General features: G+C 23.0%; 15 protein-coding genes across 17 annotated transcripts; 9 read left to right on the top strand and 6 right to left on the bottom strand.

Moving 5' to 3' along the window:
* Positions 1-20,590: 20,590 nt before the first annotated feature.
* On the bottom strand, positions 20,591-22,490 carry LOC128954488 (uncharacterized). Its single transcript, XM_054300078.1, has 2 exons — positions 22,235-22,490; positions 20,591-22,143 (listed from the first exon to the last, which is right to left on the bottom strand). The coding sequence occupies exons 1-2, from the start codon at positions 22,353-22,355 to the stop codon at positions 20,660-20,662; spliced, it is 1,605 nt and encodes a 534-aa protein (XP_054156053.1). The 5' UTR covers positions 22,356-22,490; the 3' UTR covers positions 20,591-20,659.
* Positions 22,491-24,474: 1,984 nt separating this feature from the next.
* Positions 24,475-26,333, bottom strand: LOC128955079 (la protein homolog). The gene is made up of 2 exons (XM_054300719.1): positions 26,158-26,333; positions 24,475-26,041 (listed from the first exon to the last, which is right to left on the bottom strand). Exons 1-2 carry the CDS (start codon positions 26,276-26,278, stop codon positions 24,543-24,545), a joined length of 1,620 nt encoding a protein of 539 aa, XP_054156694.1. The 5' UTR covers positions 26,279-26,333; the 3' UTR covers positions 24,475-24,542.
* A 1,146-nt stretch (positions 26,334-27,479) lies between these two features.
* LOC128955159 (uncharacterized) lies at positions 27,480-29,257 on the bottom strand. Its single transcript, XM_054300806.1, has 2 exons — positions 29,089-29,257; positions 27,480-29,015 (listed from the first exon to the last, which is right to left on the bottom strand). The coding sequence occupies exons 1-2, from the start codon at positions 29,213-29,215 to the stop codon at positions 27,496-27,498; spliced, it is 1,647 nt and encodes a 548-aa protein (XP_054156781.1). The 5' UTR covers positions 29,216-29,257; the 3' UTR covers positions 27,480-27,495.
* Positions 29,258-29,412: 155 nt separating this feature from the next.
* On the bottom strand, positions 29,413-33,555 carry LOC128954776 (sodium-coupled monocarboxylate transporter 1-like). The gene is made up of 8 exons (XM_054300379.1): positions 33,428-33,555; positions 32,197-32,473; positions 31,974-31,996; positions 31,713-31,890; positions 31,524-31,597; positions 30,549-31,396; positions 30,145-30,459; positions 29,413-29,441 (listed from the first exon to the last, which is right to left on the bottom strand). The coding sequence occupies exons 1-8, from the start codon at positions 33,553-33,555 to the stop codon at positions 29,413-29,415; spliced, it is 1,872 nt and encodes a 623-aa protein (XP_054156354.1).
* An 11,140-nt stretch (positions 33,556-44,695) lies between these two features.
* LOC128954767 (solute carrier organic anion transporter family member 74D-like) lies at positions 44,696-51,716 on the bottom strand. The gene is made up of 8 exons (XM_054300367.1): positions 51,336-51,716; positions 47,838-48,300; positions 47,583-47,759; positions 46,361-46,721; positions 46,094-46,232; positions 45,839-46,008; positions 45,682-45,746; positions 44,696-45,157 (listed from the first exon to the last, which is right to left on the bottom strand). The coding sequence occupies exons 1-8, from the start codon at positions 51,714-51,716 to the stop codon at positions 44,751-44,753; spliced, it is 2,163 nt and encodes a 720-aa protein (XP_054156342.1). The 3' UTR covers positions 44,696-44,750.
* A 4,334-nt stretch (positions 51,717-56,050) lies between these two features.
* On the top strand, positions 56,051-58,076 carry LOC128955646 (receptor expression-enhancing protein 5-like). The gene is made up of 3 exons (XM_054301322.1): positions 56,051-56,118; positions 56,316-56,610; positions 57,744-58,076. Exons 2-3 carry the CDS (start codon positions 56,321-56,323, stop codon positions 58,069-58,071), a joined length of 618 nt encoding a protein of 205 aa, XP_054157297.1. The 5' UTR covers positions 56,051-56,118; positions 56,316-56,320; the 3' UTR covers positions 58,072-58,076.
* Positions 58,077-59,344: 1,268 nt separating this feature from the next.
* On the bottom strand, positions 59,345-60,986 carry LOC128954756 (phospholipid phosphatase 2-like). The gene is made up of 3 exons (XM_054300355.1): positions 60,735-60,986; positions 60,377-60,650; positions 59,345-59,796 (listed from the first exon to the last, which is right to left on the bottom strand). Exons 1-3 carry the CDS (start codon positions 60,984-60,986, stop codon positions 59,345-59,347), a joined length of 978 nt encoding a protein of 325 aa, XP_054156330.1.
* Positions 60,987-65,586: 4,600 nt separating this feature from the next.
* Positions 65,587-85,349, top strand: LOC128954745 (mucin-2-like). The gene is made up of 36 exons (XM_054300344.1): positions 65,587-65,771; positions 65,893-66,148; positions 66,875-67,006; positions 67,108-67,467; positions 67,608-67,865; positions 68,131-68,553; positions 68,635-68,880; positions 69,724-70,146; positions 70,265-70,387; positions 70,460-70,684; positions 70,980-71,162; positions 71,241-71,303; positions 71,683-71,874; positions 71,978-72,283; positions 72,983-73,168; positions 73,261-73,554; positions 73,626-73,907; positions 74,138-74,521; positions 74,656-74,841; positions 75,116-75,292; positions 75,382-75,579; positions 75,662-75,928; positions 76,024-76,224; positions 76,338-77,219; positions 77,327-77,485; positions 77,561-77,794; positions 78,090-78,214; positions 80,490-80,547; positions 80,651-80,839; positions 80,938-81,048; positions 81,760-81,855; positions 81,954-82,071; positions 83,460-83,484; positions 83,939-84,019; positions 84,141-84,307; positions 85,063-85,349. The coding sequence occupies exons 1-36, from the start codon at positions 65,587-65,589 to the stop codon at positions 85,347-85,349; spliced, it is 8,082 nt and encodes a 2,693-aa protein (XP_054156319.1).
* Positions 85,350-85,907: 558 nt separating this feature from the next.
* LOC128954734 (uncharacterized) lies at positions 85,908-88,851 on the top strand. The gene is made up of 5 exons (XM_054300333.1): positions 85,908-85,986; positions 86,293-86,411; positions 86,943-87,106; positions 87,404-87,652; positions 88,826-88,851. Exons 1-5 carry the CDS (start codon positions 85,936-85,938, stop codon positions 88,849-88,851), a joined length of 609 nt encoding a protein of 202 aa, XP_054156308.1. The 5' UTR covers positions 85,908-85,935.
* A 66-nt stretch (positions 88,852-88,917) lies between these two features.
* Positions 88,918-90,952, top strand: LOC128955181 (uncharacterized). Its single transcript, XM_054300829.1, has 4 exons — positions 88,918-88,984; positions 89,547-89,656; positions 90,204-90,382; positions 90,795-90,952. Exons 2-4 carry the CDS (start codon positions 89,547-89,549, stop codon positions 90,917-90,919), a joined length of 414 nt encoding a protein of 137 aa, XP_054156804.1. The 5' UTR covers positions 88,918-88,984; the 3' UTR covers positions 90,920-90,952.
* A 658-nt stretch (positions 90,953-91,610) lies between these two features.
* LOC128954722 (GATA zinc finger domain-containing protein 14-like) lies at positions 91,611-94,245 on the top strand. Its single transcript, XM_054300322.1, has 4 exons — positions 91,611-92,539; positions 93,079-93,188; positions 93,604-93,773; positions 94,130-94,245. Exons 1-4 carry the CDS (start codon positions 91,619-91,621, stop codon positions 94,243-94,245), a joined length of 1,317 nt encoding a protein of 438 aa, XP_054156297.1. The 5' UTR covers positions 91,611-91,618.
* Positions 94,246-95,677: 1,432 nt separating this feature from the next.
* On the top strand, positions 95,678-115,921 carry LOC128956055 (uncharacterized). 3 transcript variants are annotated; one of them, XM_054301747.1, is made up of 46 exons: positions 95,678-96,002; positions 96,202-96,305; positions 96,406-96,569; positions 96,954-97,180; positions 97,274-97,383; positions 97,612-97,778; positions 97,862-98,142; positions 98,503-98,612; positions 98,697-98,860; positions 99,139-99,347; positions 99,768-99,877; positions 100,423-100,583; positions 100,741-100,931; positions 102,488-102,597; positions 102,722-102,888; positions 103,225-103,433; positions 103,606-103,715; positions 103,814-104,001; positions 104,477-104,718; positions 104,829-104,938; positions 105,041-105,201; positions 105,357-105,550; positions 105,855-105,967; positions 106,085-106,251; positions 107,000-107,202; positions 107,422-107,531; positions 107,656-107,825; positions 108,123-108,337; positions 108,625-108,734; positions 108,934-109,097; positions 109,386-109,594; positions 109,768-109,877; positions 110,122-110,288; positions 110,376-110,623; positions 110,720-110,835; positions 111,066-111,232; positions 111,499-111,710; positions 111,813-111,919; positions 112,045-112,220; positions 112,478-112,833; positions 112,936-113,045; positions 113,164-113,342; positions 113,558-113,700; positions 114,882-115,541; positions 115,723-115,802; positions 115,867-115,921. In XM_054301747.1, exons 1-43 carry the CDS (start codon positions 95,817-95,819, stop codon positions 113,695-113,697), a joined length of 7,224 nt encoding a protein of 2,407 aa, XP_054157722.1. In that variant the 5' UTR covers positions 95,678-95,816; the 3' UTR covers positions 113,698-113,700; positions 114,882-115,541; positions 115,723-115,802; positions 115,867-115,921. The 3 variants fall into 3 exon arrangements, with proteins under 3 accessions (XP_054157722.1, XP_054157714.1, XP_054157727.1); XM_054301739.1 differs by having other exon boundaries at positions 110,116-110,288; XM_054301752.1 differs by lacking the exons at positions 104,829-104,938; positions 105,041-105,201; positions 105,357-105,550 and having other exon boundaries at positions 110,116-110,288.
* Positions 115,922-120,188: 4,267 nt separating this feature from the next.
* LOC128954711 (cytochrome P450 4V2-like) lies at positions 120,189-123,448 on the top strand (the record flags this gene model as incomplete). Its single annotated transcript, XM_054300312.1, has 6 exons — positions 120,189-120,279; positions 120,342-120,424; positions 120,732-121,041; positions 122,275-122,497; positions 122,561-123,285; positions 123,444-123,448. Coding segments are annotated over 6 exons (1,437 nt in total), but the record flags the coding sequence as incomplete, so codon positions are not given.
* Positions 123,449-123,676: 228 nt separating this feature from the next.
* LOC128954435 (uncharacterized) lies at positions 123,677-140,638 on the top strand. The gene is made up of 43 exons (XM_054300018.1): positions 123,677-124,003; positions 124,218-124,321; positions 124,422-124,585; positions 124,976-125,202; positions 125,302-125,411; positions 125,644-125,810; positions 125,878-126,164; positions 126,522-126,631; positions 126,718-126,881; positions 127,076-127,284; positions 127,835-127,944; positions 128,509-128,669; positions 128,832-129,022; positions 129,488-129,597; positions 129,729-129,895; positions 130,113-130,321; positions 130,494-130,603; positions 130,694-130,875; positions 131,527-131,768; positions 131,894-132,003; positions 132,094-132,254; positions 132,413-132,606; positions 132,923-133,035; positions 133,156-133,322; positions 133,461-133,663; positions 134,175-134,284; positions 134,400-134,569; positions 134,979-135,199; positions 135,472-135,581; positions 135,744-135,907; positions 136,035-136,243; positions 136,441-136,550; positions 136,815-136,981; positions 137,083-137,324; positions 137,665-137,780; positions 137,999-138,165; positions 138,352-138,542; positions 138,655-138,761; positions 138,897-139,072; positions 139,412-139,776; positions 139,933-140,042; positions 140,179-140,357; positions 140,452-140,638. The coding sequence occupies exons 1-43, from the start codon at positions 123,818-123,820 to the stop codon at positions 140,589-140,591; spliced, it is 7,212 nt and encodes a 2,403-aa protein (XP_054155993.1). The 5' UTR covers positions 123,677-123,817; the 3' UTR covers positions 140,592-140,638.
* Positions 140,639-141,518: 880 nt separating this feature from the next.
* On the top strand, positions 141,519-143,910 carry LOC128954702 (cytochrome P450 4C1-like). Its single transcript, XM_054300303.1, has 4 exons — positions 141,519-141,684; positions 141,838-141,950; positions 142,065-142,347; positions 142,865-143,910. Exons 1-4 carry the CDS (start codon positions 141,519-141,521, stop codon positions 143,908-143,910), a joined length of 1,608 nt encoding a protein of 535 aa, XP_054156278.1.
* The last annotated feature ends 269 nt before the right edge of the window (positions 143,911-144,179 follow it).

Here is a 144,179-nt window from a genome sequence, read left to right as displayed (position 1 = left end):
AGCTTTTAAAACTTTTTCACTTTATTGTTTTCAATAAATATATTCCTTAAAAACATGTTTTTATTTCAATTTTATTGCATTCTAAGAATTTTAAGAAAGTAAATGATTTTTATTATAATAGATAAAAGCGGTATTTCGCTAAGTGGAAAAATTTATTAGACAAAAATTTGCTATATAAAGGCTTGCTCATTTTATTTTAATTTCATTCTGATTTCAGGACTAAAGCTAGCGTTAAGAAGCTATTTAGGTAGTGAGTCTGCTACCGGCTTAAGTCCTTCAATCATTATATACTTATTATATAGTTAGTTATTAGTAAATATTATATATAAAGTTATTAATTATAGTTATTATTTATAAAGTTATTAATTATTAGTTATTAATTATCAAGTTATTAATTATATTGTTATTAATTATCCAGTTATTAATTATATTGTTATTAATTATCCAGTTATTAATTATTAGTTATTAATATAAAGTTATTTAATATAGTTATTAATTATAAAGTTATTAATTATCCAGTTATTAATTATCAAGTTATTAATTATCCAGTTATTAATTATAAAGTTATTAATTATCCAGTTATTAATTATCAAGTTATTAATTATCCAGTTATTAATTATACAATTATTAATTATACAGTTATTAATTATCCAGTTATTAATTATCCAGTTATTAATTATCCAGTTATTAATATTAGTTATTAATTATTAGTTATTAATTATTAGTTATTAATTATTAGTTATTAATTATAAAGTTATTAATATTAGTTATTAATTATCAAGTTAATAATTATAGTTATTTATTATAAAGTTATTAATTATAGAGTTATTAATATTCAAGTTATTAATTATTAGTTATTAGTTATTAATTATAAATCTATTAATTATAAAGTTATTAATATTAAGTTATTAATTATAAAATTTTTAATTATAATGTTATTAATTATAAAGTTCTTAATTATTAAGCTATAATTTATTAATTAACATATAAACATATAAATCGACTCACCTATTGGATATTTTGGATTACGATAATCGATGTCTTCAATTTAATTAAATCAACACATTACTTAAAGTAAGTTTATTATCATTTTTCACTATTTTCAACATATTTTGAAACTTTTTGTTTTTATATATCTTAACTTTATACAAAAAATTGTAACAAACTCTTAAAACAACCTCAGTGAAAGCTAAAGAGAAATGATAACTTTACTTTAAAGTAGTTGGCTTTTATAGTAAAAAATTTTTGCGCATAAGCAAACGTTTAACTATAAACATTATTTGTTAATCTTTATAAATTATAAAGAATGTCGGCTATTCACATATATTTTTAACAATACAATAAAAAAATTTTATTTCTTAAAAGTATCAGTCATTAACATTGCAATTACACTAAAACTATTTAAATTTATGGTTTCTTAAAATTGTCAGCTATTTGCATAAAATTTTATCTTAAATATCTTAAAAGAATTTAAGCTATTAACATAGATTTTAGCAATTAAACAAAACATGTTATTTATTATTTTTTAATAGTATTAGTCATTAACATTTACTGTTAAACAAAAAGCACTTTAATTTATGGTATCTTAAAATTGTCGGCTATTAACATAAATTTTACTTTATATACATTAAAAGAATTTAAGCCATTAACATATATTTTAGCAGTTCAACAAAACATGTTATTTATTATTTTTAAATAGTATCAGTCTAAAGCATTTACTGTTAAACAAAAAGCACTTTATGTTATCTTAAAATTGTCGGCTATTAACATTAATTTTACTTTATATACATTTAAGAATTTAAGCTATTAACATATAATTTAACAATTTAATAAAGCGTCTGTTATTTATTATTTTTAAATAGTATCAGTCTAAAACATTTACTGCTAAACAAAAAGCACTTTAATTTATGGTATCTTAAAATTGTCGGCTATTAACATAAATTTTACTTTATATACATTAAAAGAATTTAAGCTTTTAACATATAATTTAACAATACAATAAAACATCTGTTATTTACTGTTTCCTAAAACTGTTTGCCATTAGTATACATTTAAATTTTATATTTTACTTGATTGGCGGCTATTAACATAAATTTTACTTTATATACTTAAAAGAATTTAAGCTTTTAACATATAATTTAACAATACAATAAAACATCTGTTATTTACTGTTTCCTAAAACTGTTAGCATTCAGTATACAGTTAAATTTTATAGTTCACTAGAATGTCGGCTATTGAATACATACTATATACTTTTAATTAGTAGCTTTCTATGTAATAAATAATTGTTTATATTTACTTGTTTAACAAAATTTTTCTGTATATAAAGGCCACACTTCTAATTTATTTTCATTCGACTTTCAGCAAGTGGAGAGTACACATGACTAAGGTTAGCGTTAAGAAGCTGTTTAGGTAGTGAGTCTGCTACCGGCCAAAGTCATTTCATCCCTATTTCAACGTTATTTATTGAAAAATATTTATAAATTCAACAGTGAAACTACAACAATTTTTCAACATTTTTTATTTTTTCAACTTTTCATTAATGGTAATTATAAATTTTTATATATTGTTTTTAATATTTATATTATTTTTAAAATTAATCATAATTAATTAGTTTAATTATTTAAGTAATTAAACATTATTCTAGCTAATTAAAATAAATTATGAATAATCAAAGTTGGCGACAAGATATAATACTAAGATCTAATGTTAGATCTGTTTTAAATAATATACTATCTATTGTTAGTGAGGAAGAAAATATTAATCAAAGAGGTGATGGTTTACCTAATAACAATCAAGTAATATTTGAATGGAATCGAATATCAGAATTTCAACCGCGACAAAGTCTACGTTTCAGAAGAGTTGAAAAATCTTTTGTATTTAATATTAAACACAATTTTGGTTCGTTTAGTGATTTATTTCAAATAGAAAACAATATTGACAACTTTTATGAATCATTCATAAATGAGCAACTCACATCATCGAATCCAACAGATGTGTTTAGCGTTAATATTAAACATTCGTCATTAAATCAACATTTGTTTATACCACCAACAAGTAAGCAAAATTTTAATAAACAATCTTTTTTTAATGCAATATATGAAGTCTCTCAAAGTAATAGTACATTTTTATTAGATGGAAATTTAAAAATTAGTATAAATATAACAAAATCAATATCGGGAACTGGCAAATCATTTGCTCCAATTACTATCAATGAAAAAGAAAAGCAAAATAAAAATATTTTTATTATAAATAATAATGATAACTATTGCGCTTTACATGCAATCGTAGTTTCAATAAATAAATTTAAAGCAAAAGAAAATAAATATAATTGGCAATGTATTCAGAGAGATACTAATAAAGAAAGAACACAACAAGTCAATCAATTAGCTTTAAGATGTGGATTTGATAAAAATAAAAGTATATCATTAAATGATTTTGTTTTAATTCAACGTTATATAAACTATCAAATAATAGTAATAGATGCAAAAAACAAAACAAACCGACTTTTTATTGGAGAAAAAATTAATGCCCCGAAAATTTACATTAGATTTAGTGAAGTTAATAAAAACAAACACTTTGATTCTATATTGTTAATTAAATCATACATGGGTCAACAATATTATTGTGAGCATTGTCACAAAAGTTATTCACATGCATATTCACATAAATGTGTTTTCATATGTGATCTTTGTTTTACTTACCCAAAATGCAGTTATATAAGTGATGTATATTGTAATATGTGCAATATAAATTTTAAAAATCACACATGTTATACAAATCATCTGACTGGTATAAATACGGTTTGTAAAAATATTAAAAAATGTAATAAATGTTTTATAATTTATAAAGATAAAAAACATGTGTGTGATCAAAAAAAATGTAAAACTTGTAATAAAAATTATACACTAGAAAATCACTATTGTTTCTTAAAACCAACAGATATAAATAAAATTAATTCGCAAGATCAGCAAAATAAAATTATAGTTGCTTTTGATATAGAATGTCAACAAAAAGAAAGTAATGGATTATTTGAACATATTCCAGATTTAGTTATTTCAATGACAATATGTGACTTTTGTTGGGATAATGACACTCAAAGAAAAGCTTTTACATGTGATGTATGTGGTGTGTTTAAAAAAGTATTTTTTGGTTTAGATTGTATTGAAAAATTTTGTAATTATTTATATAATTATTTAGCGGTTAATGCTGAAATTAATAAATCATTTATCTATGTTTTTGCCCATAATGCTAAAGGCTATGATAACCATTTTATTATAAATGATTTGTTTAATAGAAAATTTGTAGAACCATCAATAATTATGAATGGAAATAAAATTATGAGAGCTTCAGTTGGTAATGTTAAATTTTTGGATTCATTGTTATTATTTCAACAACCATTAGCATCTTTACCTAAAGCATTTGGCATTGAAAACTTAGTCGTTAAAGGTCATTTTCCACATAACTTCCACACAGAAAATAACATAAATTATGTTGGTAAACTTCCTGATAAATTATATTTTGGTACTGTATATATGAAGCCAAAACAATTAGAGGATTTTAATAAATGGTATAGTGAAGCTATGATACTTTATAATAATAATAATTATAATTTAACTTACGAATTAATTAAATATTGCGAAAATGATGTATTAATTTTACTTAAATCTTTACAAGCATTTCGATTAACGTTTAAAAATATTACTACTATAGATCCAATAACTAGATGTTTTACTTTAGCTTCTATGGGTTTAGAATTATTCAAAAGCCGTATATTACCTGATGAAACTGTAGGGGTTACTCCAATTAAAGGTTATCGTAAAGGAACATTTTCTAAGATTGCTAATGCTTGGTTAGACTATCAGCAAATTAACCAAAATATAAGTTTAGATAGAGAAATTCAAATAGGAAATTATTTTGTTGATGGTTATGATAAGGTAAACAATACAATTTATGAATATAATGGTTGCTATTTTCATTGTCATACATGTATTTATAATGATAAAAGAAATATAAAATTTATAAAACATGATAGATCTTTATCATTATGTTCACCAAATGAAATATATGAAAAAATAGAAAAAATGAATTAAATAATAAAAGAAAATTTAATTTTATTGAAGAGTGGGATTGTACGTTAATTAAAAAAAGGAAAACTAATTCTGTTGTAAATAATTATATTGAATCTAGAGTTAAATATTACAAAAATTTAGAAAAATACGGAGGTGTAAATGTACGGGAAAGTTTTTGTGGGGGGAGAACTAACAACATTAAATTTTATTGCGATGTAACAGAAGAAATTAATTCTAAAATTTTATATTATGACTTCAGATCCTTATATCCAAGTGTATTAAAATATAAAAATTTCCCTGTTGGCCATCCTAAAATAATATCAGAGAATTTTGATTATACATTACAATCTTATTTTGGATTTGTTAAATGTATTATCGAAGCTCCTAAAAATTTACATATACCCGTATTACCTATGAAAATTAACAATAAGTTAATATTTCCATTATGTTTTGAATGTACAAAAGAAAAAGCTCAAGTAAATTGTACTCACAAGGACGAACAAAGATATCTCATAAATACATGGACAACTGTTGAACTAATGTATGCATTAAATAAAAATTATAAGTTGATTCAGATTCTAGAAGTTTATAATTATGAATCTAAAACAGATAAAATATTTTCAAAATACATAGATTTATTTTTGAAGTTAAAACAACAATCAGATGGATGGCCATCTTGGGTTAAAAATGAAAATGATAAATTAAAATATATTGATAATTTTTATAAAAATGAAGGTATTAATTTAAATTATAATGATATTAAAAAAAATTCAGCACTTCGTTTTATTGCTAAATTATTCTTAAATACATTATGGGGTAAACTAGCTCAAAGACCTAATTTACCACAAACAACGATATGCACAGAATATTATCAATATTGGGATATAGTTCATGATATAAATAAAAATGTAAAAGGTGAATTACTTATAAACAATGATTGTTTACTAGTAACGTGGGAATATAATGATGATGAATTTGGTAAAAATAATAACACTAGTTTAGCAACAGCAGCTTTTGTTACATCTCATGCAAGACTTGAATTAATGAAGCTTATAGATGAAATTGAAATAATACCTGGACGACTTTTATACATGGATACAGATTCTGTAATTTTTAAATATACAGATGGAGAACCAAAACCACGTACATCAGACTATTTAAGTGGATTGGCAGACGAAATTTTAAAAGATTATGGCAGTCAAGCTATTTGTACGAAATTTGTAAGCTTAGGACCTAAAGTTTATGCAATGGAAATTTGGAAAACGCCTGAAGACATGATCCCTGTAGTTCCGATAAAAGTTAAAGGAATAACTTTGACTGATAAAGCTTTAGAAATAATAACGTTAGAAAAAATGATAGAAATGGCAAATAAATATATAGCTAACATAAATAACGAAAATAATTTTACTAATATTCCCCAAATGCTTATTAAATCAAATAAAGAACACTTTGTATATACAAAATATTATGACAAAATATTAAGAGTGATGTCAGAAAAAAGAAGAATAAATGGTAACGATACTTTACCATATGGATATATATTGTGATTATTTATTTATCATTCAAATATGGAGGTTGTCGAAGAAAAACATTTACAATTTAAACATCCGTTTACTTGTTTAGCGGCTGGTCCGTCAGGTTCTGGAAAAACTTATTTAATTAGAGATTTGTTAAAATTTCATCATTTAACGATTAATAATTTGAATAAAAATGTTATAAATGTAACATGGTGTTATGGTATATGGCAAAATTTATATGATAAGCCAGTTGAAAATGTTAATTTTAAATATATTGAAGGAATACCTGATACAGAAGATTTAGAAAATACGGATATAATTATAATTGATGATTTAATGACTGAAATTAAAAATAGCAAATTTGTTATTGATCTATTTACAAAAGGATCTCATCATAATCAACAAAGTGTAATAATATTAACACAAAATTTATACAATAAAGGTCCAATTGTTCGTGATTTAAATTTAAATTCACATTATATAATAATATTCAAAAGTCCTAGAGATAAAATGCAAATAATGGCGTTAGCTAAGCAAGTTTACCCAACAAATTTTAAATATTTTATGTCTGCATATGAATTGTCAACAGCTAAACCACATGGTTATTTAATATTGGACCTCAAACAAGACACACCTGATCAATTTCGACTGAAATCTGAAATTATTCCAACAAAAGAAAATAATTATAAAATTAATATCACTGGATTTTTACCAAAATAATGTCTAATAACTTAAGAAAATGTATGAAAACTATGCATCTTTATTGCAACGCAAACTGTTGCAAATTAAAAAAATCTATTTTGACAGAAATGTCTAAAAATGATAATTATTTTAAAGCCATACAAGAAATTATTTTAAACTTATCTAAGAATAATATAAAGATGACGCCACAATCACAGAAAAAAATAAAAAAATATAAACCATTACTTAAAAAAATAATAACTAATCCAAAAAAAAAGATCAAAATTAATAAATCAAAGTGGAGGCTGGTTGCCTATATTAATCCCATTTGTTGCTTCTGTTATATCAGACCTAGTAAGTGGATAAAATGAGTTATGCTAAAAAAATTAAATTAGTACCCTCAGAATCTAATCAAAGTGGTGGTGCTATAGAAAATACTTTAGAATCTGGTTCTTTTATATCAAATGTTGAAGAAAATATAATTAAAAAATCTAGAAATACATTTTATGATAAAATTCAAAGATTTTTAAAAATAATATTAAAATTAGCAAATAATCTTGGTTACGATAGTGATTTGCGTATTAAATTAAACAATGGCAAATATTTGGAAAAATCAAATATTGTTGATTTACTGTCTCATGCTATGTCAGTTGGTAAGGTATTGTATGGAGAAAATGAATTCATTGAATTATTAGCTAAAAGTGATGTAAATCCAGAATTAGTTATAAATGAAAATGTTAAATTAAAGTTATCACAATATTTAAATATACCTAAGCAAAATTTAATAGAATCTAATGTTAAATCATTAAAACGAAAATTTAGTGATGTAGATAATTATAATTCTAAAAAACGTAAATATTATGATGAGAATAATAACAACATGGAATCTGAAACACCAATGCCTAATCTTAAAAGAAAACGTGAGATGGAGGCTTATGAAATGGATAAATGGCGATTGATGCAAGAAAATTTAAATAAAAAAAGAAGACATGAATCTGACGATGATGAAGATGATAGAGATAATAACGATTCAGAAATAGATGAAACTTTAATAGATAGTAGTCGATGGGAAATGCCAAATGGATAATATTTTAAATAAAATTTATTATAATCCAAAAAGTGCTGGATCTTTCTCTAGTGCACAAAAATTATATATAGAAGCTCTAAAACAAGATCCTAATATAACTCTAAGTAATGTTAAGAAATGGTTAAATAATCAATTAGTATATTCTCTTCATAAACAAGTTGTTAAAAAATTCAAAAGGAATCCAGTAATATCAGAAAATATAGATGAAAATTTTCAAGCAGATTTGGTTGATATGAAAGAATTTTCTAAATTTAATAATAATTATACTTATATTTTAACAGTTATTGATGTCTTTTCAAAAAAGCCTGGGGAATACCTTTAAAAAAATCTGCCGATGCAATTGTTAATGCAATGAAAATAATTTTTATATCAAATATTCCTTATAAACTACAAACAGATAAAGGCAAAGAATTCGAAAATTCGTTGTTTAAAAAATTAATGAAAGAATATCAGATCAATCATTTTGTTAGTGAAAATCCTGCCATTAAATGTTCTGTTATTGAAAGATTTAATAAAACATTAAAAAATAAAATGTTTAAGTATTTTACTAGCATTGGAAAAAGAAAATACATTGATGTATTAGAGTCTATAATAAATTCATATAATAATACTTATCATAGATCAATAAATATGACGCCAAATAACGTAAATAAAAGCAATGTTATAGAAGTTTTCAAAAATTTATATGGAGTAAACACTAAAAGAGAATTATTGAAAAAATTTAAAAAACCAAAATTAAAAATTGAAGACAATGTACGCCTTAAATACGATTCTAAACCACTAGATCGCGGTTATTACCCAAATTGGTCAGATAAAATTTATAAAATAAATAACATAACTTTAAATAAAATAAAGCCATTATATAAAGTCACTGATGTAGACGGGACATTATTAAAAAGAAGATTTTACCCTGAAGAAGTTCAAAAAACAAATAATCTTTATAGAGTTGAAAAAATTTTAAAAGAAAAAAAAGTAAACAAAATAAAATATTATTTTGTTAAATGGTTAAATCATAATTCTAAATATAATAGTTGGATTAAAGCATCTGATATATTTCAAGTTAATAATGGATAAAATTTCAATTAAATCTAACGATTTTACTCGACCAGATGTCGTTCTATTTACAGTACAAATAATTAGTTTGTTTATCGTTATTTGTGTAAGTTTAACAAATTTAACTTACGAATGGGGTAATCAAAATTTGTGGACAGTAATTCTTACAGGTTCATTAGGATATATAATGCCAAATCCAAAAATTAAAACATTAAATGAAAATAAAATTGATATAAAACCAACAAATTTATAAATATGAAGACATTTATCTTGTTGATAGTCATTATCATTTGTGTTCTAGTAGTAGTTTACTTTAAACAAAACAAAATTATCAATAAGTGTGGTGTAGGTATTATAATTCCTGGAAATTCTACAGAATATATTGATTTTTTACCAAATATTATAAATGACACAAGAAGAATTTTATATAACATTACCAAGTAATGTTAAAAACATTGGTGATAATGAAAATACAATGTCAGATTTTACTACATTTTTAAAAGATACACAAACTTTTAAAAAAGAAGAAAAGTGGAAAGTTTCTATAGCTGAAATAAGCTATACAAAATCTTGGTATAATAGTTCACAAAATTTGGAAGTTAAATTATGCAACGAAAAAGGTGTTATTATATCAGTTCATGAAATATTTAGATCTTTGAAACAAAATATGAATCAAATCAAAGAAATAAAATATAATACTACAATAGGTGAATTCGATGCAGTTGAAGAACCTAAAATAATAATTCATAAAGGATACTATGAAAACCCTGAATTATTTATAAATGAAATAAATAAAAAAATGCATAACGCGTTACATAATGTTGCTTTGACATATCCATATATAAAGTTTAATGAATACACTCAAAGAGTTGAAATTAAATCTGGTATATTATATACATTAAGAAAAGATACACAAAGAGAATATTTACAATATTTCCCTGTATTTGGCAAAGAAATAGAAGAGATGCTTGGATTAATCTATAATGATGACAGTATGGGAGAGATATCTTTTCATAAATTTTTATGTAATCATGATAACATTTTCTTTTATTCAAATTATATACATTGTTTAGAAAATATTGCTACGAACGATGAATATCCTTACAAAAAGTATACAGCACACAGATGTGTTCAACTTAATGCTGGACTCCACTCGTTATTTGTGTATTGTGATATAGTTGATCATAATTTAGTTGGTGATGCGTCTGCGCAATTGCTACGAGTTGTAGAAATACCTCATAGTTATAAATTTGGAGAACAAATTAATATAATTTACAACAGTTTGCATTTTGTACCGTTAGTAAATAACACTTTTAAAGAAATTAAAATTAACATTAAAGAAGACACAGGCAAAGATTTTCCTTTTGAATTTGGTAGAGTTATAATCAAACTTTGTTTTAAAAAATATGGATAATCCATACATTCTATATTATACAAATCAAGCTTAAGGTAGTGGCTTAAGTGGATTTGAAGGATATCAATATCAAAGAGGTCATGGATTTTTTGGAGATTTATGGAAAAAAGCTATTAAACCATTAGGAAGATATTTAGGAAAGCACCTACTTGGTATTGGTGCTGATGTTAGTAGAGACGTAATTGAGGGAAAAAGCTTTGGGGAGTCAGCTAAAAAAAGATTATTAGAAACTGGTGCTACTATTTTAACCGATGGTGCTGAAAAAGCTAGATCTTATGCACAATCTGGTTCAGGTAGACGTAGACGCAGACGTAGAGGACCAACTAAAAAAGTAGAAGTTAAAACAAAAAGACGAAAAAGCACTAGAAAAGTAAAATCTAGAAAAATTAAATCAGTTAAAAAAAGACATTCAAAGAAGAAAGATCAACTATTTAATTTTTAAATAATGGCTGCAATACATAAATTATCAAGTATTACAGCATTGAGTGAATTTTACATTTTTGGAGTTCCTGCAACTCAAAATACTATAGAAAAAGATATTTTAACAGAACATAGACCAGCATCAGCAATTGATTCTAAAGCTTATATTGAATTTAATTTATCAACTGGAATTGACGAATATCTTAGACTTGATAAAACATATTTATATATTAAACTGCAAATTAATATTGAAAAAGTTTTAAAAGCTACTGTTGTTGCTGCTGATTGGGAAAAAGTTTCACCTGTTAATAATTTATTTAATTCTTTATTTAAACAAATAAATTTGATGATTGGAGATAGAATTGTAACATTATTTCATCAAACATATCCTTATAAATCTGATTTAGAAATAAAATTAGGAAAAAATAAAGAAGCAAAAGATTCGTATTTATCATCAATTTTATGGATAGAAGATAATTTGGACGACTTAGAAGGAATTAACTTAAATAGAACTAATTACATTAAGCCATTAACAGGTGAAACTGATTTATCAAAAGGTCGAGTATTAGATTTAATCGGTAAGTTACATATTCCTATGTTTGAACAAAGCAAAGCATTACTAGGTGGGTGTAATATTTCGTTAAAAATAATACCCAATTCCCCATCATTTTATATGATGTGTGACAGTAGTATCAGAATATCTAATGTCGAATTTAAAGATGCCTCTTTATACATTCATCGGTCAAAAATCAATCCTGCCGTTGTCGAAGGTCATAAGATGGCATTATTAAAACCAGCAAATGTAAGATATCCAATTAGAGAAAGTTTTGTTGTTCCTATTACAATAAATAAAGGAACTATGGATACTATCATTGATAATGTACACAATGGCCAATTACCTAGAAGAGCATTCGTTACAATGATTGATCATAGTGCATTTAATGGCTCTGAAATAAAAAATCCTTATAATTATAAAAACTACAATCTAAATTATTTGTCGTTCTATTTAAACGGTATACAGTATCCAGAAAAAGCATTTACACCTGATTTTGATAAAAATCTTTATGTACGAGAATATATAAGTTTATTTGAAGCTACCAATCAGGACAATGTTGACAGTTGTATAACTTTAAGAAGACAAGACTTCCCAAAAGGAAACAATATATTCGCTGTAAATTTTAACCCAGATTTGTCTTCAGGTTGCTGTGCAACAGGTTATGTTAATCCAATTAAACACGGTAATCTAAGATTACAACTAAGATTCAAAGAACCTTTAGCAAACGCTATAACGGTTTTAGTATATTTGGATTATGACGCATTACTTGAGATCGATTACGATAGAAACCCTATTTATACATTTAATTAATGGATACACTAACAATAAAAAAATTATTAAAATCATTTAGTTGTTTTAAAGGAGTCTATAGCTCAGATAATATACCAAATTTTGACAAATTACCTATAAACATTATCGTTAACACTGATCCATCTTATAAACCAGGAGAACATTGGGTATCAATTTCAATAAACAAAGATGGTTATGGAGAATATTTTGACTCATTTGGATTACCTCCGCTAAAAGAAGACATATTTAATTATTTAGAAACTCAATGCAGACTTGGTTGGACTTATAATAAAGTTACTCTACAAAATATTAAATCTACCACTTGTGGACATTATTGTGTTTTGTATATTATTTTTCGGTGTCAAAATTTATCGACTCGCGCATACGTCTCAAAATTTAGCAGAAACACTTTAGAAAACGATAAACTTATGAGAGAAATATTCAGCAACTTTACGTTAGCTAAGCAACATTAAATATAAAATGGATTCAAATAAAATTAATAAAATCTGTGTAATTATGGATATGCAAGGTTTCATGATTAGAAGTAATTTTTATCCGAGAGAACTTGCAATTGTTAATAATAAAATAAAGGCCTCATATGAAATTGAATGTAATATAAAAAAACAAGAAAAACAGAAATTTTGGAAATCATTACTTTATCAAACAAAAAATATTCATGGAATTACACTAAATAACAGTTTACCAAAGTATTATTACCGTACAATAAAATATGACAATTTGGAAAAATTTCTAAAATCGACATATTTTTATTTAAAAACAGATGACAAACCTTATATAGGTGTAAAAAAAATCCTCAACTATTATATATCTTAGAAAATTTAGAAATTCCCTGTGTTGACTTATCTCCTGTTGATTCATCTCAAGAAATATGTCCGCCGTTACATTTATTTGACAAATTAATAACATCGAATCAATATTGTTATTTACATGGATTTATAAATAAGGATAAAACTTCAAAATTAATGAGATGTGCTTTAAGAAAAAGTTGTTTTATATGGGATTATTTACAACAAAAAATATTAGCTGAAAATTTATTAAATATGACTTTAGTAGATGACAAATGTAAAGCAACAAAAAAGGTTCCATTTGCGTCTGCTCATACTTTATTATAAATACAAAACGTTACATACAAATAATTATTATTTTTACTTAGGTCTAACAAACAACAACACATAAACATTATTTGCAATGGATAAACAAATTGTTGAAACTATTTTTTCAGCAAATTTGTCAGAATCTGACAAATATGCAAAAAAAGTTTTGAGTTTAAAACGTAAGATTAGTGATCCTGAATTTCTTTTGGTTGACATTAGAGGTTCATATAAAAATCTACCATCAAGACAAGGCATTTGTTTAACTGCTTTTGAATTTGATTGGTTAGCACGGTCATTGGCATTTTCAGGACAGATAAACGACACTGATAATCGTATACTTAAGAGTAAAAAATCTGCACGTGAGTTAATTATAAAGCAATCATCATCGGCAAACAACTTTGTTATAAAGCAAAACGTTAATGATCAAGAAGGCATATTACTTTACACAAACATGAAATAACTGTTTTGTTGGAAAAATATGGTTGTTTTTTTGATTTAATTGAAAAAATGGAATCTGGAGAAAATGATTATCACATCTGTATCAACGAATACAAAATTGGACATTGCGCGTCTTTTGAAGTTTCGAAACAACCTAATTGATTTTTATTTTATTTTTTAATGTTTATTTTTTTATTTTTTTTTATTTTTAATTTTTTAATCATTATAATATTTAGTTTTTAATTATTTTATTTTATTTAATCATAATTTTTAATTATTTTAACATGTAATCATTTTTATATATATTTCAATAAATTATTTTTAAAAAATCAATTACAGTTAGAGGATGGGATAAGTTCTGCATCTTAGGTAATTAACATATGTTAATTATGATTATGCAAGACATATCTCATTGTCTAACTTCAACATAAAATTTAAAAAATAAACGCCAGAAAAAGCATAGTCCAAAACACAAGTAAGCGTAGTAAATGAAGTAGTATTTTATTTACGTATGGAGGCTTGACCTTGAACTCCATATACTAAAAAATACCATGACTACGTATACTTCGCTGTGATTGGTCTAAGCTTTTTCTGGCGTGTAACTACTGTTGTTAATGATTATCTAAATTTTTAATTATTTATTAAATTAAGAATATTTTAATAAATAATATAATTAATAAATGTAAAATAGTTATACATAATTAATTTGTCATTAAAATTATTAGGATATTAAAAAAATTAATACCAAACATACAAAAAAAATAATTTATAATTTAAAAATATGATTAATAAATAACAATTTTTTATAATAATTATTATTATATATGTTTAAAAAAAAAATCTATTTTGACACAGTTTTTCACTAATAAAATATTTACTGTAACTTTTGTTTGTTTATTTAATTAATCGTTTAATTTAATTAATTAATTATAAATAATATTTTTTACTTTATTATATCGTTAAAACAAATTAAAAACCAAGATATACAAAATTTAACAGTATAATTAACATGTTATTAAAAGCTTAATTAAAAAATCTAATATAATAAAATTAGTTAATTAATTAACTATAAACATTAACTTTATTTAAATCAAAAAAAAAAATATGCTAGTTCATTTTATTCAAATTGAAAAATTGAAGCACTACTCGTAAAAGTAATTATCAATAATAATTTATATACAAATATATGATAATCATTATTTAAATTAATAACAATACACTTATATTTTGACACTAAAACCTCAAAAAAATAATAATCATGGTCAACTATTATATATATATTTTTTGATTTATTATTATATTATTTACTTGTGTATTAAATGACAAAATTTTTGTGTCTATGTATATAATACTAGTATATAAGCTTGAATTTTGTTTGTTTTGAAATTCAATAAGTTTTTATTTAACTTATAAATACAGTAATAGTTTTTATTTTGTAGAAACAAAAAAAACATTAACAATATGTTTAAGTTTACTACTATTGCTATACTGGTTGTCCTATTGGTGGTGGTGGTTAGGGATGGCATTATCACTCAATCAAACAATGGCACCGAAACTACTACTGTTGGCCAGACTAAAACCAATGGCACCGAAGCGACTACTGTAGGTCCGACTAATACTAATGGCACCGATGGTGATAGTAATCCTAGTATTGGACATAACAAACCTGAGATTACATCAATTAAAAAATAATACTAAATCATAAAATAATACTACAGGTGGACAGTAGTAGTGATACAAACATTATATATAGAAAATTATAGATAAAATTTATTAATATTTTTTGTTTAATTAAAAGTTATTAGATTAAAAACTATTGTTTGATATTATGAACTATATATTTAACTAAAAAATATTACTAAACAAATAAAAAACAATAAATTTGTTTTTGTTGTTAATTATAAATTAAATTCTTATATAATCATAATTTAATAAATAAAATAATTAATATGTAAAATAGTTATATTTAATTAATTTAAATAATGTAAATTGTCATTATATTATTTATGAAATTAATGTCAAATATACAAAAAAAAATATTGTTTAAAAATATAATTAATAATTAACAATTTTTTTTTAATAATAATTGTTATTAAATATGTTTTTTACAAATCTATTTTTACACAATTTTTCATTTATAAAATATTTACTGTATTTTATAGTAAAAATTAACTTTTCTTTGTTTATTTAATTAATTGTTTAAAAAACAACTCGATAAAATAATTATTAAAATTAAATATCAATTTTTATAAATAATATTTTTGCATTATTATATTGCTAAAACAAATTAAAAATAATGATATACATTGTATTATACGATATTTAATACAGTATTATAGATAAAATAAAAACAAATAATATATAAGTTAATTAAAAGTTTAATGAAAATCTACTGTAATAAAAAATAAATAACATTAATTTTATCTAAATAAAATAAAATATGCCAGTTCATTTTATTCAAACTGAAACATTGAAAACACAACACGTGAAACTAATTATCAATAATAATAATTTATAAACAAATATAATTGTTTTTTAAATATTGGTGAAACTAAAAAAAATAAATGATAATCATTATTTAAATTAATAACAGTACACTTATATTTTGGCACTAAAACTTCAAAAAAAATAATCATGGTCAATTATTATTTATTTTTTTGTGATTTATTATTATAGATATTACTTGTGTATTAAATGACAAAATAAAATTGTATGTATAATACTAGTATATAAGCTTGAATTTTGTTTGTTTTAAAATCAATAAGTTTATAATTTAACTTATAAATACAGTAATAGTTTTTATTTTGTAGAAACCAAAAAAAAAACATTAACAATATGTTTAAGTTTACTACTATTGCTATACTGGTTGTCCTATTGGTGGTGGTGGTCAGGGATGGCATTATCACTCAATCAAACAATGGCACCGAAACTACTACTGTTGGCCAGACTAAAACCAATGGTACCGAAGCGACTACTGTAGGTCCGACTAATACTAATGGCACCGATGGTGATAGTAATGCTAGTATTGGACATAACAAACTTGAGATTACATCCATTAAAAAATAATACTAAATCATCAAACGATACTACAGGTGGACAGTACTAGTAGTAGTAGTAGTAGTAGTAGTAATACCACATTATTTGTTTAATTAGAAAATTATAGATAAAAATTTATTAATATTTTTTTTTGTTGAATTAAAAATTATTTCATATTATGATAATTATTTAACTAAAATAAATAAACAAATAAAATAAAATTATTTGTTGTTTTTAATAATTGTGTCAAATTTTATTATTATTAAATTAATTACTCTTAATTCAGTTATTATAACAAAATAAAATAATTAATAAATCGTAAAAATTGTTTTACTTATTTAATTTTAATAATTATGATTATATTATTAAGTAAATTAATTCCAAACATACAAAAGATAATTTATTATTTAAAAAACTTTACTGATAATCTACAATTTTTACAATAATTATTATTAGATATGTTTTTTACATATCTATTTTTTAGGTACTGTTTTCACTAATAAAATATTTATTGTATTTTATTTTAACATATTTTAACATATTTTTTGTTTTTTAATGTATAAAATATATATAAACAAATAAAATGATAGAATATCATATTAATCTAATAAAATATCTAATAAAATTAATTAAATCTATAATTAAATTTTTAATTTAATAAAAATTGCAAATATTAAAAAATTATATTTATCTATATAGTAATTATACTTAATTAGTAATATAAAATTAAATAAACGGTAAATAATTAAATGACATTTTAATTATTTTTATTGATTATTAAATGTTTTTTATTATGAATTATCATATTAAAGTTAAATGTTATAAATGTTCTAAAATTTTTATAAATATATTTATAAAATAATATTTTTAATAAAATAATCATGGTCAACTATGCATTGTTTTTTTTGCATTTCATAACATTGTAATTAATATTAATTAATTATTACTAAAATAAATTAATTTTATATTTTATCTATTTTTTATTAGCAATATTATAATACGGATTTAATTTTATGATTTAAATGACAAACATTTTTTGTTGTTGTTTTTGAATAAAAACTTGTATATATAAGCTTGAAACTTTTTTTTTTGATTAATTAAATTAATTAATTTTAATATAAATATTTAGTTAAAGTATTTATAAAAAGTATTTAGTTAACATTTATATATCATAGTTATCTAAATAAAACTAGCAATCAATATGTTTAAGTTTACTATTGTTGCTATACTGGTTGTCGTATTGGTGGTCAGGGATGGCATTATTACACAATCAAACAATGGTACCGAAGCACCTGATGGTCAAACTAACAGCACAGGGACCCAACAACAACATATCGTTGCCTATTATAAGCCATTTGGTAATAATACAAACCCATCAAACGGTACTACCGGTGATGGAGACCAATAATAATTTTTTTTTAAAAATAAAATAAAATTAATTAGTATTTTTTATAGATAAAATTTATAAATTAGTTATTATTATTAATATATATATATATATATTGTAGTAATGTTATATATAAATAAATAAAACAATAATTTATTTTATGATTATGAATTGTATAGACATTTTAAAAAAAATTTAATTATTAAAAATTATTACTAAATTGCAAAACTGTTTGATAAAATCAATTTTAATATATTCAAAAAATGCAATTATTTAATTTAATAAAATAAAACAATTATTATTGTAATATTGTTTATTAAATCTTTATATTATATTTTATATTAAATAACACTTTTTATTATAATTAATTTTTAACTATTGGGTTAATGCTATTTTGTTAACACTAAATGTTTAATTATAAAATTTTATAAAATAATAACAAGCTAAATTAATTTAATAAAATGTTAAATAAAGTATTATTTTTTTAAAAAAATATATGATATTAATATACGTATAGCAAAAAATGTATAATTTTAATACTAAATTAAACTATTATATTGTAAATACGGTAATGTATTCAATGTTGTATTTTTGTTAATAACATATTTATTTATTAATTTAATATTTATATAAAAAATCTATTTTGAAGTATAATATATAGAGCTTATAAATAAATATTATAATATTAATTTGATATAATTTACATTTACAATAAAATTAAATATATGCGCTGGATAATATTTTCTAAAATAATAATTTTAGTCAAATTAACTCATGAAAGTAACTATTATTATTAGTTATAATTAAATAATTAACAATTTATTTTATTTAATTATTAAAAAATAATATTTTACATACTAATTATTATTATTTGTAATAATAAAGTTAGTTATTAATGTGTATTGAATTACAATCAAATTTATTAATTAATATATTATTTTTTATAAGTATTTAATATTATATGTTAGATATTATGAATTTCTAATTAGTTTATCTAAGAGTATATAATAGACACCTGTAAACAAATTTTTTGTTTATTATAAAATAAAAATTAATTTTTAAGTTAAAATTATTATTATTATATTAACAATGTATAATAAATTTACTATTATTTCTATATTAATTATTAGTGTCTTATTGATGGTCAGGGATGGCATAATCACACAATCAAATTGTACTAATGGTCCGACTAATAGTACCGGCGGTAGTATTACAGCAAATGGTCAGGGTCTGATTGGTAAATTTATATCATATGGTAGCCATCCCGGAGCCGGGAACTGTAAAAATGATACGACTGTCCCCCCAACAAGCAAATAAAAAACTAAATGATTTTTATGATATAATATATATGATGTAATTAATTAATATATTTAATAAAATTATCTAATAATATACAAATAAATTGTTTACATATTTTTAACAAAAAATATTGTATAATTTTTTTTTTTTAAATTTGGATATCAACTATTGAATATTTAACTTATTTATAAATAATAATTTTATTAACATAATCAAACATTATTAATGTTATCATATAATAAAATGATTACATAATATTTTCGCTATTTTTTCTACATTTATTTTTATTAAATTTTAATCAAATATAAATTTATAAGTTTTAATAAAGAAAATTAAAAATTTAATCAAATAAACTAATAAAATAAATTATAATGTTTTTTATAATTGCTTAATATACTGTATATTTTATATTAAATAAAACATTGTAAATATTTATAAACTAATTATAATATACAAATATTTTTAATCTATATAAATCAATATTTAATTTTTTTTAAATAAACTTTTATTTATTTATGTCAAATTAATATTTAGATAATTAATTAATTATTAATATTCATTAATTTCAGATATTTGTAAATATGATAATTAATAATTGATTATTATTTCAACAAGTTAAATATCAAAAAACAAACAAAAAATAATTATTACTTAAATTGAATTTATATTATATTATATTATTTGTGTAATTACTGTATTATAAGTTTATTATTATCTGTAATACTATTAATTTCTAAATATATAATATAATCAAAAAAAAACTACATAAGCCCAATGATGTCAAGCCGTTTAGTTTTAACGGTAATGTCGATAGCGTTTCAATTCACGTTTGATTAGTTGCGGTCTTTCAATAGTGGCCACCGACTCGTCCAAGTATTCCCGTTCGGCCTGTCCGGTCAGCACACGGGCGTAGACTTCCCTTTTGTCGTTGTTGTTGTTGATGTTAATTATCATTTTATAGTACCGATTATAATAGTCAGTAATCGGTTCATTATTCTGGTCGTCGTCGTCCACCCATCTATAGACGGCCAACACATTTCTGGCCATTCGGCTGCCGCTAAATCTTACGTAAACTATGCTATTCGGTCGATAGTCGATAGCCGAAACAGTGGCCAATTTGTTAAAATAGGCAAACACCATATCCTTTTGTTTGCGTCCAATATAACACAGTTTATCAATTATTAGTACCGAATCCCTGAGCGACTGTTTCATCGATTCCAGGCGTTTGTCTACCCGTTTCAGTACACAGATCTCATGGCTTGACATCGCATAGGTGGCCATATCTTTGCGATAGTCGGCAGTGATTTTGGTTTCTAATGTCTCAATATGTTTGTTATTTAATCGCCAAAATCGTCGTTCGTCCTGTCCATCGAGCACTTGGGCTAATACAGGATAACCATAGATAATCAGCACCTTCTGGTCCAACCAGCCGTCCGGTTCACAGATATCGGCCAATACATCTCGTGCCAAAAATTTGCCAATAAATCGGACATAACCGACACGTTTGCGATTGATTTTCAATACATATCGGATGTGCCAGTCTTTCAGTTGATAATACGTGTTAATTAGTTTGGAAAAGTAGGTACGTATCGACTGATAGGACAACTCTATGGGCACATCCGTCAGCATCAGTACCGATGAATTGTGTGGTATATAAACAGGTGTGTCGTCGTTGTTGTTGTTGTTAGCATCCAATTTGATGGCCAACTTTTCGGTAGCGCCGCCGCCGCCGACTATACAACGATTTTGTCGCTCTTCAGCTTTTCGGCGCTTAATTTTGGCCACAAAATCACGTTTGCGTCGATAGTATTGTAATTTATTTTCTTTCAACAGTTCATTGTTGTTGTCGTCGTCGTCTCCATATTTGATCACCGATTGACCTAACAATTTGTTGGCCATTTCTTTGGTCTTGAAAGTGACAAAAATACAACCTTTGAACTGTTTTTCCGCCGGAAATTTCTTTGGTGTGCACCTGTATCTCATATCTAGCCATTCAACTATTCGGTATGTTTGCAACCAATCAGTCAACTGATCAAATGTTACGTCCAAAGGAAAACCAGCCAAATGTACGGTACGTTCGTTCAGTTCACGTAACCAATTGCCGGTCATCGGCGGTATCGGTCGGTTAGGGTTACGGCGAACTCGTTCATTGATGACATCAATCTCTAGAAAATCTGAATCAAACTTAAGATTTTCAATCGTATCGACAAAAACTAAGTATGAATTGCCAGTCAATTGTTTCAGTCGATTGAATGTCATTAATGTCGTGAAACTAATCCCTTAATTTGAAACAAATTTGTGTTTTATTTAATCAAATCAAATATATGTTTATTTATTTAAATAAATAATTAATTAATTAATTATAATTACATCCGTTATCTTTGCTGATCTCATCTCTCATAAACCGATTTGTATTGATATTGATGTCCGAAAAATATGATAACAATTGTTTGGCAAACTTTTGCCGCAAATCACCGATATTTGAGTCCATAGTTGATATTGTTGTTGTTGTTGTTGATGATGATGTAGTTATAGTTTTATTTTTAAATAATTATAAAAATATAGTCTAATATGATATTGTATTTAAATACAATGTGCTTTTAGTATATTAATTAAAGTTTAAGTTTTTTTTAAAGTAAAAAAAAGTATTCAATGTTATAATTTAAATACATGACTGTTTTTTATTATTATAAAATATTATAATCATAGCCATACTAGCATGTTAACTTATTAGTAATTTATAATTTTAAAAAATTAAAATACAAAAATAGCATTACAGTATAATTTTTTTTTTAAGTAAAAACAGTCATCTATTAATATTAATATTAAACCATAGACTATTAACTAATTTATATGGACTAAAGTTAGCATGCTCATGTATGTAATATATCATAAATATGTAAATTAATATGTATTCAATAGGAATTTTACATTATTTATCAAGTTTATTTATTTTATTTAAAAAATAATATTACTTTTTAACTTATGAAAGTTTAATGAAATTAATTTTTTTATACTAATATAATATAAAAAAACAAAATAAAAACATATATTATCAAAAAAGATTTAATTATTTTATTAAAATAAATATATAATTTGTTTATACTATATATATATATAAAAGTAGTAAAATTATCTTGCTAAATTTATTTGTGTTTTATTAAATTATATATATTTTTAAATATTTCTATTTAAACAATTTAATATCTATTTTTTGAAAATATTGTTAATTATTAGTAATCATAAATACTTTAGTTTTTTTTGAGTAATATTTTTTCAGCAGAAAAAATAATAATTAATAATAATAATTAATTAATAATTAAAGCAAATAAAAAAATTTCAACAATTTTTCCAAATAAAATGTTTTTTTTTGCAAATCATAAAACTATAATTAAATTTAATTGTTTATAATTAATTTTTAATCAAAAACAAAACATTATATATCCTTTATTTCATATATTAATTGTAATATAATATATTAAACTAATGACAAACATTATTATACACTAATTAAAGTTAAAGTAATTAATTATAAATAAATAGGATTTTTACGTTAATATATTGTATATTTAATTAGGTTTTTATTCATCAGTAGAGTACATAAGCTAGAAATTTTTTATTTATTTTTTTAAATTTTAACTAAAATATATATTTATTTTATTTTTTAATTTTTTTATGGATAGCAATACTACTGTAATAACAATGTATAAGTTTGTAGTAATTGTTATAACTTTAGTCGTATTGATGGTCAGGGATGGCATTAACACCCAAACTAGTAATGGCACCAAAACTAATAGTACGACTACTACTACTACTACTACTACTAACAGCACAGATAGTGGTGATGGACAACATATTTATGGTGTATATAATTTATATTATATTATTTTATATAATATTAAATTATTTATACCATTTGGAGATACCGGAGCTGATAATGATACCATAACACCACTACCATTAAACAATACTATCACTGATGCTAATCAATGGTTATAATGTTATTTATCTAATTAATTATTTAAAAAAAATCATATATTTATATTCTGTATATTATAATATAATAATAATAATACTGTATTTAATTATATACTAACTATTAGCTAACTGTAATAATTTAATAAATAAAATTTTCAATTATTTATATTCAAAGATTTAATACATTAAAAGTTGATTTTTTCAAATTAATTAATTTAAAGTTTTAAAAATATTTAATAAAGTTTTAATAAAAAATTTTGTTGTTCATATACAGTACTATATGGTATATTTTATTTTATTTTTGTTAAATTTATTTGACATAATTCAAAGCAAGATTTAATTTAAACTAAATTTTTTTGTTTTGCTCAATAAATTAATAATATTTTAAACAAAACAAAAAAACAACAAATTTTACAATTTATAGTTTAATATATAAATAATTATTTTATAAATCTATGCTATATATATATATTGTAAACTTTTTTTATGTTTTATGTTTTTTTAGATTATATTATTAGACTTAAAAAAAAAATAATAATAGTCAATAATAATAATAATAAAATATTACAATAATTTGAAAAAAAACATAACTAATTATTTTAATTTAAATTAATTTTAATTTTTTCGCTACCGGTATATAAATATATAATTATTTTTTTGTTTGTTTTCGCAGATTATCTTCAATTTTTTAGTCAATCCTTTACCGACGCAAACACCGCCGAAATCGTTTCAATTCACGTTTGATTAGTCGCTGTCTAACAATGGTCTCCCGATTCCTATCGGTCCACTCCACGAATTGCTGTTCGGCCGATCCGGTCATTACACGGGCGTAGACCACTTCACCCGACGAGTCATCACCCGACTCGCGACCCGAGCGGTTGACTCGCATTTTGTAGAATACATTATTATCAAAATCGGCCATCGGTTCCGCATCGTCTACTCTATACTTGGCCAACACATTGCGGGCCATACGTCGGCCGGCAAACTGTACGTACAGATAACTGTTCCAATAGCCGTTCGACGAAACAGTGGCCAATCGGTTCAGTTTGTCGATCAACCGTTTTTCTCGAGCGTACTGTTTCTTATCTTTGAGCCGATGTTTACCGTTAGTACCGCAAAGGCCTATGACCAGTACTGACTCGGGTAACGACTGTTTCATTAAGTCCAACTGTCTATCAACCCGTTTCATAACAAAACTGGTCTCCAGGCTTGTCATCTGATAGTCGGACATATCTCGCCGATAGTTATGTGTTTTGTTTTTCAATGAAACAATACGTTTGTTATTCAATCGCCAAAAACGCTGTTTGTCTTCGCCATGAAGTACTTCGGCCACCACTTGATGGCCATCGATGACCAGCTTCTGGTCAGTATCCTTGTCGACCGTAATTCGATTTATATCCAACACAGCTCTGGCCAAATGTTCCCCGTGAAATCGGACATAACAGACATTTTTTTGGCCAATTTTCAACACATATTTCACGCATCGGTTTTCTCGTTGATAATGACCGCAAAGTTTGTAGAAATAGTTACGTATCGACTGATAGGACAACTGTTTCGGTACTTTCTTTAACATCAAAACCGACGTATTTTTCGGTATATAAACACTATTTCTGTTGTCTGTATTGATGTCCATCTCTTTGATGGCTAACTTATTGATGACCTGATCATCGGTTTTCTTGGACTTAGTTTTGCTCATAAATTCACGTTTGCGTCGATAGTATTGCAATTTATTTTCTTTCATTAGTTTATTGTTGTCGCCATATTTGACCACTTCTTGACCTAACAGACTGTCGGCCATTGCTTTTGTTTCGTAAGTCACAAAAATACATCCTTTGAACTGTTTGTTGTTGTCATTGTGTGATGTCATCGTTGAGCGCCTGTATCTCATATCCAGCCATTCAACTGTTCCGTACGTTTGCGACCATTGCATCAGCTGATCAAACGTAACGCTCTCCGCCTCCGCCGCCGTTGGAAATCCGGCCAAATGTACAGTACGTTCGTTGAACTCGCGAATCCATTCGTCAGTTTTCGGCCGTACGGGTCGGTTGGGGTTTCGGCGAACTCTTTCGTTGATGACATCAATCTCCAGAAAATCTGTATCTAACTGAAGATTTTTAACGATATCAACAAATATATCGTAGGAATTGTCGGCCAATCGTTTCAAACGATTGAATGTCATTAATGTCGCAAAACTGATCCCTTAATTAAATTTTCGTTTGTTTTTTGATTGTTTTGTTTGTTTAAATAAGATAATTATGTATGAAATTTATATATAGTATATATATATATATATATATTAATTAATAGATAATTACATCCGTTATCTTTGTTGACTATAATCCTCATAAACCAATTTGTATTGATATTGATGTCCGAAAAGTATGCCATCAATTGTTTGGCAAACTTTTGCCGCAAATCATCGTTAATTGTGACCATCTTTGATGTTGTCGTTTCTGTTATTGTAGTAATAGTTTTTTTTGTTGGACTAAAGTCTACTAAAAAAATTATAAAATTATAAAACATTTATTAATAATAAATTTCTAAAGATTTAGTCAGTATAGTATTGTTTGAACTTTTTATTTTAATAAAAATATATTCAATGTTATATTGAATACTGTAATATTTATTTTTAATTTTTTTTTTAATTGTATCAAGTTTAATTTTTTTGGAGAAATTTATGATTCAAATTATTAGATCAAAAAATGTCAAGTTATTATTATTATTAATATTTAATAAAATTGAAAATTGATAAAATAAATTACATTTTATACACTATGTGTGTATATATATATTGTAACAAACTGTAACTAATTAATAATCAACAATTTTATACTTATATATTATTTATTTATATAAATAATAATGAGTGTTTTAAATGCAAGAAAAATATTATTGATATTAAATGTTATTTTTTTATTTTATTTATTTATATTTATGCAAACTTTTTAGGCGTGGTTCACATATTACGTTCGCACTTGAGGGGAGGGGGTTGGCCAAAGCGAACTTTTGCGAACGAGGGGGAGGGGTATAGTCTTTAAGAACGTTCGCATTTAGATAATATTTTATTTCTTGTGGTGGGGGGGGTAGCGGTTAGGGACATGCGAACGTAATTTTTTTAAATGACTACATGCGAACAATTGCGAACATAGGGGAGGGAGGGGGTCTAGATTTCTTAAAAAGCGCGAACGTAATATGTGAACGACGCCTTATACAAATATTACAAATTATTACTTATATTTATAAATTCAAACTTTAAATATAGTAATTTTTGTGATTAAATTAATGTGATATTTATAACACATAACACAAACATAACTGCATTAATAATTCAATAATTAGAAAAAACTTTATTTAATTATTTTTATTAATTAAATTTAATACATTTTTATTTAAATTATATAAAAAATTAATTATTGTTGATTATTATAATAATAATATTATAATGTTAAATAATTTTATATATTATGCATTATAATACTTTAAATTTGCAAAATTATTTAATTAAATATATATATCATTAGATTATCATATATATTAGATTATTATTAATATACCAAATAATATACTAGACATTGATTGACATTTTTTTTTATTGAATAAGTGTTTTATAAAATGTTAACCAATAGATACCTGAGCTCCGGGACGGTGGGAGTCTAACGTCGCAAACGCCGGAAGCGTTTCAGCTCTTTGTTGATTAGTAGCGGCCTATCGTAGTCTATGACCGACCAGTTCAGGTAGTGCTGTTCGGCCGGTCCGGTCAGTACCCGAGCATAGACTTCCCAATCCGTGTTGACCAGCATTTTATGATACAAATTACCCGTGCAATCGGTCAGCGGCTGCGAGTCGTCTACACTGGTCATTGTCAACACATTACGGGCCATTCGGCTGCTGGCGAACCGTACGTATAGACAGTTGTTTTCACACACAATCCATGATCTAACAGTTGCCAATTGATTCAACTCATCGACCAGTAATTGATGTCTAGTATTATCATGTTTTTTAGTGTCATTGCCATCAAAACTACTACCAAATAAGGCAATAATTAGTACGGAATCTTTCAGTGACTGTTTCAACGATTCGAGCCGTTTGTCTACCCGTTTCAGTACACATGTCTCGCCGCTTGTCATCTGATATTTGGCCACATCATCGCTGTGGCGATCTTTTTTGGCTTTCATTTTGTTTATACGTTTAGTATTCAATTGCCAAAAGTGTTGTAAGTGGTGTCCATCGAGCACTTCGGCCACCACATGATGACCATCGATGACCAGCTTCTGGACGTCGTCCGTGTCGTCAGTTATCCGGTTTGTATTCAATACAGTCGTAGCCATATAGTTACGATTGAAACGGACATAACAGACATTTTTGCGGCCAATTTTCAGTACATATTTAACAACTGGTTTTGAAGCTTTTCCGCCGACTCGTAGTCGTCGTCGGCATTGATAAGGACTGCAAACTTTGTAGAAGTAGTGGCGGATCGACTGATATGACAACTGTTTGGGCACTTTCTTCAGCATCAATACAGACGAGTTATGCGGTATATAAACCTCTTCAGTATTATTATTATTATTATTATTATTATCATTGATTTCGGCATTTCTCTCACTGATGGCTAACCTAATGATACGTTTAACAGTTTTTCTGATTTTCAATTTGTTCACAAATTCACGTTTGCGTCGATAGTATTGCAATTTATTTTCTTTCATTAGTTCATTGTTGTCGCCATATTTGACCACTTCTTGACCTAACAGACTGTCGGCCATTGCTTTTGTCTCGTAAGTCACATAAATACATCCTTTGAACTGTTTGTCGTCATCTTTGTCATTATCATCGACGACATCATTGTTCGTTGAGCGCCTGTATCTCATATCCAGCCATTCAACTGTTCCGTACGTTTGCGACCATTGCATCAGCTGATCAAACGTTACGTCCGCCGCCGTAGCCGTTGGAAATCCGGCCAAATGTACAGTACGTTCGTTGTACTCGCGAATCCATTCGTCAGTTTTCGGCCGTACGGGTCGGTTGGGGTTTCGGCGAACTCTTTCGTTGATGACATCAATCTCCAGAAAATCTGTATCTAACTGAAGATTTTTAACGATATCAACGAAAATATTGTACGAATTGTCTGCCAATTGTTTCAAACGATTGAATGTCATTAATGTCGTAAAACTGATCCCTTAATTAAAAAAAAATTAGTAACAAAAAAAATGTTTTATATATTTTAGTTATAAATATAAAATGATATTTACATCCATTATCTTTGTTGACCTCATCTCTAATAAACCGATTTGTATTGATATTGATGTCCGAAAAGTATGCCATCAATTGTTTGGCAAACATTGTTTGCCGCAAATTACCGATATTTGAGTCCATCATTATGTGTGTATTGTTATAACTTTTTTTTTATAACTTAATGTAATTATTAGATTTTATAAAATGTGTTAAAATTTACTATTTATATATTATATATCGTGTTTTTATAATAATAATTAAATATTATAATATATTCAGTGTTATATTATTATTGTTCATAATGTATCAAGTTGATTTTTTTATTAAAAAATTAATTAATATCACACAAATTTTGAGTAATTATTTTTTGCTAAATTAATCAAGTTTATTAAATTTATAATAAAGTCATTATTATTATTATTATTATTTATATTTCTATATATTTATTTTTTTAAAAATAAAAACTGTACATGGTTATTTTATTTGATTTTACACTTTTTTATAAAAATTAATTTTTATTATTAAACCAATATATAAATATTATATATAATTAATAATATTTATATATTGGTTTATTATTAAATAACTATTTGATGTATTGCTTCCCATATGAAATGTTTTATATATCATATATAAAACTAATTTATATTATATTTAATAAATAATAATAAAACAATTAATAATTTAAAAATTTATATAGAAAATAATTTTATAATAATATTTATTTATATGTTTAATTTTTATGGTATTAATTTATTAAAATATTATTATAAATACAGGTGAAAAAAATTATATTTAAAATAACAAACTTTAATTTATCAACAAATAAAAATATAATACATATTATAATTATATCGATTGAAAAACATATTATATTTAAAAAACATACATAACTTTTATTTAAATACATAATAAAAAAATAATTTATTTATTTTTTTTTAAATAAATAGATTTTAATATTTTAATTTCATATAATAATTAATTTAATGATAACATTAACAAATAACAACAATTTAATAATATTTTTTTAAAAAAAAAAACTTAACAAAAATGTTAAACTATTGTATTTAGACTATTATTATTATTGTGATTAGTATTGGCATCTATTTTGATATCATTAGATTTATTACTGATAGTATTGGTGCCATTATTATTGACTGGGGACGACGGCACCGGTAGTTTAGCTAAATCATTGTGCAATTGACGCCAACTGTTTGGCAACAATTTTTCCATATAATAGCATACGCGAGGCTGAATAAGATTATTATCTAACGGTGTATTTTTGTTGCCCCGAGTGGCCAGACTGACCACATTGCCGATGATAAAGCTGACAATAAAGCCGATGAATGGCACTAAATAGGGGCTTATGTGGTATATTTGGGCCATACCTTAAAAAAATAAATAGATAAATACATTTTTTGTTTGTTAAAAATAGGTTTGTTTCTCATAATATCAATAAATACTGGTTATACCGTACCTGTCGGCTCGTAGGCCGGTATCTTATAGGTAGACATTTCGCTCAGTGTTGTCCATTGGGTAAAATTTGCATTCGGGACAGTTATGTTACGGTCGGCGCAGGCCTCGCCACTTAACGGCAACATCAGTGACCGGGGATCGCGTTTGTTGACCACATAACCGATGGTAATCCAGAAGCTGAACATCTGACCCAATATGATGGCCGCAACGCCTCCATAAGCGTTAGCCCAGGGAACAAACAGCCCCAAACAAAACAAGGCAAATATCGGCCCATTAGCCGAACCGTACAACATGACAGCTGCTTCGACAATATTGTCGGTCAACTGTACGGCAAATGCCAGTCCAATAGATAACAGTCCAATCAAAATGGCCAACACTTTGGTAGCGTAGACACTGTACGCTTTTGGCAGCCAACCGGCGCACAGATCGCGGGCGTAATCGTCCCAAATGATCGATGCCATGGCATTCAAACCGGACGACAGGGTACTGAGCGAACCGCCAAATATGAACGCCACAAACATGCCGGGCATACCGGGGAACTGGTCCTTGAAGATATCCAGTACAAAATAGGGTAACAATTGGTCGGCACGGGTTACGCGGCCGGTAAGCAATGGATCGCAGTCGGCATAGCGGGCGTACATAACAATACCGATCAATACGATCAGCGACAGTACAACAACAAAGCCGGGCATTGCCAGATAGAGTGCCCGTTTGGCCGCCCGCATCGATGGCATGCATACGGCCCGCTGCACCTGTAGCTGTGAGGTGCTCAGTGTACCGCACCAGAGGACTGTAAAGCCGAATAGGATTACCCAAAACGAGTTGATACTGTAGATGTCTAAATCCATACTAAATTATGGTTTGATTGTGGGATAGATATATGAGATGTTATAGTTATTGCACATGTAGTTTTTTAAAAAAAGGGTGAGTTATGGGGGTGGGGGTGGTGAGGGGTACGAAAATATAATATACATACTTCCAAAATTCAATACGACCTCCGGTGTGGGCTATCTCGAAAGCTTTGGCCAAACCTCCCGATACACTGGCACCCTATGGTGTTTGATAGGGGTAATGTTAGATTATTATTATTTATCATTATTATAATCAATATATATTTTTTAAAAAAGTTTTATTGAAATTATATGTAATTATATATTTACTAAACTCTAATAACAATGACCATCAAACCGGCAATAATTACGATAAACTGGAAAACATCCGACCAAATGACACCCTTGAGTCCGCCCAATGATGTATACAGTGTAACAATTAGGCCGATAATCAATATGCTTGACTTGATGGACATATCGGTCACAATGGACAGTGCTATGGCCGGTGCAAAGCTAGTAGTTAAGATAATTTCAAAAAATATTTATTTTTTAAATTTATTAATTTGTAATAATAATAATAAATAATAAGTACTTACAGTTCAACACCAAAAAATGGTATCTAAAAACAAAATAATAATCAAAAAAATAATTATTATTTAATCAAAATAAGTCTAATATAATAATATATATATTTTTAACTACACTTTGTCTGGTATTATAAGATATTTTTATTTATTTGTAATTTATTCTCAAAATTTGTTTTTTTTGTATCAATAAATTAATTAAATTTTTTTTGTCTATTATATTATTATTACTCACAAGCGATATAAGCGCCGACACATTGCCGATGACCTGAAGTTTGTGTGACTGAAACCGTTTGAATAGGTATTCATTAACTGACGTCAGATTCATGTTGTAATAGACGGGTAGAAACACTTCGCAGGCCAACACTGCGGCCAATACGGCCGGCAACAGTCCCGACCAGACCATAGTCCCGGTAGCGTAAACGGTAACCGGAAAACCGATAAACCCGGTACTAGACATAAAACTGGCCATTATGGACAGGCATACGGGCAGTACCGACATATGTTTACCACTGGGAAAGAGAGAGAGAGAGAGAGAGAGAGAGAGAGAGAGAGAGAGAGAGAGAGTTAAACAAACAATAAATAAATAAAAATTAAATAATAGATAATTATTTATTTAGTGTTGGAAATTAAAAATTGTAAAAATTTTTCTTATATTTTTTTTGTCATTTGTAAACTAAAATCAAAAATATTTTTAAAAATCATATTTTTGTTATATTTTTAAAAAATCTATTTATAATTATTATTACTGTATATAATATTGTATATAATATTGTATATAAATTATATACATTGTGTACAACAGTGATTGTGTTTAGTTTCAGTGAGTTTTTTTAGCATATTTGAAAAAAATGCTATTAAAAAACAATATTTTAAACTTAATTATTTAGTGTTTTAAAAATTATTTTATTTTATTATAAATGTACAATGGGTTAAATTTTTATATTATTAAGTAATTAATTAAATAATTAAAAAAAATTATAACTTAGGGATCAGTTTATATAGAGTACATTGTAATCAATGGTTAGTCATACAGGGATACTGGCACGTAATAAATCGTCATATCCCTGTGCTTGCTATACATTAATAGTCGTATAAAAATAGTTATACATGTTTTCTATATAAACTAGCTATAAGTAGACTATTTTTGTTGTTACAGTTTGTAATAAAATAAAATAAAAACTAAAATTTATTATTTTTAATTGCATTTGACTATTTATATATATATAGTATTAACTAACTAAATATATTATTAATAATAATTTATCATTTAAGTTTATATTTATATGAAAAAATTATATTAATATATAATTTTTTTATAAAACATAAACAAAATAAAATTTCTAATAAAAGTAAATTAATAAAAAAAATTTTTAAATATTCAAATTAGTTATTTAATACAATATTATTAGTAAATTAATTAATTAATATTTATTTTTTTAATACAGTATTTATTGAGGACATACCCTCTGAGGAACTCATCCTCGTTGGTGTTGTTCCTGTCTTTCCAGGCATAGAAAAACCCAATGAATGTCGATATGATTAACATTACTATAAACACCGTATAGTCTATGACACCGAAATGTTCAGACATTTTTTTAATTGGTTTTTTTGTAGTTTTTATTTTTTTTACAATATATAAAATTTATTATTATTAAAAAATAAATAATAATTAAAAAAATTATTTCAATAACTTATATAATTCAAGTTATAAGTAATATTCTAAAAATTTAAAATAATTTCAACTATTTAAAATAAAACAATTAAATATAATTTTTTAATTAAAAAAATTTATTTAGTCTATAAAATATTATGTAATCAAAATTGTTATTTAGTATAACACAAAAATAAAATTTGAAACATTTGAAATAAAATATTTTGTCTAAATATTTATTTATATAGTTATTGTAAATTGATGATAAAAAAATGTTTTACATTTGTATTTATATAAAAATTTAATTATATTGTACCTAATGTACTATATATTATTTAAAAATACAAATACATACTATATATAATTAAAAAAATATATATAATGAAACATATTATATTTAATATCTATTACATATATGTATTACATTAAATAATTATTATATATACATATACTGTATATATTATATATATAGTTATCTTAACTGTCAACTAAATAAATTAAATAAATCACAAGTCAATTGATATAATGCATACATATTTCTTTAAAAATTAAATTAAATGTAATTTAAACAAAATTTTGTCGTATATATTAATAAAAAATTTATAATAAGTTAATATCAGTTAATGTCAATCACATGATCAAATTGACATTGATCTTTTAATTTAATAATCTATGTGATAAGGGTTGTCTCAATACAAATGATATTTACCAACAAAATTATATATATATTTTTAATACTAATATATATATATATACATATTTTTCAAAATTTAGTATTTGATAAAACGTTTAAATATTTTTAAAACAATTAGTTAAAAAACAAGATTAATTAAGTAATATTAAACTATAAATAATAATACTAATTGTACTAAAATACTAAATAAAATATATTATTAAGAAATTTCTAATAAATTTATGGGGAACTTTCGTTAATTATAAAAATAGTTTTCTTAAACCATATTTTCAATAATTATATATAATTTTATATGAAATTTATTACAAAAAATTTGATAAAAGTATAATTTTTAAGTTGTTTTTTCTGGTGCACTGAGTTTATCGTTTGTCACCAAAAAATTATTATTTATATTTAATTATCAAACATTTATATATTGATTAAATATTTATGTTTCAAATATTGCATACAAGAAAAAAAAGAACTAAACATTTCTATAATTAATAAATAGGTTTATATATAATATTATATTAGGAAATAAATACAATATATATATTATGAAACATCATTATTTTCAAATAACATAGCAAATAGAGTTTTATAAATTAATCTTAAACAAATAATTAAATATAAAAAATTTTTTTTTAAATAATACATAATTAATGATTTAATTTCAATGACAAATACAATCAATGAAATGGCCAGTAGTGTCACATATGGTCCGCAAACTACACGCATACTGTCCAATGGCATACGTTCATCATAGGGATCGGGTTCATGATTAATAAATGGTTGGCCACCATTTTTATAGAAATAGTTAAATAAATTACCATAATATATATTAAACCATGTTTCATAATGACCAGTTTCACGCGACTGTATAATACTATAGATAATATTATATATTAATATAATCATAAATATACAAATATAAAGTTAAGTTATATATATAAAGTTAAAGTTAAGTTATATATATAAAGTTAAAGTTAAGTTATATATATAAAGTTAAAGTTAAATTATATATATTAAGTTAAAGTAAAGTTATATAAAGTTAAAGTTATGTCATATAAAGTTAAAGTTATTATATAAAGTTAAAGTTAAGTTATATAAAGTTAAAGTTAAGTTATATAAAGTTAAAGTTAAGTTAAATAAAGTTAAAATTAAGTTATATATATAAAGTTAAAAATAAATAAATAATTAATTAACATAAGTTATAATAAAACCATACATATTATATGGATTTATATAAACAAAAAATTTCATTAATCTATAAATAATTAAATTTAAAAAACAACATATCATTACATATCTCTAAACTGTTTATATAGCCATTGATTGGTAATATTTTTATAGACCACGTGTCCGTAGCCACGTTGTTGATAGCTTTCACGCGATACGTGCAAAAACTGTACGTTTTGTAATATAGTTATAAAACTATTGACAAACTCTTTTTCAATAATAGCAGCCAATGATAAATGTTGAATATTAGACATTAAACTATTGATATTTTTGGAAAATAATTTATATGTAAATTCAAAATTATAGTTATTTGTCGATTTTCTAGCCCTTGATAGTAATTGTCTTTCAATTTCTATTGAATTATTCTAATGATTAGATAATAATAATTAAATAATTATAATGTATTTAAATTTATAATAATTAGATAATAATTAAGTAATTATAGGATTGTTGTTAACATATTACGTTCGCATTGCTTGGAAATCTAGACCCCTCCCTCCCTCCCTCCCTCCCTCCCTGCCTCCTCTATGTTCATTAAAAAAAATTTAAAGCTTTAAAACATTTAAAAAATACGTTCACATGTCCTTAACCGCTAACCCCCACCCCACCCGTCAACCACTAAAAAATAAAATATCTACATTACAAACGTTCTCTACAAATCTCTACCCCTCCCCTCCTCCCCCTCCCCTCCTCCCCCTCCCCTCGTTCGCAAAAGTTCCCGGATAGCTGACCCATCCCTTCCACTCAAATGCCAACGTAATATGTGAATCACCAACACTTATAAAATATTTAAATTCAATTTATTTTGATTTATTTCATAAACAATTACCTCATAAACTTGTAGATCGTGTTTAGTCATCAAGTATTGAATTTTCAGTTCAGGTTTATCATACATAAGCTGATCGTATGTGTCAATAGTTTCCATTGGATGTCCGATATATATTGTCAATATTTCCTGATTAATAAAATTGAATGTAAAATATTTGGTCAAAAATAATGTGCCAAACAATAGTATAGAAAATAGGGTATTGTCCATTTGAAATTTAACTATTAATAGATTTATATATATATAATATGTTAATAATAATTTAATTATTATTTATAATGTTGTTTAAACAAAATAATTATAATAAAAAAAATTAAAAAAACATATTTACAACTTAAACAAATTGCATTACATATCGACCATAAGTTATTTGAAAATCTATATTTATACAATTAGTCTATATGTTAGATAAAAATTAAATACAGTTATAATAAATTTATCATGATACAATAACTATTTTAATAATGATAACTGATATATGATAATATTAAACTATATTAAATATTTAAAAAAGTATTTAATAGGTAATATATATATATATTTATTATAAATTTGTAAAATAATAATAATAATATTTTTTTACAATTAGTATTTACCTATTTGTATGATTATTGCGATCGTTGGAAATTTTATTATACAATTTTAAAAGTATTAAACTAATTAGTATAATAAAAATTAGTGCCATCCAAAACTAATTTATTATTTTTAAAATATATTTATATATAGTTTAAATTATTTATAATAAAAAATAAAAATTAACAATTATTATTATTACTAATATTATATATATATATATATATAGATTTGATACCTACATAATAATCTAATACTTTAAATATGCCATCAAATTTCAATTGATTTACTATCGGATAAAAACTGCTCAAAATTACAAACTGATTGTCATTGTATGGCCATATTAGATGAAAATTATCTAATAATTTTGTATTCAATGGTTGACGATTAGTTATTATATCAACTTGCTATACAAACAAAAAAATTAGTAACAATTATTTATTTTTTAAATTTTGGTTTTTAATTTTTTTTAATAAATACTTTTAACAACATCAAAAAAACATACATTATTTTCGGCATACTTTATTGCCAGTGCTTTTGCTGTTAAATTTTTATTAATTATTGAATTATTGGCAAAATTATTAGTATTATTATCAACTAGAATTAATATTAGTCTAGAAAAAATAACATTTAATAAAAAAAAATTAATGTTTATTAAATACAGTATATATATATATATATATTTAATGAATTAAGTTTTATAGTTTATAATTTATAAAAATTAAAAAATTATTTTTATGTAAATTTATTTCACCCATATTTGGTTCGTCTAACTAATTCATAGATTACTTGAAAATGATGTCCACATAAAAATTTATAATCACTATCCGGGTACTATAATAAAAAATAAATAATTAGTTATTATTTTTTTAACAAAAAATAAATATATAAAACATTTAATTATATTTATTTATATAATTATATTAATTATATAATAATTAAATGTTTTATTGTTTTTTTTAAAGAAAATACTATATTAAAATTTAATTTTTAGATTTTCATACAAAATATTCGTTAGTATATGTAAAATTGCCCCTGGACACAAATTGATGATCAAATTGATATGGATATGATTCAGATGCTATACCAAAATCGCATATTAAATTTGATGCCAATCTCTCCATGATACTATATTTTTAATAAATAATAATTTTTATTAATAACAATAGTAAATTATAAACAATAATAAAAATTTGTTGATATATATATATATATAACAATATTATTATAAATAGTTAAAACATTATATTATTAATACTAAAAAAATTTATCTTTTATGTTATACTTTATATGCTATTATATAATATGTTAAATGTATTGAATTTTCTATTATATGTTTATCTCATTTTTATACTTTAATAATATTTAAATCAATGTTAATACATATTAATGTATAATTTATATGTATATTTATTAACTGTATATTAACAACATTTATACTACAAAAATAATATTAAAAAATAATAATTATTATACAGAATATTATAGTTAGTAAATAAGTTTAAATGAAAAAATACAATCAAAAAATAACAGTAGAAGTAATCTCTAAATTTATATAATATATTAATTATTTATGATAAAATTGATCTAGTTTAGTTCCTGTTTAGTTACCATCTAGTTATAATAAAAAATTTTATTTATCATAAATTTATTTTAATTTTGTTATTAATATAAAATTGTTTATATAAAAAATAGTTTTAAATATATGTTTCTATATATATATATATATATATATATATATTATTTTATTAAAATAAATAAATAAAAACAAGATTATTATTAATATAAATATTATTATTTTATGAAAATGTCATGAATTATTATCTCAAATATGAAAAATTAAATATACAAAAAAAATATTATTTGTAAATTAAACATTTAAATAAAAATTTTCAATACTATTAGAATAATATAAAAATTTTCAAAATAAAATAACATAAAATATACAAAATATTTAATAAAAATCAATATTATTAATAAATAATATATTACTGTATTACATATTTTGATTAAATTTCAATAATAAATAAATCTTAACATTACTTATGCTATAATTATTTAATTTTTATTTAAAAAAATCATTATTTGACAACAACAACAAAAAACAATTACATATTATTAAATCTATACAATCTTTTTATTAATATTTATTGAAATTTAATAAATTTTTTTAATTACAATATCATTCAAATTGTTGGTTATTTTAATATTGCGCTCGCGATAATTGAACAAGTTCAATTGACAAACGGTTACCATCAGCAATTGTCTGGTAAACTGTGCTAAACTAAACGTCATGGTTATAATAGACCAACCAAACCATAGGCTAACCAAACCGCCCGTATAGATAACATATTCGCTTAGTTGGATTTTGGGCTGATAGTCAAGCAACTGATCGGATTGTATCGGTGCCAGTATGACAATACTATTTAGTCTAGTATTAGTAAAGTATAGCCTATAACCTAGATGATATTCCTCAACTAGACATTCAATACGATGATTGCGACATTTCAGGTCACATACTCTATCCAATCGGTTATACAATTGGTACTGGGTGCTAAAATTAAGTTTCCCAATATAGTTCAAAATGTACCTATAGTTTCGTTTATGATGTCTGTCCTCCTCCTCCTCCTCCTCCTCCTCCTCCCGATGTTGACTATAATAATAGCTTTCCAGTAACTTATGTTTACATCCCAGCAGACAATCGGCCCGATTATTATAGCCAATACTTTTATAATCAAAACAATCTGTTTTGTAGGGCCCGGGCAGCGATCGGATAATCGTTTTACTATAGGTTACATATCGGATAGTCTGGGGCCTATAGATTACCTGGATACTTTGCTGAATTTCAGGTGACGATTGAATGATCGATGGTCTATGGTTACGATCGTGTATATACAGATGCGCCCGAGTAATGGTAGTATTCAGAAACAGGCCGGCAATGGCACCGGTAATGCCCATATATTGACGTAAATTGTTGTCCACTTTAAACATCTCATTGCTAATATTATCGGTAACTGTTGACCGGTTGTTTTGGTTGTAGCCCAAAAATGTATAACATTTAAACTGTTGGTCAACTTGAGTCCAAACCGGTACCAGTGTTTTGCACTGGACATACCTGAGTCTATGGTTGCCATACTGTTTAAGTACAATACAATCGTTATTACCGAAAAATATTTCATTATATTTTAGTAATGCCGAAAATTGTTTGTCAATCGGTAATTGTTTTAGTAGTTTAACTGTCCGTCTACTATACCGATCCTTTTCCCCGATACCGTTAGCTTCGAGAAACTTATCCGTCAATAACATATGTTTATTAATACATAAACTAATGGCCGGTATGGTAATCATCGATGACCTATCATCGTATGTAAGCGATATGACTGTCCTAAACTGTAGATACATATCTGTAATATTGTAGATTTGATACAAACATATTGCCAAACAAATTAGTTTATATAGTTTTTTAGCTAATTTATCAATAGTTATGTTGGATTTAATTTTTAAATCTTTTAACATTTTTAGCATTTTTATTAATTTAACACAAAATAAATATAAATATATAATTAAACTTAATATTATATTAAATAAGATTCATATAATTATCACTACCAATGCTGACTGTTATTTAAAAAAAAACATAAAATAATAAAAATATGTATAATAAAAGTACTGTATCAGTCAATTTATTATACAGTATTTTAATTATTATTATTATTATAATATTATAAATAAGTATTATTATTAATATTATAAATAAGTATTATTATTAATATTATAAATAAGTATTATTAATATTATAAATAAGTATTATTATTAATATAATAAATATGTATTATTATTAATATTACAAATAAATTTTATTTTCAATTTATTATCATATTATAATACTTATATGTTTTAATATATTAGTTTATTTAATTTCAACATTTATTATTCATGATTTGATAAAAAAATATATTTAAATTTATACAAAAAATTATTATATATTTAACATAATAATAAAAAAATAAGCTATAGAGTAGATAGATAACAAATATTATAATAAATATAATTATTTTAATAAACTATATTATTTTATTTATAATAAATTTTAATAATATTAATAAAAATGTGAATAACAATAATTAATTGTTATCTTATTTTACATACATATTTTGATTTATAAATGCTATTTATTAATCTATAATATATATAATACTGTATGTAATTTTAGTACAGAAAATTTAATATAAATAACATATAGTACATGTATTATATATATATATATATTTAAAACAAAACATTTTAAACATTTAAAAAAAATTAAGACATTAAATAAATTAAAAATAAACATTTTTTGTTTGTTTGCTTGAAATTATTAATATTAATATATGATACAATATAGGATATTGGCATTTACATTTACAAATATATATACATGTAATAATAATAAAAAAATTACACTGATCAATTAAAAAACATATACAGTGTATATAAAATAGTAGATATATAATATTATATAAATTATACAGTATATATATAGTAGAGTACAATAATATAAAATACAATTTATACAGTTAGTTTTATATTTGTTTAACAAAAATATTTATTTATATAACTGTATTGCATTAACATATTTATATTATTATTATTATTATTTGTGATTATTGACCAGGCTTACCATCTAACAATTTTAGATATACGTTTAGTATTGTTAACAATTGTAACATTTTCACATTGACTACTACTAGTGGACAGTAGCCGTACATTCAAGTAGTTACTAACTAGTAAACGTCGGGCACAGTTAGCCAATTTAGCGGAAACAAACATAATAGACACACCAAACCATAGGCCAACCAGACTACCGGCATAGATGATAAACTCGATGAACTCTAATTTGGGCTGATATTGGACTAACCGATCCGATTGGATGGGCGCCAGTATAGCAATAGTATTAGTCGGCCGTGGCCTAAAAAACAGATAAAATCCCAACTGATATTCCTCGACCAGGCAGTCCAATGTGTAACGGCACCGGTCGCCGCAAGTGGCCAACAGTTTGCCAAACAGTTTGAATTCATCTCGTAACCAATTGTAGTCATAGAAATATGTATGGTTACTGAAATTGCTGGTCAAATAATAGCCGGGCCATCGGTTGTATGGATGGCCACTGCCACCGACACCGCCGCCGCCGCCGGCATACTTGATCAACAAATCGCGTTTACATTGGGCAATACAATCGACACGGCTCCGGTAGCCAATGGTCAGGTAGTCGAAACAATTGGTTTCGTAGGGCCTGGCCAGATACTGGACAATTGATTTCTGATAGGATACATACCTGATCGTATTGGGCCAGTAGATTATCTGGTTACTTTGTTGCAGCGAACTGGACATTGTTGGCGATACTAGGGGCTGCCGGCGGGGGTGCATAAATAGATGCGATCGGGCGATATGTGTTTGTAGGGTCAGCATCATTATGAAACCGGTTGAGTCGCGATAGTTTAGCAGATTTTTGTCCAATTGAAACACACTGTCCGGCACTGACCTGTTGTTTCCATCACTGCCGTCACCCATAAACGTATAGCACATATTATCGGATTCAATGGACGGCTGGACGGCAATCAACGAATCGCACCGAACATACGGTACTTTAACTCCATGTAAATCAACCTTTTCCTTACTGGTAGTCATCACTAGACAGTCGTTGTTATTGACAAATATCTGGTCATAGCTTAACATTGCCCGCAATTGTTCACCGATTGTCAACTGGTCTAACAATTTGATGGTCTTTTCCGATTGACGTTCACTTTGTTTAATACTATTGTTGGCCAGAAATTCATCCCTAACTAACAACAATTTATTAATACATATACTGACTGTCGGTATTGTCATTGTAGGCTTGTTGTCGTATGTAATCGATATGACTGTCCGATACTGTAGATACATATCCGTTATATTATAGATTTGATACAAACATATTGCCAAACATAACAATTTATAAACAATAGTCAACACATCAATGATTATATTATTATTTTTGTTTTGAGATTTATATGTTTGATAAAAATCTTTTAATAATTTCATTATTGTATTATATATCTGTATGATTTAAACATTTTATATTTAAAAATAATTTAATATTATAATTATTGAATGAATAGTTAATATCTTAAGATTATTATTTAAAAAAAACAAAATTATTATTTTTTAATTACAAACATCTATAATATTTATATAATATATTTTTTAAAAATATATTTTTATCTATTTATTTGTTAATTTGAAAATAGATTTTTTTACATTTACAATATTATGAACTAATAAATAGATATTGTTTTTAGAAATATGTATTATATATAATACAAATTATCGTACAATAAGTACTGTATTTATTAGTGTAGATGTAATTAACTGCAATGAAAATTACAATAATATTACCATTTAATAGCTTAGTATTTTATTAATATTTTTAAAAAAAATAATTGAATTTATATGTAAATTTATCTATTTATAAAATTTTTAATAATAAATTTATGTTATTATATTATATAGACTATATAATGATTTAAATTTGATTATAATACTTATATGTTTTTAAATATCTTAATAAGTTAGTTAATTTTATTTTAAAATTTATTCATATTAAAATTTAATATAAAATTATAAATTACGAAAAAAATAAGTTATATAGATTAGATAGTTAATAAATATTATAATAAATAAATATTTTAATAAACTATAGCATTGTATTTATATAATAATATTAATAAAAACTGTTTATTATTATGAATAAATTTATTAATAAAAACTTCAAAATCAATATATTATTTAATAATACAATTTTATTTTTTTATAAATGTGTAATGTATTATTTTAAATAATACTAACTATTTTAAAGATATTAACTTTTTTGTATAAAAAGTTTAAAAGCATAAATAAATTAAATTAATTAATAAATTTTAAAATTAATAAATTATTTATTTTGTTATAATATATTTATAATTATATAAATTATATATCTACATAGTTATTTTTAAAATTGATTATAATTTATATAAAAACAAAAATAAAATTTTTGATTAGTTAACATTTATAATAATTTAATATAGCTATATATTTTGTTTAATGTGTATATGAGGTAAATAAAAGTTTTTATATTTTTTTATTACATTTATTACCTTACATTATGTAAATTATAAATAATAGTAAAATAATATATTTTAAAAATAGTACAGTATTTTAATGTTCATTTCTTAAATGTATATTATTATATATATATATATAGATAAAAAATTATTTACATAATTTAACATAAATATTTATGTAATTTTAAATAAATTATATATAAATTAAATGCTTTATATTTTTAATCAATTTGTTGTTTAGATAACAAAATAAATATATAGTTTAGAATTGATAATAAAAACATAATATAAAAAATTTAAAAATGCATTTAAAATGTAAATTGTGACAATTGATTAATATATATTTAAAAAATTTCACTAAATTATATTAATAAATTATTATTAGTTTTTTTTAAAAAAAATTATTTATAACTACAATTGATCATTTAATTTATTTTATAGAAATTATTATATGCTATTTGAATGTTTAAATAGAATAGTTGATAAAAATTTTATCTAATTTTTATATATATTAAAAATCTCAAAAATATATATAAATTATTTTGTTTTTTTATGAAAATATTTCTAATTGGATGTATCATAATATAGAAGTTTAATCTGATTTTTTTTTGGTTAAAAAAATCACATATACATTATCTACCTGTCCTATCCATCTATCTATCTACCTGTCCATATATATCTATTATCTATAAAAATAAAAATATCAATCACCATCAAATTTAATAACATGATTTTTATTATCATCATCATCTACTATACCGGTACTAATAGTTTTCATAGGTATCACATTAGTATCAATATTATTATTATTAGCACCGTTAGCCTGTTTTTCATTGATTGTATTACCTTTTTCTAGACTACCCTTACCATTAGCATTATCATTATTAGCATTATCATCGTAGAAATCTTTAACTTTGTCGGCCATAAAAATGATGCCCAAATCAAACATTGTGCCGACCATCATAAATGCAAATGCAGCACCGTGCAAATAGTATCTAAACTTATCCTGATCATATAGCCAACAGTTGCCAGTTTTGCCGCATGTTTTCTCCCAGACCAGACAGGCCGAGTCGGTGATGGCACCAAATATTAGTGGATACGGTATAAATGCTGTATTTTTAAAAAAAAAAAGATAACAAACAAAAATAAATATTAAACAGGGGTACACTTTTAAAATTATCGTAAAATTTGCTAATATTTAAACATTACTTTTATAAAGCACACACACACACATACACACATACATACACACACACATACATACACACACACACACACACACACATACATACATACATACATACATACATACATACATACATACATACACACACACACACATACATACAGACACATACATATACACACACATACATACATAAATACATAAAATCTTTTACATATTTAAAATATTTAAGAGTATTAAATTTTTTTTTTAAATATTAAATTATTAAAAATTATAATTTGTATTTCTAGTATTAGTATATAATTTATATCTATATATATATATAATTTAGACATGCATTTTATTGAATTATTAACAACTATTAAATATATATATATATATATATATAATTTCTTAAAAATTAATTTATATATACTGTATATATATATTCACAAAACACTTTACATACCAAATAAGGCCATAAATGTGGACATCAGTCCCATTGCAAAACTTTTATCTTTTGGGTCGACAGCCCTTTACAATATATATTTAGAAAGTAATGGCAATTATATTTATGAGAGAAACTTTTATTACATTTATTTGTTGTTATGTTAATCGGGTATTACCTAAATGATAGCAAATAGTTGCCAGTCCTGGCCGTTGACGATATTAGCAGACAAACTGTTATGACTATTAAATAGGGAAACATTTTATCACATTTATCGGAATCGCTTTGACAATAGCCAGCGGTAGCTGTCTGTCCGTAGCCATCAATACACGAGCACTGGGATAGTGTCTAAATTTTGGGGGGGGAACGGGAGGACAGTTAATTATATAGGTAATATTATTAATATATTGTAATAGTAGTAGTAGTAGTATACATTGGTATCCCGGTTCATTTTTGTACATCCAGCGTAACATGGCGAAAAATAGGTAGTAGCCCTATCAGATGAACATACAGGTGTGAACACACTGGTAGTACAATCACAGTCGGCATTGCACCGGGACTTCATTGTAAATCTATTAGTTCAACAACAAAATATATTACATATATTTTTATAATAATTTTTTTATATAACCCCCTCCCTCCAAACAATCCAACCCCCCCTAATTAGTCAATTTGTGATAGTATAGACGATAGTACATACTTGTTATCCATATCGTGATAGGGTGGCAGTTCCAGTGGCGGACATCCCATAAACATACCGGCAAATATACCACCATTGAATACCAGTTCCACAATAAACATATAGATCATCAGATTGCGAACCCTGGGTTTAATCCAACTGATACCTGAGCCGCCCAATATGATACCGACACACATGGGTAGTATAGATATAGTACCCGTAATAAAACTGGCACTGGAGCTGCTCTGACGGTACTGAGATTCAATGTATTTGACTTTATTGATAACATAGCCGCCAATGCCTATATAACGTATGGTACTGCCTATCAATTGGCACATTAGTATCGGATTACTTGATAAACGTTTGATAGCTTTTATTGTTCCTATTTTTTAAATATTAGTAAAATGTTCAGGGTAAATATTCAAAAAAATAATATAAATATATATTTTTTGTTATAAATTATTATATTAACGTAAATTAAATTATATTAACGTAAATTAAATTATATTAACGTAAATTAAATTATATTAACGTAAATTAAATTATATTAATGTAAATTAAATTATATTAATGTAAATTAAAATATATTAACGTAAATTAAATTATATTAAGAAAATTATTTTATTTTAAAAAAATTAGTTAATTAATTAATAATATTTATATTATAATATGTAGTTGAATATTAAATATTATTATATAATTATCTATTAATTTTAGTTAGAAGTTATTTTTAATTGAAAATTTAATTATTAGATGTGTCTACGGTATACTTTAATTTTATAGTTTATATTATTATTAAACATTAGTAGTAATTATAATAATAAAATTATAAAAATAAATTAAGAGACACCGTAGACAACAACTAATAATTAAATATTAACTAAAAAATTTATATTATTATACTATATATAAACATTAATAGTTTACAGTTTATTATATATATATATATATATATATATATATATACGGTATATATTATAACAAAAAATTATAAATTATTAAATAAAATAATAATAATAATTATAGTTATTATTTTTATAAACTCCAAGTTTAACACTACCAAGAACAATTACACAACAAAAATTAAAATATTAATTAAAAAAAAGTCAAACTAAATTATTTATTATAAACAAAAATTTACCAAGATACTAATTGAAAACATAGATTAGTAGTATAATTAATATAAATTAATAATATTTCAATTATTTTTAAATTTATTATTTCATTTGTTTATTACACATACCTTTCATACCCTTGACATTGTCCTTAAGATCTTTAGCCTTAACACTGGCTGTTTTAAGTTGTTTGGGAAACAGGAACATGGGAAGGGATGCAAAAAACAGGCAGATCCCGATCAACGTGAATCCCATCCACCATGCGCCAATGAATCGTGGATCACGTCTATTGATGCCCGGGTCGTCTAATAGTAATAATAGTATTAGTAATCAATAGTTAAAAACCCCATAATATATAATAAAGTCATCGGGGAATGGCCTACAAAACGGATTCTCGTAGAAGCGTAGTGTCAACGATGACAGTAGATAACCGCCGGCCGGTCCTATCAGCCGAAGTGCACTAATCAAACTGATATAAATTGGCGAATTGCGTTTGGATACACTATCGTCAACATAGGGCATACCGATAACAAAATAGGCTGTAAAGCCCAGTCCTCTGAGAAAACTACCCGACCATAGCAAGACAACGGCCAGCCATACTGTCGAGTGTTTACCGTTTGAACAGTCAATGTCGTCGTGATTGGCCGGACATAGCTCGTAGCGGGTTTCGTTGCGCATCATTTTGCTTTGTAACAGTCTATCGTCATGGAGTAGGTGAGTGCCCGGACCGTACAGCAGATAGGGTAGGGCTGTAATAAAACAGGACAGCGCCAGTACTAGCTCACCACTGGCTATCATGCGTGGCCTATTGAATCGGGTGCCCATATAGCCAATAATTGGACTAACCTATAGTTTAATGTACAGTATATATTAATTTATATATTGATACTTTTAAATATATGTTTTTTCTAAAATTGTACATGTATGGTTTATTTATTTTTTATAATAATTAAATTGCCAAGTTATAATTTAAAAAATAAATAGATATTTAATTGGATTAAAATAATTAATTTAAATGATTGTTATATTTATCTAATTTTAATATATTTTATATTATTATTGTTTTATTATAACTTATTAAATATTAAATAAAAAATTTCTATACTATTATTTATTGTTAATTTTATAAATAATTTTTTTTAAAATTTAGTGTAAATATAAATATGATATTAATTGTCAATTTTATTAGTAATATATCATACAATAATAACTTATAATTTTCAAAAAAAAACTTGAAAAGTTTTGTTTTCTGAAATCTATACGAGCCTTTTGTGTGTGTGTGTGTGTGTGTGTGTGTAGCAATTTTTTTGCGAATTTTGAAATTCTGACTTCAGATTCGGTTAGAGGACTACTAATAATGTATTGAAAAGTTGCATTAAAATTTTGATATCTCTTCGGGATCATATAGAAAATGGCGGCCAAAGTAAAGAAAATTTTAAGAAAAAATATTTTAAGTATAAATTTGAATAGAGCATCAAAAGCAAGCATAAAAATATGCATTAAAATTTTGATATCTCTTCAGGAACATAGAGAAAATGGCGGCCAAAATAAAAAAAAATTTAGGTAAAAATTTTAACGTTTAGAATTGTATAGAGCATCAAAAATAAGATATAATAAATTAAAATTATTTTTTTTTTTTAAAAAAAATGGTGACATGTATAAAAAATTAAGGTAAATTTTAGCGCTTAGAATTGTATATAGTATTAAAAATAAGATATAATAGATCAAAATTATATTATTTTTTCAAAAAATGGCAGCAAAAGTATGATTTTAACTTTATTTTGTTATACTAAATCATTTAATACCAAACATGATTATATTTGTTTATTTCATTATATTAATCATCTGATACTCTACATGACTAGAGTTGAGTTTATTTTGTCATACAGAGTAATTTGATACCCTACATGACTATGGTTGAGTTTGTTTTGTCATACCGAGTCATTTGATACCCTACATGACTATGGTTGAGTTTATTTTGTCATACCGAGTCATTTGATACCCTACATGACTATGGTTGAGTTTATTTTGTCATACCGAGTCATTTTATACCCTACATGACTATAGTTGAGTTTTGTTTGTCATTCCGAGTCATTTGATACCCTACATGACTATGGTTGTTTATTTTGTCATACCGAATCATTTGATACCATACATAACTATAGTTGAGTTTATTTTGTCATTCCGAGTCATTTGATACCCTACATGACTATGGTTGAGTTTATTTTGTCATTCCGAGTCATTTGATACCCTACATGACTATGGTTGAGTTTATTTTGTCATACCGAGTCATTTTATACCCTACATGACTATAGTTGAGTTTTGTTTGTCATTCCGAGTCATTTGATACCCTACATGACTATGGTTGTTTATTTTGTCATACCGAATCATTTGATACCCTACATGACTATGGTTGAGTTTATTTTGTCATTCCGAGTCATTTGATACCCTACATGACTATGGTTGAGTTTATTTTGTCATACCGAGTCATTTGATAACCTACATAACATTATTTAAATTATGTATATTTTACCAGTTTTTTATTTTTGTTACTATATAAATTAATACTATATAATTATACCAACTATTTGGTTTCAACATATTTATGATATTCAAGTTTTTTTTCTAATAATGCTTTCTAGCATTCTTAACTGGTTTTTTTTAAATTATGTTTGACAAAAAAATAGTTTTAACAAAATAATTTAAAATTAAATTTAATCATAAATATTGTGCACATGTTTTTTAAAATGACATTATCTATCATATGTATGATATGATACAAACATTTAAACATTAAAAAAAACTATTATTATTATTAAGAAATATATCATTATTTTTAGTAATAATAATTTTTTAGAAATTATTTATTGTTTATTTAATGAGTACAAAATTAATTAGTTATTGTAAAATATTGTAATATATTTTGTATATATATATATATTAGCGATAATTACAAAATATAATATTACACAATAATAATAGCATTTAATTTTGTAACACTTATTAAATAATAGTAGTTTACATAATACTATTTTTATAATAGTAATAATAATAATAATAATAATATCTCATTGACAAATTGAAGGTTAGATTTATTAGACCTAAATATCAATGACAAATTTTTTTTCTCAAATATAATACATTATGAAAATTATAAGTTAATATAATAATAATTTTACAAATAGTATTGAATGAAAAAAAAATAATTTGATAACTTCCTAAATAGTTTAGTAAGCTATTTATTATACTGTATTATTATATATATGAATATTTATTTATAAATTAATAACTATCAGTTTGTAAAACTAGTTTACTAACAATAACTTACTATATATATATAATTTATATATATAAATTTATATATATATATATATATATATATATTAATTGGTAACTAATAGATATTTAATCAATAAGTATGTTAAATAAATATTGAAATAAAATTAAAATTTTTTGATAGAGAACAAATAATCTATATAACTTTTGTTTTAAATAATGATATTTTTATTTTTAAAAATAAAATATAATTTTTATAATTAAAAAAAATAAAATATACTGTATTTCAAAATAAAAACTGTAATTTTTCATTTATGGTTTATATAATAAGTTAATAATTTTGATATTGCTTAATTAAAACTAGAAATATTTTATTGACATTTAAACTAATAATTTAAAAATAGTCTAAATAGTTTTAAAATATTTTTGATTACAAAAAAATATATCCTAAAAATTATTATTAAAAAATATATTTTACAAAAAAAAATAATTATAAATAATAATAAAATAATAATATTTATATCTATAGCTATCTATATATTTATATTATTTATAAAAATTAATTTTAAACTTCAAACAAAATTAAAAAATATTATATACATTACCAGCATTTGTGAAAAGTTGTCGGCAATCAGTATAAGACCAGATATTTTGCTATCAAATGCAAACCGTTTTTCCAGTGTCGACATCGACCCGATAAAGTAGGCACCGGTCATACCCTGTATGATACCGATGGCTGCAAAGTTGATCATAAAAAACAACGGACTGGCAAACACTTGTAGCCATTGGGGTCGCCACGAGCCGATACCACAGGCGGTTAGCTTAGGGTCATCGGTATCGTAGTCGTCGGCATCATTGTCCACATCATTGGGCACATGTAGTTTAGGTGGGATTGTTGTGTCCGATACAACAGCAATACCATCGACAACAACATCATCATCATTGGCACTAATAGGTGTATATGTAGTATAAGTTGTTTTGGACATAATTTTTTTTTAAGTATAGTAATAATAATAATACAACAACAAAAAATAAGTAGGTGTGCACTAAATAACGGGATGGTATGTATGTATTATATTAATATAATAAGTATGGGTAGATGATAGTAGTAATTATAGATAATGTAATTTTTAAAACTAATTTATACATTATATATTTTAAAAAAAATTTTTAAGTATCTAATTTTATTATTAATAATAATAATTATTTTTAAAATGTATAAAAAATTTTATATAATTAACAGTAGTTATTATTTTTCTAAATTCTAATTCAATTTTTAAATAAGTGTCACTAATTATTATTATTAACTGAAATTAAATTATTGGTATTAATAAAACTATGATATTAAACATATATAACTGTATAGTATTAGCAAAAATAAAAATACAAAAAAATAAAATAAATTTACTATAAATAGTAGTTATAACAATAATCATCGACAATAAGTACAGGGTATATAATTGATAAATTACTGGCAAATAAATTAAATAAATAAAACAGTTATCAAACATTTATATATAGTATAAATGTAATAATAATACTAATTATTATAATAATAAATATTTATAGATAAAAACTAAATATAATATTAACTAAAATAATATATTACTCGCGTTTTGTACAATTGCAGAGCCCAGTGATGTATGCTTTATAGTGTTTCATTGGACGGGACGGGTATACAGTGTGTACGGGTGCAGACCAACGGGATTATATTATTATTATTTATTTTTTTGGCGATAAAAATAAATTAAGGTCGAGATAACTGTGCGATAATACTTAATAGTTGACAGGTAATTATAATTTACTACATAAAAAATATTTATTTAATTTTTATTTTAAACAGTTACCAGTCCCCCCAAATGTGTATATATATATTTTTTTTGTTGTTGATATATATTTATGATAAAATTAAAATTATTAGGGTCGGATACTGATTTTTAGTGATAATATTATAAGATTGTATATTATTATCATATAATTTAATTGATATATTTATTAATATATATATATATATATATATTACACTGATTTATCAATAATACATTGTAGTAATCGATGCACTATAGTGATTAAAACAAAATATTAAAATCAATCAATTAATTTTTAGTAAATTAAACTTAATTAAACTATTTATTTATATAATTTATAAATTATTAAATTTTTTCTAACAATTAACTAAATAATACACAAGTATTAAACAAAAAATTGTAATCCAAGTAATAAAATAAATTATTATATTATTATATTTTTATAATAATTCAAATATCATATACTATTACTTTTATTTAATAAATATCAATGAATAGAAATTGTAACCAAATCTACTTAAAAATTTAGTTATATTTAAATAGTTTATAATTTTTTTTGAATGACAATTAATATTTTACATACAAAATTATTATCAATAAAATAACTTATTATACTAATGAAAAAATAAAATAGTTAGTACACTTGAAAAATAAAAACATTTTTAAAAATAACCATCAATCATTTTTATAATTTTAAAATAAAATAAATAATCTAAAACATTTCAATAAAAAATAATTTATTTAATTTATTACCATCAATTGTAACTGTTAATTGTTAAGTACATTTATAAATTATTATTATTATTATTATTAATATTATACACCAATATTTACACATATGTTTATATATAAATGAAAAGCTAAAATACAGTTAGTTTTTAAAAGTATTTTAAAACAAAATAGGAAACACTGTATAAATACATATCGTTAAATAAAAAAAAACTAAATAAATAATAATAATAAAAATAAAATCATAGAAACTACAAGTAATTGTCACAATTGATTGAACAAATATTTTAACTAATGATACAATAATATATAATAATAATTTGACATATATCATTTTATGTCAATTTTAATATATAAAATTAAAAAAACCTTACAAATAAAATACTGTATTATCATGTTTTATAAAAACCAATATATAGTCAACAATTTAATTAAATAAAATATATTTTTTTAAATGTTTTATTTACATAATATATAAATATATTTTAAACAAAAAAATAAATATATTTTATATGTAAAATATTGAAGCATACATAAAATAAATTTAATACTAAATAATTAACCGGAATTTACAACAAAAAAAATCAATGTCATTAAAAACATTTTATAATAATATATATATTTATAAAAAAAATAATTAGATAATAGTTTGACATTAGATACAAATGTTTACTTTTATAATAATAATAATTATATTATAGATATTGAAAATAATAATTATATGCATTATTTAGTTTATAGAGATTTATAAAAAATATAATGTGTTTTTATAAATAAAGTCTAGACTCAAAAAACTTTTTAATTTTTAGAATATTATGTAAACTGATTTAAAAATTAAACAATTAGTAAAAAAATAAAATATTTACTATAAATAATTTTAATTAATTACTATATTATTATTATTATGTTAAGTAGTTTTATTTGTTAAATAAATTTTATAAATATTTATAATTAATTCTATGATATTTAAAAATTTCAGATTTATTTAATTATCAAAAATCAATTGTATTTTAAATTGTGCTTTTTTAAATAAAACTACTTATATGGTATTTAAAATAAATTATATATAAATAATTTATTTATAATTAAAAACTAACTATTTTTTAAAAAATACTTTATTTTCTAATTTCTATTTTTAAAATTAATAGATTAAATAAAACTAATTTTTAGTTATTTGTAAAAAATAATAGACTATTAATATAGTTTATTTTACTAACACTAGATAGTGTAACATTATTTAATATTTTATCTACAGTATTGAAAATAATAAATAAGCTATTAAATTATTTTCATTATTAATCTACTAATACTTTATATTTATTTAATTATTTTAAAATTATGAACATTTTAAATGTTTCATTTTAATTAAATTAGTATAATTAATTAATTGATTAATATTATTAAGCAATATATAATAAATATAATTATTGTTTAAAAAAATTTTATATATATAAAAATCATAGTTTTAAATAAAATCTATTTATCATATTTTCATCTCAAACAAGTTTATAAAGGGAAAAATTTAATACATAATTATATCATAATTATGTTTAAATTAATTTTTTATTTCCTAAAAAAATTAAAATAGTTTGTTTTCCTCTAGATTTAGAGTTTAAATTAAAAATATTATATTAATATTATTGTAAATTATATAACTTTAAAAATAATAATATATATAAATTTATATAACAATCTAATAATGTGTTTTTATACTACACTACATATTATTTTAAGGTAAAACAATTTTAATGGTTCAAAGTTTTTTAATTTAAAAAATAAATATGATGACATTGTATTATTATTATTATTATTACAGTATTATTAATATAATATTGTTTTAAATTAGTTTTAAATATCATATCTAAATAGTTTGTATGTCTAAACGTTTTTATTATTATAAATATCTGTCTAGTCATTGACAACTAAAACATTTGTTGTAATACCCATTGCATAAAAAACATTACAAGTTTTGTAATTTTTTGTTTAATTAAATACTAGTAATAATAATAAATTAATATAAACTAATATAAAATCAAAATGTCTATTAAAACAGGTGTTTACCTCTATTAGAGTCTCTCTCTCTCACACATACTCTCTAACACTCTAACTTACTCTCTCTCTCTCTCTCTCTCTCTCTCTCTCTCTCTCTCTCTCTCTCACACACACACACACACACACACACACACACACTCACTCACTCACTCACTCACCATTAACTCGAGATTATTATTAGATAATAATAATAATTATTATTTGATTTTTTTTAAAAAACTAACTTTCCTCTCAATTATAAATTTATTACAGTATTTTTATTACTACATTATAAAGTTATTGAATATATATATATATATATATATATATATATATATATATATATACTGTAATTGTATATCACATGTGTGTGTGTGTGTGTGTGTATGTTAGTACAGTATATATAGTATACAGTGTATCTATGGAGAGACAGTGTCCTATTGATTAGATAATAATTATATTGCAAACATCGAGAGTTTATTAGACTTTTTGCTTGAATTTTTTTTTAATATTAATTATTAATTATTATTATATATTATATTTGTTTTTTTCTTACTATTTAAAAAAAACGTTTTGTCACTATTTGTATGATTCACTCCTCATGTAATTAATATTAAAATTAATATTTTTTGTGTCATTGTTTTAATATAAAAAAAAAATATCCTAAATATATATTATAATACACTAGTATATAATAAATTTAATATAAATTGCGTCTATTATTTTAAAAACAAGTTTTTATACCTGTATAATAATAATAATTATTAGTTTTTAAATATTATTTATTATCAATAAAAATATTTAACACCAACAAAATCAGGTTTGTATTAATTTATGTTTATTTACCGGTATTTTATTTAATATATACACACAATATGTTTTATCAAAACAGCATACATACTAAACACATAGTTAACAAAAAATAATAATAAAATTTTATTTTTAAAAAATATGTATTGAATATCTATTTTTTAAACAAATATATAACTATTATTATTATTATTATTATTATTATAGAAATCATGACATTTGTTCAACAATGGACCCAAAAACTGGATGATTATCTGAAACGAGAGGACAATGTCTGGACTAAACAGTTGGCCAGAGCCGAGTCGGCTACCGGTATATCCAGACTGTATTTGGCTAACAGTTTGATAATCATATTTGTCGGCTATATGTTATTCGGACAGTTTGCCCAATTGTTATGCAATCTATTGGGGTTTGTCTATCCGGCCTATGCATCCCTGTGCGCACTGGACGCACAAATTAGCGGCGATAGCAATTCAATTGATCAGATACAGCGTTTGCTCAGGTATTACATAATATATATATATATATAATAATAATATATGTGTGTATATGTGAGGGTAATTAATAATGAAAAAATTTTAATTTTATCAAAAAAAATAATTATCTGATACCTAATATTGATAAATCATATGATGACTACTCTATAAAACTTTGAATTTAATTTAATATATAATTTAATATTAATATATTAATATATATATTATTTTGTTCATTAATTTAATCATCACAATTTACTAATTGATTATATAGTCACTATATTAATACAGTAGTAATAAACTATAAATAACTATTAAATATCATATACTGATTTAATCTAAAATATTAAGTATTTGTATTTATAAATATAAATGCTATAAATATCATATACTAAACAACATTAATTGTCTTTATTGTGATAGCATATGTTATATTAATAATATTAAGTTTGTTTCAACAAAAATTGTTTTAATCATCATTTTTATCATCAATATTATTATTAGTATCATTTTTTGTTGTTGTTGGATAGATATCAGCAAATCAATTGTTTTTAGTTGATTTTAGTATAAACATTTTTGAAAACATTGACTACTATTTTTATGTTGCTAAAATTTTTCAAATAAAAATATAACTATCATAATATTTTTATTTTTTTTTAAAAAATCAATTGTCAATTAGATACTATATTAATTTAGTTTAATTATTAACATGTAGAAAAATACTTGAAATATTTTATATGTACTCAAAAAAAAATTATATGTTAAACACATTCAACACATATAATAATTCAGATAAAATTAATACATAATTTTTTTTAATTATCTAAATATTTCTAAAAAATTATTATAGCAGTTTAATTATTATTACAATTACCGATTAAAAAGATACCATTTATACTATGTATATATAGCTAATAACTTATAACTATTGTTTATAACTATTGTTTATAACTTATGTTTATAACTAACGTTTATAACTATAACTTATAACTATTGTTTATAACTAATGTCTATAACTATAACTTATAACAATTGTTTATAACTAATGTCTATAACTATAACTTATAACAATTGTTTATAACTATTGTTTATAACTAATGTCTATAACTATAACTTATAACTAATATATTAATTATTTTTAAATTTATTTTTTTTTAAGATATTGGGTAGTATTTGCATTGTTATCGGTGGCCGACTTTTTTTCATTATATTTATTCCGAATTATACCGTTCTATTGGTTGGCAAAACTGGCATTCCTTGGCTGGTGTTTGGCACCTATACCTCAAAACGGTTCACAACTACTATATTTTAAGTTTATACGACCAGTTTTCAGGCAACTGGAACCCTGTATAGACAATTGGTTTGCTAGTCTAGTAACACAGCTCAGGGATGTTATCGATGATGATGGCGATAATGATGATGATAATAGTGTTACAACAACATCAACAACAAAAAAGTCGACAAAACATAAACAACACAAAAAATAGTCTCTCGATAATCAAAAAAAAAAATTTAATATAAAATAATTAAACAAAAAATATTGTGTGTATTTTGTATACAAATTATAATTTTAATTTATATACAAATTATAATTTATATTATTATATTTATATAGAATATTATTGTTCTAATAGTTTTTAAAAAAATTATATTATTTTTATTTTTTTAATAAATAGCATAATATAATTAAAAAAGATTCTTCTAATATAATAATTATAAGAAAATTTAGATAATTAAATAAAATAATAAATACTTATAATAATATAATAATAATAATAAGTTTTCTTACCTTAAATTAATTAGTAGTTGAATTGTTTTTAAAAATTTATTTAAATATTAATAATTTTTTATTTAAAAATAAATTATATTAACTGGAAAATAACTTTTTAAACTTATTTAAATGTTTCACAACTTTTATTTTAGTAACTAAAAATAAAATAACAAAAATATTTTACATGATTTTTATCCTTATATTTATAAAATTTATTGTTATTATATATTTACACATATTTATTTAATATATAATAGCTAATTAATTTAGCTAATAAAACAAAAATTACTTATTATCTATTTTAGTATTTATAAAACCCAAATAATTTTTATTGTATTATATCCTTTAAAAAAATTTAATAAATAATTTTTTTATGATATTGCTTGGATATTTTATTTATTAAATAATATTGTTTAATATATGAAATATTTGACACCATTTAATAAAAAAACAATTATATTTATTATTATTTACTTGTATTATATAATCTAAAAAAAAATACTAAAAAAATTCATATGACTTGTCTATTATTACTGTTATTATTATTATTATTAATATATACAATATATTACAATTAGTCTAATATTAATTTTTTTAATATAAATAAATAATAGTTTCTACAAAAAAATATAACAACTATTAATAAAAAAATGTTTGATATTAAATAATTTAAATATTTAAACATTATTAAGTAATTAAATGCTTTTATACTATAAGTTATGTTTTAAATTTTAGAAACAAAATTTTTTTAGTAATACAAACAAAATGAAAAAATAAAAAATTAATTAACAATTTATTATAATAAATAACTTCAAAAAAATATACTATATATTTGTTCAATAAATATGTCAATTTAAATAAATTTTATTTTTAAAAAAAAATATAATAAATTTTGCAATTAATTAATATAAACAAAAGCTGATGCCCTTAAAAACTTTTGGCAAATGTTTTAAATAAATAAAAAACTTAGTTTTTAATTAAAAATATTATTAAATACTTGTATGATTTACTAATCTTATATGAAAATTATTATTATTATTACTACTATTATTAGGTCCGATAGATAGTCTACCACTTTCCAGATTATACTCATTAGATGGTCCACTGGTATTCATACGACTATTATTAGTATTATTATTATCGCTTAAAACTAGACCGACGGGTAGGCCGTCCACATCATCATCGGTACACAAATCGCTCAGATAGTAGGCGGTCAGTGTGGCTGACAGTGCGCCCTGTATTAGCCCGATCATAACGTCGCTCCAGTGATGCCAATAGTCGGATATGCGGGTATAGCCGACATAAATGGCCAAATTCAATGCCAGACCCTGTACGAGGGCCCGGATCAGTGCCGTATGCTGTTGTGAATTACGAACGGGAAACCGTTTGTGTAGATATATGACCAGATATACCATTGAGAAGGCCATTGTCGAGGAATGGCCTAAATTGTGATCATAATAATAATAATAATAATAATATGTGGGTTAGTTAATACATATTCATATGTATGTTAGTATGTGTGTTTGTATGTGTGTTAGTATGTGTGTTTGTATGTGTGTTTGTATGTGTATGTTTGTATGTATATGTTTGTATATATTTGTTTAAGTGTGTGTGTTTGTGTTTGTATGGTGTGTATGTATGTGTGTGTATGTATGTGTGTGTATGTATGTGTGTGTATGTATGTGTGTGTATGTATGTGTGTATGTATGTGTGTGTATGTATGTGTGTGTATGTATGTGTGTGTATGTATGTGTGTGTATGTATGTGTGTGTATGTATGTGTGTGTATGTATGTGTGTGTATGTATGTGTGTGTATGTATGTGTGTGTATGTATGTGTGTGTATGTATGTGTGTGTATGTATGTATGTTTGTGTGTGTGTGTGTGTGTGTTAACGGAGAGATAGATAGATAGATAGATAGATAGATAGATAGATAGATAGATAGATAGATAGATAGATAGAKAGAGAGAGAGAGAGAGAGAGAGAGAGAGAGAGAGAGAGAGAGAGATTCTCTGATATTACCTGACATATAGCTCATACGCATCTCTGTGACGGCTTCGGTAGGCGCCCCATCAGTGCCGGTACATTCAAAATCTTCAATATATTGATAGACATTTATTGTATCGCATACAACATTCGGCTGACAAACACCGTAAAAATAGGGTCGGAGCCGACCCACCGATACTTTAGCTATGTATGTGCACAGTATGGACATGAGTGCGCCGAACAGGAACGGTATGTATTTGTCGTACAATTCCCTTAACAATGTTTTGTCCAGTTTGCTAGTATACTGACTCTGATTATATATATAAAAAAAGTATAGACCAGTATATAATAAATATTTTTTGATTTCATTGAAAATAAAATTAATAATAATTACATTTTTGTATCGGTAGGTCTCGACACTGGCCACGGCAACAATTATGGGCAATAATACCAGTGCGGCCAACGAATAACTATTGATTGTACTGTCCCTATAGGGGTATCGTATGGTTAGGTCATTGCAAAAGTAGCCGCGTTTGTAGGGTTTGGCAAATAGATAGAGAAACAGTACAAATAGTCCGACAAATAGTAGCGAAAATATATCGACAATTAATTTGATTAAAATTTTTTTAGATATATTTAATGACATTTTTTTAAAGAAAAATAAAAATAAAATAAATAAAAATAAATTATTAACAACTGAATAAATAATAATAATAATAATAATATTTATTTCTAATTTTAATCAATAGATAACACAACACATTTCAGCAATAATTATATATCAATTTTTATGTGTGATTTATATGTTGTGTATTTATTATTATTACTTTTATTATTATTATTACAATATTAAATAGTAAATCGTGTAAAACATTATTAAATAAAACAAAACAAAAAATATGTACTAAAATAATATTAAAAAAAAATTAAAATACTTTTTCATTAATCAGTAAATATTTTTTTTATAATAGTATAATTATTATATTTAATTTAATTGTTATCAATAAATAAAATTTTTATAAAGATAATAAATACTATTGTTGAGTATTATTAATATTAATACTGTAATAATAATAATATTATTATTATTATTACGTAGATAAAATAGCTTTAATAAATTAAATAACCTTGCAAAACTTTAATATTTTTACAACAAAATTAAGCTAATATAATATTGTAAAATAAACTTTATTTTACTATATCATGCTATATATTAGAAACTTAATGTACTGTACATAATAAATAAATTATTTATTTATTTAATTTAATAATATAATGATATGACATGAAAATTAGTATTATATTTATTTAGTTATATATATTAGTGAAATAATATATTTTTTAATATTTTTTAGTAATTATTATAAAAACAAAACATAATAAAATAAAATAGTTTTGTTTATATATTTTAATTGATAATTATGTTTGTTCTTTAAATGTATTTAAATAATTAATATTTTAAAATACAATTACTAATTATAATTAAATATTAAATAGAGATATGAATTTATAAAAAAATAAATAATTTGAATAACAAATAAATATTTATTATTACTATTATTATTGCGTAAATTTATGGCTATAATTATTATATATAGATTTAAAAGTTTAAGATTATAGATATTTCCTAATAAAATAAAAATAGATATATATTTTTGTACAATTAAAAAAACTATTAATATAATTAATATTTTTATGTTTATTATATGAAAATTTTAAAATAATTGCTATGATATTGATTTTAGATACTGTAATAATCTTTTTATTTAATAAATTTTACAATATATATAAAATAATAATACATGATAACAAATAATAATACAAAATATTATCAATATAAAACAATAATATATAAAATATTTTTCATATATAATAGATAGATGTATAAAACATTTATTTATCTATTAAGCAAAAAAACTATACTTTTATTAACACATAAAATATTATCTAAAATAATAATAAATAAAATTCTAAAAAATTATCTATAATTTAAAATATATATATTATTATAAAATTATAAAAATATAAAATCACCCATGTACGAAAAATTGAGATCTATTGTAATATGTGATTTATGATTTTAACAAAATGATCATGATAATAATATTAATAAATTTACGTACACTACACCCGATCCCTATGACTCCGTGTATGGCATTGGACAGTATGCGTGTAGCACTGGGACCATATCTAACACTACTGTCCATTTCGTGTACTGTATTTAGCCACAAATATATTTTATTAATTTTTATATATTTATAATTATTAGTAATTATTTTTATTAAATTTATCAATAGAAAAATTATTGATTATTATTTTTATATATAATTTTTAACTAACAATCAATTTTAAATAAATATAATATATTATTTTTTGTGTAATAATTTTTTGTTTTTTTTAAATTAATAAAGATTTCAAAATATATTTTATAGTAAAATGGATGCAATGATTTTAACATATGATTTTAATTAATTCATATATATATATATTGTATATTAAATTTTGATAAATAATAGTAACCATATTTGTTAGCAAAAATATTTAATATATAAAATTAATTTTTGTTTTGTTTATTTATTTTTATAACTATTTAAATCGAAAAAATAAATTAAGTAGTTTTAATACAATAGTTAAATAATAATAATAATAATAATAAATGAATTAATTTATATAAAATTAATAATACAAACTGCAATTAGCAGGTGTTTATTATAATTTAAAAAAAATATGTTTAAAATAACAGTATTAAGTTTAGCAATTATTTTTGTTAATTGCGATATAATAGACACCAAAAACAATATTAGAAATATACTACCGGTGCTTAATACTACCAGTGCCACAACAACAACAATAATTAATTTGAGTCCAGTTAAGTATTTAAAATACATTTGTTTTAAACTAAATATTTTTTTTAAAAAAAATAATAAAAATAATAATGTTTTTAATTTGTATATTAATAAACATTTTATTTTATATATATATATAAATAAATATAGTTTTTGGGTTTATGGTATAAACTTTATGGATCGGATAAAAGTGCTAAACAATCGACAATTAATATTAATTTTAATAATATTAGCCAAAAATACGAGTTTATTGAACGGTATTTATCAATATATATTTAAAACCTGGAAATAATAATATATTTTTATATTTTATATATATACAAATATTTTACTTAAAAATAATTTACTAATAAATAATTAATATATAGCCTATATATATAAATTTGTTTTTTAATTATATACAAATTTAGATACAATGAAAAATTGCTACTTAATTCCTATGCAACTGTCCAAATGGATGGCACAATATTACTGACCCGTTATGATACCGGTGCTCAACTAACATATAACATATTGGCCACAGATTTAATCAATTATATTGTATTTTACAGTGTCGATCTGACCAACAATCAAGGTAATTTTATTTTTATTTTTAAATAAGTTATTTTTTTGTTATAATATTTATTAAATAATTTAGATAAACAATATATACATGTATATATATATATATATAAACAATGTATATATATATATACTTTAATTATATTGATATAAAATACATACATATATAATATTGTATATTATTTTATTGACATATTAGCTAAAATCGGTATCTATTCCCGATATAAACGGCTCAAAGATAACAGTCTAATCAAAAAATTTGTTAACTTTGGTAACACTGGTAGTAGTATTGATAATTTTTGCCTTAAATTGTCGGTCCAATCCGTTGATGATGGCAAACATAACAATTTACAGACAACTGTCCCCAACAACACTACTACTACTAAAACTATTGAATCGCCTAAAAATGTTTTACCAAAAACTATGACCATTAACTCATTAGATGTTGATCAGGTATTTCATATATATATATATATTATTTATTAATTATTGAATTATTATTATTATTATTATGTCATACAATATTATTATAGTATGATTTGAAACAATTGTCAAATGTTTTATATCGTGTTTTCGGATCGGATTGGGTGGGCTATAGATTTGATAAAACCGTAAACATTACCAACAATGATACGGACAATACATTAGCATCAGATTTAAAAGAGATTATTGAGTTAAATATAATTTTAATTTATAATATTATTTTTTTTCCTGAAATTTTTATTTAATAAAAGCAAACTGTTGTTAAGTATTTAAAAAATAATTTTGTTTTTTTTTTAAATATTTTATATAGAAATGTTGATAATGTAATAATAAGTGCCAAGACATCTATTAAAGTGATTAATACAAGTTTGGAAATTTTAAAATACGAATCCAATGTTTTAATTAAATTTATAAACGAAAATACAAATAATAGTTAGTATTTTCTAAATTAAAATATGTATTTAATTTACTTTTAAAAAAATGTAATTAATTTACTAATTTTTTAATAATTTTATATACATATTTATTTATAATTAAATAATACTAATCTCTATCTATCTATCTATCATCTCTAATATAAACTAAATATATACTAACTGTCCACCATTTGAATTATCGTAGCCATTATCGATGTGTATACTAAAAATGACAAACAAAATATTAGTCTAATATCTATAGTCAACCGGACATTAGATAAAATAGACGAAATTTATCGATTAAATCAATCATTTAGTAATAATCATAATAATAATAATAAATATAATATTCATACAAAACCATCGGTAACTGATACCAACAGTGAACCGGCTAATCAAACACCAGTAGATGAGGTATTTTTAATTTTATTGAATAATAATAATAATACTTTTAAATATGGTTTAGTTAAAATAAATTTTAAATAAAAATATATTAACCATAATAATAAGTAATTATATTAGATAAACAATTTTTATATATAGAGTATATAAAAAAAATTAATAACATTTTAATTATTTATTTTGTTGATAGTTGACTAAATTTTTGGATCGGGTATTTAAATTCAATAGTAATGATATTGGCTATAATTATTTGGATACAGTCAACATAACCGGTACACAATTGCAGGATTTTACAGATAAAATACAGTAAATATAAACTATATAAATTATAAATAATGTGTAAAGTTATATAAATCTAAAAAATATTTATATATTATTAATATAAAAATTTATATAACTAATTTTTTTGTTATTGAAATTATGTTTTTACTCTCCAAATACATGTATATTGAATAAGAGATTTTTTGTTTGATAATAATTTTTATTTTCTAAAAAAAACTAATAATACAAAAAATAATAATTAATTTTTAGATTAGTAATGGGCTTAACATTTACGCCAGAATCGACATTGAAATCAGTTGATCCACGATATTTGGTTACCAGAGATATTAATAATAATAATAATAACGGTTTAACTGAGAAAATTGAGATCAAATTTTTTAGATACGAACCAACTGGTCATGTGATCATTAAATATGTTAATCTAAGCAATAATGATAGTTAGTATACATATATATTATATATATATATATATATTATATAAATAATTTATTGCTCTCTCTCTCTCTCTCTCTCTCTCTCTCTCTCACTATTATATAGCTTTAGTCGATGTCTACCAAACCAGTAATGATACCAAACCTGACGAAACATTACAGTCGATTGTTAAGCGAACTGAGCAAAGGTTGGACACTATTTTCAAACTACAGCCCATCGACGCTAACATCAGTAGTAATCATAACAACAACAACAACAATGACAGTGAGATACTAGTGATGAAAACTGATGCCAACACCGATTTGACGACAATTACATCGATTATGACAACCAATTCTAATAAGAAAATACACAAAACAACAGATCAAACAAAAATTCAAAATCAGGTATTTTTCGATTTGTTTTTTTATAATTAGTTAGTGATTACATACACATAGACCAGGGTCATAATAATTCCCAATAAATTACCAGTAAATTACCAGTAAATTACCAGTAAATTACCAGTAAATTACCAGTAAATTCCCTATAAATTACCAATAAATTACCAGTAAATTCACAATAAATTCCCAATAAATATCTAGTAAATTCCCTATAAATTCCCTATAAATTCCCTATAAATTCCCTATAAATTCCCTATAAATTCCCTATAAATTCCCTATAAATTCCCTATAAATTCCCTATAAATTCCCTATAAATTCCCTATAAATTCCCTTAATATTCCCAATAAATTCTCACATAAATTCTCACATAAATTTCATAATAAAGAAAAATTTATTTTGTAAAGATAAGGTATTTATTTATAGTAAAACTCAATTAGTATTTATATTTTTGTTTAATATTAAACTTTACATTAATAAAAAAAAAATTCGGCGCCAAAGCCCCCCCCCCCCCCAACCTATTCACTTTAGGCCGGGGATAGGGGGTTAAACCTAAAAATCTCGATCTCATGAGGGGGGTAAAATGGCCTTACCCCCCTACCCCCACCCCTTTTGCAACCCTAATATAGACATTCACATAATGATTAAGTATTAATAATCTTAAAAAATAAAAAAAGTAAAATCTTAAATTTCAATTATAACCATCAAAAATACAAATTCAAATAAATTATTTAGACTAACGATGACAGTGATGATGACGACGACAAAGACAATCTACTGATCTATCATTTACCGAAAAAAATTGTGGTCAACACCGATATGACAATAACTATTGATGAACCAACACATCAGACACCAGAGGATCAGGTATTTCATTGTTTAAATATTATTATTATTATTATTATTATATTAGAAATATTATAACTAATATAAGTTTTTATTATTAAATAAAAAAACTTATTTATTAGACTACAAGTAGTGATATTACAGACGACAACAACAACAACGATAAGTTAGAGAAAAAAATTGTGACCAAAATGAATCCCATAACAAAACTGCCGATAAAAATGACAACTAATGATGAAATAGTGTCGGAAACTGATAACGAAACCGAATCGCCGATAACTCTGGCCAGTGATGAACAGCTGGAAACTACTGAACCCGAAACCGAACCGTCGATAACAACAACAACACCAACTAATGATGAACTGTCGGAAACTGATATAACAACCGAACCGGCGATAACACCATCTAATGATGAACTGTCAGACAATTTACCGATAGTAACGACAGCATCACATCAAACAACAACAACAATCGTAGATCAGGTGCTTAACAAAAAAAACTTTAATTTTTTATTAAATTAAAAAAATATATATTATAATATTCAATAAACAATTGAAATAATATTTATTAATAATTAATTAATTTTTATTAATATATATATATATATATATATATATTTTAGATATTAGATAACGACGATAAAGATGTGATATTATTGAAAACATCGGAAACTGATCCCAACAAAGACAACGATAAGGACAGTATGACTGAGACGACGACAGTAGGGCTGGTAACTGATCCAAACACCACTAAACCGACTACAACAGTGTCATCAATAACAACAACGACAACAATAAATAAGACAAAGACAACACTGACTACTAGTAAATCATCGGACAAATTGCCAAATATAACAACAAATAAATTGGATATTAATCAGGTATTTATTATTTTAAAAAATATTTATATATACCGGTATATATTAAAACTTATAGTACAGTATATTTATATCTACTTTAACATTAAAAAAAACAAAAAAATATCACTTTAAGTACAGTATAAGATATACAAAAAATATTTTATTATTAATTAAGCATTTTCTAACTTAATTATTTTTTATATTTAGTATTTATATATATATATATATATATGTATATATAATTTTTAGATATAATTTTAATACTAAAATAATATATATTTATTAGTTTGTCAGCACAACCACCACAACTACCAGCACGGATGATGATAACAATGACGATGAGATTCAGACAAAATCATTGAAAGAAACTGACAGCAAAACCGAACCGCCAATAACAACAACAACAACTAGTGATAAACTGTCAAAAACTAGACCTAAAACCAAACCGCCGATAACAACACCTAATACTAAACTACAGGAAACTAAACCCATAACCGAACCGTCGATAACTACAACAACACCTAACGATAAACTCCAGAAAACTGATACCAAACCCGAACCGCCGATAACACCATCAACTGATGAACTGTTAGAAACTGATATAACAACCGAACCGTCGATAACACCATCTAATGATGAATTGTCAGACAATTTACCGATAGTAACGACAACATCACATCAAACAACAACAACAACAATCGTAGATCAGGTACTTAACAAACAAACAAAAAACTTTTATTTTATTATTAAATTAAAATAATATCTATTAATATCTATTTATATCTATTAGATAATAGATGACAACGATAAAGATGTGATTTTATTGAAAGCAACGGAAACTGATCCCAACAACGACAATATGACTGAAACGACAGTAGATTTGGCAACTGATCCAAACTCAACTAAACCGACTACAACATTGTCATCATCAACAACAACAAAGATAACAACAGATAAGACAAAGACAACACTATCTAATAGTAAATCATCGGACAAATTGCCAAATATAACGACAAATAAATTGGATATTAATCGGGTATTTATTATTTATTAAATATATATACCGGTATATATTAAAACTTATAGTAAAGTATATATTTATATCTACTTTAACAATAAAAAAAACAAACAAATATCACTTTAAGTACAGTACAAGATATACAAAATTAAATAAATATTCACGAATTCCTGAAAGGAATACGTATATGAAATCTATAAGTCGGTCTGTCTGTCGATCTGTCTGTCCCACGAGGACATAGGTTCGAATCCAGGCTCAGCTACGCTTTTTTTTGTTTTTTTTTATTTTTTTTTATTTTTAAGTATATTTTTAAACAAAAAAAAACAAAATGGTGTCCAATAATTAATAAAAAAAAATTTAAAATTTTTTTTTGAATTTTTTTAAAAATTTTTTTTTGATTTTTTTTTGTTTTTTTTCTTATTTAAGTTTATTTTTTAGGAAATTGAAGAAAATGGTGTCCAAAAATTAATTAAAAAAATTTTGATTTTTTTTTTGAATTTTTTTTTGAATTTTTTTGAATATTGATTTTTTATTTTTTTCGTTTATAAGTTTATTTTTTAGGAAAATAGTAGTTTATTTTGTAATACTGAATCATTTGATACCCCACATGACTATAGTTGTTTATTTTGTCATACTAAATCGTTTGATACCCTACATAACTATAGTTGAGTTTATTTTATCATACTGAATTTAATTTTTAATTATGATTAGGAATTCGTGTGGAAATGCTTTCTAGCATTCTCAACTGGTTTATAATTAATTAAGCATTTCCTAAATTAATTATATTTTTATATTTATTATTTTTGTTAATATATAATTTTAAGATATAATTTTAATATTAAAATAATTTTTTTTTATTAGATTGTCAGTACAACCACCACAACCACAACCACCACCACTGATGATGACAACAATGACGATGAGATTCACACAAAATCACTGAATGAAACTGATATCAAAACCGAACCGCCGATAACCACAACTAGTGATAAACTGCTAAATACTAAATTCAAAACCGAACCGTCGATAACAACACCTAATGATAAACTGCAAAAAACTAATTTCAAAACCCAGTCGTCAACAACAACAACAACAACAACAACATCTAACAATAAGCTTCAGACAACTGATCCCAAACCCGAACCGCCGATAACACCAACCACTGATGAACTATCAGAAACTGATATAACAACCGAACCGTCGATAACACCATCTAATGATGAACTGTCAGACAATTTACCGATAGTAATGACAACATCACATAAAACAACAACCGTAGATCAGGTGCTTAACAAAAAAAATTAATTTTTTTATTAAATTAAAATATATATTTTTTTTATTAATAGTTAAAATTGAACAATTGAAATCATATTTATTAATTTACTATTTATATATCTATTAGATAATTGATAACAACGATAAAGATGACATCCTATTGAAAGTATCGGAAACTGATATCAACAACATTACCGAAACATCGACAACAAAACCGACAGATCAACTACCAGTGGATCAGGTATTGACGGTAATTGTATTTTTATGTACAATACAACAACAAAAAAACTTATAATAAATATATATTAATAAATATTTTTAGACTACCTATAACAGTGTTGGTAACGGTTTGATTAAGTCTAAAGCTATATATCCCGGCAGCACAACCATCACAACCACTATTAGCAGCAAACCAGTGGCAGCTAATAGTCAGACAACAGAGGATTCATCTAATTTATACACCCATTATCACAGTAGTAGTAGTAGTAGTGGTAGTATTGGTGATAAAAATAAGACAATAACTACAACTAAATTGAATATTAATCAGGTATTTATAATCTACAGTAAATTTAGATAAACTTTAACAATGAATAAAAAAAACAAAAAAAAAATAAATATCACTTTTAAGTATAGTATAAGATACACACACACACACACACACACACATACATACATACATACGAAAAAATACACACAAAATTTTATAATGAATTAAGCATTTTCTTATTTATTATAATATAACATAATATTATTTTCTAACTTACAATTATATTTTAATAATACAATTATTTAATATAAAATTAACAACAAAAAAATGTAATTATTATTTTGTTGTTGATTAGATTGTCAGCACAACCACCACAACCACTACCACTGATGATCACAACAGTGACAGTGAAAGTGATATAAAATTACTGAAAGAAACTGATCCCAAAACCAGCGAAACAATGACGACTATTGGTGGTGAAGAAACGGTAGATGTTTTGGCAAATGGGACGACACGACGCCAGACACCAATAGATCAGGTATTTTATCAATATATATATATATATATATATATTAGAGTATAATATTATATATGAATACTATATTTAACTTATTAGATCATCACTAAGGCCTCACCTGTTGTAGACGAGGACAGTATGACTGAGACTACAGTAAATCTGGTGACTGATCTAACCACTAAACAGACTACAACATTGTCATCATCATCATCATCAACAACAACAACAAAGATAACAACAAATAAGTCAAAGACAACACTGACTACTAGTAAATCATCGGACAAATTGTCAAATATAACAACAAATAAATTGGATATTAATCGGGTATTTATTAATTTTTTAAATAATACTATACTATATATAAATTTATAAGTTATAGTATAATATATTTAGATTAACTTTAACAAAAAAAAAATATCACTTTAAGTACTGTAATACATACAAAAAAAATAAATATATAATTAATTAAACATTTTCTAACTTTATTATATATTTTTTATTTTTTATTATAATTTTAATATTAAAGTACTATTTTTATTAGATTGTCGGCACAACCACCACAACTACTACCACTATCACCGCCACTGATGATCACATCAGTGACAGTGAAATTGATATAAAATTACTGAAAGAAACTGATCCCAAAACCAGCGAAACGATGACGACTATTGGTGGTGAAGAAATGGTAGATATTTTGGCAAATTTAACGACACACCAGACACCAGTAGATCAGGTATTTCATCAGTTTTTATATATATATATAAACTGATTTTAAAAAATACATTATTTAAAAACATATTTACAAACAAACAATTTATTATTTTTTTTTGTTGAAGACTACCGAATCGGACAATGAGACTAAAGAGACGGAAACGGCTGATCCGTTTGCAAGCAGTGAATCGGCTGTTAATAGTATGGCAACAGAGTCTTCATCATCTAATTTACCGACGGCTCACTTAACTGATAATGATGTCAACGCCGATATGACTTCATCATCATCATCATCATCAACAGCAACAGATATAATTGAAGAATCGTCACCAACTGATCCAAAAACCCAAACAACAACTAATGAAGAACATGTAAGATCTGAGACAACCATAACAACAGATAGCCAAACAACAACAACATCAGTGGATCAGGTATTTCATTAATATTTAATTATATATATATATATATATATATATATATATATATATATATATATATAGAGAGAGAGAGAGAGAGAGAGAGAGAGAGTATATATTTAATTAAATATTAATTTATATGAAAATTAAATTAATTTGAATATTATTATTAGACTACCAGCGATCACAACAACAACAATAGAGATGATAATAATAATAATAATAAGATTATACAGACAAACTTCACACCAGAAATTGATCCCAACATCAACAACAACAACAATACTAAACCATCGATAATAATGATGACAACTAATAATACTAACAAATTGTTGGACACGACAACACCACATCAAACAGTACTTTATAAAGTAATTTTTAAAAAAATATGAATACCTGTAAATTAATTGATACAATAAGTTAACAGCAAAAAAATGTTATATTTTTTTTTGTTATTAGAGACCCACCATTACCACCACTACCTCCTCTACCAACACCATCACCACTACCACAACTGGTCGACGACAACATTATAATGATAATAAAGTGTTGGACATATTAACGATAAAACCAAAAATAACAACAAAACAGCAATCAATACTTTATAAGGTATTTTACAAAATTAAATACCATAATAATGTTTATCAGCTTTTAAAAAACTTTTAACTCCCCTCCTCTACCCCCCCCCCCCAAAAAAAATAACTATATTGTTAGATTGCCGCYACCACCASYACCACCACTACCACCACTGATGATCACAACAGTGACAGTGAAATTGATATAAAATTACTGAAAGAAACTGATCCGAAAACCAGCGAAACAATGACGACTATTGGTAGTGAAGAAACGGTAGATATTTTGGCAAATCTAACGACACGACACCAGACACCAGTAGATCAGGTATTTTATCAGTTTATATAAAAAGATAGATTAAATATATATATAGTATTAACATATAAAATAAAATTATTTTAATATTTTTTTTTTTGAAGACTACCGATAACAATGTCGGTGACAGTTTGATTGAATCAACTAAAGCACCGGAAGCTGATGGCGACGACAACATCACCAGCAGTCAACTGCCGGCTGTTAATAGTCTGTCTGTAAAAGTTTCATCTAATTTACCGAACCATCACTTAATGGCTAATAAGGTCAACAATACCGATATGACTTCATCATCATCGTCATCATCAACAACAACAACAACGACTAATTATAAACAATTGGCGGCAAACTCTATACCACTAATAAAGACTACAACACATCAGTCACCAGTAGTAGATCCGGTATTTTTTGTTGTTGTTGTTTTGTCAACTAATTTTAATAAAAATTATAATACTATTAATTATCCAATTAGATCACACAGGCCTCACATGTTGTAGATAACAACGATAAAGATATGATTTTATTGAAAGCATCGGAAACTGATCCCAACAACAACAACGATAAGGACAGTATAACTGAGACGACGACAATAGTAGAGCTGATAACTGATCCAAACTCAACTAAACCGACTACAACATTGTCATCATCATCATCAACAACAACCACAACAAATAAGTCAAAGACAACACTGACTACTAGTAAATTATCGGACAAATTGCCAAATATAACAACAAATAAATTGGATATTAATCGGGTATTTATTAATTTTTAAATAATATATATATATTAGCACTTATAGTACAGTATATTTAGATCTACTTTAACAATGAAATAAAATAAAATAAATAAATATCACTACAAGATATACACACACAAAAAAAATTATAATGAATTTTCTAACTTAATTATATTTTATATTTATTATATATGTATATAATTTTTAGATATAATTTTAATATTAAAAGTAATATATATTTTTATTAGATTGTGAGCACAACCACCACAACCACCACTACCACTGGTTATCACAACAGTGACGGTGAGATTGAGACAAAATCACTGAAAGAAGAAACTGATCCCAAAACCGAACCGCCGATAACTATAACGCCAACAACTAGTGATGAACTATCAGAAACTACTGATAGGATTACCGAAACACCGAATCCCGACCACAGCAGTGAACTGCCGGCTGTTAATAGTCTGTTAACAGTTACAACTAATATACCCGACCATCACTTAACAGATAACGAGGTCAACAACACCGATATGACTTCATTATCATCGATAACAACAACTAATTATAAACAATTGGCAGATACTATACCAATAATAATGGCTACAACACATCAGTCACCAGTAATAGATCCGGTATTTTTGTTGTTGTTGTTGTCAACTAATTTACTAAAATAATAATAATAATAATTAATATCATATATTATGATATACTGTATCATTACTAATACCCAATAAAAATAAAAACACTTTTTTAAAACTTTTTTTAGATCACTATAGCATCACCTGTTGTAGATGAGGACAGTATGACTGACCTAACAATTGGTCTGGTAACTGATCCAACCATTAAACCGACTACAATATTGTCAACAACAACAACAAAGACAACACTGACTGCTAGTAAATCATCGGACAAATTGTCAAATATAACAACAAATAAATTGGATATTAATCGGGTATTTATTAATTTTTTAAATATATGTATAATTATGTTAACATTTATATAGTACAGTATATTTAAATCAATTTTAATAATGAAAAAAAACAACAACAAATATAATTTTTAAGTATAGTATAATATATATATACAAAAAAAATTTATAATAAATTAAGCATTTTTTAAATTTATTATTGTATAACATAATCAAAATTTTCTAACATTTAATTATATATTTTAAAACTATTTTAAATAATAAATTAACAAAACAAAAATCATAATATTTTTATTAGACTGTTAGCACAACAACCATTACTACTATCACTGATGATCACAACAATGACAGTGAAATTGATATAAAATTACTGAAAGAAACTGATCCGAAATTTAGCGAAACAACGACCATTGGTGGTGAAGAAACGGTAGAAGTTTTGTCAAATCAAACGACACACCAGTCACTAGTAGATGAGGTATTAATGTTTAGTAGTTTAAAAAAGTTGATAATTTTATTTTTATCCCTCCCCCCCCCCCAAAAAAAAATAACTATAAATATTGTTAGATTATCGTCACCAACAACACCACTACCTCCACTACCATCAACACCACTGGTGATCACAACAGTGACAGTGAAATTGATATAAAATTACTGAAAGAAACTGATCCCATAATTAGCGTATCGATGACCACCAATGGTGGTGAAGAAACGGTAGATGTTTTGTCAAATGTAACGACACTCCAGTCACCAACAGTTGATCAGGTATTTCATCAGTTTATACATCAGTATACGGTATATATAAAAAATATAGAAAAATTATACAAATTATTTAATATTTTTAAAGACTACCGATCACAGTGTTGGTGACAGTTTGATTGAAACTAAAGCACCGGAAGCTATTAATACCGACAACACCAGCAGTGAACCACCGGTTTTATCTAATATCCCGACCCATCAGCTAACAGAATATGAGGTTAACAATACCTATATGACTACACATTCATCATCATTATTATCAACAATAACAGCTAATTATGAACAATTGGCAGACACTATACCATCAATAGAGACCCCAACAACAACAACAAGTCAATCACCAGTAGTAGATCCGGTATTATTTTTTTGTTGTCAACTTATTTTATAAATCATATCATATATTATAAATACTGTAAAAATTAAAAACTTTTATTTAACTTATTTTTTTAGATGACTAATACACAGGTAGTAGATGAGGACAGTATGACTGAGATGACGACAGTAGAGCTGGTAACTGATCCAAACTCAACTAAACCGATTATAACAGTGTCATCATCAACAACAACAAATAAGACAATGACAACACTGACTACTAGTAAATCATCGGACAAATTGCCAAATATAACAACAAATAAATTGGATATTAATCGGGTATTTATAACTTTAAAAAATAGATACTATATATTAGCACTTACTGTATAATACAGTAAATATATATATATTTAGATTTATATAACTTTAACAATTAATAAAAACAATATTAGTTTGTCAGCACAACCACCACAACCACTGGTGATCACAACAGTGACGGTGAGATTGAGACAAAATCACTGAAAAAAACTGATATCAAAACCGAACCGCCGATAACAACCCCTAATAATACTAAACTACAGGAAATCAAACCCAAAACCGAACCGTTAATAACAACAACTAATACTAAATTACTGGAAACTAAACCCATAACAGAACCGTTAATAACAATATCTAATACTAAAATACAGGAAATCAAACCCAAAACCGAACCGTTAATAACAATACCTAATACTAAAATACAGGAAATCAAACCCAAAATCGAACCGTTAATAACAACACCTATTACTAAACCACTGGAAACTAAACCCAAAACCGAACCGTTAATAACAACACCTAATACTAAACTACAGGAAACTAAACCCATAACCGAACCGTTAAAAACAATACCTAATACTATAATACAGGAAATCAAACCCAAAACCGAACCGTTAAAAACAATACCTAATACTATAATACAGGAAATCAAACCCAAAACCGAACCGTTAAAAACAATACCTAATACTATAATACAGGAAATCAAACCCAAAACCGAACCGTTAATAACAATACCTAATAGTACTAAACTACTGGAAACAAAACCCATAACCGAACCGCCGATAATACCAACTACTGGTCAACTATCAGACAAATTACCGATAGTAACGACACATCAATCAACAACCACAACAACAGCAATCGCACAGCAGGTGCTTAACAAAAAACTTAAGGCTAAAGATAGAGTCGACATTTTATTGAAATCATCGCTAACTGATCCCGACAACGATAACGACAACATCACCGAAACATCGACAACAAAATCGACAGATCAACTACCAGTGGATCAGGAATTTACGGTAATTGTATTTTTATATATAAAAAAACTATAATATAAAAAAATACAGATTAAATATATGATACAATACTATAAAACAAATTATTTAATTTTTGTTTTGTTTTAAAGATTACCGGTAACAGTGGTGGTAACAGTTTTATTAAGACAACTAAAGCACCGGTATCTAAGACCAACCACACCAGCAAACCGGCTGCTAATAGTAAACTAATGGCAAACACTATACCAATAGCAAAGACAACAAAAATAAATCACTTACCATTAGATCCGGTAGTTTTGTTTTGTTGTTGATTTGATAAAATTAAAATTAATATATAAAAAACATTTATTAATTATAATTAATAGATTATCAAAGCTCAGGATAAGTACAATATGACTGAAATAATGAAAAAATTGGCGACTAATCCAAAGACTACCACCAAATCAACTAAAATATCTTCAACAACATCATCACCACTACCACCACCAACAACAACAACAACAATGATTACAACAAAGTTAAATACTATACCGACTATTATTAGTAAATCATCGGACAAATTGTCAAATATAACAACAAATAAATTGGATATTAATAGAGTATTTATAATTTAATTTTTTTAAAAAAATTATTATAAATATATATACAGTATATTAACACTTATTTAGTACCGATATATTTAGTAATACTTTATAAATGAAAATAAAATAACAAAACATTACTTTAATTAAAATAATTACAAAATATAATAATAAAAAATATTTTATATAATCGATTAAGTATTTTATTAAATATTTTACTAAATTCTAGTTTTATTATTATTATTATTATCTGTTTTTTTTGAATAAATATTATTAATTAATAAAATATTATTATTATTATTTGTGTCCAAAGAATAATCTCAAACAATTAATACAACTATTGAATCGTATTACCGATTCGGGTCGGATTGGCTACAATTTTGTCGAAACAATATCTATTTCCGGTTCACAAATATCGCAAGTAAACACCAAATTACAGTAAGTTTTTATAATAATAATAATAATAATAATAATAATTTAATAGATTTTTAAAAAATAATTTATCATTTTTAAATATATGATAATAATTTTTTTTTTGAAAAAATTAAAACAGTTATTATTAATGTTATTATTATTATTATTATTATTAGTTATTATTATTATTAGTTATTATTATTAATATTAGTTATTATTATTAGTTATTATTATTATTATTATTATTATTATTAGTTATTATTATTATTATTATTATTATTATTATTATTATTATTATTATTATTATTATTATTATTATTATTATTATTATTATTATTATTATTATTATTATTAATTGTTATTATTATTATAGTAAAAAATAAATAAATATTTATACTCTCTATATGTGTGATATATAATGTATTTATTATTATTATTAATTTATATTATTTTAAATTTTTCTTCAAGATTTTATCTCAATCTAAATTTTACGGATCATATGATTGATTCAAGATATATGGTGACCACTGATAGAAATAAAATTTATGGACAATTAGAGATGGAAATATTGAAAACAAACAATTTATTGATCATTAAATTTACCAAGTATAAAGATAAAACCAGTTTAGTATAAATAAAAAATTTAATTTAATAAATATAGTAAACATTTTATGTATTATTAATAAAAAAAATTTTTATTAAGATATTCAAAATTATAATTAACATAAATTATTATAATTAATAATTAATAATTATTAATTATTATGATTATAATATACTATATATTTTAGGGGGGAAATAAAATTAATTATTTTATTTTTTTTTAAAGTAAATTAAATACTATTAAAAATTATACTAATATTATCTTTCAAATTATAATTAACATAAATTATTTGTAATATTATTAATTATTTTGAGTATAATATACTTTACTTTATATTTTGCATTTAAATTAATTATTATTTTTTTTAAAAAAAAGTAATTTACTATTAAAAAAAAAATTTTACTAACATTTTCACTCACTCTTTAAATTTGATTTATTTTATTTTGTGAAAAAATAAATAATTTTTTATTATCTATTTTTTATATATATATAGTTATTGCCGATGTCTACTCAAAAGCTGACAAACAATTTGATAGTTTACTATCTATTACACAGAGAATAATGAAAAATTTAGACCTAAATTATAATTTAGTTTCAATGGTTAAACAGAAAGATTCAAATCAGTCGACGACTAAACAAAACAGTTGACTAAAAAATTAAAGAAAAAAAAGATAAATTTTATTTTATTTTTTTAATTAAATATTTTTTTTAAAAATCAAATTAATGTTTTATTATATTTTAATAATTATTGATTGATTTAGATGATTAATTAAAATTTATTTAGCATTATAATTTTTTGTTGTTGAATTAATTAATCAAACTATTATAATTAAAATAATATTTGATAGAATATAAAATATTATTAAATTATATTTTTAAAAAAAAAAATTATTAAAACATTTTTTGAATTTATTTTATAATAAAATAAATATTTAGAATATTAATCAATAAAATATTTAATAATAATATTTTTTTAATATATTATTTGATAATCTACTTTACTTTTTTTTAAATAGAAATAATATCAATTATAAACTAAACATATAATAAAATAAATAACAATATTATTATTTAAATAACTGTTTTTATTGTAATTGTTTGAAGAGAGAGAGAGAGAGAGAGAGAGAGAGAGAACCAGAAGTAATTTTTTTATTTATTTAAAAGATATTATTAATAATAATAATATTATTATTGTTTATTTATTTATACAATATTATATTTAACTAATGTAAATTTTATTTACAATATATTTTTTACTTTATAATTTGACACTTATACAAAACAAACTATATATTATTATTATTGATGTTATTTTATTGTATAATTTATTGATAATGTGATTGAATAGACGAGAGAGAGAGAGAGAGAGAGAGAGAAATTGTCAATAAAAAAATAATGAAAATTAGGTTAAAACATATTTTTACATGTTTTACATTGAATACTAAAAAAATAATTTTTATAATAAGATTTTTTTTTAGAAACTCTAATATTTAATTATATTTCAGATTATATATATATGTTTTTATTTTAATTTAATACAATGAATCAATTAATAACTAATCAAAATAGTTTAACTATTATTATTATTACTAACCTAACTCTGTATTTAATAATAATAAAATTAATAATAATATCTCCCGGTGCCGATTGCTCATCTCATTGGTCACAAGTATTGCCTAATTTATGCACCGATAGTACACCGGATCGGGTATACAATGGACTTTTAGGTTGCGATAAACTAATGGATCCGGAAGTATAGATATATTATTTATATTATAAAAATTTAATAATTTAATTTTATCTCAATTTGTGGTTCATATACTTCAAACAACTACATATTTACTGTATAACTATAGGTACGGCAAATATTTGACGGTTGTGTACGCAATTTGATATCTGGCCGTCAGCTAAGTCCGGATAAGCCGCGTATTTGCTACTACTATGAGACCAAACAGGCCGTCCAATTGGACAACTGTAAGAGCCAGGCCTATCGCAATCGGGCCTATACTGTCAGACAGATTATTAATAAAGAGCACCGGCATATGGTATTTACTATTATACTTATCTAACAGTTTTTTTGTTGTTTAAAATAATTTGTTTAAATTTTGTGGTATATATATATATCTATATCTATATATATAAGTGGTGTACTATGAAAATTGCCCGTCCATTGGGTTGGGAGCACCTGTGTGTGTCAGGTCTGTCCCCGGAACGTAAGTCAGCCATACGTCGGTGCGATGATCGCTATAAAGAGGTACAGTATATACTGTTTATATTATTATTAGGGTTAGATTGAGATTCCCAGGGAGGAAAGTTCCCAAATAAAATCCCTCCAATTTTCCCGGAAAATATGGAAAATATATTATATTCCCTCCCTTAATCGTTAGAAAGGGAATATATAATTTGTCATACATTAAAAAGTACCTAATCTCAATGACTATGCGCTTCAATTGGGACCAGTATGTTAGTAATAACTCAATCAAAATATGATTCAAATATTATTAAATATTTAGTAAAAACATTAAATACATTTTGTAGACATTTACTATACAAACGTGTTTTTAATTAAACATTATGTAAGGTGAGTTAGGGTACGATAGGTGGTACCACAAGGAAATGTCTTCCCAGGGAATTCCCAGGGAACAGGGAATATAAGGAACTTATGGAAAATAAGACGAGGGAGGGAATCTGATCTAACCCTAATTATTATAGACTTATCATATAATTATTAGTAATTAATATATTGATAATAATAATACTAACAATTTATTTAGTTCAATATTTATGACATTATATTATATTTTTAAGATAATTTTTTTTTAAATAATAAAACAAATTTAAATTCAAATAAATATCTAATATTTAGCAAATATTAAATTTAATTGAAATAATTTTTTTTTATTAATCTCATTTATTTTGTCAATTTTTTTAAAAATATTTTTTAAAAATATTTTTTATTTCTTAGATAACACAACCAATAGCCCAGTGCTACGCACAGGTGTTTGGCGATAGACATGACGGCCGGCCCTATGCTTGTCGATCGTTTGAACATTTCAATAATGTATTTAGCTATTATTTAGATAATTAATTAATTAAAATTTAATTAAATTATTATTATATGAATTAATATATTTTTTGAAAAAATATATATATATAAAGTTATGGCAATGTCTTGAATCAAAAACTAGACCACAAAATAGCGGTAGAAATGCCAACAATTGGCAACAAAAAAGTGAAAAGTTGGCCATCGATTATATGGATTGTCTCAGAGATATTAGTATTTAATTACATTATTTACTATACATTAAAATATATATAATTTAAATATATGTATACTTTATTCACATTATTATATTATTATAATTTTTTAATTTTTAATACTATTTAGAGGATATGTATAAGATATATACAGTATATATATATATATATATATTGGGTAGTGGACATAAGTTTTTTCGTTTGAATAGTATGTAATTTAACTTATCTTTAGAGTAGGAATTAGTATTGCAAAATTAACAATGTCACAAAATTACCTTAAAATATTTACATTTAAATTATTTTTTATTTTTAAATTTATCTTTATTAAAATGGTCAAAATATTGTTTTTGTATTTTTGATACTTTCTTGTTTATCAATTCGTAGAAACCTTTCATAAAAATTTTAAAAATTGTAAAACATTTTTCTAAGATACGGCTTTAGATTAAACATAATTCAGATTTTTAAAGACTGCTTAACTGCTTAACTATTATAAAATAAAAACAAATTGAAAACAATTTTTTTTATAATATCTCAAATATAAATGTCAATAATAAATTTTATAGATTAATTATCAATTAAATAAACATACATTTATAAATATAGACATTTATAGTATTCAACAATAAACAAATCAATTTTTTATAATTTCAATATCCCGTTCAAAAATAACGTCAATTTAAGTACTATAAAAACGAATAAACCTATGTCCACTAACCAATATATATATATATATACTGTATATATACTGTATATATACTGTATATATACTGTATATATACTGTATATATACTGTATATATACTGTATATATACTGTAATAGTAAAAATATAACTATTTTATTAAATTTATAGTCATTTATAGCATACTTTTAAAAAAGTAAATATATTTTAAGTATATTAAAGTAATAACTCAAATTCAAATTATTAAATATTATATGTTTTATAAAATAATATTGTTTTTTTAAATTTTCATTTTGAGTTTTTTTAAAATAAAATTTTCGAAACTTAACATTATTATTTATTATTATAATTATAGTTATTTATTAGTTTATTAAATACACAAACATTTAAACCGTAAGTTAACGGATAATAAATTTTTTTTCGTAAATTGAAATATTTACTTAATTAATCATTTTATTTCCTAATTGTATTAATTGTTTTACTTATGACGTACTGGTATAATTAAATTTAATAAAATATTGGTAATAATTTAAAAAAAAATATTTAATTGCTATAACCATAATAATAATGATAATATTATAAGTAATTTTATTTTCTAAAATAAAATGGAAATCATTAGTAAATATTTAAGTTTAATAAAATTATTTTCAACATTATTTCTATTGTTAATATTAATGTTTTCTCAAAATTTTGTAAACTCTATAATGATTTTGCCTCAATTGAAAAGTATTAGCAGTCTATATGATTCAACAGTAAGTTATATATATATATATATTAAAATTATTTATTTAGAAATTTTTTTTAACTTATCAAACAAATTAATCTATAATACATTATTAACATTTTTAATATTAATATTACTGATTTATAGAAATATAAAGAGAATATTTTTTTTTTTAAAAAGTAAATTATTAAATTAATTGAATATATATTTGCAGTATATATACATTTTTTGTATAATATATATTTTAATAAAATAAATTATTAAATTTTAATTTTTTTAGTTTAATCTTTTAAAATATAGAGGAATATACTGTATATATAAAATTTATTTGTGTTATTTTGATTTTGACTTATTTATGAATATTATAATAATTTATATAAACAATTTTTACAATAATTTAAAATAATAATAGTAATGATATATTGATTATTATTAATAATTTAGGTAAATAATAGTTGGTATAAAATTTATGGATCTGTTAGATCTATTTGCCATAACATTGAAGTAAAACCCGTAACCAAACCGTTTGGCGAACAAAATCTAGAATATCAGGTTCAGAGACGGTATGACAATATTATTAGCATTTTATTTAATTTTAAATATATAATTCAATAATAATATATATTTTAATAAAAAAATTTATAAATTAACAAAAAAATTAATAAATAGTATAAAAATTGATAGACAGGACAATAAATTGTTGTCTATATCAACGGTTAGACAACAAGATGACGGGTCACTGATGTTGACCCGTAATGACGATAACAGTACTCAACAAGAGTTAAGAATTCTTGAGGTCAAGAAAAACGATTTTTGTGTCCTATTATTGGTAGACATCAAAACTAATACTCGTAAGTGTGTGTATGTGTGAGTGTATGTGTAAGTGTATGTGTGAGTGTATGTGTGAGTGTATGTGTGAGTGTATGTGTGAGTGTATGTGTGAGTGTATGTGTGAGTGTATGTGTGAGTGTATGTGTGAGTGTATGTGTGAGTGTATGTGTGAGTGTATGTGTGAGTGTATGTGTGAGTGTATGTGTGAGTGTATGTGTGAGTGTATGTGTGAGTGTATGTGTGAGTGTATGTATGTGTTTGTGTGTATGTATTTGTATGTATGTGTTTGTATGTATGTGATTGTATGTATGTGTTTGTATGTATGAGTTTGTTTGTATGTATGTGTTTGTATGTATGTATGTGTTTGTATGTATGTGTTTGTATGTATGTATTTGTATGTATGTGTTTGTATGTATGTGATTGTATGTATGTGTTTGTATGTATGAGTTTGTTTGTATGTATGTGTTTGTATGTATGTATGTGTTTGTATGTATGTATGTGTTTGTATGTATGTGTTTGTGTGTATGTATTTGTATGTATGTGTTTGTATGTATGTGATTGTATGTATGTGTTTGTATGTATGAGTTTGTTTATATGTATGTGTTTGTATGTATGTATGTGTTTGTATGTATGTGTTTGTATGTATGTGTTTGTATGTATGTGTTTGTATGTATGTGTTTGTTTGTATGTGTGTGTGTGTGTATGTGTTTACACTATTAATTAATTATTATTTTATTATAAATTAATTAATTACAATTTTTTTATCTATCTATAGGTGACTTAATTGTCTATTCCCGTCAAAAGAGTTTAAATAATAAATTATTGAAAATCGGTGAACGATTGAAATTAATGTATAAAATTGATTTACCACTCTATCGGATGCAACAAAATGGTTGTAACGATAAAATGCTAAAACTTTCAAATAATGGTAAATCTGATAACAATCACAACGAATACGACAATCAAAATGTTTTATTGATAACAAAAAAGCCGAAAACTATTCGGTCGACTATACCGTCAAACTATATAAATCATAATAAAATTTATATCGACAATAGTTAACACATTTCATCATAATTAGTACATTAATGTTAATATTTTAATTATTATTTATAATTGTTATTTAAATTTAGTATAGATCTATTTATTTTTAAAAAATTTATTTAAATTATTATATATGATATGTAAGCTTATTTTAACAAATTATTTTAAAAATCAACAAGGTACTGATTGCTAGCAATATGTACAACAATGATACAAAAAAATTAACATTTAAAATTAATAGATTTTAACAATTTAGTTAACTAATTAATAAAAAATTTTTATAAAAAAAACTACAATAAAATTTCTATAACTTAATTTTTTATTTTTAAAATACACTAATAATCATTTTAAAATTAAATTTTAATTTATTAATATTTAAGTTTATTGAAAATATTTTTTTTAATCTGTAATTAACGTCAATGATGTATATGTATGATTTAATTTTATAAAAAAATATAGGTAATAAAATTATATGTTTTTATATATATATATATTAAAGTAAACAAAAATGGTTTCAATTATTAAATATTTAACATTAATAAAATTATTTATATCATTATTGTTTTTATTGTTATATGTGTTTTCCCGAAATTATGTAAACTCTATGATGATTGCGCCTAAATTGCTAAATATTAACAGTCTATACGATGCAACTGTAACTATATATTTATATTAATACTAATTAATTAATACTAATTAATTAATTTTATCAAATTATAAACAAATTAATCTTCAATATAAATTAACACAAAATATATTATGTTTTTGTTTTATATATAATTAAAATTTTCTAACAGAATTTATTTGAGATATGTTTTTTTTATAAAAAAATAAAATTATTTATATCATTATAACTCTATTATATATTATATAATTTATAGGTTTATTTAATTTAAAAAAACTGTTACAATAGTTAAAATAATTTATAATAATAATATATTGATTATTATTAATAATTTAGGTAAATAATAGTTGGTATAAAATTTATGGATCTGTTAGATCTATTTGCCATAACATTGAAGTAAAACCCGTAACCAAACCGTTTGGCGAACAAAATCTAGAATATCAGGTTCAGAGACGGTATGACAATATTATTATTATTATTATTATTAGTAGTAGTAGTAGTAGTAGTATTAGTAGTAGTAGTATTAGTAGTAGTAGTAGTAGTAGTAGTAGTAGAAGTAGTAGTAGTAGTAATAGTAGTAATAATAGTAGTAATAATAATAATAATAATAATAATAATATTAGTAGTAGTAGTAATAGTAGTAGTAAATAGTTTTTTTTATAAATAATTTAACTTATATTGTTAATTATTTTTCTAATATTTATAATAAAAATTCTTAAAACAAATTATCAAATTTTAAACTATATAAATATTTAAATAATAGTTTTTAAAAATTTAATTAATATAACAATAATTAGTACATACATGTATGTACTGTAGTATATGTTAATACATTTTATATAGTAAATACTACATTATACTACACTGTATATACGGTATATAATAATAGTTTATTAATATTCAATACTGTATATTAAAATATATTAGTTTTTTATGATATTATTAAAAAAAAATCAAATAATAATAAACAGTATTAAATTTGTTAGACAGGGAAATAAATTGCTATATATATCAACGGTTAGACAACAAGATGACGGGTCACTGATGTTGATCCGTAATGACGATAACAGTACTCAAGAGGTGAGAATTCTTGAGGTCAAGAAAAACGATTTTTGTGTCCTATTATTGTTGGACATCAAAACCAATACTCGTATGTATCTGTATGTGGTTTATACTGTATATATGTGTTTGTATATATATATATATATATATATAAATTATATATATATATGGGTTATATGTGTGTATATGTAGTCTATATGAGTGTATGTGGTCTTTATGTGTGTGTATCTGTATATGTAGTCTATATGTGTGTATGTGGTCTATATATATATATATATATATACTGTATATATATGTGTGTGTATATGTATGTGTTAACACTATTAATTAATTATTATTTTATTATAAATTAATTACTTAATTATTTTTTTTTATCTATCTATAGGTGACTTAATTGTCTATTCCCGTCAAAAGAGTCCAAATAATAAATTATTGAAAATCGGTGAACGATTGAAATTAATGTATAAAATTGATTTACCACTCTATCGGATGCAACAAAATGGTTGTAACGATAAAATGCTAAAACTTTCAAATAATGGTAAATCTGATAACAATCACAACGAATACGACAATCAAAATGTTTTATTGATAACAAAAAAGCCGAAAACTATTCGGTCGACTATATCGTCAAACAGTATCGTCAATAATAATAAAATTTATATAAACAATAATTAACACATTCATCAAATAATAAATACATTAAATATTAACCATAATTATTATTTATTTAAATTATTTAAATTATTATATATTTACCCTAACATACTGTTATTACTGACATCATATATAATGTATAATATCTATATATTTTATTTAAAAATTTTATCATTTGTGTAAAACTGTTTTTTTTAAAAAAAAATTCAATTATCTATTAAATATTTGTTTTTGTAATTCTATGTTATAGAAAAATATTTTTTAAAAAAATCATATTATTTTATAATAATAATAATAATTTTGATGTTTAAGTTTTAATTTTTGTAAAAACTATAGCTTTGTATAAATTATTATTTTTTTAAGTATAGAAGTAAAATATTTCTTAAAATTTATTTCACCCATTTTATTACAAAAATTTAATTAAACTTAATAATAAAAAAAATCTGTGTAATTTTATTACTAATAATGTATTAATAAATTATGGATTTTTAACATTTAAAAAAAATATTATATTATTTGAGATATTAGAAATTAAATATATTAGTAGTTATTAATCAAAAAAATATGTGTTTTTTAGAATTCATTTAAAACTTATTATTTATATTAATTTAACTAATTATTTTATATAATTATATAATTTATTTCATAAGTATATATATATATTAAAAATGTCTAAAGTTAAGTCAACTATCCGATCACCTTGGTTATTAATAATATTTGCAATTATATTATTTGTATCTATCAATTTTATAAAATGTAACAATAATAACAACAACGATACCACTAATGGTTAGTAAAACCTTTATTAATAATCAAAGTTTACTAGTATTTAGTATAAAATAATAGATTTTAACTTTTTTATATTTTATTTGTAGATTTTTTTAGTTAACATTATTGTTATAGAATAAACAAATTAATTTTTTTATTAATTTAGTAAATTTTATTTTTATTACTAAAAAAATATTGTTTTTTATATAATTAGTAGTATTTACATAAAAAAAAGTACACACGACTAATATTAGTTTTTAAATTTAAAAATTATAATAAAAGTATAACAACAATAAAAAAAAATAATTTTTAAAATAATAATATTACAGTTAATAACAACAACAATAATAATAATAACAATAATTATGATTATAATAAAAAAGAGGTTCTCTTAAAGTATATCAAGAATAATAATAATAATAATAATAATCAAAATGATAATAATAATAATGTTGTCTTAAAATCTAATGAAAATAATAATAATAACAATAAATCTGAGACTACTTTACCTGATTTGCCGCCAGAATCGACATTGAAAACTACGGTAATATTATTATTATTAATAATAAAATACCTATAATTATATTTTATATTAAAAAATTGTCTTATTTTTTTTATCTAAAAAAATTATATAATTTTTTTTGTTAATTCATTTAAAAATAATTAGTTTTATTTTAGTTTAACATACATTAACAACAACAAAAAAAGTTTAATTACAAACATTTTATATTATAATGCTTAATAAAAATATATTAAAAAATAGACAAATTAAGTATTATAATAAAAATTAATATAAAATTTTTATATAAATTGTTAATTATTTCTAATAATAAAATATTTTATCAATCATAATGTTAAATATTTGAGTTCTAGGTTTTTCCCCTTAAATTTTAGTTTTCAATATTATTAATAACTTTAGTTAAATAGAAAAAAATCACTTATTATATTTTTTTTTTGAAAAAAATTAGATAGATTTTATAAGTTTAATTATATATATTTAAAAAAAAAAATTATTTTAATATTTTAAATTTGTCTAAATTTATTAATTAAAAAAAATAAAACATTTATATTAATAAATATAATGTTTTTTTTTTAAAAAAAAATAGATGACTGGGCGCTGGTATCCAGTTTATTCAACATATAAGCGAACATTTAGCTATATGGACATCGATTACATAGCCGATACTGAACCGGCCATATTCAATATAATATTTAAGTAAGCTATTTATAATAATTATTTTTAATATAATCATAAGTTATGATTATATTTATAAAAAATAATAATTATTATTTTTTACAAACTATGGCTAACAAATAAAAATCAATTAACAAATCAATTAAGTTTTTATTATTTTCCTTAGTATACACTCTATCGGGAAACAAAATTTTTGATCTTATTTTTAAAATTTGATAATTAAATTTTTTAAAAATAGTCATTGAAATGTGATTTAAAATAATTTTGGATATTATTTATATATAACTTAAAAAAATAATTAAATTAATTAGATTTTCATTTCATTATAATTGTTTTTATTTAATAGTAATATTTATAGTATAATAATAGTATATTATTATTAATATGCAGTATAGCACAGATAAATATTTTTTTTTTTGAAAAAATAATTTATTTAATAAAAATAATGTATTATGTTGTATAGTATTTTTTTTTTTTTTTGGACGAATACTTATTAAAATTGTTTTTTTTGTAAATTTAAGTTATTTAATTGTATTAATATTTATTTATTTTTTAATTTTTAAATTAGTGATTATAATCCAAATAAAAAGCCCCGTATTGGACACACCATTTTTGATAACGATAATAGTCTATTGGTTACCTATAATAATAAAGATGATGACCATCAACAGGCTATTTATCATATACTAGGATATGATCCGAATCGTTATGTAATTATTAGATTTGAAAGCACTATAACTAATAAAGGTTAGTTATATTTGAAAAAAAATAAATATTTTTTTTTGTTAATTTTTTTTATATAGAATTTATTTTTGTAGTTGTTTTGTTAATTAATTGTTAATTTTTGTTTTGTTTTGTTTTTTTGATTAACAAATTCATAAATCTAAATGCTTTTATATATTTATATAGATATAATTTACAGTATATTTATATATTGTATGAAAAATATAGTATAGTTTATATTGATTAGTGTTCGGTTATGTTTTACAAAAATTTTTTTTTAACTTTTTGTTTTACATGAATAATTTAAAAAAATACTATATATATAATATATACTGTATATAAATATTATATACTACTGTATATCTATAAAAAAAATAACTGTTATATTAATATTTTGTTTTGTTTTTTTTGTTAATAAAAAAAAATTGTTATTTAGTTGGCGTAACTGTCTATTCAAGAGGCGATGGACCGAATCAATTGAATCTATTGAATATCGCAAACAATATATTGAATCGTTTGGGTCTTAACTATAACTTACAACAAACTGATACAAATGGATAGTTTTAATCAAACAAATAATAATAATAATAATTAAACCGAAAATCTTTTTTTTTTTGTGATTATCGATAATATTTTAATAAAAAAACTAAATCTAAAATAAAAATCTAAAACAAACAATTAATTTAATATATACTAGTATAATAATTTTAATTTTATTTAACTATAAACTACTGTTTGATATTATTATTATTAATAGTAATGTTAAATGTTTTAAATAAAATATTAGAAATTAAAATTATTATTTATTTTTTAAAAAAAAATTTATTAACCAAAATGTGTGAATAAAATTTTAAGATATTTGTAGATATATTTCATTTAAATAGATTTTTTTGTTGTTGTCTATAATGTAAATAATAAAATAATTTTACATTGAAATTATTTTTACTTATATAAGGTATATATTAATTATAATTTTATATTTATTATACAAGTTTTAAATATAGTTTTCAATTACTTAAGTAATAAACTTATATATAATTATAATAAAATTATTAATACAGTAAAGGCTAGAAAATTAATTTTTTTATTGCGTATAGATTTTACTACTAATGTATTGTTGACTAGAAATAGTAATTAAATAAATAAAAATAATTAATTAATATATTTTTTGTTTTATTATTAATTTGAATTTAATTATTAATTACACTAATAATGTTTACAATTAATTCATTTATCCGATTAGCATGCTTAATTTTAGTAATGGTATCATTAATAAATGAGTCTAATATTTTTGTTAAATGTAAAAACAACAATCACAACGACAATCACAACAACGATCACAACAAGCAAAACAACGGTCACAACAATCAAAACAACGATCACAATAATCACAACAACGATCAAAAGCAAAACAACGATCACAACAAGCAAAACAACGATCACAACAAGCAAAACAACGATCACAATAATCACAAGCAAAACAACGATCACAATAATCACAACAACGATCAAAAGCAAAACAACGATCACAACAAGCAAAACAACGATCACAACAAGCAAAACAACGATCACAATAATCACAAGCAAAACAACGATCACAAGCAAAACAACGATCACAACAAGCAAAACAGCGATCACAATAATCACAACAACGATCACAAGCAAAACAACGATCACAACAAGCAAAACAACGATCACAACAATCACAACAATCACAACAACGATCACAATAATCACAACAACGATCACAACAAGCAAAACAACGATCACAATAATCACAACAACGATCACAATAATCACAACAACGATCACAAGCAAAACAACGATCACAACAAGCAAAACAACGATCACAACAATCACAACAACGGTCACAATAATCACAACAACGATCACAACAAGCAAAACAACGATCACAATAATCACAACAACGATCACAACAAGCAAAACAACGATCACAATAATCACAACAACAAGCAAAACAACGATCACAATCACAACAACGATCACAAAACTCACAACAACGATCACAGCAATAACCACAACAACAATCACACTAATGATCATAACAATCACAACAACCACAACAATGATCACAACAATCACAACAAAAGTCACAACAATAAACACAAAAATAACATTACATTCCCTGCTTTACCATCAATACCTTCAATCATAAATAAGGTAATGTAGTACTACTACTACTACTAGTAATAATAATAATAATAATTATTATTATTATTGTAATTAATGTTTATTTATAAAAATTCTATAAAGGATTTAAATATATATATATATAACAAAAAAAACAACAAAAATTAATATCCATTCAAAATGAAACTAATTGTAGTTTAATTTCCACTAAAAAACTTTTTTAAAAAACTAAAAATTAAATTAATAATAACAATTTGTAGTAGTTTTTTTTGTTAAAAAAAATTGTCACAGTGTAATTATAATTATTTATATATATATATATTTTAATTTATAAATTTAATTCTTTTATTAGCTAGATACAATTTTTTATAATAAATTATATATATATATATATTTCGATTGTATTCCTGTTTTGATCCAGATCATTTCATCAAAAAATTTATTTCCAAATTAACAATTGACATAAAAACTATAACTAAAAACCATTGCTTTTTATATATACTATTATCAAATTATATAATTTTTTTAAAACTTAATTTTTTATTAAAATTTTTTTTAAAAAAAATTAGATGACTGGGTTATGGTATTCGATTTATTCGACTAATAAATATTATTGCGGTTACCTTGATATAATATACATAAGCAATACAGAACCGGCTGAATTTTTATGGGCATATGTGTAATATTAATATTAATTAATTTTTTTTTAAAATTAATTTTACATTTTTATTTATATATTAACTATATTTAAATATAAAAAAATAATAATTTGATACTAATCTATAAATAATTTATAAATAATCTATAAATAATCTATAAATAATCTATAAATAATCTATAAATAATCTATAAATAATCTATAAATTAATATTAAAGATTAGATAATTTAATTTATTTAAAAATTTAATTTAACATTTTTTATTTATTAACTAGATTTAAATCAATATATATATATATATATATATAATAATTTGATACTAATTTGCTAACTAAAAAACTAATCTTAAAAATAAATAAAAATTAAATATTAAACATTAGATAATTTTTTTTAAATTTTTTTTTTCTTAATTTTTTTGTTTGCTAACAAAAAATAGCTTTTATAACTATAGACAAAAACCAAAACCAGGAAAAATGACAGTGGATACTAAAAATAAATTGTTCCTGGTTAACTTTGAAACTTTCCAGTATACTTATCAATTATTAAGCTACAATACTCGACGCTATATGATTTTAAAATTTAAAAAAATTAATTCAACTAATCGAGGTATTTTTTTTACTAAAAAATTGAAAATTAATATTATTATTTAGTTATTTGATTTTTAAAAAAAAAAATAAAAATAAATTATAATAAATACTAACATAAAAATAACAAAATATTTATACTGGTTAATATACTGTATGTATATATTTTTTTGATAATATATATAAATTGATTGTTTTTAATATTATTTTTTATTTAGTTATTTGTTTTTTTTTAAAATTATAATAAATACTAACATTGAACATAAAAATTACAAAATATTTATATAGTTAATATACAGTATGTATATATAAATTGGTTGTTTTTAATATTATTTTTATTTTCATATTTTTTTGTTGGATTTTTTTTTAATTGATTAGTTGGTGTTCATGTATTTTCCCGATTTCAACCACAAAATCAACCGGATTTATTGAAAACAGCTAAAAATGTTATCAAAAAATTTAATTTAAATTTAACATTATATGAAACACAATAATCTATTGAAACACTAATAGAAATAATAGTAATTAAATTAATTAATTAATTACAAAATATCGACAATCAAAAGCAAATAACTTTTATACTATAATTAAAAATAGCTTATATTTAGTTAGTAGTAATAAGATTATTATATAAATGTTTAAATTATTTGTTGTTTTTTTAAAAAAAAAATAGTCAACTAAAATAAATATATAACAAATAAATTAATTTATATATTGTTTAAATTTACTATAACTTATAATATGATATATATATACTGTAACTTTATTTTATTTTTTTTAAAAATATCAAAAATAAACAATAATTTATTAAATGAAAATAAATTAAACCATATTTAGTGTTTACACTACTAATTTCATACTATTACTATATTACAAATATTTATTTATTTGTAAAACTAAAATTTTATCTAAAATATTTGTTTAACTAAAATTAATATATAAAGTTATATTAAATATATATATATATATATAAATTATTTTAATGCATTTTTTTAACAATGCATACATAATTAATCAATAACTAATAAATTATCATTTTAAAAAATAAAATATAAATTAAAAAATAATAATTTTAGCTTTAATTCTGCATTAAAATTAATTAATTACAAATATTTACTAAATATTATTATTAGTATTTTAATTAATATTAAAAATATTGAATTTTCCTTAATTTCAGTTTGTTTTGTTTTGTGTATTTGTTTTGTTAATTTTGTTATTTAATTAAAGTAAACTTAAAAAATATTTTTGAATTATTTTTGTAAAATTTACAAAAATTATAACTATAATTAGATAATTCTATTAATATTATATATATAAATTTATAGGGAACCCATTAACTAAATTAATGTAGTGTACAGTATATTATTATGTATTATCAATATATGATAGTATATAATATACTGTATATATATAAAGTACAATTTTTATAGCAATTTATTTCTAAATAATTTACTAGAAATTTTCTAATAAAAATTTCTATTAGCCAATCTCTAGAGGTATACTATAAAATTATTATAAATAATATTATATATATATATACTTTATGATGTCAATTTGTAATTTTATACAATACATTAAAAAAAATTATTGAAAAATTTCAAAATGTCTAGTAATATGTAATATTATTTTTTTAAAAAAAAAAATCTTACAAATACATTAATAGTTGAGTAATACTTATAAACCAATAATATCATATATATTAATGAAATTAATAATTGCTTTAATAATTTTATCGAAAAAAATATATTATATATGTAACTGTACTGTAATTTGTGATATTTTATACTGTACCATAATTACGAGCCATTTATATACGCTTTTTAATATTACCAATAAGATATCATATTAAATAAAAAAAAAATTAATTAATTAATAAAACAAATTAGTTATACTTTCCAATTAAACATTGAAGTAGTATTAAAACAGATATTAGTTTTAAAATTAGTTTAAGTAATAGACTGTTTTGAATGATTTATTTTCTATAGAATTCTCCATTTTAGATAAAAAAAAATTAATATAATATAGTCTATTAACAAAAAAAAATATTAAAACAATTGATAATTTAATGATAACTAAATCATATTATCAACTAATGTCTAGATTTAAGCCGACATACCGTTATCCCTGTCTGATAATACTATTGGCATTAATAGTGATTGAATCAATCAGTTATGTTAACTGTAATAACACCGGCAGCGGCGGTACCGGTGGTATACAAAACACTACTAAAACGACATTCAATTTAGGATCAGTTAAGTATTGTTTACCTAATAAATCATAAAATTATTTTTTTAAAAATACTCATTTAAAACAAAAAATATCTTTCTATAAGTATTTTTTTCTAAACAATTAATATTAGCAAAATTATTTAGTTTGTTAAAAAATTCATTTTTTAAAAAAATAAACATTAATAATTTAAATTTTTCTTAAAATCATATACATATATATAGCTAACTGGTCTATGGTATAGAGTCTATGCAACCGGAAAATCTGATTGCCTGACACTGGAAATTGTTCACAACGTTGAGACAAAACAATATGATTTAATTGAACGGTTAGTTATATTAATTACTTTATATAGTAATAATTTTTTTAGTTCATAATATTAATATTGATATTAATTTCTCATATATTTTTATCCGCAAAAATAATAGAAAAAATTTTCAATTAATAAGTCGATTACAATCATCTATTGGTGCGGACGGTATCATTAGATTGAAGCGCAATGAAACCGGTTATCCCCTATCGCTAAAAATATTGTCTACTGATTTGGCCAATTATTTTATGATACATTTTGTCGACTTAACTAAAAATCTGGGTAACTATTTATACCACTATATATATTATATTTACAATATATATAGGATATAGACATACTACCAATTATTTATGTATATATACTTATATATGTGTGATATATATATGTAATATCAGGGTTGAGCAAGTTTTTTGTTTGTTTGGTGAAATATGTGCATATATATAGTAGGTGGGGGAAGGGGTACTGAATGGGGTATAAACTTTTATTGCCTTTTTAAATGTATCAAAATCTTTGTCTTAGTGGGGAGGGGGTGGTAGAGGCAATATAGTTATATATCTCCTATTACTTGCAAAAAAACCTAATGTAATAAATATTTTTGTTAAAAATTATTTTTTTTAATAAGATCTAAATCTATTGTTAATTTTTGTTGTTGTTGTCTATCAGCCGCTGTCGGTGTCTATACCAGAGATAAACCCGAAACATTGGACGACGACCTATTGGATGTGTGTAATCGTACATTGAATAAGACTGGTATCAAATTACCGCTCCGACCGGTCGAGTATCTTAACTGTCAATTACCGCCGTTAGTGGACTCATCGTTGGGCGGTACCCGTGATGTCGATGAAGTTGTTTTGCCTAATAGACCGACTCTGGCAACACTACTCTATAAGGTTTCTATCAATTATTATTATTATTATTATCAATATTTAAATAATAATAATATTACTAAATAATTAATTTTTATAAAAAACTAAAAATCCTAGACAATTGGTACCTGGTTTCGGGTGTACAGTTCAAGTGGTGACGGGTTTATTAGTTTTACATATGTTAGTATACAGGGTAGTCAACCGCCGCTTTTCCGTATACTTATCCGGTAAATAAAAATTAATTAATTTTTTTAATAAAATAATTAAAATAAATATCTATTATTAATACAATATACTGTATTAATATAGTATTGTATATAATAATAGTAATAATAAAAATAATAATTGTAGTAAAAATTTATAGTCAAACATATATTGTTTAAATTGTTAAAAAATTGAGAAAAATTATTATTATTATTGATATATATTTTGTTTGTTTGTTTTGTTTTGTACAGACAATCATCCACTGATTATTTGTCCGGCCATATGATAGTTGATGCCGACGGACATAAATATACAGTTATCAGGGATGACAACAATCAACAATTGGCAACAATTGAGTGCTTAAATTATGAGATAAATAGTTATTTTATATTCAAAATTACTGATAACAATAATAAAGGTAAGTTTTTAAATAATAAAAATTATATATATATATATATATATTATAAGGAATAATAAATAATTATTTATTTATTTTTAAAGTTAATATCTATGTGTTTACACCAACGCCCGTACAAAACCCAACGGTACTAAACATTGCCAAACAAACACTGCAACGGCTGGGACTTGATTTCCCGCTACAGACTAATGTTGTTAACGGTGTCGACGGATCTGCTAATACCAAGACAACAGCTGACAACACCAACAACCAAATACCGCCATCATCTGTGACCAGTGATACCGATACTATTATGTTAGTTCCCGATAGTACAATGGCTGACCAATTGCGTAAAGTGCCGTCAATTGAAACATTGACGACTAAGGTATTGAATTTTTCAAACAAAAATATATATTGTGTTATAATATTTGTTGAGTTAATAATTTTATATATAGATATACAGTATATACAGTTTGTGCCAATTAAAAGTTTACATTTGAGTAATATTATATAATGCTTTAGCCAGGGTACTGTATATAACTTTCCTAATATAAGTTACCTAGTATACTAAGTTACCTTGCTAAGCGTAAAGTTAACTACAATATATATAATATTACTCAAATTTAAACTTTTAATTATCATTATTTAATTGTATATTTATAACAAAATATTTAATTATAATTTTTTTCTTCAAAAAATTATATGTTTTATAAATATTGACTCTTATATAACACTTATATATCAGTTAACTGGTCGCTGGTTTCGGGTATACGGTTCACACGCAGACAACTATAATATGTTTGACATAACATTAATACCCGGATCACAACCGCCCGAATTGGAGTTCAAAATACAGTAATTTTTATATTAATATAATTTTTTTTAGTTAAAAATAAATTTATATAATTTTATTATTTTTTTTTTGGTGAAATAAAATAGCCACGATACAAAAAATAAAATACTAACGGGTCATATGATATTAGATGGCAATGGGCATATATTGGATTTTATTAAACCATCCAGACAAGTTATCTATAAATATTTAACATATGAACTACCAAATTATTATATAGTACTTTTCAAAAATGTTGACACCAATTTTGGTAAATTATTTGATTTTAAATTTATATTTTTTAATATTATTTACTGTATATATAAAAATTATTTTAAAAAACTACTTATTTTTATTTAATAACTAATATTTATATTTATATATCTGTTAATTAATTTAAAAATTGACACCAATTTTGGTAAATAATTTGTTTTTAACTAATATAACTAAAATAACTAATATTTATATATATATCTGTTAATTAATTATTTAATTTTTAAAAAAATATTTATTTAATTTTCTATGTGTGTTATTACTGTTATATTATAGTTGGTATAGACGTCTATTCCCGTAGTGATCAACCAAATCAAAAATATTTATTAAAATTGGCCCGGAGTACATTACAGAATCTAGATTTAAATTACATACTAATTGAATCTAATTTGGTCCAGGTCAAAATAAAAGCTGCATTAAACCAGATCGACAACAATGAACTTGTTTTACCTAAAACACCGACAGAACAGATAATCCTCTATGAGGTATAGTTTTATTAGTTTTATAATAATAATAATTATTATTATATTTAAATTGTTTTTTATATAAAAACAAATAAATATATATATTTTATATATATACTATTTTCAAAAAAAAAGATTAATAATTTTTAGATAGTATTAGTAATTATTAGAAATAAATAGTAGATAATATACACTATAATAATATTAATAATAATAATTATTATTATTATTATCGTTTTTTATAAATAAAAACAAAATAAAATAAAATGTATATTTTAAATATATACTATTTTCAAAAAAATAGATTAGTAATTAGTAGATAGTAATAGTACTAATTAATTAATAGTAGATATTATACACTATAATAATATTATTATTATCTTAAAATATGATTTATAAGTTTTTTTTAAATGTATTTATTGATTATTATTTGCTTATCAGATGATTGGCCGCTGGTATCGGTTATACGGATCGCATGAAAGCGACTTTAGTGTCAATGATATTACAATAACTCCCGGATCACAACCGCCCGAAATTGTGTTTACATTTCGGTAATTTATTTTTAAATATAAAAAAAATTATAAAAGCTATTTATATATAACATCTATTTATTTTTAAATTAAATTTCATCTAATTATTACAACAAGGTATTAATAGTTAAGTTAAACAAATTTTTAAAAAAAATTAATTAATTGATTAGCTGTAAATAATTTATATAAAGTTTAATTATTTTATAGTTTTATATTAATTTACATTGTTCAATTTAAGTATTACAGTGTGTTTGTCTGTGTATCATAGTTATAAAATTATTTTTTGATTTTTAACAAAATCGCTAACAAATATTTATGGTTTTTTTAAATATAAATTCAAATATTTATTTTTAAATAGGTGATAACAATTTTATATACTGGTAGAGATAAAAATAGTTTATTAATAATATTTATAAAACAATAAATTTATTTAATTTTAATTATATTATAAACTTAATTACTATTAATTAATTGAAAAAAATATTTACTTAAATTTTAAAAAAACTATAATTAATCAATATAAACAAAATTCTAACTATTTTTTAAAATAATATATTTGTAAATAGAAATGATAAAACCAATGTAAATGTAAAAAATTTGCTAAAATTTGAAAACAATCAGTACATATTGGTTAACAATGCTAATGGCAATCGACTTCAATATAGATTTTTATATTACGAACCGACAAGTTTTTATATTGTTGAAAGTATATCTAATAATAATAAAAGTAAGTATTTTTATTAAAAAAAATAAATAAATTACAATTATTAATAAAATTATATTTTAAATATTAATTATAAATATAATAACTAATATTTCATAGATTAGTATTTTATTTATAATAACAATAATAACTATTAATAATTTGTAATTGAATTGTATAGTTAGGATCGATATGTTTTCGCGAAACGATGAAACCAATGAAAACACTAGAAAAATGGTTTTAAAAATAATGATAAAATTGGGTCTCAATTATCCAATACAGCCGCTGACCGGTCCGACTCATTGGATGCCAGATTTGATACCAAATAATGGTTTCCCAAAAGTACCGACTGTTCAAACAGTTATGAATCAGGTATTAAATATTTTGTTTGTTATATATATTTAATATAACGTATATTAACATATAAACAAAACAAAAAAACTATATATTAATTATCGATAATAGTTGCTATTTTAACTATCTATAAAAACTAATCATAGATTTTAATTAATTGATTTTTTTAAAATATAAATATTTTTTCAATATATCACAATTATGGTTTTCCATTGGTGTGATTGTTTTTATGTTTTAAATATATATATATATATAAGTATATATATATAGCAATCACAAAAAAAAATATATTTAAAATATCAATTAATTAAAATCTATGATTTGTATTTGTTTTTATAGATAGTTAAAATAGCAACTATTATCGATAATTAAAATATATTTTTTTTGTTATGTTTATAAGTTAATATACTTTATTTTTTATATATATATACTTATATATTACTATCAGTAATATAAGAAGGCGTTCAGTTAATTTGTACCAATCGGTTTTCTTAATAATTCTTTAACCAATAGAGATAAATTATTTCTGTAAAAAGCTTATTATAAATTAACTTATGCGTGATATTATACACTATTTAATTTTAAATTTGAATCACGTGATCACAATTATCTCGGGATGTTTGCGAACCACTAGGTTCCAACTAAAACTATAAGTGATAGAATAAAATTTTAATTGCAGGTTTATAGAACTTAAATTGATAAATTATTTGAAGAAAAAATTTTTAAAATTGGTCAAAAAATGAATATTTTATGACATTTTATACTTGTAAAAAATCACATTATATAAAATAGATACAGATAAAATTAACGTTATTTATGGACATTAGACATTTATAAGATGTAGATTTTAATGCTATTACTAATATTAAAAACAAAATTTTTTCATCTTAAATATTTTTTTAAATAATCGAATTTCAATATAAATTACATTATCTAATACAATGTTGTTTTTTTTATTGTAATTCGATGAATATCCGACATAAAAAAATTTTGTTTTTAGAATTAGTAATAGCATTAAAATCTACATCTTATAAATGTCTAATGTCCATAAATAACGTTAATTTTATCTGTATCTATTTTATATAATGTGATTTTTTACAAGTATAAAATGTCATAAAAAAATTAATTTTTTGAATAATTTTAAAAAAATTTTCTTCAAATAATTTATCAATTTAAGCTCTATAAACCTGCAATTAAAATTTTATTCTAGCTCTTATAGTTTTAGTTGGAACCTAGTGATTCGCAAACATCCCGAGATAATTGTGATCACGTGATTCAAATTTAAAATTAAATAGTGTATAATATCACGTATAAGTTAATTTATAATAAGCTTTTTACAGAAATAATTTATCTCTATTGGTTAAAGAATTATTAAGAAAACCGTTTGATACAAATTAACTGAACGCCTTCTTATATTATTATCAAATTAACTATATACTAGTTTATATATATTTATTTATACTTATTTGATCATTAGAATTTTAAAAATTTTAATTATTATTATTAAAAATTTGATGTTTTTTCTCTAAATATTTTATTTGTTGTTTTATTTTAAATCACTGATCAATTATTAGCTAACTGGTCGCTGGTATCGGGTGTATGGCTCGAAACAGAGAGAATATAATACATATGAAATAACATACATATCCGGTACACAACCTCCAGAAATGCAATTTATTATACAGTAATTAAAATTATATTTTATTTTTTTAAATTAATTAATACTATTATTTTTTTAAAAAAAAAGTTTCACCAAAAATATGAATAAATTGTGATTTTTAAAATTTAATTTTTTTTAACACCTATAGTCACGATACAGATAATAAAACAGAAACGGGACGTATGATAGTTAGTGGCAATGATTATGTCGTCTATTTTGCCATAAGTGATATAAAACCCATTGTCTATAAATATTTGTGGTATGATTTGCCAAATTATTTTATAATATTATACAAAAATACGGATACAGATGCAGGTAATTATTTATTTATTATTATTTTTTAAAATTTAAATAATAATATTAGAAATTTATATAAATGGCAATTAATTAGCTTATAAATTAACATATAATAGACTCTATATATATATAATTTATATACATATTATTTTTTGTTTATTTTAATTTAAATAATATTAGAAATTTATATAATTGGCAAGTTAATTAACTTAACTTATAATAGTTAACCTATAATAGAATCTATATATACAATTTATATACATATATTTTTGTTTATTTTAATTTAAATAATGTATTAATAGTTATGACATAAAAAATTATTTATTTATTTTGTTGTGTTGTCTGTCTGTATAGTTGGTGTTGACGTGATTTCCAGATATGATAAACCAAAACAAAATTATTTGTTAAAAACGGCTAAACAAGCGCTTGAAAGTCTAAAACTTGATTATCCGCTGATTGAAACCGATTTGGTACCGATTAAAATAAAATCTGCAATGACCCAGGTCGATAATAAACTGGTTGTTTTGCCAAACAAACCTACAGCTCAGATAGTTTTATATGAGGTAATTGTTTATGACTTTATTATTATTGCATATAATTTATTTTGATTATATATGATATGACTAACAAAAAAAATATTATGTATACAAAATATGCATTTTATTTTTGTTTGTTTGTTTTTTTTACTAATTAATTATCATTTTTTTAAATTTTATTAACTATAATAATAATCAGTTGACTGGTCGCTGGTTTAGGATTTACAGTACACAAGAAACAAACACTAATATAAATGACATCACATATACATACGGATCACAACCGCCAGAAATAAACTATATATTGAGGTTATTATTATTAAATCATATTATTATTATTTTTTTAGTTAAATTTTATTAAATTTAGTAAATAATATTTTTTTTAAAAATTTTAATTTTAATTATAGTAATGTGGATAACAGTCAAGTGGTTAGAAATATGTTAAAAATTGAAAACAATGAATACATTTTGGTTAATACGGCTACTGGTAGTCGACTTTCGTATAGATTTTTACATTACGAACCGACAGCTTTCTATATTATATACTTTAATAGCAGTACTAATAATAATAATAATGATAATAATGATATCAATGGTAAGCTTATGTTTTTTTTTGTTTTTAATAAATTTTTAATTATAACTAATTTAATTATAACTAATTAAAATTTATTATTATTATTATTAATAGTAGTAGTAGTAGTAATTTTTAGTAATAGTTATTTTTTAAAATAATATATTTTAATAATAATAAATACATTGTTCAAATTAATATTATTTTTATTTATAAGTAATTTATAATAATAATAGGAGTAGCACGTTTAATTATAGTTATATATATATTTTTTATATATATTAAATATAAATTAATATTACTATTTAGTTATAAACTGTTTAGAAACACACACATATATACATGTATATCACTTACTATATATATATATATATATACTGTATAATTTCTAGATATAATTATTATGATAGACAGCTATATATATATATTTATCTATTAAATTGTGATAATAATCTAATTAATATATCATTTGTTTAATTTTTTGTTTGTCAATCAATAGCTGGTGTACACGTGTTTTCCCGTAACGATAATTCCGATAATAATTTGCTAAATCTTTCAACAAAAATACTGCAACAGTTAGGCCTTAATTTTAAACTACTGTCTGTTAAAGATTCAACTGATTTGAGTAGAAATCTTATAAATAAATATAATAATGATTTGCCAAATGCAACGGCAATACAAAAACCTATACTAACTAATGAATTACCAAATATACCGTCAATACAAACATTGACTAACAAGGTATGGATCAAATTAGGATAAATAATTTTTTTATTTATTATAATTTGTTTTTAATTATCTAAATATAATATTAAATAATTTTTTTTGATATAATAATTATATCAATTTAGATGACTGGTCGCTGGTATCTGATGTACAGTACAAACATGAATGACTATAATGTTAATGACATAACTAATATACCCGGATCACAACCAAACAAATTGAAATGGTTTAGAAAGTAATATATATTTTATTAGTTTTTTTTATTTAGAAATTAATATATATTTATTTATTTATCTAACTTTTTTTTGAATAATTTATATATATATAAATGTACTAGATCATCTTATGTTAATGTAAATTATAAAGTTGGTCACGTGACATTGTTAAACAATCGTTATGTAGCCGAGGAAAATGGGATCAAAATTTTATTTAAATTTGTAGATTACCAACCAAATAAATATATGATTTTTCAATATCTAAACTTGAAAACTAACGAGGGTATGTTATATATATTATTTGCTATTAAATTTTTCATTGAGATAAATATAATTATTTAAAATTTATTGACTTAAATAATTAAATTATCTAATATTTGATAAGTTAATCAGTTTAATTAATTTTTGTTATTTTTTTAAAAAATATACTCTAAATAGTCGGTGTCGATGTGTTTACCCGATCGGACAAATCGGATCTAATTGTACTGAAAATTGCCAATCAGGCACTCAAACAGTTAAATATTAATGGCAAACTATCATCGGATCCTAAACCAAAAAATCAATTGACTGATCAAACTAACGATAAAATTGATTTACCGAGAGTACCGACAATGCATACGTTATTAAGACAGGTTAATAAATTTTTATTATCACAATAATTACAATATTGTTACAATTATTAGACTAGTTAATATATTTTTAAATAAATTTTTAAAAAATAATTATAAATTTATCCATCAAAATAGATATATTACTTATAAATATTTTTTTTTTAAATTATTATTTTGAAATGAATCATTTACTCTTACACACAAATATACATAACTATAAAAAAATATATAATACAGTATAATACTATATATATATATATATCAATAAATTATATTTATGTTATTAATGATAGTTATTATTATTTTATATATACATTGATTACAGATGACTGGCCGCTGGTTTCGGGTGTTTGGCACTCAACAGGACTGGCATATGAATATCAATGACATTATATATATACCCGAATCACAACCGCCCGAATTTAGATGGATTTTAAGGTAATTAATATATAATTTAATTAATTAATTAATAATCATATTTTTCGATAAATTTTATTAAATTAATTACAATATTTTTTTAAAACTATTATTGTTTTTATTTTAATTTTAAAATAGATCTGAATCTGATCCTAGAAAATATGATCAGGGTAGTCTACTAATTGATGGCAATTATCGTACATATGTTTTTGATAGATTAAAAATTAAGGGTTCATTGAATTATTTGAATTACGATCCGACAAAATATTTTATCGGACATTATTATAGAGAGTCAACACATGAATGTAAAATCATTTTTATATATCTGATAATCTATACTATTTTGGGACAAAAGTGTTTGACACGATTTTTTTCTGGGCTATAACTTAACTAAAAGTAATAAAAAGTTAAAATTATATCATATTTTTTGGTACTATAGATATATGGATCGGTTGTTATAGTATTAACATATTTCTAATGGCTGTTAGAAATCTAAAAAAATTTATAATTGATATCGAAATTCTGTAAAATGCATTAGTGGCGATTCACTTATTACGTTCACACTTTTTTTTAGAAATTTAAACTCCCTCCCTCCCCTATGTTTGCAATTGTTAAAAAACATAGTAATTTTTAAAAAAAATACGTTCGCATTTACCCTGAGGGCCAACCCCCCAACCCCCCTTCTATGTAATATGTAAACTACCCCTTATATATATATATATATACATACATAAATGTACAAAATGTAATATTTTGATATATTATAGTTTAAATTAAAAATTTCAAACGTATTTTGTTATGAGATTAATCTATTATTTACGATATTTTTTATAAAAATGATTATTCAATTAAAAAAAATTATCATGCTTATAATAATTGAAATATTTTAAATGTGTTAATGCTATGACAACCGTTCCACTACATAATAGCAACAAAAAAAATATTAAATTACTTTTTAAAGTTATAGCCAAAAAAAACCGTTTCAATAACACTAATTATATATTATTGCAATTAATTTTATACTTTATATTTAATATATATATTGATATATAGATGGTGTGGACGTATATTCGCGATCGAGTAAATCAAATCAAAACGATTTACTAGAATTGGCTAATCATACACTAAAACGGTTGGGTCTTAAATACAGACTAATACCCGTCAAACAGTTGGAGTCAGACATTAGGACAACTGATTTCGGTTTATTGCCAATAAGTTTACCCAAAATACCAACAATGAGCCAAATGATGACTGAGGTTAGGATAGTATTATATAATATATGCTTATTATATATATATATATATAAATTTAATAAAATTAAATTTTTATTTAATTTGCAATTATAATTTTAAATATATATATATATATATATAAACTTGATAGAGTCTAACATTGTATTGATTTCAAGTGTATATATAAATATTAATTAATTATTTTGTTTGTTTTGTTTTAATTTAATTGATTGACACTTTTAGATGACAGGTGTCTGGTATCGTGTGTATAGTTCACGGATGGAGTTTTACGATATATTTAATTTAACTTATATACCCGGCACAGAACCGGCACTATTTAATTATGATATTAGGTAATTATAATTATTATTATTTAATACAAAATTTAATATTATATACAAAAAAAAATAGTAATAAAATATATTTTTAAAAAAAAATTAATTAATTAAATCTATTTATTTTTATATATATATATAGAGCGCTTAATAATAAACATCATTATGTTTTGAGAGTAAAAATGATAAAAACAACGGATAATGTACTCAAAACAATAAGTTTCGATAATAATGAAGAATATAATTTTGGAATAATAAATTATGATCCTGCTAATTTTTATATATTAAAAGAAAATATAAATAATAATGATGGTTTGTATTTTTTTAAAATAACTAAAAATAACTAATTATATAATTTACAATAATTTATCATTGAATTATTAGATATAAATATTAAGTGTTTATAATATATATATATATATAAATTTTATAAAATAGTTAATTTTCTTATTTAATAATCTTTATTTCTAGTTATTTTATTACTAAAAATTTTAAAAGTCTATTAGATACTAATTAATTAGCATAAATATTATTATTTAAATAATTTTTGAATATTTATTTATTATTTAATTAATTAATAATAAATGTCAATTTAATTTGTTTTTTTAGTTACTGTAGACGTATTTTCGCGATCAAACAAACAAGACGTCCATATACTGGACGTCGCTTATCGAACATTGAATAAGTTAAACATAAACGTCAGTCTAATGCCTTTTTATCCACTATTACCCCAAAACACTACACTGTCTACGACTACCGGTGCCGATAATGTCAATAACCAAACGTTGCCAAACGTACCGTCAGCTGAAACAATGATTGATCAGGTATTTAAAAAAAATAAAAAATATTTTTTTTTTGTAAAAAATTTGGTTCTCTAAATATAATAATAAATTATTATAAATTAATGTTTAAATAATTTAGTTAAAAAAATAAGTATAATAATAAACAATTATCTGATATATTAATTTAAATGATTTATAATAAATTTCAATATGTACAGTATCTTTATTATAGTATTTAATATATTTTTAAAAATTCTAATTATTTATATATTTAATATTTTATTTTTAATTATTTTTATTAATTAACAAATTATTAACTGATTGATTAGCTGACAGGTCGTTGGTATGAGATTTACGGTACAAATATAAACAGCGATAATGTTTACGATATAACATACATACCTAATACACAACCGCCACAATGGGAATGGATTATTAGGTAATGATATTTTAATTAATATATAGTATAATATAATATATAAAATAAATATAAATTTTAATATAAAAAACCCGTGTCTACTATTAAATTACTAAATTTATATAAATATAAAAATTTATATTTATAATTTTGTTTACTTATATATATATATATATAAAAATTTTATTAATAATTTTTAATCATTATTATTATTGTATAGAAACAATCTAAACAAATATTATGTAATGGCTCGTGGTAAATTAGATGGCAATCAGTATACATTGGATTATACAGCTAGTGATGTTAAATATATAATTAACTATTTAAACTATAAGTCGTCAACATTTTTTATGATCAAATCTGAAAATACATTTGATAAAACTGGTATAAAAATTAACTATATAAATTTATTTATTTTATAATTGTAATATTACTAGTATAACAGTATATAATATATTTGTATTATAAATACTGAATTACATGTAATATGCAGCATATAATTTACATATAATATTTATTAATATATAAAAAATTTTCAAAAAAATGTGGTAGGTCGTTTTTTTGTTAATATTTTTATAACTAGTCTAATTATAACTAAATTATAAAATAAATTATAATATATAGTAATATATAAAATTAATGATTTTTTTGTGTATATAATTATCTATTTAGTTGGTATCCGTGTATTTTCCCGATCATATAGCAATAACCTTGAACAATTAGAAATATTAGATATTGCCAAACAAACAATGGCCCGGCTGAATCTAAATTATAAAATTGATCAAGCTGATTCACTTAAATGGAACATGAATTATGTCAATAATATAATGTTACCAAAATTATTGCCAAAAGTACCGTCTACTCCACATATGATTACAAGAGTATTGAATTTATATATATTTTTAATAATAAATATTATTTTAGTATATATCAGTAGAGTATATAAAATATTAATTTATTTAAAATAAGTATTTAAGATATTTATTATGATAGTATATAGATATATAAAAATATTTAGAGTATATTTAATTATATGTATCTTTATTTATTTTAGCTAATAGGTCCCTGGCATCGGATATATAGTTCACAATTGGCCGGTCCACTGGGCTATAGTATAACATACATACCACGTACACTACCACCACAATTGAAATTTGACATAAAGTACTAAATATTATAATTATTTTTATTATGTTTGGTTGTTTTTAAAAAAAAAATCACTTAACTACTAAATTAATTTAATTACAAAATAGAAATACATTATCTAAAAAAAAATTCAAATCAAAACAACTTGAAAATCTAGTATTATATTATAGCTAGGTTATTTATTAATTATTTTTAATAATAATAATCATGATCACATAAATATATTTATATATTATATTTTTTTCATTTATGATAGCAATAGCAATGGTAGCACCAGTAGTGTATCGACATATACAGTCCAAATCAAATTAGTGGGCAAACAGTATCAATTTGTACGCACAGATACGGATCAGTTAATAACTGTTGAATTTTTGAACTATAGATCAAAATATTATAAAATAATCAAAACAATTGATGATAATAATAAAGGTTCGTAAATAGCAAAACAAAAAAAAATAGTATTTATATATTAATAATAATAATTATTTTATTTTTTTGTTGGTTGGAAATAAACAGTTATTATTGATGTATATTCGCGATCAGCCAAACAAAATCAAACACAACTGGACATTGCTTACCGTACACTCTATAGGTTAGGCTATAATGTCAACCTATTGACCATTGATCAGCAACCGGCTGTATCTAATAATAAAGTGTCACCAGATCCACAAACTACCGGTGCAAATACACCAGAAGCAACACCAGTAGCAGTAACTGCTGAACAATTGCCAAGAGTTCCGCCATTGTATACGTATATCACTAAAGTAACTAAAAAATAAAAAAATAATGTTTTATTTATTTATTTTAATTATTATTATTTATTAAAACTATATATATATATTTAATATTCAAAAAATTAGTTTATTGGTCGCTGGACTCGAGTTTTTTCATCTGAACTAAACAACGATGGTTTTTATGGCTATAATATTTTGTCCATACCTAATACACAACCGCCACAATTGGAGTTTAATATACAGTAATTATTATTATTATTATTATTATTATTATTATTATTATTAATATTAAATAATATATTTTAATAATTTATTTTTGTAAATTATATAGAAATATTTGTCTAATATTTTTTTAAAAAATCATATAGTTTTAAGTTCAAGAAAAATTGTTTTATTTATTATTATTATTATGTTTATTTTAAGTTTATACTAAAGTTTTACTTTATTTATTTATTAATTTTTTCATTTATAGATATCTTAATCATATCAATGTATCAAAACGTTATGAAATACAATTGTTGGATAAAACCTATTTATTGGTCGACACTAACACTAAAAGCCAAACTAAAGTCGATTTTTTGAATTACGATTCAAACAGTTATTTTATTGTCAAAAGTTTAAACCCAAATACAGATTCTGGTTTGTATTATATAAAATATATTAGTATTATTAATAGATTTAATATATATATATATATATTGTTTAGTATAAAATTGATTAATTTTTTTACGTTAATTAAAAAAATGTATTATAAAATTTATTATCATTATTACTATTATATTTAAAAAAAATATATTCTGTTTAGTATAAAATTAATTAATTAATTAATATTTTTCCATAATTAAATTAAAATAATTAACTAACTTATTATTATTTTTTTTGTTTCATTTATAATTATATTGTAGTTGTTATCGATGTCTATTCACGATCAGACAAACCAAATCTAACCGTACAGGAGATCGCCAAATGGACACTTGAGATGTTGGGTCTAAACAATATAACATTATTGACTGTTTATGCCGACACACCCATTGATAATACAAATCTTCAAACTAAACCTAATAATAATGTTCAGCCAATTGTATTGCCAGAACCACTGACCCTGAAAACACCTCAGGTATTATATATATATATATATATATTAATTATAAATTTATATATAAATAATAAAAAATATATAATTATTATTAATACACACACAAAAAAAACATATTATTAGATAACTGGTTCCTGGAGTTGGATGTATGGTTCGGATAGGACTGGATTTAAATCAATAACATCAGCCTATGTTAATAGCACTCAACCATATGTGGCAATTATAGCCAAGTAAACTATTTATTTATTTATTTTTGTTAGACAATAATTTTTTAGTTTTTTTTTTGAATTAATATGCTGATAAAGTGAAATATTATTATTGTTTTATATTTAATTTTATTATTAATTATATTTAGAGAAAATGAAAATAAATATATATCCGGCTCTTTGCGTCCGAAAATTAATGGCAACAATGAGTTTGAATTTATAATGGATGGCAATAATAATCAAGTGTTTGCAACCATTGAAATATTAAACTACGAAAGCGGTTGTTTTGTTATGTCTAAGTCTATATTCATCAATGATCCTACAAGTAAGCTATAATTGTTTTCAATTATTTTATATATAAAAAAATTTCTATATTAAAAAATATATTTTAACTTTTTTATCGAAAAAATACAATACACTCTAAAATAATAATTATTATTATTATTAAATTTAATTAAATTTTTTTTATCTTTATTGATTAAATATAAAATTTCTATCATATATATTATAATAATATGTATAGAAAACTAAATATTAGTATTATATGTGAATTAGTAATATATAAATGTTTGAAATTTATAGCTTATATCGATGTGTTTGGCGTATCCAACAAACCAAACAAAACTATACTAAACATTGCCGAACAAACACTCAGACAATTGGGTCTCGACTATACACTACTGTCCATTGATGACAAATATGTACCCGACATAAGTCGGATCATTACCAATGATGTGACGCCACCGCCGCCAGAGATAACTACCATATCTGATGAGATAAGTCCAGCATTACCAGAGATAACCACTACTACTACTACTACTACTACTACTACATCATTATCGACAACCACTGAAAAAATTGCCGAATTACTGGCCACTCCGTCACCCGTGGCCCGTGATTTTGTTGCCAATTCATTGAAAACTGATAACTTTAATTGGGTATATATTCTGTGGTTTTTTTGTGGAGGGGGAGGGAGGGGTTTTATTAAAATGAAACTCATATTAATCTCTTTCATGATATAACAATCAAATCTCCCATAGCTTGAGGGCAAATGGTATGAATTGTATGCAACGTTGAAAAACAACAAACTGTGCGCTCAAACTGTATTCAACCGAACCGGTAGTCAATCGGAACTTACATTTACAACTTTGTATGTTTTTGTTATAATAATAATTTTTTTTATAAATATATTTTTCATTAAATAATATTATTGATAATAATATAAACTTTTATATAAATTATTGATTTTGTTTTGAATGTCTCAACAGTAATGACTGTTCAAAATTAAGCTCCGGTTTACTGAAAAAATTACCCGATGCTAACAGTCAGCTGGCAATGATTGGCAAAGATATAACTGCAAGCTTATGGATATTGGATACCGGAGCCGAAACACAGAAAACACATTTCCTAGCATTAAAATCGTTTAATTTTCAAGATGATGTAATCGGTATGTATAGTACTATAACCTATGTTATACTATACTTAATTATGTTATTAATATAAAATACATAAAATTTAGATATTATTATTATATTATGTTTTTATAATTATTATATTCAGTATCTAATATTTTACTTATTTTTTTTAATCAAAAAAAAATAATTAAAATTTAAGGTACAATATTAATAATAATTATTATTTATTTATTATTATTATTTTTAGAAAACTATATACTATTTTCACGTACATCTAAACTATCGGATCCAGATATGACAAAAATTGTTGAACAGTTAGCCCGTTTGGTCAGTCATGCAAAACTAGTACCAACACTACACCCGGATAAATGTACATGCAATCATTAGGAGGTTGTAATAATTAATAAATAATTATATGAATATTTTTTCTATCATATATTTCAATAAATTTTATTATACATCAATATCAAATTTAATTCAAATTTTAATTAAATAAAAAATAAAGTATTAAACAAATTAGATATAAATATATATACTGTATATATATATATATATATATGACTATGATATTAATTTATGAAATTATTTTTTAAAAATAAGTTACTTAGTATGTTTAAATTTGTTTTGTAATGTTTTTATTTTTTAATCTAAATTTAATCTAAAATTATTAATATAAATTTATATTAATATATATACAGTATATATCAGGCGTTATCAGGATATTTATTTTAATTAAGTAGTATATTTAATTTATGTATTATATAAAATTGAGTTATTTAATTTATGTATTATAAATAGTTTTGTATCTTGGTCGTTAATTACGTTTTTAAAATAAGGATCCGTATAATCATCCTGATATATATATATATATATTATAATTATAATTTAAATATAAATAGAAAGCTAGTGTCGACTCTATCAGGCACAGGGATATGACTACTTCTAACATATGAATCAGTATAACTCAAGTATGACTAACCACTGATTAAACCATATAAATTAGTTTTAATACAAAGTTTATGCCATTAAAGATTCTGTGTATATATAACTTACCTAATATAAGCTAACTGTATACTAACAGTTACCTTGCTTAGCATAATATTACTAAATCATATAATAATAATATTTTTGTTGTTGTTGTATATACAGTATATATTTTTTATGCCAATTAAAAGTTTAAATTTAAGTAATATTATATAATGCTTTAGCCAGGGTACTGTATATAACTTATCTATATATAAGTTAACTGCGTATACTAAGTTACCTAGCTTAGCGTAAAATTATTGATAACTGTATACATGATATATTACTCAAATTTAAAATTGGCATTATCTGTATATATATATATATATATATATATTAATTCCTATAAATTTATAACCAATTGACAATGTTAGATAGCATTTCCAGACGAACACACATTTTAATAATATTTACATCAAATTTTTAACAAAAAAAATAATTGAAAACATATATATATATATATATATTATAGATTTGCTTTTTGTTGATAAAAGTGAACTTAAAACATGAATAATTTTATTTTAATTATTACAATGAATTAATAATAGAAAATAAACTACAATACTATCGACGCAAACGTGAATTTGTGAACAAATTGAAAATCAGAAAAACTGTTAAACGTATCATTAGGTTAGCCATCAGTGAGAGAAATGCCGAAATCAATGATAATAATAATAATAATACTGAAGACGTTTATATACCGCATAACTCATCTGTATTGATGCTCAAGAAAGTGCCCAATCGGTTGTCATATCAGTCGATCCGCCACTACTTCTACAAAGTTTGCAGTCCTTATCAATGCCGACGACGACTACGAGGCGGTGGAAGAGTTTCAAAACCAGTTGTTAAATATGTACTGAAAATTGGCCGCAAAAATGTTTGTTACGTCCGTTTCAATCGTAACATTATGGCTACGACTGTATTGAATACAAATCGAATAACTGACGATACGGACGATGTCCAGAAGCTGGTCATCGATGGTCATCATGTGATGGCCTAAGTGCTCGATAGACACGACTTACAACACTTTTGGCAATTGAATACTAAACGTATAAACAAAATGAAAGCCAAAAAAGATCGCCACAGCGATGATGTGGCCAAATATCAGATGACAAGCGGCGAGACATGTGTACTGAAACGGGTAGACAAACGGCTGGAATCGTTGAAACAGTCACTGAAAGATTCCGTACTAATTATTGCCTTATTTGGTAATAGTATTGATATATTTGACAGTATTTGTATTTTAATAATATTGTCAATTAGTATCCATTTATAAAAAAAAACATTTCATTATAACTTTCATAATAAGTAATAATAACATATAATTAGAAAATAATATTAGATTATAAATAAATAATCCGAAAATTCATTTTATTTTAAAATCTATAGATTTTTGGGAATAAATCTAATATTAAGCGGACTTTTTGGCCGATAAACTATATCGACGACTGTCTGTATACTATCTAAAGGTTCAATTGATTCAATAAAAAAGTTTTGAAAAACTTTTGATAAAACAATCATTTGTTTGATTAGTGCAATACGTTTACCGATGCAATTATGCGGACCGGAACCAAACGGTACATAATTGTTGGCATTTATTGTTGAATCTGATTGGAAGCGTTCGGGACTGAATTTGTGGGGATTATCGGCAAAAACTTCGCTATCGTAATGCATTTGTCTAACCATTATAATGACATCGACACCGGCAGGTATGACATAATTATTATTATTATTATCACCGACCGGACAATCCTCGACCAAATGGCGACCAACAATAGCCGCCGGCGGATACATACGTAACGATTCTTTTAGTACACAATCCAAATAAGTCATCCGTTGAATGTCTGCCGAAGTTATATCTCTATTGATGTCATTGTCGTTGTTGTCGTTGTCTGATCCGAAAATTGTTTCCAATTCTTTGTGAATTTTTTCCTGTACTTTAGGATACAATCCAATCAAATAGAGTGTCCATCCGAGACTAGTAGAACTAGCATCGTGTCCGGCATACATAACTGTATTGACTTCTGCTTGTATGTCATCGACAGACAAGTTATTGTTAAGGTTGTTGTTGTCGTCGTTTACATTGATATGATAATCGAGTAATAGATCCAAAAGTGTCTTAAATTTTTGTTTGTCTATTAATTTTGATTTATTATTATTATTATTATTATTATTATTATTAATGATAAATAACTTTTTCTTTTCATTGATAATATTGCGTATAAATGACTGAATAGTCTCTATTGTTTGCATATGTTTTCGTCCAATTGGTGTCCTATAAAATATGGTGTCCGACCAAATCCATGGCGAAACAATACGTTTCATAAATATTTCATGGAAATCATGAACGGCCTGTATGTATGACCTATTTTTGGCTAACTGTGTCCCTAACTTTACACCCATTGTTGTTTCTATAGAGTAATTTTAAGTATTATTTTATATTATTATTATTATATAAATTTTTTTTACCAAAAATAATATCCAATGATAACAGTGTTGACGGTTCACGGATATCAATATAGTGTCTATCAATGGATATATCAATGATTTTCTTAACAAATATCGATGTCTGTTCATTAATCAATGGTATGTAATCATCAATTATTTTGCTATGAAATGCCGGTGCCAACAGCTTACGTCTACCTTTCCATTTTGCACCGATACTCAATCCAATGCCATCAGACAACCAATCGATCAAAAATTTAAAAATAAACGGTCTTTCAATGTTAACATTACTTGAAAATATTGTCTATTATTATATTAATAGTTAAACAAACAAACAATGATATAATTAGTATAAAAGTAAATGATTTTTTTTATATATTAAAAAGTTTATATATATATATTAATATATAAATTATATATATATTATTCCCAATAATAGTTTAATAAATAATACATACATTTGTTAAATTAGATTTAAATATAACAACCACTGGTTTAGGTCCTAATAATAGTTTATAAATACCATAATTATTGTATTTTTTACACAATAATTCTAATATTTTATAAACACCTACAATAATATAGATTATAAAATATATTATTAATTATGGTAATTATTATTATTATTATTAATAGAAAAAATATATATATAGTTAAAAAAAACTTACTTTCAGTTAGAGGTACACCAGGTATACGAAACATATCTAAATTGCCAATCAATGGATATCGGGGTCGGGGTCCGGGAATTCTGGCCAAACATGAGTCCCGATAACGGTTTTTATGTTTGTTATAAAAATATATTATTACTGAAAATATAGTTAAACTAAAACCTAGCAAATATATATACATTTTCAACAACAAAAAAATAATATTATAAATTAAAAACTATTGATACAATAAAACTATTAGCAATGTCTAGCAATTAATTAATTTTATTAAATAAATTTTATATTAATTATCTACATTTGTATTAATAAACATATTGTACAATAAAACACATTAATTTTAACAATTTTTAATTTGAAAAGTAGTATTAAAAAGTAATAATTTAATAATTAATTTTAAGTTATTTAAATAACTTAGTTTTTGTTTTTTTAATTAATAAAAGTTAATTAACTTTTATAAAAATCATAATTATTGCAATAATTTTATTATTATTAAGTATTATTAATAATAAAATTATTGCAATATTTATGATTTTAATTAAAGTTAATTAAGTTAACTTTTAATTTAAAAGTAATATAAATTTAGTAATATAATTTTCAAGTTAAATGCTATTTAAAATTTGTCAAAAAAGATTTTTAGTTTTGAAAAAAAATAATTTTAAGATATTTTTTAATTTTGATGATGTTTTGACATTACTATCATATCCATTATCAAAAAAAAATAAATGATTAAAATCGATTTTATAAAATCAATTATTTTTATTCAAATTTATTATATCGATCGACACTTAAACTGAACCTATAGTTACCGCCCGGTATATAGACTAGTCCTCTAATAAATTGTAGGCCACCGGGACTTAACTGTGATGGGCCATCACTTTGTTGCCAATTTCCTAATAGTTTTATGATTTCAATCTCTAATTGTTCAATACGTTTGATAATCATTGTCTGCGCCTCCAGTATTGAACACCTGAGCTCTAGAGCAGTCTGGGCTACAGTGTTGGCTATTTGAGGAAATACCTGTCGATGATAGTCGTCATCATTATCATCGACTAAACTATCGGCGCCCTTAAATAGTTGTCTAATGTTTGCCCGGAGCTCTTTTTCAAATGAAAACAAATCGTTAACATAGACAACATGATCGTTTATTAATTGCAATAGTAATCGCATGCGTGGGTCCAACCACTCGGGCTCCGGGATCTCTATATTGTAGGCATATTCCAGTGATATTGCTGTTGGTAATAGACCTATAGTTTTACGGCGAATCTATTAATTTTTAATAATAGTAATAACTTTTACAAACAATTTTTTCAGAATAATAAAATTTAAAAAATAATATAATAATTATTATATTTTTTTTATTGAAAATTTTATTATATTATTTTATAATTTATTTTTAAGATTTATGTGTATTATTATTTAATATTTAAAAAAAATAATGTTTAATTTATTTTTATATTGTACATGTACTAATAGATAACATGCATTAGAAGAATAGAAGGTCGTACTATGTATACTATTTGGTTACTAGTTACGCCCTTTTTAAATTTTTATTGCTAATAAATGGGTATCACAATCTACCAAGGTATAATATATATATATTTATTTATAAAAATATAATAAATGTAAATTAAATATCTAAATCTTTATAATAAACAAAATTTTTAACATACGCTTAACAATTGATCCACTGATAGAAATCGTTGTCGACCTTTGGCCTGGTTTTCAACAATATTACCGCTCACGTAGTCTAACCACGAATCGGCAAAACGACACCACTGTTTGTCATTCAATGACTGATAAATATTAGCAAATGTCGGCTGTATTTGTCTGATGTATGTTTCCATATCGTCTATACCATGGCTTCTGCTGTCAGTTTGGTCGCCGTAACTAATATTTCTGAATAGTTGCGACACTTGCGACCAAACGCGCCGACATTCGTCCATATGATCGCTAGTCAATCGACCCCACGGTTCCTCAGTATTGTCGTCCATAATAAAAAAATAGATCATATGCTGTAAAATTTGATAATACCTGTCCTTTTCAATACATAGTGGATAGAGATAAGCCGTAACCAATTCAGAATTGGTCGCTAGTTTGCGATAGTTTTCTAGAGATATATGACTAGTAGGGAACTGTTGGTATAACCATTGATGTAGTTCATCGGCAGCGGCGCCGTCGTCGTCACCGACAGTAATGTCCAACGGATTACGTTTGAATGGCAATCGGGTCGTAAACTTTGGTATCGGATATTTGCGCCGATAGTGGCGTAACTTTATGTCGCAAATGTTATGCAATTGTATTAAGTCGTTATAATTTTGTTTATTATTTGCCATAATATTAGTTATAGTTATTTGCTATTAATATTATTATATTATAAAACTATATAAATATATATAGTTTTAAAAGTAAGATATAAAATTAATTATCAAATTATTACAATAATTTTTCAAATGAAAAATTGTTAATAATTTATGACCATATGTTTGTTAATACAAATGTAATTAATATATATAAATATATTTAATAAAATTAATTAGTTTGTAAAAATTTTTATTGATCTTAATTCAAATAAATTTTTTAATAATAAATTTTTTGATGTAACAACTAAACTGTTTTTTGTGTTTAAATTTTTAATTATAACTATTTTTGAAAACAAAAATGTTTATAACTTATTTGATTGGACTTATATTTACATTTATAATATATTTTTATTACAAACATAAAAACCGTTATCGGGACTCATGTTTGGCCAGAATTCCCGGACCCCGACCCCGATATCCATTGATTGGCAATTTAGATATGTTTCGTATACCTGGTGTTTCACAAACTGAAAGTAAGTTTAAATAAATTTTTTAAATTAGTTAAATTTAATAAACAAAAATAAATTATTTTCAGGCACTTATAGAATACTAGTATCATTATGCAAGCTATACAACAATTATGGTATTTATAAGATATTATTGGGTCAAAAACCAATAGTTATTATATTTAAATCAAATATTATAAAGGTATGTATTATTAAAGTTTTTTTTTATTAATTAAATTTTATTAAAGAGAAAACTTGCAATTACTTAATACTTAATATAATAGAAAAATTTGATAATATTGTATAGTATTGTTGAAAAAATTGATAAACATAATTGTTTGATTGAATAATATTATAAATTATAGATATTAATAAAAATTATAATTACAAATAATTATAAATATTAAAACTAAATACTATTCAATATTATCATTAAGTCATAGAATTTTATTTTATTTTTCTATAACATAATCAATTAGCCAATATTATCAAGCAATATCAATATTGAAAAATCATATATATATAAATTCCTAAGCGATTGGTTAGGGGATGGCCTAGTATTGAGTACCGGTTCTAAATGGAAAGGTAGACGAAAACTGTTGACACCGGCATTTCATTTTAGAAAACTTGATGATTATCTGCCAGTAATGAACAAACAGACAAATATATTTCTGGATATAATTAGAAACAAACAAATCGATGGACAACAACAACAACAACAACAACAACAACAATCATATATAGATATTAGGGAACCAGTAGTTCAATTAGTACTTGATATTATTTGTGGTAAGTTTTTTAAAAAATACTAACTAAATATTTTTTTTAAACAGGATAAAAAATTAAAATTTAAAATATTATAGTTATAGATTATATAAGAGTATTTCATTAATTATGTCCGAGCGGTTTTCTAAATAACTTTTGATTTGGTAGAGATAAATTATTTCTGTAAAAAGTTTATAATTTAGTTATTTACGCGTGATAATAACCACTTTTCATTTTTAAATTTAAATCACGTGATCACATTTTTAACGGGATGTTTGCAAACCACTATGTCAAAACCTAATATATAAATGATAAGATAAAAATTTTATAGAAAATTTGTAAAGCTTAAATTGATAATTTATGGGAAGAAAATTTTTTTAAATTGGTCGAAGAATAAATTTTCTATGGCTTTTCGAACTTGTGGAAAAACACATTATATAAAATATTCGAAAATAAAATGACGTTATTTATGGATAGTAGGCAATTATTAGATAAAGATTTTACTACTATTACTTTTTCTAAAAACAAAATTTTTTTATGTCGAATATTTTTTCAGATAATTAAATTACACTAAAAAACGCAACATTGTAATATGATAATGTAATTTTTATTTAAATTTGATTATCTAAAAAAATATTCGACATAAAAAATGTTGTTTTTAGAAAAAGTAATAGTATTAAAATCTTTATCTAATAATTGTCTACTATCCATAAATAACGTCATTTTATTTTCGAATATTTTATATAATGTTTTTTTCCACAAGTTTGAAAAACCATAGAAAATTTATTCTTTGACCAATTTCAAAAAAATTTTCTTCGCATAAATTATCAATTTAAGCTTTACAAATTTGCTATAAAATTTTTATCTTATCATTTATAGATTAGGTTTTGACATAGTGGTCTGCAAACATCCCGTTAAAAATGTGATCACGTGATATAAATTTAAAAATGAATAGTGGTTATTATCACGCGTAAATAACTAAATTATAAACTTTTTACAGAAATAATTTATCTCTACCAGATCAAAAGTTATTTAGAAAACCGCTCGGACATAATTAATGAAATACTTCTTTATATATATATATATTAAAAAAATATTAGATATTTATACAAATTAAATATTAATAGCAAATTTTGTTAAAAACTATTATTAATAATTTTTAATATAAAATCATACTTAATATAATACATTATTAATTATTAATATATATTTATATTTATATATATATATATATATATATACTAAATCTATTATTAGAAACTGCAATGGGTGTACAAGTGGGTGCACAGTTAGGCCAAAATCAATCGTATGTTTCAGATATACATTATATGGGAAAGGTATTTATGAAACGTATATTTATGCCATGGATTTGGTCCGATCGGATATTTTATTGGACATCGATTGGTCGAAAATTTCGTAAATCACTCGATAGTTTTCATTTATTTACCCGCAATGTTATCAATGAAAAAATTAGACAATTGTCTATCAATTCAACTAATAATAATAATAATAATAATAATAATAATAATAATAATAATAATAATAAGAAAGGTATGGCATTTCTGGATCTATTACTCGACTATTATATCAAAGACAACAACAACAACACCGACACCGACAACGACAACAAGTTGTCATCATTAGAGGACATACGCGAAGAAGTGGACACTTTTATGTTTAATGGACACGAATCTACTTCGACAAGTATCGGTTGGTCACTGTATTTGATTGGTTTGCATCCGAATGTACAGCAAAAAATTGGCAACGAATTGACCAGAATTTTTGGCCGCCGCGAATCAGACATCAATAGAGACATTTCATTGGATGACATCCAACAGTTAACATACTTGAAGTGTGTGATAGAAGAATCGTTACGTTTGTATCCGTCGGCACCGTTTATTGCCCGCCGATTGGTCGAAGATTGTCCCGTAGGTATCGATGATGATACGGGTGCTAATGGTTATGTCATACCGGCCGGTGTCGATGTCTTTCTAATGATTGCCGAAATGCATTTGGATAGTCTAGTGTTTGCCGATCCCAATCGTTTCCGTCCCGAAAGATTTGAATCCGATTCCGTAACAATGTCTCAGATAAATGCCTACAATTATGTACCGTTTAGTGCCGGTCCGCGCGGTTGTATTGGCAAACGATTTGCACTAATTGAACAAATGATTATTTTGGCAAAAATATGCCAAAACTTTACTATTGAATCAATGAAACCGTTAGATAGTATCCAGACATCAGCTGAAATGGCCTATCGGGCAAAAAGTCCGCTAAATATTAGATTTATACCCAAAAATTAATATTAATTTTTAAAAATATATTAAAAATCAATTAATTTATTGTATATATAAAATATAAATATATTTTTTGATGATAAATTTAATTATTTTTTTGTAATTTCTAATTTATTTTCATTTATGTAGAGTAGAGTACATTTTATAAAAAAAAAATTAATTATAAAAATTTTCAAACAAATAATTTAGTAATACTGAAAACCAGTAATATCACATTAAAAAAATTAATAATTGCTTAATTCAATTTAAATAATAATATACTTTTATATTACCAATAGGATTTCATATTAAAAAAATTAATTAATTAATAAAACAAATTAGTTATACTTTCTAATTAAACATTGAAGTAATAAAACAGATTTTATTTTAAAATTAGTTTAAGTAATAGACTGTTAAAAAAATTATTTTCTATAAAATTCTCCATTTTATATAAAAAATTAATATAATATAGTCTATTAACTGAATTAACTAAAAAAAAAAATATTAAAACAATTGATAATTTAATGATAACTAAATCATATTATCAACTAATGTCTAGATTTAAGCCGACATACCGTTATCCCTGTCTGATAATACTATTGGCATTAATAGTGATTGAATCAATCAGTTATGTTAACTGTAATAACACCGGCAGCGGCGGTACCGGTGGTATACAAAACACTACTAAAACGACATTCAATTTAGGATCAGTTAAGTATTGTTTACCTAATAAATCATAAATTATATAAAATACTGATTTAAAAGAAAAAATAATAATATTTATAATCTATAAGTATTTTTATCTAAGCAATTAATATTAGTAAAATATTTTTAGTATTTAGTTTGTTAAAAAATTGATTTTTTAAAAAAATAAACATATTAATAATTTAAATTTTTTATAAAAAATCATATACATATATATAGCTAACTGGTCTATGGTATAGAGTCTATGCAACCGGAAAATCTGATTGCCTGACACTGGAAATTGTTCACAACGTTGAGACAAAACAATATGATTTAATTGAACGGTTAGTTATATTAATTACTTTATATAGTAATAATTTTTTTAGTTCATAATATTAATATTGATATTAATTTCTCATATATTTTTATCCGAAAAAATCATAGAAAAAATTTTCAATTAATAAGTCGATTACAATCATCTGTTGGTGCGGACGGTATCATTAGATTGAAGCGCAATGAAACCGGTTATCCCCTATCGCTAAAAATATTGTCTACCGATTTGGCCAATTATTTTATGATACATTTTGTCGACTTAACTAAAAATCTGGGTAACTATTTATACCACTATATATATATTTACAATATATATATATATATATAGGATATAGACATACTACCAATTATTTATGTATATATACTTATATATGTGTGATATATATATGTAATATCAGGGTTGAGCAAGTTTTTTGTTTGTTTGGTGAAATATGTGCATATATATAGTAGGTGGGGGAAGGGGTACTGAGTGGGGTATAAACTTTTATTGCCTTTTTAAATGTATCAAAATCTTTGTCTTAGTGGGGAGGGGGTGGTAGAGGCAATATAGTTATATATCTCCTATTACTTGCATAAAACCTGATGTAATAAATATTTTTGTTAAAAATTATTTTTTTTAATAAGATATAAATCTATTGTTAATTTTTGTTGTTGTTGTCTATCAGCCGCTGTCGGTGTCTATACCAGAGATAAACCCGAAACATTGGACGACGATCTATTGGATGTATGTAATCGTACATTGAATAAGACTGGTATCAAATTACCGCTCCGACCGGTCGAGTATCTTAACTGTCAATCACCGCCGTTAGTGGACTCATCGTTGGGCGGTACCCGTGATGTCGATGAAGTTGTTTTGCCTAATAGACCGACTCTGGCAACACTACTCTATAAGGTTTCTATCAATTATTATGATAATTATCAACATTTAAATAATAATACTAATACTAAATAATTAATTTTTTTATATAAAAAAATTTTAAAAAAATCCTAGACAATTGGTACCTGGTATCGGGTGTACAGTTCAAGTGGTGACGGGTTTATTAGCTTTACATATGTTAGTATACAGGGTAGTCAACCACCTCTATTCCGTATACTTATCCGGTAAATAAAAATTAATTTAAAAAAAAATAATTTAAATAAATATCTATTATTAATACAATATACTGTATTAATATAGTATTGTATATAATAATAGTAGTAATAAAAATAATAATTTTATAGTAAAAATTATAGTAAAAATTTTATAGTCAAACATATACTGTTTAAATTGTTAAAAAATTGAGAAAAATTATTATTATTATTGATATATATTTTGTTTGTTTGTTTTGTACAGACAATCATCCACTGATTATTTGTCCGGCCATATGATAGTTGATGCCGACGGACATAAATATACAGTTATCAGGGATGACAACAATCAACAATTGGCAACAATTGAGTGCTTAAATTATGAGATAAATAGTTATTTTATATTCAAAATTACTGACAATAATAATAAAGGTAATTTTTTAAATAAAAAAAAATAAAATAATTATAAGGAATAATAAATAATTATTTATTTTTAAAGTTAATATCTATGTGTTTACACCAACGCCCGTACAAAACCCAACGGTACTAAACATTGCCAAACAAACACTGCAACGGCTGGGACTTGATATCCCGCTACAGACTAATGTTGTCAATGATGTTGTCGACGGATCTGCTAATACCAAGACAACAGCTGACAACACCAACAACAACCAAATACCGCCATCGTCTGTGACCAGTGATACCGATAATATTATGTCAGTTCCCGATAGTACAATGGCTGACCAATTGCGTAAAGTGCCGTCAATTGAAACATTGACGACTAAGGTATTGAATTTTTCAAACAAAAATATATATTGTGTTATAATATTTGTTGAGTTAATAATTTTATATATAGATATACAGTATATACAGTTTGTGCCAATTAAAAGTTTACATTTGAGTAATATTATATAATGCTTTAGCCAGGGTACTGTATATAATTTTCCTAATATAAGCTACCTAGTATACTAAGTTACCTTGCTAAGCGTAAAGTTAACTATATATGATTATTAGTCAAATTAAACTTTTAATTGGCATTATTTAATTGTATATTTATAACAAATTATTTAATTATAATTTTTTTCTTCAAAAAATTATATGTTTTATAAATATTGACTCTTATATAACACTTATATATATCAGTTAACTGGTCGCTGGTTTCGGGTATACGGTTCACACGCAGACAACTATAATATGTTTGACATAACATTAATACCCGGATCACAACCGCCCGAATTGGAGTTCAAAATACAGTAATTTTTATATTAATATAATTTTTTTTAGTTAAAAATAAATTTATATAATTTTATTTATTTTTTTTTTGGGTGAAATAAAATAGCCACGATACAAAAAATAAAATACTAACGGGTCATATGATATTAGATGGTAATGGGCATATATTGGATTTTATTAAACCATCAAGACAAGTTATCTATAAATATTTGACATATGAACTACCTAATTATTATATAGTACTTTTCAAAAATGTTGACACTAATTTTGGTAAATTATTTGATTTTAAATTTATATTTTTTAATATTATTTACTGTATATATAAAAATTATTTTAAAAAACTACTTATTTTTATTTAATAACTAATATTTATATTTATATATCTGTTAATTAATTTAAAAATTGATTTTTTTAAAAAAATATTTATTTAATTATCTATTTATGTTATTACTGTTATATTATAGTTGGTATAGACGTCTATTCCCGTAGTGATCAACCAAATCAAAAATATTTATTAAAATTGGCCCGGAGTACATTACAGAGTCTAGATTTAAATTACATACTAATTGAATCTAATTTGGTCCAGGTCAAAATAAAATCTGCATTAAACCAGATCGACAACAATGAACTAGTTTTACCTAAAACACCGACAGAGCAGATAATCCTCTATGAGGTATAGTTTTATTAGTTTAATAATAATAATAATTATAATTATTATTATTATCGTTTTTTATAAAACAAAAAATAAATAACTAAATATTTTATATATATATTATTTTTTAAAAATAGATTAATAATTAGTAGATAGTAATAATTAATTAATAGTAGATAATATACACTATATTATTATTATTATTATTATCTTAAAACATGATTTATAACTTTTTTCATTTATAATTATATACATAAATATATACTATTTAATAAAATAGATTAATAATAATTAGTAGATAGTAATAGTAATAATTAATTAATAGTAGATAATATACACTATAATAATAATATTATTATTATTATCTTAAAATATGATTTATAATTTTTCTTTACATTTATAATTATATACATAAATATATACTATTTTAAAAATAGACTAATAATAATTAGTAGATATTAATAATAATAATTAATTAATAGTAGATAATATACACTATAATAATAATATTATTGTTATTATCTTAAAATATTATTTATAATGTATTTATTGATTATTATTTGCTTATCAGATGATTGGCCGCTGGTATCGGTTATACGGATCGCATGAAAGCGACTTTAGTGTCAATGATATTACAATAACTCCCGGATCACAACCGCCTGAAATTGTGTTTACATTTCGGTAATTTATCTTTTTAAATATATAAACTTATAAAAGCTATTTATATATAACATCTATTTATTTTTAAATTAAATTTCATCTAATTATTATTTTACAATCTAATTATTACAACAGTGTATTAATAGTTAAGTTAAACAAATTTGTAAAAAATTAATTAATTGATTGATTAGCTGTAAATAATTTATCTAAAGTTTAATTATTTTATAGTTTTATATTAATTTACATTGTTCAATTTAAGTATTATAGTGTTTGTGTGTGTGTGTGTGTGTGTATTTCATAGCTATAAAATTATTTTTTGATTTTTAACAAATATTTATGGTTTTTTTAAAAATATAAATTCAAATATTCATTATAAATAGGTGATAACAATTTTATATACTGGTAGATATAAAAAACTTTATTATTAATATTTAAAATAACAATCAAATTAATTAAATATTAATGTTAATTACTATTAATTAATTAATTGAAAAATTATTTACTTATATTTATAAAAAAACTATAATTAATTAACATAAACAAAATTCTAACTGTTTTTTAAATATTTTTTTTTTTAAAAAATAGAAATGATAAAAGCAATGTAAATGTAAAAAATTTGCTAAAATTTGAAAACAATCAGTACATATTGGTTAACAATGCTAATGGCAATCGACTTCAATATAGATTTTTATATTACGAACCGACAAGTTTTTATATTGTTGAAAGTATATCTAATAATAATAAAAGTAAGTATTTTTTTATTAAAAAAAATAAATAAATTACAATTATTAATAAAATTATATTTTAAATATTAATTATAAATATAATAACTAATATTTTATAGATTAGTAGTTTATTTATAACAATAATAATAATAACTATTAATAATTTGTAATTGAATTGTATAGTTAGGATCGATATGTTTTCGCGAACCGATGAAACCAATGAAAACACTAGAAAAATGGTTTTAAAAATAATGATAAAATTGGGTCTCAATTATCCAATACAGCCGCTGACCGGTCCGACTCATTGGATGCCAGAGTTGGTACCAAATAATGGTTTCCCGAAAGTACCGACTGTTCAAACAGTTATGAATCAGGTATTAATTATTTTGTTTGTATTATATATATAATAAAAAGTATATTAACTTAGAAACAAAAAAAATACATTAATTATCGATAATAGTTGCTATTTTAACTATCTATAAAAACTAATCAGAGATTTTAATTAATTGATTTTTTTTAAATTTAAATATTTTTTCAATATATCACAATTATGTTTTTCCATTGGTGTAATTGTTTTTATATTTTAAATATATATATATATAAGTATATATATATAGCAATCACAAAAAAATTATATTTAAAATATCAATTAATTAAAATCTATGACAATCTATTTAAAACATTTAAACAATAACACAAATATATACCTATTTGTATACATACTTATTTGATTATTAGAATTTTAATTAATATTATTATTATTAAAAATTTGATGTTTTTTTGTTTTCTCTAAATATTTTATTTGTTGTTATTTGTTTAAATCATTAATCAATTATTAGTTAACTGGTCGCTGGTATCGGGTGTATGGCTCGAAACAGAGAGAATATAATACATATGAAATAACATACATATCCGGTACACAACCACCAGAAATGCAATTTGTTATACAGTAATTAAAATTTTATTTTATTTTTTTTTAAATTAATTAATTGATACTATTTTTTAAAAAAAATTGCACCAACAATATGAGTGATTAATTTGTTTTGTTTTTATTTTAAATTTAATTTTTAACACCTATAGTCACGATACAGATAATAAAACAGAAACGGGACGTATGATAGTTAGTGGCAATGATTATGTCGTCTATTTTGCCATAAGTGATATAAAACCCATTGTCTATAAATATTTGTGGTATGATTTGCCAAATTATTTTATAATATTATACAAAAATACGGATACAGATGCAGGTATTTATTATTATTATTATTTTTTTAAAATAATTTTACATAAAAATATTAAAATTTATATAATTGGCAATTAATTAATTTATAAGTTAACCTATAATAAACTCTATATATATACAATTTATATACATATTTTTTTGTTTATTTTAATTTAAATAATGTATTAATAGTTTTGACATAAAAATAAATAATTGATTTATTGTGTTATCTGTCTATATAGTTGGTGTTGACGTGATTTCCAGATATGATAAACCAAAACAAAATTATTTGTTAAAAACGGCTAAACATGTGCTCGAAAGTCTAAAACTTGATTATCCGCTGATTGAAACCGATTTGGTACCGATTAAAATAAAATCTGCAATGACCCAGGTCGATAATAAACTGGTTGTTTTGCCAAACAAACCTACAGCTCAGATAGTTTTATATGAGGTAATTGTTTATGACTTTATTATTATTGCATATAATTTATTTTGATTATATATGATATGACTAACAAAAAAAATATTATGTATACAAAATATGCATTTTATTTTTGTTTGTTTGTTTTTTTACTAATTAATTATCATTTTTTTTAAACTTTATTAACTATAATAATAATCAGTTGACTGGTCGCTGGTTTAGGATTTACAGTACACAAGAAACAAACACTAATATAAATGACATCACATATACATACGGATCACAACCGCCAGAAATAAACTATATATTGAGGTTATTATTATTAAATCATATTATTATTATTTTTTTAGTTAAATTTTATTAAATTTAGTAAATAATATTTTTTTTAAATTTTAATTATAGTAATGTGGATAACAGTCAAGTGGTTAGAAATATGTTAAAAATTGAAAACAATGAATACATTTTGGTTAATACGGCTACTGGTAGTCGACTTTCGTATAGATTTTTACATTACGAACCGACAGCTTTCTATATTATATACTTTAATAGCAGTACTAATAATAATGATAATAATGATATCAATGGTAAGCTTATGTTTTTTTTTTGTTTTTAATAAATTTTTAATTACAACTAATTTAATTATTACTAATTAAAATTTATTATTATTATTATTAATAGTAATAGTAGTAGTAGTAGTAGTAGTAGTCTAATTTTTAGTAACAGTTATTTTTTTAAATAATATAATATATTTTAATAATAATAAATACATTGTTTAAATTAATATTATTTTTATTTATAAGTTGTTTATAGACATACAGTATTTATACAGTATATATCAATATATTGTATATAATTTCAAAATATAATTATTATGATAAATTGTTGTAGTTAAATAGTAGTCTAATTTTTAGTGATAGTTTTTCTTAAAAAATAATATAATAGATTTTAATAATAATAAATACTTTACATTAATATTATTTTTATTTATAAGTTGTTTATAGATATATAAAGTATTTATTAGTCTATTATTATTATTATCATTATTTATTAGTTATAAACTGTTTAGAAAACACACTTATATACATGTATATTACGTACTATATATATACTGTAAAATTTTTAGATATAATTATTATGATAGACAGCTATATATATATTTATCTATTAAATTGTGATAATAGCCCATTATAATAAAGTTATTATTTATTTATTGTTTTTTGTTTGTCAATCAATAGCTGGTGTACATGTATTTTCGCGTAACGATAATTCCGATAATAATTTGCTAAATCTTTCAACAAAAATACTGCAACAGTTAGGCCTTAATTTTAAACTACTGTCTGTTAAAGATTCAACTGATTTGAGTAGAAATCTTATAAATAAATATAATAATGATTTGCCAAATGCAACGGCAATACAAAAACCTATACTAACTAATGAATTACCAAATATACCGTCAATACAAACATTGACTAACAAGGTATGGATCAAATTAGGATAAATAAATTTTTTATTTATTATAATTTGTTTATAAATATCTATTCTAAATATAATATTAAATAATTTTACATATTTTTTTGATATTATTATTATATATCAATTTAGATGACTGGCCGCTGGTATCTGATGTACAGTACAAACATGAATGACTATAATGTTAATGACATAACTAATATACCCGGATCACAACCAAACAAATTGAAATGGTTTAGAAAGTAATATATATTTTAGTATTTTTTATTTAAAATTTTATTTATTTATTTATCTAACTTTTTTTAAATAATTTATATATATATATCTACTAGATCATCTTATGTTAATGTAAATTATAAAGTTGGTCACGTGACATTGTTAAACAATCGTTATGTAGCCGAGGAAAATGGGATCAAAATTTTATTTAAATTTGTTGATTACCAACCAAATAAATATATGATTTTTCAATATCTTAACTTAAAAACTAACGAGGGTATGTTATATATATATATATATATATATATATATATTATTTGCTATTAAATTTTCAATAGATTAATATTATTAAAATTATTAAATAATCTAAATATTTGATAAGTTAATCAATTTAATTAATTTTTGTTATTTTAAACAAATTTATACTATAAATAGTCGGTGTCGATGTGTTTACCCGATCGGACAAATCGGATCCAATTGTACTGAAAATTGCCAATCAGGCACTCAAACAGTTAAATATTAATGGCAAACTATCATCGGATCCTAAACCAAAAAATCAATTGACTGATCCAACTAACGATAAAATTGATTTACCGAGAGTACCCACAATGCAAACGTTGCTCAGACAGGTTAATAAATTTTTTTAAATAATAATAATTTTTATTATCATAATAATTACAAATACAATTATTAGACTCCGTTAGTATATTTATCAATAATTAAAAATAAATAATAATAATTATAACTTTATCCACCAAAATAGTTATAGCATCTATAAGCTAAAAATATTAAAAACAATATATTTATATATTCATATATATATATACTTTATATATACACTCACACTAATTGACACAATTATATAATATATTAATATTAAATTATATATTTATGATATTAATGATAATAATAATAATTATTATTTTATATATACATTCATTACAGATGACTGGCCGCTGGTTTCGGGTGTTTGGCACTCAACAGGACTGGCATATGAATATCAATGACATTGAATATATACCCGAATCACAACCGCCCGAATTTAGATGGATTTTGCGGTAATTAATATATAATTTAATTAATTAATTAATAAAAAATTTTCAAATAAAATTTATAAGTTGATTACACTATTTAAGAAAAATATAATTCATGTTTTTTAATTTTTTATTTTAAAATAGATCTGAATCTGATCCTAGAAAATATGATCAGGGTAGTCTACTAATTGATGGCAATTATCGTACATATGTTTTTGATAGATTAAAAATTAAGGGTTCATTGAATTATTTGAATTACGATCCGACAAAATATTTTATCGGACATTATTATAGAGAGGCAACACATGATTGTAAGTTTTTTTTTTAATTGTTTTAATATTAATTATTTTTTAATATTTAAATTAAACATAGATAATACAAGTAAAATAAAATAATATGATTTTTTAAACTAAAATAATTAATTATATTTTTTTTATACATATATATAGATGGTGTGGACGTATATTCACGATCGTATAAATCAAATCAAAACGATTTACTAGAATTGGCTAATCATACACTAAAACGGTTGGGTCTTAAATACAGACTAATACCCGTCCAACAGTTGGAGTCAAACATTAAGACAACTGATTTCAGTTTATTGCCAATCAGTTTACCTAAAATACCAACAATGAGCCAATCGACGAATGAGGTTAGGATTGTATTTATATATTATTATTATTATGATATTAAAGTATTTTATATTTATAATATAATTTAAATATATATATATAAAAAATTTTTATATAATTTAAATTCTAATTATAATATAATATCAATTGAAATTATAATATAATATCAATTTAACTTATAGTATAATATTAATTTTAATTATAATATAATATCAATTGAAATTATAATATAATATCAATTTAACTTATAGTATAATATTAATTTTAATTATAATATAATATCAATTTAAATTATAATATAATATCAATTTAATTTATAATATAAATCAATTATCATCATATCTTAACAAAAAAAATAAATTAATAGATTAATTACCTCAGATACTACTTTATCAAATATCAAAAATTTTTACATTTACATTAATATCATAATAAACTTATTAGTTTTAAAAACTTTAATTTTTTTTTGGACAATAGTATCATTTTATTTAAAATATTTCTTTACTTTAATTTTGTTTATCCCCTCTACAGATGACAGGTGTCTGGTATCGGATCTACGGTTCACGACTTGAATCGTTTGATATATTTAACATATCATACATACCCGACACACAACCGCCACAATTTAATTATGATATTAGGTATTATTGAAATTAATAATTTTTTTAGAAAATATTTTTTAAAATTATATATTTGAAAAAATTGTTATTTATTTATTTTTTTTAAAAAATTTAATTTACTTTTTTTAAAATAAAGAGATATTAATAATAGACATCATTATGTACTGAGAGTACGATTGGAGGAATCGGTGGACAATCTGATCAAATTAATACGTTTCGATAATAATGAAGAATATGATTATAATATAATTAATTATGATCCAGCTAAATTTTATATATTAAAAGAAATTATTGATAAAAATGATGGTATGTATTTAGGATATAAAATAATTATTAATAATTAAATAATATATATAAATTAAAAATATAAAAATTATTTGTATTATAATTAATAATGCAATTAAAATTTAGACTAAAATTTTTAAAATAATAAATAAATACTATAAAGGTCAACAAGTTTATTTAGTGTTATCAAGATAGATTTTATTTTTTTAAAATAATAGAAATTTTTGCTAGACATTTAGTATTTTAATTAATATTTTAAAGTAAAAAAAATAATAATTTATTTAATTAAAAAATTATTATTATTATTATAATAATGTTAATAATTAATAATGCTAATAATTTATACTAAAATTTTTTTTAAGTAGAGTTATCAAAATATATTTTTTTTGTTGAAAATAATAGAAAATAAATTTAATTTTTTTTCTTATAGTTTCTATTGACGTGTATTCACGAGTATACAAACAAGACTTACATTTACTGGATATCGCTTATCGGACACTAAATAATTTAAAAATAAATATCAATCTAATACCTGTTTATCCACAATTACCTCAAAACTCAACACTGACTACGACTACGACTACCGGTGCCGGAAAACCCATTAACCAAACCTTACCGAACATACCATCACTTGAAACAATGACTGATAAGGTATTATCAAAATAATAATAATAATAAATACATTATTTATTAAATAATTTTTTTTAATTATGCTTGCTTATTAACTTTTTTTAAGTTAAAAAAACAAGCATAATAAACTTTTTAGCAATTATCTTAAAATATTAATTGATTCCTAATGAATATAATATAACAACTTAATTTTTAAGTTGATTTAAATTAATATAGAATTTATTTTAAATTTTTAAAAATATATATTTAATAATTTTTTTATTTTTATTAATTACAAATTATTGACAAATTAGATGACAGGTCGTTGGTATGAGATATACGGTACAAATATAAACAGCGATAATGTTTACGATATAACATACATACCTAATACACAACCGCCACAATGGGAATGGATTATTAGGTAATGATATTTTAATTAATATATAGTATAATATAATATATAAAATAAATATAATTTCTAATATAAAAAAAACAGGTCTACTATAAAATTAAATTTATATTTTTATATTTTTTACATATATATAATTTTTATTAATAATTTTTAATTATTATTATTGTATAGAAACAATCTAAATAAATATTATGTAATGGCTCGTGGTAAATTAGATGGCAATCAGTATACATTGGATTATACAGCTAGTGATGTTAAATATATAATTAACTATTTAAACTACAAATCGTCAACATTTTTTATTATCAAATCTGAAAATACATTTGATAAAACTGGTAAATATATATATATAAATAATATATAATATAATTAATTTTTTTAGATATAATAATAACATATAGTTATATAATTAATATTAATTTATTTAATTAATTTTTTTGGTGTTTATAAATATTTATTTAGCCGGTGTACGTGTATTTTCCCGATCATATAGCAATAACCGGGAACAATTAGAAATATTAGATATTGCCAAACAAACAATGGCCCAGCTGAATCTAAATTATAAAATTGATCAAGCTGATTCGCTTAAATGGCTCATGAATTATGTCAATAATAAAATGTTACCAAAATTATTGCCAAGAGTACCGTCTACTGAACATATAATTACAAGAGTATTGAATTATATATATATATATATTTGTTTTGTTTGTTTTTTGTATCTTATATTTAGTATATAAAATATTTATATATTTAAAAAATAAGTTTAGATATTTATGAACAGTCTATATATATATATATTATTAATATTAATTTTTTAATAATATGTTTAATTTTTTAATTTTTAATCTTTTTTAAAAAAAAATTTTAGCTGACAGGTCCCTGGCATCGGATATATAGTTCACAATTGGCCGGTCCACTGGGCTATAGTATAACATACATATCACGTACACTACCACCACAATTGAAATTTGACATAACGTATAGAAAAATTATTATTATTTATTTTTGTTAATTTATTTTTTTTTTGATTTAACTTCTAAATTAATTTAATTACAATATAGATATACATTATCTATTTTTTTAAAAAAAAACCTAAACAACTTGAAAATTTAGTATTATATTATAATAGTATTTTTATTAATTTTTATAAAAAAATAATAATAATTATAATCATCATGATCACATAGATATATATATAAATTATAAATATTAAATATATCTTATTTTTTTTTAATTTGATAGCAATGGTAGCACCAATATTGTATCGACATATACAGTCCAAATCAAATTAGTGGGCAAACAGTACCAATTTGTACGCACAGATACGGATCAGTTAACAACTGTTGAATTTTTAAATTATAGATCAAAATATTATAAAATAATCAAAACAATTGATGATAATAATAAAGGTTTGTTAAAAAACTAAAAATAAAATAAAACAAAATAGTATTCATATATATTAATAATTATATAATAATTATTTGATTTTTGTTTGGGTGAAAATAAACAGTTATTATTGATGTATATTCGCGATCAGCCAAACAAAATCAAACACAACTGGACATTGCTTACCGTACACTCTATAGGTTAGGCTATAATGTCAACCTATTGACCATTGATCAGCAACCGGCTGTATCTGATAATAAAACACCAACTCTACAGACTACCGGTGCAAATACACCAGAAGCTCCAGAAGCAGTAACTGCTGAACAATTGCCAAGAGTTCCGCCATTGTATACCTATATCACTAAAGTAATTCAAATTTTAATTGTTTTATTTATTAATTTTAATTATTTAAAAAAAATTACTTAAATAATTATAATATATATATATAGAATTATATTCTATATCAAATATATATATATATATATATTTATTTATTTATTATAAAAATTAACTTATAATATACAAACCAAAAAAGTTATTATTTAATTTTTATAAAAAAAATAATTAGATTAATAAATATAAAATTATTATCTATAATATAACTATTTAGACATAATATTTTTTTGCTAATGTTATTTTCGTTATTAGTATTATTTATTAAAACTATTTTTTATTTATTTATATATTTTCAAATTCAAATTACTAGTTTACTGGTCGCTGGACTCGTGTTTTTTCATCTGAACTAAACAACGATGGTTTTTATGGCTATAATATTGTGTCCATACCTAATACACAACCGCCACAATTGGAGTTTAAAATACAGTAAAATTATTATTTATTATTAGTATTAAATAATAATATTATTAATAGTAATAGTAATAATAATAAATAGTATTTTTTATTAAATTTATTTTTGTTTTTTAAAAATCATATAGTTTTAAAATTAAACGAAAGAATTATTTTATTTATTTATTATTATTTATGTAAAGTTTATACTGTATTAAAATTTTTACTTAATTTATTTTATTTCTAATTTATAGATATCTTAATCATATCAATGTATCGATACGTTATGAAATACAATTGTTAGATAAAACCTATTTATTGATTGATACTAACACTAAAAGCCAAACTAAAGTCGATTTTTTGAATTACGATTCAAACAGTTATTTTATTGTCAAAAGTTTAAAACCAAATACAGATTCTGGTTTGTATTATATATAATATATTTGTATTATTAATAGATTTTTTTAAATATATATATATTCTGTTTAGTTTATAAAATTAATTAATATTTTTTTAATGTAATTAATTATTTTAAAAAAAATTAACTAAGTTATTAATTTTTTGTTTTATTTTTTTTTTTTAAAATATATATATATATATATTGTAGATGTTATCGATGTCTATTCACGATCAGACAAACCAAATCTAACCGTACAGGAGATCGCCAAATGGACACTTGAGATGTTGGGTCTAAACAATATAACATTATTGACTGTTTTTGGCGACACACCCGTTGTTGACAATAATGATCAGCCAACAGTAGTATTGCCAGACCAACTGTCCATGAAAACACCTCATGTATTATACATATATAAATTATATATATATATATATACTGTATATTTAAAAAAAATATATAACTATTATTTAATATTTTTTTAATATACACAAACATAATATTATTATTAAGGTATTTGGTCAATGGAACTGGATGTATGGTTCGGATAGGACTGGTTTTAAATCGATAACATCAGCCTATGTTAATGGCACGCAACCATATGTGGCAATTATAGCCAAGTAAATAATAATAATAATTATTATTATTTTTTTGATAAATTATAATTTTGTTTTTATAGATTTTTAATTAATATATTTTTTTTTAAAAAATGATGATAAATATTAAAAATTTTATTATTTATTTATTATATTTAGAGAAAATGAGAATAAATATATAACCGGTTCCTTACGTCCGAAAATTGATGGCAACAATGAATTTGAATTTATAATGGATGGCAATAATAATCAAGTGTTTGCAACAATTGAAATATTAAACTACGAAAGCGGTTGTTTTGTTATGTCTAAGTCTATATTCATCAATGATCCTACAAGTAAGCTAATTGTCTTAATTATTTATATATATATATATATATATAAAGTAAATATAAAAAAGTATATATAAAAAAAAGTATATATAAAAAAAAGTATATATAAAAAAATATTTTAAATTTTTTTTGTTGATAAATACTCTCTTAATAAACACTCTCTTAAATAATACTTATTATTAAATTTAATTAATTCAGTTTTTTGTTCAATCTTTATTGATTAAATATACAATTTTGTATAGTATATTATATTTTTAGTAATATAACAAACTAAATATTACCGGTAGTAATATATGTGTTATTTTGTAATATATATATATATATGCATTTATATCATATAAATAGCTTATATCGATGTGTTTGGCGTATCAAACAAACCAAACAAAACTATACTAAACATTGCCGAACAAACACTCAGACAATTGGGTCTCGACTATACACTACTGTCCATTGATGACAAATATGTACCCGACATAAGTCGGATCATTACCAATGATGTGACGCCACCGCCGCCAGAGATAACCACCATATCTGATGAGATAAACACCATATCTGAAGAGATAAGTCCAACATTACCAGAGATAACTACTACTACTACTACTACATCATTATCGACAACCACTGAAAAAATTGCCGAATTACTGGCCACTCCGTCACCCGTGGCCCGTGATTTTGTTGCCAAATCATTGAAAACTGATAACTTTAATTGGGTATATATTCGAGGGGTTGTTTTTTGGGGGGGGGTTAGGGTTGTATTAAAATGTATTAATTATCTCTCTCTCTCTTTCTTTCTTACTCTCTCTCTCTCTCTCTCTCTCTCTCTCTCTCTCTCTCTCACTATGATATATCAATCAAATCCCCCATAGCTTGAGGGCAAATGGTATGAATTGTATGCAACGTTGAAAAACAACAAACTGTGCGCTCAAACTGTATTCAACCGAACCGGTAGTCAATCGGAACTTACATTTACAACTTTGTATGTTTTTGTTATAATAATAATTTTTTTTTATAAATATATTTTTTGTATGAAATTAATATTATTAATATACAGTATTACATATAAATTTATATATATATATATATATGTATTTTTGTTTGCTTGTTTCAAACAGCAATGACTGTTCAAAATTAAGCTCCGGTTTACTGAAAAAATTACCCAACGATAACAGTCAGCTGGCAATGATTGGCAAAGATTTAACTGCAAGCTTATGGATATTGGATACCGGAGCCGAAACACAGAAAACACATTTTCTAGCATTAAAATCGTTTAATTTTCAAGATGATGTAATCGGTATGTATAGTACTGTATATATATATACAGTATATTAAAATAAAAATAGATTTTATAATTTTTTATTAATTATTATTATTATTATTATTTTTAGAAAACTATATACTATTTTCACGTACGTCTAAACTATCGGACCCGGATATGACAAAAATTGTTGAACAGTTAGCCCGTTTGGTCAGTCATGCAAAACTAGTACCAACACTACACCCGGATAAATGTACATGCAATCATTAGGAGGTTGTAATAATAATAATAATAATAATAATAAATAAAAACAAATTATAGACATTTTTTAAAAATATTTATTCAATATATTTCAAAATTAAAACAAAATTGTATTAAAACTATCCAAATTAATTTATATTTATAAAATAATAAATAAATACTATATAAAAATTTATAATTTAAATATATTAATAATTTTTATTTTAATAAAAAGAAAATAATTCTTTAAAAAAAATCTAATAATCTGTATTTTTTAATTCAAATTTTCTACATAATTAGTTTTAAATCACTTAACTTAACCCTGTGTACATAATGTGATTAGGTATCACCTGGCTATAACATAATAAAACATCCAATTATGCAATTTTTTTTTATTGATATTATTATTATTATTAAGTATTAAGTATTAAATATTTTCTGTATAATCATTGTACTGTAATTTTTTAAAAAAAATACTTAATTAGCCATTTCAACATTGGTTAGTTTTGTATTTAAATACTATGATAGTAAATACACTATACACTATATAATTTATAATATATATATATATTACAAATAAAATATAGTTTTAAATTAAATAGATATATAATTTTTGTTATCTATGAAATTATTATGGGAAAAAAATATTTTTATTAATCACCGTCAATAAAAATTATTTACAATTATGCCAATTATTTATAATTATTTAGTCAAACCATTTGGTAGAGATTGCCGTCTAATTAGGTATAGATATCGGATATCGGATACATTTTTTCGTAAATAAACAGATGTTTAACTCAATTTAATTAATTAATATATATTTATATAAATGGTTGAAAACCAAATTACTAATCTATAAGTTACTATAAATATTATAAATTAATTTATTAAAAAAAACAAACAAAAAATCATGTGTGAATAATAATGTTTGAATCAATTGTAGTGTTTTTTCAATATATGTTAGCAATATGTTTACTAATAATTTCAGTAATATATTTTTATTACAAACATAAAAACCGTTACCGCGACTCATGTTTGGCCACAATTCCCGGACCCCGACCCCGATACCCGCTGATCGGTAATTTAGATCTGTTTAGTATACCTGGTGTTCCTTATAATAAAAGTAAGTTTACAAAAAAAATGAAAATTGTTTTATTATGTTATTTATTTAATAAGATTTAATTAAAAGATAACTATTTAGATAATCATTCACCTATATATTTAAAAGATAATAAATAATTTTATTTAATTATATTTTAATTAATTATAATTATAGGTATTTATCCAACATTAATATCATTATGCAAACAATACAACAATTATGGTATTTATAAATTATTAATCGGACACAAACCAGTGGTTGTTATATTTAAATCTGATTTAATGACTGTATGTATTTGGTATTACCTAATTGTTTTATAAATCAAATAATACAATAACATATAAAAATTTTTTTATTAAAAAACATATTTTCTATATTAATACAAATATATATATATATAGAAAATATTTTCAAGCAATATCAACATTGATAAATCATATATATTTAACTTTCTAACCGATTGGTTAGGCGATAGTCTAGTCATGACTACCGGTTCTAAATGGAAAGGTAGACGAAAACTGTTGACACCGGCATTTCATATGAAAATACTCGATGATTATCAGCCATTGATTAATGAACAGACATCGATATTTGTTAAGAAAATCATTGATATATCCATTGATAGACAACAATATATTGATATCAGGGAACCGTTAACATTGTTAACATTGGATATTATTTGCGGTAATTAATATCTAATGAATAATTAATTATTTTTTTAAATTTTTTTTAAATAATACTTACCGTTAAATTGTGTTTTCTCTACCATATGGAGAATGTCAAAGTCATGGGGAATAATTGGAGTTTTCTCCCATATGAAAAATATATAGTTTTTTTTGACTTTGTATAATAATTTACTGTCAATTAAATTACCAGGGGTGGTAAAAAATGCGAGTTTTTTTACCATATGAAAAATATAGTTTTTTTTGACTTTGTATAATAATTTACTGTTTAATTAAATTACCAGGGGTGGTAAAAAATGCGAGTTTTTTACCATATGAAAAATATAGTTTTTTTTGACTTTGTATAATAATTTACTGTTTAATTAAATTACCAGGGGTGGTAAAAAATGCGAGTTTTTTTACCATATGAAAATGTTATTTTTTATTTTTGAATTACCATATGTGAAATAAAACACAATTTTACGGTAAATAAACACAATAAAAAACGCGATAAATAAATTACTACCGGTCCCAATTAGAAACTGCAATGGGCGTACAGATTGGGGCACAGTTAGGCAAAAATAAGACATACGTCCAAACCATTCACGATATCGGAGAAATATTTATGAAACGTATATTTTCGCCTTGGATTTGGTCAGACGTACTGTTTTATCGGACAACGATTGGCCGTAAATTTCGTAAAACACTGGAAACTTCTCATTCATTTACCCGGAATGTTATCAACGAAAAGAAAAATATGTTTATCACTAATAATAATAATAATAAGTCAGACAATAAAAAACAGATAAGTAATGATAATAATGACAATTATTTTTTAACAAATAACAAGAAAAGTATGGCATTTATGGATCTATTACTCGATTATCATATCAAAGACAATAAGCTGTCTGTGGATGACATACGCGAAGAAGTGGATACAGTTATGTTTGCCGGACACGACACTACATCAGTCAGTCTCGGATGGACTATCTATTTGATTGGATTGCATCCGAAAGTACAGGAAAAAATTCATGAAGAGTTGACCACAATTTTTGGATCAGACAACGACAACAACGACAACGACATCAATAGAGATATAACTTCGGCAGACATTCAACGTATGACTTATTTGGATTGTGTACTAAAAGAGTCGCTACGTATGTATCCGTCGGCACCACTTATTGCCCGCCGACTGGTCGAAGATTGTCCGGTCGGTGATAATAATGATAATAATAATAATTATGTCATACCTGCCGGTGTCGATGTCTTTCTAATGGTTCGACAAATGCATTACAATCGGGAAGTGTTTGCCGATCCCAATCAGTTCCGTCCCGAACGCTTCCAATCGGATTCATCGATGTCTCAGATAAATGCCTACAATTATGTACCGTTTAGTGCCGGTCCCCGCAATTGTATTGGCAAACGGTTTGCCATAATCGTCGAAATGATTGTTTTGGCGAAAATTTTGCTAAACTTTTCCATTGAATCACTGGAACCGTTAGATAGTATCGAAACATCCGTTGAACTGATGTTTCGGGCAAAAAGTCCGCTAAACGTTAGATTTATTCCTAAAATCTCTAATTAAAAATTTTTTTAGTAAAAAAAATTAATTTTAATTTTAGTTTAATATAAATTTAATATATTAATATAGTAAACCATATATTTTACATACAATAAAAAACTAAGCGCCCACTAGCTATGGTATATAAAATTTTTGTATACCCTGTATTATTTTCTATTTGAATATTTTTTTATAAAAAAATTAATTATATAAGATTAACCAAATAATAGCAAGGTGCAATTATCTGATCGATCATACAATCAAATATATTTTTTTTTAAATTAACCAATTTT

Source organism: Oppia nitens, unplaced genomic scaffold (assembly GCF_028296485.1).
Source record: "Oppia nitens isolate AA-2021 unplaced genomic scaffold, nextdenovo-longstitch-racon4-pilon3 scaffold12_pilon_pilon_pilon, whole genome shotgun sequence".
In the NCBI taxonomy this organism is placed as follows: domain Eukaryota; kingdom Metazoa; phylum Arthropoda; class Arachnida; order Sarcoptiformes; family Oppiidae; genus Oppia; species Oppia nitens.
Note: the sequence above shows the minus strand (reverse complement) of the source record. Positions and strands in the feature narration are given on the sequence as shown.

Coding starts and splice junctions, on each gene's coding strand:
- LOC128954488 (XM_054300078.1), bottom strand. CDS start 22,355: ATGGACTCAAATATCGGTGATTTGCGGCAAAAGTTTGCCAAACAATTG. Junction 22,144..22,234: donor GATCAGCAAAGATAACGGAT/GTAATTATAATT, acceptor TTTCAAATTAAG/GGATTAGTTTCACGACATTA.
- LOC128955079 (XM_054300719.1), bottom strand. CDS start 26,278: ATGGTCACAATTAACGATGATTTGCGGCAAAAGTTTGCCAAACAATTG. Junction 26,042..26,157: donor AGTCAACAAAGATAACGGAT/GTAATTATCTAT, acceptor AATTTAATTAAG/GGATCAGTTTTGCGACATTA.
- LOC128955159 (XM_054300806.1), bottom strand. CDS start 29,215: ATGATGGACTCAAATATCGGTAATTTGCGGCAAACAATGTTTGCCAAA. Junction 29,016..29,088: donor GGTCAACAAAGATAATGGAT/GTAAATATCATT, acceptor TTTTTAATTAAG/GGATCAGTTTTACGACATTA.
- LOC128954776 (XM_054300379.1), bottom strand. CDS start 33,555: ATGTCTGAACATTTCGGTGTCATAGACTATACGGTGTTTATAGTAATG. Junction 31,997..32,196: donor TGTCGGCGCTTATATCGCTT/GTGAGTAATAAT, acceptor TTTTGTTTTTAG/ATACCATTTTTTGGTGTTGA. Junction 31,598..31,712: donor TGATGGTCATTGTTATTAGA/GTTTAGTAAATA, acceptor CAAACACCATAG/GGTGCCAGTGTATCGGGAGG.
- LOC128954767 (XM_054300367.1), bottom strand. CDS start 51,716: ATGTCCAAAACAACTTATACTACATATACACCTATTAGTGCCAATGAT. Junction 47,760..47,837: donor CTTCTACGAGAATCCGTTTT/GTAGGCCATTCC, acceptor TATTACTATTAG/ACGACCCGGGCATCAATAGA. Junction 45,158..45,681: donor CACATTTATGGCCTTATTTG/GTATGTAAAGTG, acceptor TTAAAAATACAG/CATTTATACCGTATCCACTA.
- LOC128955646 (XM_054301322.1), top strand. CDS start 56,321: ATGACATTTGTTCAACAATGGACCCAAAAACTGGATGATTATCTGAAA. Junction 56,611..57,743: donor CAGATACAGCGTTTGCTCAG/GTATTACATAAT, acceptor TTTTTTTTTAAG/ATATTGGGTAGTATTTGCAT.
- LOC128954756 (XM_054300355.1), bottom strand. CDS start 60,986: ATGTCATTAAATATATCTAAAAAAATTTTAATCAAATTAATTGTCGAT. Junction 60,651..60,734: donor AGACCTACCGATACAAAAAT/GTAATTATTATT, acceptor ATATATAATCAG/AGTCAGTATACTAGCAAACT. Junction 59,797..60,376: donor GCGTATGAGCTATATGTCAG/GTAATATCAGAG, acceptor ATCACAATTTAG/GCCATTCCTCGACAATGGCC.
- LOC128954734 (XM_054300333.1), top strand. CDS start 85,936: ATGATGATTGCGCCTAAATTGCTAAATATTAACAGTCTATACGATGCA. Junction 85,987..86,292: donor ACAGTCTATACGATGCAACT/GTAACTATATAT, acceptor TTAATAATTTAG/GTAAATAATAGTTGGTATAA. Junction 86,412..86,942: donor GAATATCAGGTTCAGAGACG/GTATGACAATAT, acceptor TAAATTTGTTAG/ACAGGGAAATAAATTGCTAT.
- LOC128955181 (XM_054300829.1), top strand. CDS start 89,547: ATGACTGGGCGCTGGTATCCAGTTTATTCAACATATAAGCGAACATTT. Junction 89,657..90,203: donor ATATTCAATATAATATTTAA/GTAAGCTATTTA, acceptor TTTTTAAATTAG/TGATTATAATCCAAATAAAA. Junction 90,383..90,794: donor AAGCACTATAACTAATAAAG/GTTAGTTATATT, acceptor ATTGTTATTTAG/TTGGCGTAACTGTCTATTCA.
- LOC128954722 (XM_054300322.1), top strand. CDS start 91,619: ATGGTATCATTAATAAATGAGTCTAATATTTTTGTTAAATGTAAAAAC. Junction 92,540..93,078: donor TACCTTCAATCATAAATAAG/GTAATGTAGTAC, acceptor AAAAAAAATTAG/ATGACTGGGTTATGGTATTC. Junction 93,189..93,603: donor GAATTTTTATGGGCATATGT/GTAATATTAATA, acceptor AACAAAAAATAG/CTTTTATAACTATAGACAAA.
- LOC128956055 (XM_054301739.1), top strand. CDS start 95,817: ATGATAACTAAATCATATTATCAACTAATGTCTAGATTTAAGCCGACA. Junction 100,932..102,487: donor TTCAAACAGTTATGAATCAG/GTATTAAATATT, acceptor ATCAATTATTAG/CTAACTGGTCGCTGGTATCG. Junction 102,598..102,721: donor GAAATGCAATTTATTATACA/GTAATTAAAATT, acceptor TAACACCTATAG/TCACGATACAGATAATAAAA.
- LOC128954435 (XM_054300018.1), top strand. CDS start 123,818: ATGATAACTAAATCATATTATCAACTAATGTCTAGATTTAAGCCGACA. Junction 128,670..128,831: donor TATATCTAATAATAATAAAA/GTAAGTATTTTT, acceptor TGAATTGTATAG/TTAGGATCGATATGTTTTCG. Junction 132,004..132,093: donor AAATTGAAATGGTTTAGAAA/GTAATATATATT, acceptor TATATCTACTAG/ATCATCTTATGTTAATGTAA.
- LOC128954702 (XM_054300303.1), top strand. CDS start 141,519: ATGTTAGCAATATGTTTACTAATAATTTCAGTAATATATTTTTATTAC. Junction 141,685..141,837: donor TGGTGTTCCTTATAATAAAA/GTAAGTTTACAA, acceptor TTATAATTATAG/GTATTTATCCAACATTAATA. Junction 142,348..142,864: donor AACATTGGATATTATTTGCG/GTAATTAATATC, acceptor GGTCCCAATTAG/AAACTGCAATGGGCGTACAG.